The sequence below is a fragment of the Macaca fascicularis genome, chromosome 20 (genome assembly GCF_037993035.2).
Source record: "Macaca fascicularis isolate 582-1 chromosome 20, T2T-MFA8v1.1".
In the NCBI taxonomy this organism is placed as follows: domain Eukaryota; kingdom Metazoa; phylum Chordata; class Mammalia; order Primates; family Cercopithecidae; genus Macaca; species Macaca fascicularis.
The window spans coordinates 27,528,620-27,665,567 of record NC_088394.1 but is presented as its reverse complement, the minus strand read 5'-3'; the positions used below and the strand labels follow the sequence as shown (position 1 = coordinate 27,665,567).

General features: G+C 52.8%; 6 protein-coding genes and 1 long non-coding RNA gene across 116 annotated transcripts in view; 4 read left to right on the top strand and 3 right to left on the bottom strand.

Annotated features, from left to right (window-relative positions):
• Positions 1-13,027: 13,027 nt before the first annotated feature.
• LOC101926300 (uncharacterized) lies at positions 13,028-14,576 on the bottom strand. The gene is made up of 2 exons (XR_010583891.1): positions 14,035-14,576; positions 13,028-13,351 (listed from the first exon to the last, which is right to left on the bottom strand). It is a non-coding gene; the product is annotated as an uncharacterized lncRNA (long non-coding RNA).
• Positions 13,636-28,384, top strand: ATXN2L (ataxin 2 like). Of its 50 annotated transcripts, none has more exons than XM_065537385.2 (24): positions 13,636-14,145; positions 15,971-16,007; positions 16,208-16,264; positions 16,354-16,425; positions 16,801-16,951; positions 17,421-17,545; positions 19,956-20,047; positions 21,071-21,271; positions 21,742-21,917; positions 22,088-22,198; positions 23,336-23,530; positions 23,627-23,698; positions 23,964-24,034; positions 24,212-24,507; positions 24,592-24,661; positions 25,208-25,354; positions 25,487-25,559; positions 25,650-25,837; positions 26,211-26,340; positions 26,427-26,548; positions 26,701-26,910; positions 27,085-27,274; positions 27,601-27,637; positions 27,880-28,384. In XM_065537385.2, the coding sequence occupies exons 1-23, from the start codon at positions 13,841-13,843 to the stop codon at positions 27,630-27,632; spliced, it is 3,123 nt and encodes a 1,040-aa protein (XP_065393457.1). In that variant the 5' UTR covers positions 13,636-13,840; the 3' UTR covers positions 27,633-27,637; positions 27,880-28,384. The 50 variants fall into 50 exon arrangements, with proteins under 50 accessions (XP_065393457.1, XP_065393459.1, XP_065393458.1 ...); XM_065537387.2 differs by having other exon boundaries at positions 27,601-27,642; positions 27,903-28,384; XM_065537386.2 differs by having other exon boundaries at positions 27,601-27,642.
• Positions 28,385-35,038: 6,654 nt separating this feature from the next.
• On the bottom strand, positions 35,039-38,857 carry TUFM (Tu translation elongation factor, mitochondrial). The gene is made up of 10 exons (XM_005591551.5): positions 38,727-38,857; positions 38,420-38,614; positions 37,943-38,109; positions 37,580-37,684; positions 37,327-37,491; positions 37,048-37,180; positions 36,859-36,963; positions 36,579-36,730; positions 36,364-36,483; positions 35,039-35,777 (listed from the first exon to the last, which is right to left on the bottom strand). The coding sequence occupies exons 1-10, from the start codon at positions 38,776-38,778 to the stop codon at positions 35,604-35,606; spliced, it is 1,368 nt and encodes a 455-aa protein (XP_005591608.3). The 5' UTR covers positions 38,779-38,857; the 3' UTR covers positions 35,039-35,603.
• Positions 38,858-55,491: 16,634 nt separating this feature from the next.
• On the top strand, positions 55,492-66,377 carry SH2B1 (SH2B adaptor protein 1). Of its 46 annotated transcripts, none has more exons than XM_074026868.1 (10): positions 55,492-55,713; positions 57,965-58,986; positions 59,282-59,383; positions 60,832-60,923; positions 61,034-61,209; positions 63,954-64,157; positions 64,364-64,575; positions 64,708-64,879; positions 65,339-65,438; positions 65,616-66,377. In XM_074026868.1, exons 2-10 carry the CDS (start codon positions 58,048-58,050, stop codon positions 65,632-65,634), a joined length of 2,016 nt encoding a protein of 671 aa, XP_073882969.1. In that variant the 5' UTR covers positions 55,492-55,713; positions 57,965-58,047; the 3' UTR covers positions 65,635-66,377. The 46 variants fall into 46 exon arrangements, 31 of the variants coding, with proteins under 31 accessions (XP_073882969.1, XP_073882966.1, XP_073882972.1 ...); XM_074026865.1 differs by having other exon boundaries at positions 64,708-64,932; XR_012428756.1 differs by lacking the exon at positions 55,492-55,713 and adding an exon at positions 55,807-55,895 and having other exon boundaries at positions 64,381-64,575.
• A 4,400-nt stretch (positions 66,378-70,777) lies between these two features.
• ATP2A1 (ATPase sarcoplasmic/endoplasmic reticulum Ca2+ transporting 1) lies at positions 70,778-99,661 on the top strand. Of its 2 annotated transcripts, XM_065537388.1 has the most exons (23): positions 70,778-71,079; positions 71,394-71,411; positions 71,800-71,882; positions 73,199-73,303; positions 74,800-74,938; positions 76,910-76,990; positions 80,148-80,233; positions 80,385-80,682; positions 81,832-81,998; positions 87,868-87,956; positions 88,216-88,318; positions 88,533-88,664; positions 91,944-92,069; positions 92,178-92,396; positions 94,816-95,151; positions 97,069-97,289; positions 97,390-97,592; positions 97,786-97,871; positions 97,984-98,117; positions 98,236-98,353; positions 98,523-98,640; positions 98,896-98,939; positions 99,377-99,661. In XM_065537388.1, exons 1-22 carry the CDS (start codon positions 70,962-70,964, stop codon positions 98,898-98,900), a joined length of 2,985 nt encoding a protein of 994 aa, XP_065393460.1. In that variant the 5' UTR covers positions 70,778-70,961; the 3' UTR covers positions 98,901-98,939; positions 99,377-99,661. The 2 variants fall into 2 exon arrangements, with proteins under 2 accessions (XP_065393460.1, XP_045238746.1); XM_045382811.2 differs by lacking the exon at positions 98,896-98,939.
• RABEP2 (rabaptin, RAB GTPase binding effector protein 2) lies at positions 99,618-120,968 on the bottom strand. Of its 2 annotated transcripts, XM_005591543.4 has the most exons (13): positions 120,356-120,968; positions 119,652-119,864; positions 115,239-115,396; positions 109,771-109,881; positions 109,335-109,685; positions 106,485-106,580; positions 106,288-106,386; positions 104,334-104,489; positions 101,302-101,479; positions 101,127-101,138; positions 100,964-101,019; positions 100,595-100,708; positions 99,618-100,241 (listed from the first exon to the last, which is right to left on the bottom strand). In XM_005591543.4, exons 1-13 carry the CDS (start codon positions 120,414-120,416, stop codon positions 100,140-100,142), a joined length of 1,707 nt encoding a protein of 568 aa, XP_005591600.3. In that variant the 5' UTR covers positions 120,417-120,968; the 3' UTR covers positions 99,618-100,139. The 2 variants fall into 2 exon arrangements, with proteins under 2 accessions (XP_005591600.3, XP_045238749.2); XM_045382814.2 differs by lacking the exons at positions 119,652-119,864; positions 120,356-120,968 and adding an exon at positions 113,444-113,594 and having other exon boundaries at positions 115,239-115,350.
• Positions 120,969-129,455: 8,487 nt separating this feature from the next.
• The window catches only part of CD19 (CD19 molecule), an 8,310-nt gene continuing 817 nt past the window's right edge, over positions 129,456-136,948 (top strand). For 3 of the 14 annotated variants that reach the window (XR_006694862.3, XR_006694863.3, XR_006694861.2), the window contains exons 1-12: positions 129,456-129,568; positions 129,824-130,090; positions 130,408-130,611; positions 130,733-131,011; positions 133,576-133,686; positions 134,597-134,645; positions 134,956-135,044; positions 135,471-135,544; positions 135,719-135,823; positions 135,905-135,973; positions 136,074-136,130; positions 136,219-136,275. Coding sequence is in view for 7 of the 14 variants with exons in the window: in XM_005591542.5 (XP_005591599.1) it covers positions 129,481-129,568; positions 129,824-130,090; positions 130,408-130,611; positions 130,733-131,011; positions 133,576-133,686; positions 134,597-134,645; positions 134,956-135,044; positions 135,471-135,584; positions 135,719-135,823; positions 135,905-135,973; positions 136,074-136,130; positions 136,219-136,275 (1,489 nt within the window). In the remaining 7 variants the exon portion in view is untranslated. Of the gene's footprint in view, positions 129,569-129,823; positions 130,091-130,407; positions 130,612-130,701; positions 131,012-133,561; positions 133,687-134,596; positions 134,646-134,955; positions 135,045-135,470; positions 135,585-135,718; positions 135,824-135,904; positions 135,974-136,073; positions 136,131-136,218; positions 136,276-136,948 lie in introns of all 14 variants that reach the window. The other 11 variants (XM_005591542.5, XM_005591541.5, XM_005591540.5 and 8 more) reach the window with 6 other exon arrangements.

The following is a 136,948-nucleotide window of genomic DNA, read 5'->3' as shown; positions in this document are numbered from 1 at the left end:
GGAGTGCAGTGGCCGGATCTCAGCTCACTGCAAGCTCCGCCTCCCGGGTTTGCGCCATTCTCCTGCCTCAGCCTCCCGAGTAGCTGGGACTACAGGCGCCCGCCACTTCGCCCGGCTAGTTTTTTGTATTTTTTTAGTAGAGACGGGGTTTCACCGTGTTAGCCAGGATGGTCTCGATCTCCTGACCTCGTGATCCGCCCGTCTCGGCCTCCCAAAGTGCTGGGATTACAGGCTTGAGCCACCGCGCCCGGCCTATATTTTTAATAGAGATGGGTTTTCACCTTGTTGGCCAGGATGGTCTCGATCTCTTGACCTCATGATCCGCCCTCCTCAGCCTCCCAAAGTGCTGGGATTACAGGCGTGAGCCACTGCACCTGGCCATAATATACTAATATTTATCTGTTGTCGTACGACACCTAAAATACTTACTATTTGGCCCTTTACAAAAAACATTTGCCAACCCCTGCTCTAGAAAATGCAAATTGGGTCGGGCATGGTGGCTCACACCTGTAATCCCAGCACTTTGGGAGGCTGAGGCGGGCAGATCACCTGAGGTCAGGAGTTCTAAAGTAGCCTGGCCAACGTGGTGAAACCCCGTCTCTACTAAAAATACCAAAATTACCTGGGTGTGGTAGTGGGTGTCTGTAATCCCAGCTACTCAGGAGGCTGAGGCAGGAGAATTGTTTGAACCCGGGAGGCGGAGGTTGCAGTGAGCTGAGACTGCGCCATTGCACTCCAGCCTGGGTGACAAGAGCGAAACTCTGTCTCGAAAAGAAAGAAAAAGAAAATACAGGCCGGGCGCGGTGGCTCAAGCCTGTAATCCCAGCACTTTGGGAGGCCGAGACGGGCAGATCACGAGGTCAGGAAATCGAGACCAGCCTGGCTAACACGGTGAAACCCCGTCTCTGGCCGGGCGCGGTGGCTCAAGCCTGTAATCCCAGCACTTTGGGAGGCCGAGACGGGCGGATCACGAGGTCAGGAGATCGAGACCATCCTGGCTAACACGGTGAAACCCCGGCTCTACTAAAAAATACAAAAAAAAAAAAACTAGCCGGGCGAGGTGGCGGGCGCCTGTAGTCCCAGCTACTCGGGAGGCTGAGGCAGGAGAATGGCGTAAACCCGGGAGGCGGAGCTTGCAGTGAGCCGAGATCGCGCCACTGCACTCCAGCCTGGGTGACAGAGCCAGACTCCGTCTCAAAAAAAAAAAAGAAACCCCGTCTCTACCAAAAAAAATACAAAAAACTAGCCGGGCGAGGTGGCGGGCGCCTGTAGTCCCAGCTACTCGGGAGGCTGAGGCAGGAGAATGGCGTAGACCCCGGAGGCGGAGTTTGCAGTGAGCTGAGATCCGGCCACTGCACTCCAGCCTGGGCGACAGAGCAAGACTCCGTCTCAAAAAAAAAAAAAAAAAAAAAAAAAAGAAAAAGAAAATACAAATCAACTTATGGTGACAGAAAGCAGATCAGTGGTTTCTTGGGTGTGAGGGGTCAAGGAGGGGCAGGTGGGAGAGATTACAGTCACAAGGAGACTTCTGGGTGATGCATACATTCACTATCATGATTGTGGTAATGACTTCACAGGTATAAATGTAAAATATATGTCAAAACATCAAATTCTGCCTGGACACAGTGGCTTATGCCTGTAATCACAGCACTTTGGGAGGCTGTGGCAGGAAGATTTGCTTGAGGCCAGGAGTTTGAGACTAGCTTGGGTAATATTGTGAGACCATGTCTTTACCAAAAAAAGTTTTTTTTTTTTTAATTAGCTGGGCATGGTTGTGCACACTTGTAGTCCTAGCAACTCTGAAGGCTGAGGCGGGAGGATGGCTTGAGCCCAGGAGTCCGAGGCTGCAGTGAGCTATAATTGCACCAGTGCACTCCAGCCTGAGCAACGGAGCAAGACCTTGTCCAAAAAAAAAAAAAAAAAAAAAAAAAAGCTGGGCACAGTGGCTCACACCTGTAATCCCAGCACTTTGGGAGGCTGAGGCAGGTAGATCACCTGAGGTCAGGAGTTCGAGACCAGCCTGGCCAACATGGTGAAACCCCATCTCTACTAAGAATCCAAAAATTAGCCAGGTGTGGTAGCATGCACCTGTAATCCCAGCTACTCAGGAGGCTGAGGGAAGAGAATTGCTTGAGCCCGGGAGGCGGAGGTTGCAGTGAGCCAAGATCACACCACTGTACTCCTGCCTGGTTGATAGAGCGAGACTCCGTCTCAAGAAAAAAAAAAAAACAAAAAACCTTGCTCTAGTAGCCAAAAACCTAAGTTGAGTTGCCACAATGAAGAGTCATAGTGTCTCGCCCAGATTTTAGACCTAAGTCAGCATAGATCCAGAGGAGTCACTTAATTGGAGAGAAGATTGGTTCTCCCTGAGAGAGGAACTATGCCCTGTTTACTAGAGTGTGCATCAGGGAGAAGAAAATACCCAGACCTTTTGAGGATTCCTAGACATTGGCTCTGAATTAATGCCAATTTCTGAGGGTCCAACATGCCACTGTGGCTCATCACTAAAAGTAGGGGCTTAAAGACAGATGGTCAGGTGCTAGACGGAGTCTTAGCTCAGCCCCAACTCACACCAACTCACAGAGGGCTCAGTTGTTCTATGGTCCCACCCTGTGGTTATTTCCAAATTTCTGAGAGTATAATAGGAATAACCATCAATGGCAACTGACAAATCCCACACTGGCTCTCCCACCCCTGGAGTGAGAGAATCATGGTGGAAAGGGCTAAGGGAAAGTCCCTGGAACTTCCACTTCCTGTCAAGACAGTTAACCAGAGGACCGGGTGCGGTAGCTCACGCCTGTAATCCCATCGCTTTGGGAGGCCAAGGCGGGCGGATCACGAGGTCAGGAGTTCAAGACCATCCTGGCTAACACAGTGAAACCCCCGTCTCTACTAAAAATACAAAAATTAGCCGGGCGTGGTGGCGGGCGCCTGTAGTCCCAGCTACTCGGGAGGCTGAGGCAGGAGAGTGGCGTGAACTTGGGAGGCGGAGGTTGCAGTGAGCCGAGATCATGCCACTGCACTCCAGTCTGGGTGACACAGCAAGACTCTGTCTCAAAAATAAATAAATAAATAAAAATAAAGTTAACCAGAAACATTATCACATCCCCGGAGAATTGCAGAGACTAGTGCCACCCCCAAAGACTTGAAAGGGGCCAGGTGGGGTGGCTCAGGCCTATAATCCTAGCACTTTGGGAGGCCAAGGCAGGTGGATCACCTGAGGTCAGGAGTTCGAGACCAGCCTGGCTAACATGGTGAAACCCCATCTCTACTAAAAGTACAAAAATTAGCCGAGTGTGGTGGCAGGCACCTGTAATCCCAGCTACTCAGGATGCTGAAGCAGGAGAATCACTTGAACCTGGGAGGTGGAGGCTTCGGTGAGCTGAGATTGTACCACTGTACTCCAGCCTGGGTGAAAGGGTGAAACTCTGTCTCAAAAAAAAAAAAAAAAAAGACTTGAATGGGCAGGGGTTTGGCATATGCTGGTTGGACGGATCTTAGAGAATGACTGTGGACTATGGGAAACTCATTTAGATGGTGACTCCAATTGCAGCTGCTGCCTCACATGTGGTATCTTTAGACAGCAAAAGAAATCAGCATGAGCCCTAGTGTGGTGCAATGACTTATTAAAGACTCAGTTAAGGCCAGATGTGGTGGCTCACGCCTGTAATCCCAGCACTTTGGGAGGCCAAATCACTTGAGGTCAGATGTTTGAGAACAGCCTGGCCAACATGTAAAACCCCATCTCCACTAAAAATACAAAAATTAGCCGGGCGTGGTGGCGCATGCCTGTAATACCAGCTACTCTGGAGGCTGAGGCAGGAGAATCACTTGAATCTGGGAGGTGAAGGTTGCAGTGAGCCGAGATCATGCCACTGCCCACGCAGTTAAGAAATCACTTTAGAGACCACACCCCAGAAAGAATGGTTTGGGTTTTTTTCCCATACAGAGCCTGGGATTTTTTTTTTTTTTTTTTTGAGACGGAGTCTCGCTCTGTCGCCCAGGCTGGAGTGCAGTGGCCGGATCTCAGCTCACTGCAAGCTCCGCCTCCCGGGTTTACGCCATTCTCCTGCCTCAGCCTCCCGAGTAGCTGGGACTACAGGCGCCTGCCACCTCGCCCAGCTAGTTTTTTGTATTTTTTAGTAGAGACGGGGTTTCACCGTGTTAGCCAGGCTGGTCTCGATCTCCTGACCTCGTGATCCGCCCGTCTCGGCCTCCCAAAGTGCTGGGATTACAGGCTTGAGCCACCGCGCCCGGCCTGGGATTGTTTTTTTATAGCATGCACACTACTATCTCTTTTTTTTTTTTTTTTCTTGAGACAGGGTCTCACTCTTGTTGCCCAGTCTAGAGGGCAATGGCACGATCTCGGCTCACTGCAATCTCTGCCTCCCGGGTTCAAGCGATACTGCTGCCTCAGCCTCCCAAGTAGTTGGGATTACAGGCATGTGCCACCACGCCTGGCTAATTTTGTATTTGAGTAGAGACAGGGTTTCTCCATGTTGGTCAGGCTGGTCTCGAACTCCTCACCTGGGGTGATGCGCCCGCCTTGGCCTCTCAAAGCGCTGGAATTACAAGTGTGAGCCACCGTGCCTGGCCAACACTGCTGTCTTAATGAGAGACCATTATGTAGTGCTTTTTCCCTTACAGCCAGAATACAAGTCAGAATCAAGGAGAGAGATTAGATCTCATTCTTCTGTTTTTTTGTTTTTGTTTTTGTTTTTTGAGATGGAGTCTCTGTTGCCCAGGCTGGAGTGCAGTGGCACGATCTCGGCTCACTGCAAGCTCTGCCTCCCGGGTTCATGCCATTCTCCTGCCTCAGCCTCCCGAGTAGCTGGGACTACAGGCGCCCACCACCTCGCCCGGCTAATTTTTTGTATTTTTAGTAGAGATGGGGTTTCACCATGTTAGCCAGGATGGTCTCAATCTCCTGACCTCGTGATCCGCCCACCTTGGCCTCCCAAAGTGCTGGGATTGTAGGTGTGAGCCACCACGCCTAACTTTTTTTTTTTGTTTGAGACAGACTCTCACTCTGTCGCCCAGGCTGGAGTGCAGTAGCTCATGCAACCTCCACCTTCCAGGTTCAAGCAATTCTTGTGCCTTAGCCTCCCAAGTAGCTGACCGCCACGCCTGGCTAATTTTTTTTTTTTTTAAGACGGAGTCTCTGTCACCAGGATGGAGTGCAGTGGTGCGATCTTGGCTCACTGCAATCTCTGCCTCCCAGGTTCATGTGATTCTTGTGCCTCAGCCTCCCGAGTAGCTGGGTTTACAGGCACACGCCACCACACCCAGCTAATTTTTTTTTTTTTTTGTACTTTTAATAGAGACGGGGTTTCACCATGTTGGCCAGGATGGTCTTGATCTCCTGACCTCGTGATCCGCCCACCTCCCAAAGTGCTGGAATTACAGGTATAAGCCACCGCACCCAGCCTTTTTTTTTTTTTTTTGAAACGGAGTTTCATTCTTGTCCCCCCGGCTGGAGTGCAATGGCACAATCTCAGCTCATCGCAACCTCTGCCTCCTGGGTTCAAGTGATTCTCCTGCCTCAGCCTCCCAAGTAGCTGGGATTACAGGCTTGTGCCACCATGCCCGGCTAATTTTTACATATTTTTTAATAGAGACGGGGTTTCTCCATGTTGGTCAGGCTGGTCTCGAACTCCCGACCTCAGGTGATCCACCTGCCTCGGCCTCCCAAAGTGCTGGGATTACAGGTGTGAGTCACCATGCCTGGACTTTTTTTTTTTTTTTTTTTGAGGTGGGAGTTTCGTTCTTGTCACCCAGGCTGGAGTGCAGTGGTGCGATCTCGGCTCACTGCAACCTCCACCTCCCGGGTTTAAGCGATTCTCCTGCCTCAGCCTCCTGAGTAGCTGGGATTACAGGCACCCGCCACCACACCTGGCTGATTTTTATATTTTTAGTAATGAGGGGGTTTCACCATGTGGGCCAGGCTGGTCTCAAACGCCTGACCTCAAGTGATCCACCCACCTCGGCCTCCCAAAGTGCTGGGATGGCAGGTGTGAGCCACCACGCCCAGCCCTCTTTTAGTTATTTTTAAATGTACAATAAATTATTGTTGGCTGTAGTCACCCTGTTGTGCTATCAAGTAATTTTTTTAATCTTTTTTTTTTTTTGACAGGGTCTGTCTGTGTTACCCAGGCTGGAGTGCAGTGGTGTGATCTCTGCTCACTGCAGGCTTGACCTCCCAGCAGACTCAAGCAATCCTCCTGCCTCATCCTCCCGAGTAGCTGGGACTACAGGCGTGCACCACCACACCCAGCTAAGATCTTTTTTAAAATGCTTAATCCAGAAGTCATTACAAACAAATACTAGATCTTATTTATTCTATCTAACTATATTTCTGTATGCATTAACCATTCTGCCTTCCCCTCCTCCACTACCCTTCCCAATCTCTGGTAACCATCCTTCTACTCTCTGTCTCCAGGAGTTCAACTGGTTTTCATTTTTGGCTCCCACAAATAAGTGAAAACTTTTGAAGCTTGTTTCTGTGTCCAGCTTATTAGCATCATGACCTCGAGTTCCATTCATGTTGTCACAAATGACAAGATCTCATTCTTTTTTATGGCTGAATAGTACTCCATTACATATATGTACCACATTTTCTTTATGCATTCATCTGTTTTTTTTTGTTTTTGTTTTGTTTTGTTTTTGTTTTGAGATGGAGTCTCCACCTGTCGCACAGGCTGGAGTGCAGTGGCATGATCTCAGCTCACTGCAACCTCCGTCCACCTCCCAGGCTCAAGTGATTTCTCCTGCCTCAGCCTCCCAAGTAGCTGGGATTACGGGCGCCCGCCACCAGGCCCGGCTAATTTTTGTATTTTTAGTAGAGATGGGGTTTCACCATGTTGGCCAGGCTGGTCTTGAACTCCTTACCTCAAGTGATCCACCTGCCTCAGCCTCCCAAAATGCTGGGATTACAGGCGTGAGCCACTGCGCCTAGACAATTTTTATTTTTATTTTTTTTTTTGAGACAGAGTCTTGCTCTGTCGCCCAGGCTGGAGTGCAGTGGCGCAGTCTCGACTCACTGCAAGCTCTGCTTCCCGGGTTCATGCCATTCTCCTGCCTCAGCCTCCTGAATAGCTGGGACTACAGGCGCCCACCACCATGCCCAGCTAATTTTTTGGTATTTTTAGTAGAGACGGGGTTTCACCATGTTAGACAGGATGGTCTCAATCTCCTGACCTCGTGATCTGCCCGCCTCAGCCTCCCAAAGTGCTGGGATTACAGGCATGAGCCACCGCACCCAGCAAAATTTTACTATTTTTATGTTTTATTTCCAAAAGCTTTGAACTTTTTACTATTTATGTGCAAATTATTTTTTTTTTGAGACGGAGTTTCACTCTTTTTGCCCAGGCTGGAGTGCAATGGCATGATCTTGGCTCACTGCAACCTCCGTGTCCCGAGTTCAAGCGATTCTCCTGCCTCAGCCTCCCGAGTAGCTGGGATTACAGGCGTGCACCACCACGCCCAGCTAATTTTGTATTTTTAGTAGAGATGGGGTTTCACCATGTTGGCCAGGCTGGTCTCGAGCTCCTGACCTCAAGTGATCCACCCACCTCAGCCTCCCCAAGTGCTGGGATTACAGGCATGAGCCACTGCACTTGGCCTTTTGGAAACATTTGAGAGTAAGTTGCATCTATCACACTCCCTTGCCCCATCATACTTCTTTGTATATTTACTAAGAATATACCTTGGGCTGGGCTTCGTGGCTCACGCCTATAATCTCAGCACTTCGGGAGGCCAAGGCGGGCAAATCACTTGAGGTCAGCCTGGCTAACGTGGTGAAACCCCGTATCTACTAAAAATACAAAAATTAGGCCAGGTGCAGTGGCTCACGCTTGTAATCCCAGCATTTTGGGAGGCTGAGGCAGGTGGATCACCTGAGATCAGGAGTTCAAGACCAGCCTGACTAACATGGAGAAACCCCGTCTCTACTAAAAATACAAAATTAGCCAGGCATGGTGGCACATGCCTGTAATCCCAGTTACTCAGGAGGCTGAGGCAGGAGAATCACTTGAACCCAGGAGGCGGAGGTTGCAGTGAGCTGGGATCTCACCACTGCACCCTAGCCTGGATGACAAGAGGGAGGGAGACTCTGTCTCAGAAAACAAAAAACAAAACAAAACAAGGCCGGGCGCGGTGGCTCAAGCCTGTAATCCCAGCACTTTGGGAGGCCGAGACGGGCAGATCACAAGGTCAGGAGATCGAGACCATCCTGGCTAACACAGTGAAACCCCGTCTCTACTAAAAAATGCAAAAAAACTAGCCGGGCGGGTTGACGGGCGCCTGTAGTCCCAGCTACTCGGGAGGCTGAGGTAGGAGAATGGCGTAAACCTGGGAGGCAGAGCTTGCAGTGAGCTGAGATCCGGCCACTGCACCCCAGCCTGGGCGACAGAGCAAGACTCCATCTCAAAAAAAAAAAAAAAACAACACCCTGGCCAGGCAGGCTCATACCTGTGATCCCAACACTTTGGGAGGCAGAGAGGCAGGTGGATAGCTTGAGGCCAGCAGTTCAAGACCAGCATGGGCAACACAGCAAAACCCCATCTTCACCAAAAAAAAAAAAAAAACAAGATTTAGCTGGGCGTGGTGGTGCACACCTATAGTTCCAGTCACAACTACTTGGGAGACTGAGGTGGGAGGACCTCTTGAGCCTGGAAAGTGGAGGCTGCATTGAGCCAAGACCCCACTGCTGCATTCCAGCCTGGGTGACAGAGTAAGACCCTGTCTTAACAACCACAAGAAAGAATACATCCTTCCGTATCTCCAGCAGAGTCATAACACATTCAGGAAATTTATCATGGATGCAATACTTTGTAGTCTATATTCCAAATATATCAATTTTCCCCATACTGTCTTGTTTTTATTTTGAGATAGGGTCTGGCTCTGTCATTCAGGCTGGAGTGCAGTGGCGAGATCACGGCTTACTGCAGCCAGGACCTCCTGAGCTCAAGCAATCCTCATTTTCCCCTAACCCCCCCATCACGGGTAACCAATGTGATTAGTTTATGATTTACTCTTGTTTTTTTTTTTTGGCAAAAACCTGCAGATACATTTATGTTTTCTTTTTTTTGTTTTTTTTTTTTTTTTGAGACGGAGTCTTGCTCTGTCGCCCAGCCCAGGCTGGAGTGCAGTGGCGCAATCTCGGCTCACTGCAAGTTCCGCCTCCCGGGTTCACGCCATTCTCCTGCCTCAGCCTCCCGAGTAGCTGGGACTACAGGCGCCCACAACCGCGCCCGGCTAATTTTTTGTATTTTTAGTAGGGACGGGGTTTCACCGTGGTCTCGATCTCCTGACCTTGTGATCCGCCCGCCTCGGCCTCCCAAAGTGCTGGGACTATAGGCGCTAGCCACCACACCCAGCTAATTTTTGTATTATTAGTAGAAACGGGGTTTCACCATATTGGCCAAGCTAGTCTCGAACTCCTGACCTCACGATCCACCCACCTTGGCCGCCCAAAGTGCTGGGATTATAGGTGTGAGCCACTGCGCCCAGCGAAGTTTGCTTTCTTTACATAATATTGTACCTTGAAGGCTGGGCGAGGTGGCTCATGCCTGTAATCCCAGCACTTTGGGAGGCCAAGGCGGGTGGATCACAAGGTCAGGAACTTGAGAGCAGCCTGGCCAATATGGTGAAACTCCATCTCTACTAAAAATACGAAAATTATCCTGGCGTGGTGGCAGGTGCCTGTAGTCCCAGCTATTTGGGAGGCTGAGGCAGGAGAATCGCTTGAATCCGGGAGGTGGAGGTTGCAGTGAGCTGAGATAGTGCCACTGCACTCCAGCCTGGGGGACAGAGCAAGACTCCATCTCAAAAAAAAAAAAAAAAGAAAAAAAAATATTGTACCTTGGAAGTCATTCCATATTTAATCATAGTGATACATTTTTTTTTCTAGACAAAGTCTCGTTCTTGTTCCCCAGACTGGAGTGCAATGGTGTGACCTTGGCTCACTGCAACCTCCGCCTCCCAGCTTCAAGCAGTTATCCTGCCTCAAGCCTCCTAAGTAACTGGGATTACAGGCACCTGCCACCATGCCTGGCTAATTTTTGTATTTTTAGTAGAAACGGGGTTTTATCATGTTGGCCAGGCTGGTCTCGAACTCCTGACCTCAGGTAATCTGACCGCCTCGGCCTCCCAAAGTGCTGGGATTACACGTGTGAGCCACTGAGCCCCGCCATACTGATAAAATTTTTAAATTGCACACGATAAGACAACATTCCCGTTGTTACCCCAACGACTTAGTGAGGGGGTGGGTGCCTGCCACTGAGCTAGGCATGAGGGATAGAGAAATGCCCTTTATGACCTCAAATTCCAAAAGAAAGGTGAGACAAATATAAAAAAAAACAACACACCACTCTGGGAGCTCAGAGGAGGGACTCAGTAATACAGGATGTTCCAAATAACTGATACTTGGGCTTGAAGAACGAAAAAGTAGAGAATTGTAAGAGAATTCTATGTGAACAGTGCTTGTATGGAAGAGTTGAATAAGGGTGTTACAGTAGGTAGCTAGTGAGACATGAGCCGGGCAGGAGTGCTGCCCCAACCCCACCACCAGGAATGGCAGGCAACCATCAGGTGATGGTCAGGTGGTTGTTAAACTTGTCTCTAAAATAGTAATTGGTTGCAGCCAGCACCAGGGAAAGGCAGTCTCTCAATAGATGGAAAACACTTGAAACTGGTGATCAGCAGCTTCTCGATAAGATCTCAGAAGTTGGGGAAGTGCATCAAGAGGCAAAATGGTGGAGTTTAATGGTACATGCCCTTCCTCCAGGAATGCTAGACCCGTAAGGGAAGACTGCCTCAAGTAGGCATGTGCACAACTTCAGTATACTGAACACACTGTGCTTGTGGCCCCTCCAAGTGCTGGCAGGCCACTGTGCATGTGGACAGCCCACACCAAGGTAAGAATCAGGGGAGAAGAGATGCAAACCCTAAACCCCTGGAAGCATGCCAACGTATGAAACTCCAAGTCAAAGGTCAAACCAGGGACTTGAGTCTGTCAAGTCATTCACTTGGCCCTCTTCCAAGTGTACTTTACTTCCTTTCATTCCTGCTCTAAAACTTTTTAATAAACGTTCATTCCTGCTCTAAAGCTTGCCTGTTTCTCCCTCTGCCTTATGCTCCTTGGTGGAATTCTTTCTTCTGAGGAGGCAAGAATTGAGGTTGCTGTAGACCCCATGCGAATTAGCTGCCACTAGCAAGGCAAGGCAAGCTATGGAGAAAGAAGTTTCATGGGGCTAAAACTCAGAATTTGAGTGTGGAGCAGGATGGGGTAGATGGAAGAGGGTTAGAGCACTCAGTGCTCACAATCGTCAATGAGGGTAGAGACGTGTCATAGCCCCAGGTGGTCCAGGTAATGCCAGGAAAAAGCTGTACTGTGTTAGGGAACCCAGGAGACATGATGGCCTTTACAACAGCATTTGGGCTGGGCGTGGTGGCTTATGCCTGTAATCCCAGCACTTTGGGAGGCTGAGGTGGGTGGATCACCTGAGGTCGGGAGTTCAAGACCAGCCTGACCAACATGGAGAAACCCTGTCTCCACTAAAAATACAAAATTAGCCAGGTGTGGTGGTGGCGCATGCCTGTAATCACAGCTAATCAAGAGGCTGAGGCAGGAGAAACGCTTGAACCTGGGAGGCGGAGTTTATGGTGAGCCAAGATTGTGCCATTGCACTCCAGCCTGGGAAATAAGAACGAAACTCCATCTCAAAAACAAACACGAGCACACAGGAGGGGAAACTAGCACATCCAAAGGCAGGAGTGAGGCAGGGCGAAGGACTATTACCCAAAGAGTAAGGCAGTGTCGTAGCTAGGTGTGCATGTTTGGTGCCGAGGGGCTAGGAAGAGTTCAAATGCTAATATTTAGAGTGAAGAGACTGAGACATTGAGAATTTCGCTGGGACTAAGACCACATGGATGTAACAGCTCCACTCCATTCTCCACGTTGCAAAGAGTAAACCTTTAAGAATTCAAATCTGACCTTTTTTCACTTCTGTTTTTTGTTTGTTTGTTTTGGGGGGAAGGAGTCTTGCTCTGTCACCCAGGCTGGAGTGCAGTGGTGCAATCTGGACTCACAGCAACCTCTGCCTCCTGGGTTCGTGATTCTCCTGCCTCAGCCTCCTGAGTAGCTGAGATTACAGGCACGCACCACCACGCCTATCTAATTTTTGCATTTTTAGTAGAGACAGGGTTTCACCATGTTGACCAGGCTGGCCTCAAACTCCTGACCTCAAAGCTCCCAAAGTACTGGGATTACAGGCCTGAGCCACCATGTCCAGCCTCTTTTCACTTTCTTAAATAAGCTCCCCACTGCTTTGAGGATAATGTCCAGGTCTCTTACAAGAGCTGGGAGCCTTTAAAACCTGATTCCAGGTTAGCTACCTCTTTCCCCCCTTTAATTTTATGCTTAGGACAAGCTGAGTTTTTCTTAGTTTGTCATATCCTATTCCCCTGCTTAGAAACCCATCTCCCTACCCTCTTATCATTAAAAAAAAATTTTTTTTAATTTATTTTTTGTAGAGACGAAGTCTCACTTTGTTGTCCAGGCTGGTCTCAAACTCCTGGCCTTAAATGATCTTTCTGCCTCGGACTTCCAGTGTTAGGATTGCAGGTGTGAGCCACCGCGCCCGGCCCTCTTGTCCTTTATCTGGTCGCCCAAAACTGGATTAAGATTAGGTGTCACTCCCATTTGCTCTTGTAATGCCCTGTGCTTCACCTACTAGATTTCATCAAATTCTCTGAATCCACCACTAGCATGAACTCGAGAGCAGGAAGCAGTTTAATTGTCCTTGTGCCCAAAACAACTGAATACCCCAACGCCCAACTCATTTTGAATGAACGAAGCTGCCTTCATTGCAGGGTTGGGTGGAGGATTTTGAACTCGGACCTTTGGCCTTCAGTCTTTGTTACTACAGTTTAAAGATTCATTCTCGGGCATGGAGGAACAAGTTAGGTCAAAATCACAAAAATTTAAAATAATTTAGTACGAGGCGTAAACTTATCTGCAAAGATCAACACGCTCAAACGAATCACTTTAATGCTCATCAGTCTGTTACTTAAACAGGGTAGGGGGTAGCTCCTTGCGAAACCTACCACCTGTCTAAAAGCGCAGTCGCTCGAGTGGTGCAGTCCCGGAGATATTTTGGCACTTAAGGCTCCGCCCACGGGCCCCCAGGTGGCGGAAGAGCCTCACGCACGACGTGCCGCCTCACACTCCCGCGGAGGCATCGCGACGCAGCGCCGGCGTGGGCGGAGCGGCCGGCCCTTCCTCTGGCGTCTTCGGCTCCTCCCCCAGCGCCTCACACGCTCATTGTGAAACGACAGCGGCCGCCGGCTTCTAAGGCGGTTTGAGACCTTGAGACCCTAAATCCTTGGCGCGCGTGAGCGCCCGCGCCGCTCCTTACCCACTCCCAGGGCTAGGGGTGCGAGGTTCACCGACTTGATTCTCTCCCCGTCTCCCGCCGGGAACTAACCGCGCCGGTGTGCGCGGCACCTCGCGCCACTGCTCGCTCCTGCCGCCCCTCCCCCCGGGAGCTCCCGCCCGCGCGCTCCTCCCTCTCCGCGCCCCGGCGACGCGCACGCGCGCCAGCCCGGCTCGCGCCCTCTCGCTTTCCAGCCCGCGAGACCCCCTCCCCTTCCGCCTCGCGGCGCTTCCTCGCGCCGCGGTCTTCTCTCTCCACCCCCGACACCGCGGGGCTCCCCCGCCCGCCAACGGCGGGCCCCTGCTGCCCGATCCCCCTCGCTTCCCGCGCTCTCCAGCGGGGCCCCAGCCCCGGCGCCCTCTCTCCCTCCCTTCCCTCTAATTCCCCTTCCGGACGCTGCCATCATGTTGAAGCCTCAGCCGCCACAACAGCCCTCCCAGCCCCAGCAGCCGCCCCCCACGCAACAGGCCGTGGCCCGCCGGCTCCCCGGGGGCACCAGCCCTCCCAACGGCGGCCTCCCGGGGCCGCTGGCCACCTCCGCGGCTCCTCCCGGGCCTCCAGCGGCCGCCTCCCCCTGCCTAGGGCCTGTGGCAACTACCGGGAGCGGGCTCCGCCGGGGAGCCGAAGGCATCTTGGCGCCGCAGCCGCCGCCGCCGCCGCCGCAGCAGCACCAGGAGAGGCCAGGGGCCGCCGCCATCGGCAGCGCCAGGTGAGGAGGGTGGGCTCCGGGCGAGGGACCTGCGGCCACCTGGAGGCGGCGGCTCGGTTCCGGCGGGGCAGACCCCAACCCGGCACCGTGAGGGGCACCGGCTGGGTGGGGAGTCCCCGTGAAGCTGGGGGAGGGCCCCCTCAGGTCCGAACAGGTCGGAGGGAAAGGATCCCCAGGCGGCCACCGGAGCACCGAGGGGCCGCGCTCGGCTCTCGGGGCCTAGTCAGGGCTCGCAGTCCCGGCCTACAGGGGAGGCGGGGCGCATCCCGCCGGCGCCGTCGGATCGGGGAGTTGGGGGGGGCGAGGAGCTGATCAGGGTCCCCGGTTCCATTACCACGAAGGGTCTCGCGGTCCCCGGCTTCAGCCAATGGGGAGTCTGCTGCGGGAAGGGGTCCCCGGCCGTAGCCAATGGAGGGGGGCGCGCGGCCCACAGTTTGGCCAATGGGGAGGGAGGGACTTGGGAGCGGGTTGCTGCCTCCCCCTTCCCGGTCTGGCCAGTAGGAGGGGAGCGAGGTGGGCGGGGGGACGGAAGGAGGGATGACTGGGAGGACTGCGGGCCAGGAGCCTCTGGCGCGCGCGCCCCCTTCCCGTACGTGCGCGTGGATGCTCGGTCTCATGACCCGGGCATTCGCGCGCCGCGGGAACACCTAGGGCAGGGGCTGGTTCGTGGAGGGGCTCGTCTGGTGGCTGTGCATGAGTAGTGGAGGCCCTGTTCAGATTTTCCTGTGCGCGTGTGTGTGTTAATGGAATTAATAGTGGCGGCACACGCAGGCGCAGTGGGCTCTGATCGCGGGAGGTGGGGGTTCGAAAAGGCCCGTGGGCTTTAGTGCGCAGGCGCAGACCGGGCGAGGCCTCCCGGTGGATGGCTTTTGCGGCTGCGCTGTCCCCCAGCCTTGCCAGCGGCCCCCTCTTCGCCCTCCTCAACCGCCGGTTACATCAGCCAGCGACAAGCAGGGTTACTTGGCGATTGGTGACCCCCGCAGAGTGGGTAACGGGCTTGAATGAGTCATGAGGTCGAGGGAATGGGGTGTGGAGGGGATATCCCTCCTCCCACAGTTTGAGGCGTCAGGCTGCTGAAAATGATTGTCTTTTCTGTTTGGGAGGTAATATGCCTGAGCTAGGTAGTTCCGAAGCTGCACTCCTGGAGCTTTTGCCCGCACAGCTGGGGTGGGTTTTTGATTAATATTGTAGCATTGATGTGTTGGTAGTCTGCAGCCCTAGCCTCTCTCTCGTTGGTTCTTAGAGCAATTGAGAACCACTGTTGATTGAGATCTTTTTTGCTGGCATTTGGAGGAAATGTGTTTGCTGGCTTTTTAACGTCTATTTCTTTCTTCCTCTACAAGGTGAGAGTTTGAAAATCTTATTTATTGGCCAGGCGCAGTGGCTCACGCCTGTAATGCCAGCACTTTAGAAGGCAAAGGTGGGAGGATCCCTCGAGCTTAGGAGATCGAGACCAGCCTGGGCAACACAGATAGGAAATCCCATCTCTACTAAAAATTTAAAAAAAAAAACAAAAAATCCAGGAGTGCTGGTGTGCACCTATAGTCCCAGCCACTCGAGAGGCTGAGACAGGAAGATCGCTTGAGCCTGGGAAGTTGAGGCTGCAGTGAGCTGAGATGGCGCCACTGCACCTCAGCCTGGGCAACAGAGGGAGACCCTGTCTCAAAAAAAAAATACAATAGAAAAGAAAAATCATACTGATTAACGATTTTGTAGTCTAAATCAGCATCAGGTGGTATATACTTCTAGAATTTAACATCACATTCTTAGTGGTCTAAGAGGGCTTGAACAGACGTAATTAATTTCTTGTTTTCTTCTCTTGTAGGGGACAGAGCACAGGAAAGGGACCCCCACAGTCACCTGTGAGTGTCTTCCAGGGACCTAAAAAAGATGCATAATGTGGAAATATAGAGTACATTACGTCTTGATAGAGTCTAATGTACTCAGGAGGGCTGTGGGCCCAGCACACACAAAGCAGAATGAGTAGAGTGCGGGCATTTAGAAAAGACAGTGAGGTGTTGACTGATTACTCTTTAATTCTCCCTCGTATGTTAACTGACAGGTGTTTGAAGGCGTCTACAACAATTCCAGAATGCTGCATTTCCTTACAGCTGTTGTGGTAAGTTGGTACTTAACCCCTGGGTTGTTTGAGGAACGTAATGCATCTACTTTCTGGAGACATTCTTCTTCTTTTTCCTACTCTGCCAGGGCTCCACTTGTGATGTAAAGGTGAAAAATGGTACCACCTATGAGGGTATATTCAAGACGCTAAGCTCAAAGGTCAGTGTACTCAAATTTGATTATTTTTGGAGTTGCAGAGTAGGAGAGTGAAATAGGCTGATTGAAGGTGTCAATTGGGTGATGTCAGAGTATGCCTTTAGTTGTTTCTGTGAGCCTGTGCTGAATAGTGCTGCAGGGAAAAAAGATACATTTGAGGGCTGGGTACTTTTACGTTAAAGTATTTAAGTTTAAATTTTTGTGAGACTTTTGCTAAGTCCTGTGGCTGATGTTGAGAAAACAATGCACTTGGTTCTAAGCGTATTGAGGATGTAGTGTTGTGAAAAGTTCGGGAAGGGTTAGAGAAATCCAGTCCTAATTTTGCCTTCACATTTCTTGAAACTGACCCGTGGGTGTGGGGAATGGGGGTGTTTGTAGTTTGAACTAGCAGTGGATGCTGTGCACCGGAAAGCATCTGAGCCAGCAGGTGGCCCTCGTCGGGAGGACATTGTGGACACCATGGTGTTTAAGCCAAGTGATGTCATGCTCGTTCACTTCCGAAATGTTGACTTCAACTACGCTACTAAAGGTATCGTCCTAGGCTTTTACCTCAGACCTGCTCTGTGTGCATAGAGGACAGAGGGCAGTTTGTGTGCATGCAGGTGGAACAAGGTGATGTGTTTGGTTTATTTATTTTTTTTGCCTTAATACCTTTTCTTATTTTTTCTGAGCAAGGTGGGTGGATTTTTTTTTTCTTAAAAATATGTCTTGATGTCTAATATATAATGGAATGAATTCCAGCCTGTGTTGTGGTTCTTTGTATTTTCTTTGCTTGTTTTTAATTTCTTTTTTCTTTGGAATCATAATCTTGATAGACTTCTTTTACTCTTCTTTTGCCTCCCCACCCCCTGGCCGTGCTGACACACAGGCACACGTACTCTGGGCTTCTTAAACTTTTCGTTCCTGAACTACTACTTATGGGGAGTGGGGTTGGGGGATATTGGAAAGAAGTCTGTGAAATAGGGCCTGACTGCTGATCTTCACCTCTTCCCCCACAGACAAGTTCACCGATTCAGCCATTGCCATGAACTCGAAAGTGAATGGGGAACACAAAGAGAAGGTGCTTCAGCGCTGGGAGGGGGGTGACAGCAACAGCGACGACTATGACCTCGAGTCCGACATGGTATAGCCTCCTTCCCTGAGAACCTGGGAGCTTGACAGACAGAATGGGTTGTTGACAGTGAGGTTCATTTGAAGGGGGAGGGAAATATTTACTGTTGCCCGTTGATGGTGGTCAGATAACAAATAGGCATAGAAAATAGCAAAGTAAAACTACCTATTCTCATCTGGGTGCAGTGGCTTATGCTTGTAATCCTAGCACTTTGGTAGGCCAAGGCCAGTGGGTCACTTGAGTCAAGGAGTTCGAGACCAGCACAGGCAACATGGCAAAACCCTGTCGCAACAAGATATATAAAAGCTAGCAAGGTTTGGTGGCATGTACCTGTAATCCCAGCTACTTGGGAGGCTGAGGTGGGAGGATCACTTGAGCCCAGGGAGGTCGAGGCTACAGTGAGCTGTGATCATACCACTGCACTCCAGCCTGACTGGACCCTGTCAAAAAAAAACCAAAACATCAACTTATTTTCTTACTATCTATAATTAACCATTCCTAGCATTTGCATTACATTATTTTTCAACATAACAAAAAGTATAGATTATCGTGTAGACCCGTTTCTCTTCCCAAAATCAGCTACTCTGAGACATTTAAAATCTCTCACGAGGCTGAGCACAATGGCTCATTCCTGTAGTCCCAGCTACTTAGGAGGCCAAGGCAGGAGGATCTCTTGAGCCCAGGAGTTTGAGACTGCAGTGAGCTGAGATTGTGCCACTGGACTCCAGTCTGAGCGACAGAGTGAGGCTATCTCAAAAAATAAAAATAAAAATCGCTCATGAATAGAGCTGAGCATGGTGTTCCCACACCTGTAGTCCCAGCTACTCAGGAGGCTGAGGTAGGAGAATCATTTCAGGCTTTGGTGCACTACGATTGAACTTGTGAATGGCCACTGTGCTCCAGCCTGGGCATCATAGCAAGAATGTCTGTTGAGAAACAAATGTCTTGTGAATGAATATGTTATTGCTTTGTTATGTTTGGTTTGTACAAGAATTCGCTTTTTTTGCGTTTTCGAACTTCTCGTGGTGATACACAGATCTAGTTCTTTGCTTTTATTGTTGTGTAATGTTTTCTTTATATTCACACACATACGTATACGCAGCAAATTGTATTTGTCCTTTTCGTTACTCATCTGCATGTTGTTTCTATTATTTTGCTACTAAAAATAGTACCTTGCTGGACTTTGAGAACTTGTATTCCCTACGCACATGTGCCAGAATTTTTCTGGGATGTCTTGGACATAGACTTGTTGGATTTTTTGACTTTTCAGGTTTACTAGTTATCACTAATTTCTGCTGCAATTGTTAGTAATTATTAACAGTTGCAGGCCGGGATCAGTGGCTCATGCCAGTAATCCCAGCACTTTGGGAGGCCAAGGCAGGCAGATCACCGGAGGTTGGGAGTTTAAGACCAACCTGACCAACATGGAGAAATCCCATCTCTACTAAAAATACAAAATTAGCTGGGTGTGGTGGCACATGCCATAATCCTAGCTACTGGCGAGGTTGAGGCAGGAGAATCGCTTGAACCCAGGAGATGGAGGTTGCGGTGAGCCAAGATGGTGCCGTTGCACTCCAGCCTGGGCAACGAGAATGAAACTCTGTCGCCAAAAAAAAAAAAAAAATTGCAGTTAGTAATTACAATTATTAGTTGATTACTTTTGCCAGCCACATCCTTATTTTTTTTCACTGTTGTTCACTTATTTATTTATTTTTCAGACAGAATCTTGCTCTGTTGCCCGGGTTTTTGTTGTTGTTGTTTTTGTTTTGTTTTTTGTTTGAGACAGGGTCTTGCTCCATCAACCAGGCTGGAGGCTGGAGTGCAGTGGCTCAATCTCAGCTCACTGCAACCTCTGCCTCCCAGGTTCAAGCGATTCTCCTGCCTCAGCTAGGACTGCAGGCATGCGCCACCACGGATGGCTAATTTTTTATTTTTAGTAGAGATGGGATTTCACTGTATTGGTCAGGTTGATCTCAAACTCCTGACCTCAGGTGATCCACCCACCTCCCAAAGTGCTGGGGTTACAGGCATGAGCCACCACCCCCAGCCAGTCACCCAGGCCTGAGTACAGTGGTGCCATAATAGTTCACTGCAGCCTCAAACTCCTGGGCTCAAGTGATCCTCTCTCCTCACTCTCCTAAGTAGTAAGTAGCTAGGACCCCAGGCATGCACCACCACACCCACCTGTTTCATTATTTTTTTGTAGAGATGGACTCTTGCTGTGTTGCCTAGGCTGGCCTTAAACTCCTGGCCTCAGGAGATCGTCTTGCCTCAGCTTCCCAGACTACTGGGATTACAGGTTTCAGCCACTGTGCCCAGCCAATTTGGTCACATCTTAGAGTTTTTAATCTGATGGAAGGGAAGTGACTTGTCAATGTTGCTTTTCTTGCTGGATTTTAAAACCTGCTTTCTCCCTCCCCAGTCCAATGGATGGGACCCCAATGAAATGTTCAAGTTTAATGAGGAGAACTACGGTGTGAAGACCACCTACGATAGCAGTCTTTCTTCTTATACGTGAGTGTCTTGGTGCTCTCTAGGTGATGTGTTGGTGATATGGGGTCACTAAGTGAAGACAGGTTTCCAGGAGAACATAGTTTTTGCTCCTTTTTCTCTGGGTGTCCAGGGTCACCGTCCCTGCTCCTACTTACTCTACCTTGTGGAACTATTCCCTCAAAGGTTTTGTTTTGTTTTGTTTTGTTTTGTTTTTGAGATGGAGTCTCGCTGTGTAGCCCATGCTGAAGTGCAGTGGCGCAGTCTCGGCTCACTGCAAGCTCCGCCTCCCAGGTTCACTCCATTCTCCTGCCTCAGCCTCCTGAGTAGCTGGGACTACAGGCGCCTGCCACCACACCTGGCTGATTTTTTTGTATTTGTAGTAGAGACGGGGTTTCACCGTGTTAGCCAGGATGGTCTTGATCTTACCTAGTGATTCGCCCACCTCGGCCTCCCAGAGTGCTGGGATTACAGGCGTGAGCTACCACACCCAGCCTCCCTCAAAGGTTTTAAGCACGTAAGTGCTCCTGACATTCCCAGATAAGCCTTGGTGCTCTACCTAGGACTGGTGCTCTACCTGGGACGCAGTCGGTGCCCGTTACCCAGATGTTGAGTTGAAAGGATTAAATACTGGCCGGGCGTGGTGGCTCATGCTTGTAATCCCAGCACTTTGGGAGGCCAAGGCGGGTGAATCACGAGGTCAGGAGATCGAGACCATCCTGGCTAACATGGTGAAAACCCGTCTCTACTAAAAAGACAAAAAAATTAGCCAGGTGTGGTGGCGGGCGCCTATAGTCCCAGCTACTCGGGAGGCTGAGGCAGGAAAATGGCGTGAACCCGGGAGTCAGAGCTTGCAGTGAGCCGAGATCGTGCCACTGCACTCTAGCCTGGGCGACAGAGCGAGACACTTGTCTCAAAAAAAAAAAAAAGAAAGGATTAAATACTTACATGCCTGAACTGGTGATTGGAGTTGTTGAAGTGTTTTTTCTTTTTTCCTCTTTTGTCCCCTGGCACTGGGATGGTGGTGGTCTGTGGGTGCTGTCTCAGGGTGCCCTTAGAAAAGGACAACTCAGAAGAATTTCGTCAGCGAGAGCTGCGTGCAGCCCAGTTGGCTCGAGAGATTGAATCAAGCCCCCAGTACCGCCTGCGGATCGCCATGGAGAACGATGATGGGCGCACTGAAGAGGAGAAGCACAGTGCGGTCCAGCGGCAGGGTTCGGGTCGGGAGAGCCCCAGCTTGGCATCCAGGTGACTGTCGTGAACAGCCAGGACTATTTGGGGCTTCTGGGAGTGTCCTGGGGCCTGGGCCCAGAATTGATGGGTGCTGTGGTTTAAAGTTTCAAAATTTTGGTTTACGTTCTCTTTTTCTCTGTATTCATTTTTATATATGTGCTATTTTTTCTTATAAAAGTGAAATGTAACTGGATTCCTTGTGTTTTACAAAAACTGTCCTTGAAACTATGGTGTGATCCTAACTTTGTCATAGGTCAGGAGTTGTAGAATTGTGGAGCATTGGCCAGGTTGGTTGGCTCAGAGTTGATGTCACATAAGGTCATAAGTCTGTAGCCATAGAACATTAAACTGGGGCAGATCTTCAAGTGGAATAGTGCTGGAGCCAGGCAGTGTATGTGTGTTTGGGGGCAGAAGGGAGAGACTTTAGAAGAAGAAGAAAACGTGAGTTTCGTGGCTACCTGGCCTTATTTGAACTCTTTCCTCAGGGAGGGGAAGTATATCCCTCTGCCTCAGCGAGTCCGAGAAGGTCCCCGGGGAGGAGTTCGATGCAGCAGCTCTCGGGGCGGTCGGCCTGGCCTTAGCTCTTTGCCACCTCGTGGCCCTCACCATCTGGACAATAGCAGTCCTGGCCCAGGTTCTGAGGCCCGTGGTATCAATGGAGGTGAGTTATGAGGTGACTTTGAGGGGCAGGGCAGGGAAGGGGATGCCGAGGAGGTAGGAGGGTAACTGGAGGGGTTTGGATGGGTTGGAATGACACTGCATCGGTGGGAATATAATAGGTCATCTGCCTCCTCTGACGTTTTCTTCATCTTAAAAAAAAAAAAAAAACAGGCCCTTCCCGCATGTCCCCAAAGGCACAGCGGCCTCTGAGAGGTGCCAAGACTCTGTCTTCACCCAGTAATAGGCCTTCTGGAGAAACTTCTGTTCCACCTCCTCCTGCAGGTAAAGCTTTAGTAGTGTTGGATGAAGAAATGGATGGAAATTTGTAAAGAGATATAAATATGTCCAGTTGTTACAAATGCTGGAATGGGAGATAATTTTAAGATAGATATTTTGGGCGTTTGGGATTTAGTCATATTGGGAAATAGTTCTTTAATTTCCCTAGTGCAGAAATCTCAACCTGGCAATTCATAGGTTGTGTCTGTTTGGCAGACATCCTTTGTTTAGATTTGAATCAGTTGCTAACTTTTCTGGGGTTTCTTTTGGTTTGTTTGTTTTTTGAGACGGAGTCTCGCACTGTCACCTGGGCTGGAGTGCAGTGACGTCATCTTGGTTCACCGCAACCTCCACCTCCCGGATTCAAGCGATTCTCCTGCCTCAGCCTCCCGAGTAGCTGGGATTACAGGCGCCCACCACCACGCCTGGCTAAATTTTTTGTATGTTTAGTAGAAGCGGGGTTTTACTATGTTGGCCAGGCTGATCTTGAACTCCTGATCTCAATATCCGCCCACCGCACCTCCCAGAGTGCTGGGATTACAGGCATGAGCCACCACATCCTGCCAGTTGCTAACTTTTAAAACAGTCTGAGGCAGGCAGATTGCTTGAGCCCAGGAGTTCAAGACCAGCCTGGGCAACATGGCAAAACCCTTCTGCAAAAAATAAAAAGATTGATTAGCTAGGCCTGATGGCGTGCACCTGTGCTCCCAGCTACTTGAGAGGCTGGGGGCGGGGAATCGCTTGAGCCCAGGAGGCTGAGGTTGCAGTGAGATGGCATCATACCATTGTACTCCAGTCTGGGGAACAGAGCGATACCCTGTCTCTACATAAATAAAACAGTAGAAGCCATAGAAAATTTTAGTTTCTTTTGGATTACAGGAAGTTCTGCCAACTGAGCTTGCCTTGCTGCATAGCTCAGGTTGACTGGGACAGAATCCCAGCCACCCCTTTAAGCATTCCAGTCACCGATGATGCCCATGAGGCCATTTACCTGGTTGTGTTACCTGCCTTGGCCTTCTAGACACTTAAGTTGGTGACTCTGGTTGTATAGTGTGTAAACTTTCTTGCTGTTTTGAGTAAGGCCCTTGTATTCACTGCTGTTGACTAGCAGTAACCGTCCTACAGCTCCCCCTTTTCTTCCAGTGGGCCGGATATATCCCCCGCGTTCTCCCAAGTCTGCTGCCCCTGCCCCAATCTCAGCTTCCTGTCCTGAGCCTCCCATCGGCTCGGCAGTGCCAACCTCTTCAGCCTCCATCCCTGTGACCTCATCAGTCTCAGATCCTGGAGTGGGCTCCATTTCCCCAGCTTCTCCAAAGATCTCCCTGGCCCCCACAGATGGTAAGAGCTAGGTGTTTGAGTGCCATTAATGCATATTTAGTGTGATTTGTGGTTCTGGACAGAAGGATTTTTAGGCATTTCCCTCTCCTTGCACAGTAAAAGAACTCTCTACCAAGGAACCTGGGAGAACTCTGGAGCCCCAGGAGCTGGCTCGGATAGCTGGGAAAGGTGAGGGTGTGTGTGTTGTTTTTTTTTTTTTTTTTTTTCTGCTGAGGGTTAATGCTCCTTTATCTAGGGGAGAGTATGTCAGTTAGGAAGTTTGTTGGAAATCAGAGGCAATGTCTGTCAGCCCTTGGGTTGTAATTTCACTTCTGTAATTCTCAAGAGTTTCTCTTTTTTCTTTGCTTTCTTGTTTTCTGTTCTGTTGGCACTGTGTAGCCACCTTGGAGAAAGAATGTTTTGTATTTTCTTCTTTTTGATTGTTTTCTCATAGTCCCTGGTCTTCAGAATGAACAGAAACGATTCCAACTGGAAGAACTGAGAAAGTTTGGGGCCCAGTTTAAGGTGAGAGAACTGTGGAAGTGAGCTGGGATATTAGCAGGGTAAAGGGGTTGGGAGTGGTTCGTAGACGAGGCAAAGGACTGGGTAGGGGTCAAAGAGATGAGATCAAGAAAGGGTGAAAGAAGAAAGCCGGGCCTAGGGTTTGGGTCATACTGGACTGTGTGTATTTCTCCCTTCCAGCTTCAGCCCAGTAGCTCCCCTGAGAACAGCTTGGATCCTTTTCCTCCCCGGATCTTAAAGGAGGAGCCCAAAGGAAAGGAGAAGGAGGTTGATGGTCTGTTGACTTCAGAGCCCATGGGGTCTCCCGTCTCCTCCAAGACAGAGTCCGTATCGGATAAGGAGGACAAACCACCCCTGGCACCAGCAGGAGGCACTGAGGGGCCAGAGCAGCCCCCACCACCTTGCCCAAGCCAAACTGGCAGCCCCCCGGTGGGCCTCATCAAGGGAGAAGACAAGGATGAGGGCCCTGTTGCTGAGTAAGTGGAGCGGAGTGGAGCTCTGGGAGGGTGGCAGGAGAGATGGGAGCAAGCCGTGAAGATTTACTGTATTTTCTCTCACAGACAAGTAAAGAAATCAACGTTGAACCCTAATGCTAAGGAATTCAATCCTACAAAGCCTCTGCTGTCTGTGGTGAGCTGGGACGGGAGAAAGTGGACTTTGGTTTCTGTGGGGAGACTTGGGCAGTGCTTACAGATGAGTAGGGGGAGCACTTCACCTCCAGGACCACTTGCCTGGCAGGCAGTGTGAGGAGATGTCATAAAAATGTAAGGATGGCAACTTTGGGGCTGGCTTGGGGAAAATGGACTCAGGTCTCCAGGGTTGGGTGATCAGGGATCCCAGTGAGTCTGATGAGGGGTTAACGGGCTCTTCTTTTGTTCTTGGCATTTGACTGAGGGAGTACTGGAGTGGGGTAGTCATGAACAGAGGCCAGCTGACTTGGCTTGAGCCCCTGTATGTGGAAGGTTTGTGATCTTGGACTTCACTTACATTCTCTGTCTCACCTGTAACTTGAGAATGCTCATCTCCTCATAGGGTTTAATGCAAGGCTTTATGAAGATAAGTGCAGAATGTGTTTGGTACCCAGCATTTCATGAATGTTAGCTGTTACTACTATAGGCATGGCCAGGAGTAGAGGAGAAGATACAAAATAAAATTGTGCTCTCTTGTTTTTTGCAGAATAAATCCACCAGTACCCCAACTTCTCCAGGGCCCCGGACTCATTCAACTCCCTCCATCCCGGTGCTGACAGCAGGCCAGAGTGGGCTATACAGCCCCCAGTACATCTCCTACATACCTCAGATCCACATGGGACCAGCTGTGCAGGTATGCAGAGACACTGGCTGGGCCCAGGATTATCAGGGTGGAATTTGGTTGGGCTGATTGAGGGACCAGGTCAGGCCTTTTCTGGGCACTTGTGAGCAAGTCATTCAGCCTCATCTGTGTCCTCATCCCCAGGCACCTCAGATGTATCCATATCCTGTATCCAATTCAGTGCCTGGGCAGCAGGGCAAGTACCGGGGAGCAAAAGGTGAGCAGGTCTGGGAGGGGCAGGTGGTGAGGCTGCCAGGGGCCTACTGGCAGGTGGAGCTTGATCTCTGCTCTGTTCCTCCTCCTCCAGGCTCCCTGCCCCCGCAGCGCTCGGACCAACACCAGCCAGCTTCAGCCCCGCCAATGATGCAGGCCGCCGCGGCTGCTGGCCCACCTCTGGTGGCTGCCACGCCCTATTCTTCCTACATACCCTACAACCCTCAGCAGTTCCCAGGCCAGCCTGCCATGATGCAGCCCATGGCCCACTACCCCTCACAGGTGACTGTGGCCCAGGAGGGCAGTGAGGATCCAGGGCCCCTGCTAGGGATCCCATCTTCTCCAGAGACTTGGGAGCTGGCTGGGGGCAGCAGGCAGCATTGTGGGTGGGATTGGCCAGCCTGACAAGCTGTGGGATTGGTGGTGTCAGATGTGGGCTTGAGCCGTGGCTCTGGTGGGACCTGTAACAAGGCATTGGACATGTGTATATGTGAGGTGTAGAGGAAATAGTGTCTGCTGGCTGGGATCGTTGCGAATGTTGAATCAATAGGGTGATTGTGAGGAGGCCCAAGCAGTGCTGTGCATGCAGTGACTGGCAGGAGGACACCTTCCCACCTGGCGGCTGTGCCAACCACTCGTCTCTCTGTCCTGCCAGCCGGTGTTTGCCCCCATGCTTCAGAGCAACCCACGCATGCTGACGTCGGGCAGCCATCCCCAGGCCATCGTGTCATCCTCTACCCCTCAGTACCCTTCTGCGGAGCAGCCCACTCCCCAAGCCCTTTATGGTGAGTCCTACGCCTGGTCCCTCTGCTCTGGGCTGTGTGCCAGCGCCCTCTGGTGTGCTCAGCACTGGTTCTCTTTCCTGCTGCAGCCACTGTTCACCAGTCCTACCCACACCATGCCACGCAGCTCCATGCCCACCAGCCGCAGCCGGCTACCACGCCTACTGGAAGCCAGCCGCAGTCCCAGCATGCGGCCCCCAGTCCTGTCCAGGTGCCTGCTGTAGGGGGTGCTGAGTGGTCAGGGTGCAGGAATGGGTGGCTAGAAGAGTGGGATAGAGCTCTAGGGGTCATTTCTGAGTGGTGAGGACCAGAGGCCAGTGAGTTACTGGCTTCGGTGGCACTCAACCTTCCCCTCCCCAACAGCATCAGGCGGGGCAGGCCCCACACCTGGGCAGTGGACAGCCACAGCAGAATCTGTACCACCCAGGGGCCCTGACAGGCACGCCGCCCTCTCTGCCACCGGGACCTTCTGCCCAGTCCCCTCAGAGCAGCTTCCCCCAGCCAGCCGCTGTGTATGCCATCCACCACCAGCAGCTGCCCCACGGCTTCACCAACATGGCCCATGTTACCCAGGTAAGAGCCCAGCTGTCCCACTTCTGGGTCTGTTTGCCAGGGCTCATCTGTCATGGGGGCCATCCCATTCCCAAGACCCTGGTGCCACCCTTGCCATAGTGCTCCCTAACTCTGGCTCTCAGAGTCTGTCTCAGGATTCTGTGGTCTTCCCTGCTGCTTTTTTGTTTTCCACAGGCCCATGTCCAAACTGGAATCACAGCAGCCCCGCCCCCTCACCCTGGGGCTCCCCACCCGCCCCAGGTGATGCTGCTGCACCCACCCCAGAGTCATGGGGGGCCCCCCCAAGGCGCGGTGCCCCAGAGTGGGGTGCCTGCACTCTCAGCTTCCACACCCTCACCCTACCCCTACATCGGACACCCCCAAGGTGAGCAGCCTGGCCAGGCGCCTGGATTTCCAGGAGGAGCCGATGACAGGATTCGTGAGTTCTCATTAGCTGGGGGAATTTGGCATGGAAGAGCTGAGGGGCTGCAGGTGGGGCAGGATGCACGGGTTCTGGGTGGGGAGTGAGGGGTCTTGGAGGCAGGGCTGTCCCACAGGGCGCCCGCCGACCTGCACCTGTCTGTGAAGTATGTAGGGTGGGCAGAAGCCACAGTCGCCGCCGCCAGGGGCTTGCTCCTGGCTCTGTCCTTTGCTTCCCTCCGTCCTCGCTCAGTTGTGATCCAGCAGCCCCCCTCCCCACTGCCTCCCCAGCTCTCAGTGACCCCGACTGTCTCCTGACTTAGCCGAGGTAAGGTCAGTGCAGCAGACAGGGCCAGACTGGGGTGTGGGGGGCTGAGCTGGGCACATGAGTGAGGGCTCTGGCTTACTGGGAAACAGCGATTGACCTGTGCTTCTGACAGCCCCCGAGACACCTTGAGGAGGCCGCTCCTTCCCAGACACACCCCCACGCCCCCACTGGACGGCATTGGAGGAAGGGACAGCTGCTTGGGTTCTAATGCTCCTGCTCTCTTCTCTTTCCCCTCCAACCAGTTCAATCTCATCCCTCCCAGCAGCTCCCCTTCCACCCCCCGGGGAACTGAAGATTGTCCTGGCCGCGACCTGAGACCTCCATGAGTGGAGGGAAGAGTGATCTATGTCTCTTCCCCCAGCAGCTCGGACCACTCCCAGCCCCCCATTCCCCCATTCCCCGGGGGAGCTGGGGAATTCCTGCCAAGCACCTTGAATGGGAGGGGCCTCACAGAGGGCAGGGCCAGGGTCCAGCAGGGGTGGGGGGTTCCTGCTCTGCCCCTGCCCGTCCCCACCCAGTCTTGCCCTCCCATCCTCTCATCTGTTCCCCGCTGGAGACGGAAGATCTTTTATTTTCTATTATTTATAACTTCAGACTTGGGCCCCCTGTTCTTTCTTTCCCATTAACTTGAGTGACCTGTGTGAGAGACAGACAGATGCCCCATGAGGATGGCTGGACAAGGACTTTTACTTTTTATTACATAAAAATATTAAAAAATAAATAAAAAAAATAAAATTTTAAACTAACTTAACCTGCCTGGAGTTTCCTCTTTGGAGACTAGAGTGGGGTGACAGCTGTCAGTCTTTTGTGGCATTGGTAGGTGCTCATTGTCACCTGTTCCTTCCATGTAAAAATCGTGTCCAGTGGCCGGCCATGGTGGCTCACACCTGTGATCTCAGCACTTTGGGAGGCCGAGGCGGGCAGATCACCAGGTCAATATGAGATAGAGACCATCCTGGCCAACTTGGTGAAACCCCATCTCTACTAAAAATACAAAAATTAGCCAGGCTTGGTGGGACATCCCTGTAATCCCAGCTGCTTGGAAGGCTGAGGCAGTAAAGTCACTTGAACCCGGGAGGTGGAGGTTGCAGTGAGCTGAGATCACTCCATTGCACTCCAGCCTGGTGACAGAGCAAGACTCAAAAAATGGTGGTCAGTTTTTGAAATCTAGGATGATGGGGAGCCAGATCAGGGTCTTGTGCCATTGATTTGAAGGTGGGTTCCAGACTTGATGTTGTGAAGTTACGTAGTTGATGACTGAGGTTCTGGATGACCGGATGGCATGTGAGATGGGAGTCCCCTTCCCAGGATGGGATTGTGCAGTTTCCCAGTTCCTGAGGGTGCTGTCCCTGACTCGCTCTGGAACTGCTACGTAGATAGCTCACCCAGCTGTCTAGTGACTATTTTCTAACTTGGCCTCATCTCAAGGTGTGATTTAAAGTTTCATTTCTTATAGGAGTATCTCATGAATTACATACACCTCTTTATGTTGAAGGGTGAATGTTTATGGTAATTAAAGTCCTGATGGATGCGCAGCTGACATTGTGGATGAGAGCTGTAAAGGTGAAGCTGTTAGTGGGAGAAAAGGGGAAAGGATGGGTTGGGAACTGGGCTTACTGGGGAGCAGGAGCGAAATTAGGCGTTATGGGTGGGACAGAAAGATTGAAGCATGGGATGTGGAAATGACATCAGGCTCCAGAGGAGGTAGTTTTTCAAGGAGGTTGGGAATTTTCTCGGAAACCTGACCTTGGTTTCCTTGTCTATAAAATGGAGGTGATTTCACCTTTCTAGGATTTTAAGGAAGTAGCTGGTGCTCGGTGGTAGACTGGGGTGTTTCAGCTGTCACCAAAGCCAGAGAAAGCTGGCTAAGACCAGGACAGGAAGAGTGAAGGCTACAGTATTGGGGAAGAATCCCAGCGTATGCAGATTTGGAACTTGGTAATAGGTGTGCATGGTGGGGAGGAGAAAAGGTTATTAAAGAGGTTAAAAAAAAAAAAAAGGATTTTATGTGGTAGCCACTTGGATGCTAAAAATGGGCAGAGTTGGAGTCCCAAGAGCACTCAGCAGGTGGATGTGAGGTGGTGCAGGAGCTGCAAGGCTTCAGCTGGGCTCAGGATGTTTGAAGTGCAGATGGAGAGACGGGTATCTACTGTGAAATATGACAAGTATTAATAATCTTTTTTTTTTTTTTGAGACGGAGTCTTGCTCTGTCACCCAGGCTGGAGTGCTGTGGCCGGATCTCAGCTCACTGCAAGCTCCGCCTCCCGGGTTCACGCCATTCTCCTGCCTCAGCCTCCCGAGTAGCTGGGACTACAGGCGCCCGCCACCTCGCCCGGCTAGTTTTTTGTATTTTTTAGTAGAGACGGGGTTTCACCGTGTTAACCAGGATGGTCTCGATCTCCCGACCTCGTGATCCGCCCGTCTCGGCCTCCCAAAGTGCTGGGATTACAGGCTTGAGCCACTGCGCCCGGCCTTTTTTTTTTTTTTTTTTTTAAGAGACGGAGTCTCATTATGTTGGCCAGGCTGGTCTTGAACTCCTGGGCTCAAGCAGTTCTGCCTTGGCCTCCCAAAGTGCTGGGGATTACAGGTGTGAGCCACCACGCCCAGCTGAGTAGTCATTTTGATGCTTTCTGGAAGGACTGCAGATTGTATAGCACTCCACCCGTATCTGTGGGGGATGTGATCTGAGCTCCCCAGTGGATGCCTATAGTACCAAACCTTTTTTTTTTTTTTTTTTTTTTTGTTGAGACAGAGTCTCGCTTTGTCACCCAGGCTGGAGTGCAGTGGCCGGATCTCAGCTCACTGCAAGCTCCGCCTCCCGGGTTCGCGCCATTCTCCTGCCTCAGCCTCCCGAGTAGCTGGGACTACAGGCGCCCGCCACTTCGCCCGGCTAGTTTTTTGTATTTTTTTTTTAGTAGAGACGGGGTTTCACTGTATTAGCCAGGATGGTCTCGATCTCCTAACCTCGTGATCCGCCCGTCTCGGCCTCCCAAAGTGCTGGGATTACAGGCTTGAGCCACCGCGCCCGGCCAGTACCAAACCTTATGTATACTATGTTTTTTCCTATTTCTATGATGAGGTTTAGTTTCTAAATTAGGCACAATACTCTTGTGCTTCAGGGCCATCACTGAGTAAATAAGGGTTACTTGAACACAAATCATTGCAGTGCTGTAACTATCAGTCTGGTAATGATCAGTCTGATAACCAGCACGGCTGCTAAAGTGACTAACAGGCAAAGGGATGGTTCACGTCCTGACAGGATGGATGGAGCAGGATGGCAAAAGATTTCATCATACTACTCAGAATGGTGCTCAACTTAAAATCTGAACTGTTAAATAGAAAATTCCAGGCCGGGCGCGGTGGCTAACACCTGTAATCCCAGCACTTTGGGAGGCCGAGGTGGGTGGTTCATGAGGTCAAGAGATCGAGAGTATCCTGGCCAACATGGTGAAACCCTGTCTCTACTAAAAATACAAAAATTAGCTGGGCATCGTGGCACGTCCCTGTGGTCCCAGCTACTTGGGAGGCTGAGGCAGGAGAATGGCTTGAGGCTGCAGTGAGCAGAGATTGTGCCGCTGCACTCCAGCCTGGTGACAGAGCGAGACTCTGTCTCAGAAAAAAAAAAAAAAAGTCCAGATGGGTGCAGTGGTTCCCCTGTAATCCCATACTTTGGGAAGCCGATGAAGGTATATTATTTGAGGTCAGGAGTTTGAGATCAGCTTGGCCAACATGGTGAGATGCCATCTCTACTAGAAATAAAAAGCTAGCTGGGCATGGTGGTGGTGCCTGTAATCTCAGCTACTTGGAGGCTGAGGCAGGAGAATCACTCAAACCCAGGATGTAGAGGTTGCAGTGGGCCAGGATCCTGCCACTGTACTCCAGCCTGGGTGACAGAGTGAGACTGTCTCAAAAAAAAAAAAAAAAGGCCGGGCGCGGTGGCTCAAGCCTGTAATCCCAGCACTTTGGGAGGCCGAGACGGGCGGATCACGAGGTCAGGAGATCGAGAGACGATCCCGGCTAACACGGTGAAACCCCGTCTCTACTAAAAAATACAAAAAAATAGCCGGGCGAGGTGGCGGGCGCCTGTAGTCCCAGCTACTCGGGAGGCTGAGGCAGGAGAATGGCGTAAACCCGGGAGGCGGAGCTTGCAGTGAGCTGAGATCCGGCCACTGCACTCCAGCCTGGGTGACAGAGCAAGACTCCGTCTCAAAAAAAAAAAAAAAAAAAAAAAAAAATTCCAGAAATAATCAGACCAGGTTGACAGTGGATAACTGAAACCAGGGATAAGGGCAGAGACTACTGTATGTTTACCATCTTTGAGCAGAAATCTCAAAAGTTGGAAGGGAACTTAGCCTTCAGCCAGCCAGAAATTCCCCTTGGCAGCTCTTGGCAGCCTTGCCTTGAGCACTGAGGAGAAGACAAATCTGCCCTGTCATTGGACAGTTCTTTTTGCAAAGTTCTTCCCTCTTCCTCTGCTCTCACCCGCTTCACTTAGTTTGCCTCTGTTCTGGAGTCAAAGATCAGGTTTTGCATTTTCTCAAAACAGCTCTTAAGTTGGGCCCAAGAGCCCCTCCCTTCTGGGAGCTGATCTTAGCCATCCTGGGTGTATATTCATTTGTCAGGATGCATTTGTGATAGGGGTGCCTGTTAACCTTTGCCGAGCCTTGCTTTACTTGGTGTTGGCATCCTTGCCAGTCATCACTCCCAAGTTTTTGAAAATCCACTCATAGTTTATTCCCTGCATATTAGAGAAGTGGTCATTTTCTTTATTCTTTTTTATAATTTATTTTTTCTTTCCTTTTTTTTTTTTTTTTTTGAGACAGAGCCTCGCTCTGTCACCCAGGCTGGAGTGCTGTGGCCAGATCTCAGCTCACTGCAAGCTCCGCCTTCCGGGTTTACGCCATTCTCCTGCCTCAGCCTCCTGAGTAGCTGGGACTACAGACGCCCGCCACCTCGCCCGGCTAGTTTTTTGTATTTTTTAGTAGAGATGGGGTTTCACCGTGTTAGCCAGGATGGTCTCAATCTCCTGACCTCGTGATCCGCCCGTCTCGGCCTCCCAAAGTGCTGGGATTACAGGCTTGAGCCACCGTGCCCAGCCCTTTTTTTTTTTGACATGGAGTCTCACTCTGTCACCCAGGCTGGAGTGCAGTGGCACAATCTTGGCTCACTGCAACCTCTGCCTCCCGGGTTCAAGTGATTCTCCTGCCTCAACCTCCCAAGTAGCTGGGATTACAGGCGCCCGCCACCACACCCGGCTAATTTTATTTTTAGTAGAGATGGGGTTTCACCATGTTGGCCAGGCTGGTCTTGAACTCCCCCCACCTCATGATCCACCCGCCTCAGCCTCCCAAAGTGCTGGGATTACAGGCATAAGCCACCACGACCGGCCTTTTTCTTTTCTTTTGAGACAGAGTCTCATTCTATTGCCCAGGCTGGAGTGCAGTGGCACGATCTTGGCTCACTGCATCCTCTGCATCTCGGCTTCAAGTGATTCTTGTGCCTCAGCCTCCTGAGTAGCTGGGACTACAAGTGCAAGCCACCATGCCTAGCTAGTATTTGTTCGTTTGTTTTTTGAGACGAGTCTTACTCTGTTCCCAGTCTGGACTGCAATGCTGTGATCTTGGCTCACTGCAACCTCTGCCTCCCAGGTTCAAGTGATTCTCCTGCCTCAGCCTCCCAAGTAGCTGGGATTACAGGCGCCCGCCACCACACCCGGCTAATTTTCTTTACTTTTAGTAGAGATGGGGTTTCACCATAATGGTCAGGCTGGTCTCAAACTCCTGACCTCAGGTGATCTGCCCGCCTCGGCCTCCCAAAGTGCTGGGGTTGCAAGCGTGAGCCACCGTGCCCAGCCTGCCTGGCTAATTTTTATATTTTAGTAGAGATGGGGTTTTGCCATGTTGCCCTGGCTGCTCAGAAACTCTTGGCCTCCAAAATGCTGGGATTATAGGTGTGAGGCACCACACGTGGCCTCTTTTCTTTATTTTTTTATTTTTTCTTTTTTTGAGACAGAGTCTCACCTTGTCGCCAGGCTGGAGTGCAGTGGTGCGATCTCGGCTCACTGCAACCTCTACCTCCCGGGTTCAAGTGATTCTCCTGCCTCAGCCTCCTGAGTAGCTGAGACTACAGCCATGTTCCACCACACCCAGCTAATTTTTTTGTATTTTTAGTAGAGAGGGGGTTTCACCATATTGGCCAGGATGGGCTCAATCTCCTGACCTCATGATCTGCCCGCCTCAGCTTCCTGGTTAAAAGCTTCTTTCTTTTTTTTTGAGACAAGTCTCACTCTGTCACCCAGGCTGGAGTGCAATGGCGCAATCTCAGCTCAAGTTTTTGTGTTTTTTTTTTTTTTTTTTTTTTGAGATGGAGTTTTGCTCTTGTTGCCTAGGCTGGAGTGCGATGGTGCGATCTTGGCTCACTGCAACCTCCACCTCCCAAGTTCAAGCGATTCTCCTGCCTCAGCTTCCCAAATGGCTGGGATTACAGGCACCTGCCAGCATGCCCGGCTTATTTTTTTGTATTTTTATTAGAGACAGGGTTTCACTATGTTGGCCAGGCTGGTCTCAAACTCCTGACCTCAGGTGATCTGCCCGCCTTGGCCTCGCAAAGTGCTAGGATTACAGGCGTGAGCCACCGTGCCCAGCCTTGGCTCAAGTATTTTTAAATAAAGTTTTCTTAGACATTACACATTTAATATAGTGTACAGTTGACCCTTGAGTGATTGGGGTTCAAACTGCACAGGTCCACTTACATGTGAATTTTTTCAAATACAGGTTACACCGAGTCTGCCTATCTCCCTTTGGCCTCCTCCTAAGAAACGTGAAGCAATGAGGGCCTTTATGATGATCCACTTCCACTTGATAGGGAATATATTTTCCTTATGATTTTCTTAACACTTTCTCTAGTTTGAAGAATACGGTGTATAATACATATAACAAACACATAAAGTATGCTTTTGCATGCTATCAGTGAGGCTTCTGGCTGGCAGCAGGTTACTAGTTATGTTTTGGGGGAGTCAAGTTGTATGTGAGGAGCTGGACACGGTAGTTTACACCTCTAATCCCAGCAGTTTGGAAGACCAAGGTTGAGCCCAGGAGTCTGAGGCTGCAATGAGCTAGGATGGTGCCACTGCACACCCAGCCTGGGTGACAGTGAGACCCTGTATTTCCTTTTTTCCCTTTGTTCAGCTTCCCCATAGAGACCGTCAAAAATTGCCAATGCTAATTATATTTCAAGTCATGGAGTCATTGGCTATGATACTGCCACTGTGCAAAGCTGGCCCCATCTCAAAAACAAATTATATGTAGATTTGTGGCTACATGGAGGGGGGCTGGCACCCCTAAGCCCTGCATTGTTCATGAGTCAACTGTAATATAAACATAACTTCACTGAGAAACGAAAAAATTTGTGACCTGCTTTATTGTGGTGGTCTGGAAGCAAACCTAGAGCATCTGAGATATGCCTGTCCGGTCCCCATTCCCACAGAACGTGAATGGACGCTAGACATTCACTTAGTATTCCGAGGAAACAAGGTGGGTTTGGCACCTGAGCTGAGGCCATGCTGGCTCCAGAGCGATAGAACGTTCTTTCCCAGTATTTCCCAGGAGGCTATTCAACAGTATCCTACTGTGTCTAGGCAATCCCTAAGCTCACTGGACTTGATTTCTCCATTAAAATTGCTCTGGGATCTCACAAGCTCCCCATCTGTCTGGGGTTCAACACCCTTTTTGTCCTCTCCTATCCTCTCCAATTCACACAAAGGACACAGGACTCAGGCTGGCTTACTATTCACAGAAGTTTACTGACCTCCCCAGTCAGGCAGGCCGACCCTTCCAACCAGGAGAAATGTCCACCTAGCTGCCCTCTGCTGGGTTGCAGCCTGTGTCATGAGAGGGCACTGGAAGCAGGAGGGAGCCCTAGCTAGAACAGGCCTTACACGCAAGGGAAGCTGAGCAGAGGTCTGCACTCAACCCCACTTGATGTTCTTCTCCTCCTCAGTCATGGCCAGCGTGTCGGTGACTAGACCGGTGCCGATAGTCCGGTTGCCATCTCGCAGGGTGAAACGCTGGCCTTTCTCCAAGATCATTGGCTGCCGCAAGATTAGGTTGAACTTCAGGTCCTCCCCGGGCATGGCAAGCTCCTAGAGTAGGAAGAGAAGGATCATGCGTGGCCTCCAGGATGCCTTCATTCCTTAAGTTTTTTTTGGGTACCTCGGAGGTTAAGAGTCATGGGAGAATGCAGCAGGGGAATGGTTCTGCCTGGGGACAGTGTCATCCATCCCAGGCTGTCAGGCAGATGCAAACAGCATATTGAGACAGGAAAACATGAAAGAGACCAGTGATGAGTGTTCCTAAGGTATGTTCTTGAGGAAAAAATGTCTAGAAGTTGTGGGTTATGAAGGTTTCTTGGTCACAGGACTTCCTAAGCTTTCATACATAGTGAAACTCTCAGAAAGAAGAGACTTTTTCTAGGAAATCTTTCTGTGGGTACATGCTGGCAGAGCTAAGCTTTTAACCTGCTTCAGCTTAGGGCACGCTGGATGAGGACTCCCGCCCCTAAGTCCATGGGCCATGCCCCTTCTGTTGGCTAGCAGCGACAAGCAGCCCCTTTCCACCTAAGGAAATAAAGTCACTTGGGTTGTCACAGTGTGTCTTTGGAACTATGAGTGAAGCAAAGGTGATATAAAAAGTGCTCCCTCCACCCTACATTTCTCCCACCCACCGTACCTTCTCTGGGGGCAGGATAACCCGACAGGCCATGTCCCAAGTCAGGGAGAACATGATAGGCATGAAGTGGGACACAAAGGGCTTGTGGCGGCCACCTTCCTCCTTGCTGAGGATGTAAACCTGGAGGAGAGTGAACAATGAGGGTGAGATGGGCTCGGCTGGAATGCTGGGGACAGCTTGGCTCAGCCCTGCCCACCGTCACCTGGAGCCCTCACCTGGGCCTCCACCTTCTGGTGGGGCTTGATGGAACCCGGCTTGACCATGACCAGGCCCCGCCGCAAGTCCTCCCGCTTCAAGCCTCGAACCAGGGCCCCGAGGTTATCTCCGGCCTCGGCCCTCTCCAGGTTCTTGTGGAACATCTCAATGCCTAGGAGGAAAGGGGAAAAGGAGTGGGGAGAAGGAAGGCGAGTGTAAGATGGAGGGAAGGTACAAGGGATCTGCCGGGGTAAGGCCATCCTGCAGTCAGCCCCTGGTCCCCAGGCTGGCTTCCCGTACCTGTCACCACAGTGCGGATGTTCTTGCTGTGTCCTAGGAGCTCACACTCGTCTCCCTTCTTTAAAATGCCACGCTCTAGCGTACCTGTCACCACAGTGCCACGGCCTGAGAGGGAATAAGACAGGACATCAGGGACCCCGAGCTAGGCTGCTGCTAGAGAGAGTGCGTGGGAACAGGCAGAGTCCTCACCAGGGACGGAGAACACCCCCTCTACAGGCAGCAGGAAAGGCTTCTCCAGGTCCCGGGTGGGCACTGGGATGTAAGTGTCCACAGCATCCAGTAGCTTCTGCACAGACTTCAGGCCTAATTCAGGGTCCCGACCCTGTTGAGGGGAAGCAACAGGACTCTGAAATCCCCATTCTACTCCCCTCGATTATCAAGAGCCACTTCCCAGACACAAAGCAGAGCTCTGGGTGCCCATCTAGCCCCACCCTCTGCAGCAGCCACCCTGCCTGACCCGGCCTTCACCTCAAGGGCACAGAGAGCAGAGCCTACGATGACTGGGGTCGCCTCCCCTTTATAGCCAAACTCGGTGAGCAGCTCCCGGATCTCCAGCTCCACCAGCTCCACCATCTCAGAGTCCTGGACAGCATCAGCCTTGTTCACATACACCACCACATGCTCCACCCCAATCTGTAGACAGCAGAGAGACAGGGACAGTATCCAGAGGGGCCCAACTCCCCACTCTTCCCCTCTGCACCTTTACCCAGGCTCTGAGTACCTGTCTGGCCAGTAATAAGTGCTCTCGGGTCTGGGGCATGGGGCCATCATTGGCTGCTACAACCAGGATGCAGCCGTCGAGGGGTGCAGTGCCTGTGATCATATTCTGGGGAGGAGGAGGAGAGGAAACAGCCAAGTTCAACGAGCTTTTCAGTCCACATCCATATAGGCAAGTGTAGCAGTTAGAATCTCAGGCCCACCTTTCTCTATCATCTCCTCACCACCCATTCTGAGTGGCCATGGCCACAAACCTGCCATCTCATATCCAAACACTGAATATTTTAATCTCCTCCCCACAAGCCTAACATTTATCCTGACAAGAGGCAGCTTCTGGCCCTGTCTCCAGTGTCCCAGCAACCCTCACCTTAACATAATCTGCATGACCCGGGCAGTCTGTGTGGGCGTAGTGGCGGGCGGCAGTGCTATACTCCACATGGGCCGCATTGATGGTGATACCCCGAGCTCGCTCCTCCGGGGCATTGTCAATCTCCTCATACTTCTTGAATTTAGCCCCACCTCCCTCGGCTAGAACTAAAGGAGAAAGAGAACACACCTCTCAGCTAAAGTTGCAGTGCTAGAGGCAGAGCTTAGACCACGCCCCTGAGCCCTCCCACCTAAATACATAACCTCCTCCAATCTCTAACTCTTCCAGCAGAGATAACTGTGGGTCAGAAAGAATGTTAGGGGGCCTTTAGGGTCTGCCCTGTGACTTCTTTGGGGTACAGCCTCTGCTCTTGGAGCCACAGTAAACACCTCCAGCAGACACTCTGCTAGCCTTGCCCCCCTGGCTCCAGGTCCCATCAGTAGATAAGGCGCTACTGGACGCCCCAACCCCACTCACTCTTCGTGATGGCTGCAGTCAGCGTGGTCTTGCCGTGGTCCACATGGCCGATGGTACCCACATTCACATGTGGCTTGTCGCGCACGTAAGTCTTCTTGGCCTCCACGGCCAGGCCGCGGCACAAGAGAGGCAATGCCGGAGTCTTCAGCGGCCGCAACAGACCCTGCAGCAGGAAGGTCCGGCCGGTGGCGAGACCTGCCGGGACCGAAGCTTGGAAGTCAGGCAGGGCAGGGGTCAGACCGAACCCAGCCACCTACCACACCCCCAAAGTGTTCCTGGGCCGCCATCGCCCTCCCCGACTCCTCACCGCTGAAGTGGGGCGTCGCGCGCAGCAGGGTGGCTGCCGCCATTGTGGTCATACTCGCGCCCCAGGAACCGGGGAACGGGGCCCAGGAGCCCGAGCGTGCAGCAGAGAAAGGGCGCCTGCGGCAGGAAGGCACTTCCGACGGAAGTAAGGACTGGGAGGGCAAGTCCGGGCCCCTCTAGCCGCCAGTGTCTATGGCCGTCTCCGCCGACGTCGGGCGCGCGGTTGAAGACGTCATGGAGGGGGCTGGTGTCTCGGGGGCGGAGAATGATGGAGAGGGTTTCCACCACTCGGGCCTCACGGGCTGAGGGGCAACGTAGTTCTCTCTGTCGGTCGCGGGGGGCACTGGGGAGCGTCCCCTAAAGCACCGGCGCCGCGAAGGCTCATGGGCGTACTAGTTGTCAGGGCGACGGGCTGTGGAGGTGCTCAGCATGGGAGTCAGGCGGGCTAGGCCGGACCCGGAGGGAGGGACTCGGGCTCGGGGAGGCAGCTGCGGCTCCGACTGCTCAGGAACCAGCTGGGCCCGGCAGAGAGAGACCCCGAGTCGTCTGGAGTCCGACTCGCTACCCGGGTCTTGCGAGATATCTGGCCCCTTCTGCCGTAGCTGGAGGTAGGGGACCAGGTCCTGGACGCCTTTCGGGGATGGGGTGAAGTGTGACCTCTCTCTCCGCTGAGGCTTTGTTTTCTAATCTGTAAAATGGGAATAGTAGGATCCACTTCATAGGGAGAGCCTGACCTCTGGCCCTGAGAGGAGATTAACTGGGTAGGAGTCAGGGTTGGGCCCCGTGAGGTCAGGCAGCTTGCTGGGACCTTGTACTGCTAGACCTCACAGGGCCAGAGCCCACAAGACAGACAGCTTCGCTGCCCAACCCTGTAGCCCCTCAGCAGCCTAAGGAGCAATTCCTTTGGGCATCGCGCCACCCATCTAATTTTGCAGATGAGGAGCCAAGGATGAGGAGCCAGCTAGGGGAGTCTTTAAGGGCAGCCTGAGTCTCCTTTATTCTGTCTGTGGCCCCAGCACCTAACAGGGTGGAGCATGCAGTGAACGTTGAATTAATGAGTGCAAGGGTAGTCAATGTCCCTTAACTTCCACATCCATCATCTTATGGCAGCTTCCACATGGCACTCCGAAGTGTTAATTGTGGTTGCTTAACCCTGATTTATGTTTCGGAACTCATCAGATCCTGAGACTCAGTGGACAGTGTTGCAAAGATTCCCTAATTCCTTCCCTGGAGATATGATTCCGTCGGGTCTATGCACGGACTGGGAAGCTATGTAACAAACACCCTTCCAAAACTCAGAGGAGGCTGGGCATAGTGGCTCATGCCTATAGTCCCAGCACTTTGGGAGGCTGAGGTGGGAGGATGGTTTGAAGCCAGGAGTTCAAGACCATCCTGGGCAGATTAGGAGACCCTATCTCTACAAAAAAAAAGTTTTTAAATTAGCCAGGCACAGTAGTGTGCACCTGTAGCCCCTCCTACTCAGGAGGCTGAGGCAGAAGGATGGCCTGAGCTCAGGAGTTCAAGGCTATGGTGAGGTATGGTCGTGACACTGCACCCCACTCTGAGTGACAGAGAAAAACCCTATCTTTTTTTTTTTTTTTTTGAGACAGAGTCTCACTCTGTCGCCCAGGCTGGAGTGCAATGAGGTGATCTTGGCTCACTGCAACCTCAACCTCCTGAGTTGAAGCAATTCTCCCACCTCAGCCTCCTGAGTAGCTGGGACTACAGGCGTGTGCCACCACGCCCAGCTAATTTTAGTGTTTTTAGTACAGACGGGGTTTCACCCACGTTGGCCAGACTGCTCTCGAACTTCTGACCTCAAGTGGTCCGCCCATCGTGGCCTCCCAAAGTGCTAGAACTACAGGCATGAGCCACCATGCCCGGCCAAGAAAGACCCCATCTCTATAAAATTTTTTTGGCTGGGTGTGGTAGCTTACACCTGTAATCCTAGCACTTTGGGAGGCCGAGGTGGGCAGATTGCCTGAGTTCAGGAGGAGTTCGAGAACAGCCTGGGCAACATGGTGAAACCCCATCTCTACTAAAATACAAAAAATTAGCTGGACTTTGCGGTGTGTGCCTGTAGTCCTAGCTACTCGGGAGGCTAAGGCAGAATAATTGCTTGCACCCGGGAGGCGGAGGTTGCAATGAGCCGAGATCATGCCACTGCACTCCACCCTGGGCGACAGAGTGAGACTCCGTCTCCAAAAAAAAATTTTTTAATGAAAACTCAGAGGAGTTTGAGAAACTCTGAACTAGAGCTTTATGATGTTCAGGCATTCATATTGTTTCACCATCAGCGCTCCCAGTCCTACCCTGGGTAGTAGGATCTATTATTTCCCCCATTTTGCAGATACGAAAACTGATGGTCAGGGTGATTAAGGAATCTAACACTGCTAAACCCCAAAAAGCATGCACACTGCACTGTAGCATATATATATATATTTTTTCTTTTGAGACAGAGTCTCACTCTTTTGCCCAGCTGGAGTGCAGTGGCACAATCTCGGCTCACTGCAACCTCCATCTGCTCGGTTCAAGTGATTCTCCTGCCTCAGCCCCCCTAGTAGCTGGGATTACAGGCGCCTGCCACCACGCCCAGCTAATTTTTGTATTTTTAGTAGAGATGGGGTTTTGCCATATTGGCCAGGCTGGTCTTGAACTCCCAAACTCAAGTGATCCGCCCACCTCGGCCTCCCAAAATGCTGGGATTATAGATGTGGGCCGCCATGCCCGGCCAGACTGTATATAATTTAACTAGCATTTTACTGCTCAGATAAAGTGAAGAACTTGCTAAGACTTCTCTCCTCCTGGCCCTCCAATCAATCAGCTCTGCTTAGGAAAGGCTGGTATCGTGTGTAGTATACATGGGTTTTGTTTTTGTTTTTGTGTGTTTTTTTTTTTTTTTTTTTTTGAGACGGAGTCTCGCTCTGTCGCCCAGGCTGGAGTGCAGTGGCGCGATCTCGGCTCACTGCAAGCTCCGCCTCCCGGGTTCCTGCCATTCTCCTGCCTCAGCCTCCTGAATAGCTGGGACTACAGGCACCCACCACTGCGCCCAGCTAGTTTTTTGTATTTTTAGTAGAGACGGGGTTTCACCGTGGTCTCGATCTCCTGACCTTGTGATCCGCCCGCCTCGGCCTCCCAAAGTGCTGGGATTACAGGTGTGAGCCACCGCGCCCGGCTGTTTTTGTTTTTTTTGACAGAGCCTTGCTGTGTGTCTCCTAGGCTGGAGCATAGTGGGGCAGTCACAGCTCACTGCAGCTTCAGCCTCCCCAGGCTCAAACCATCCTCCCACCTCAGCCTCCCGAGTAGCTGGGATTACAGGCATACACCACCATGCCTGGCTAATTTTTGTATTTTTTGTAGAGATGGGGTTTCACCATGTTGGCCAGACTGGTCTCCAACACCGGGGCCCAAGCAGTCTGCCCACCTTGGCCTCTCAAAGTACTGGGATTACAGGCATGAGCCACCGTGCCCAGCCTAAAAGGGTTTTCTTTGCTTCTACTCTGTACCTAAGTCACTTCACTCCTAGTAGGAATTTATCCTAAGACTATTGGCCACTAGCAAGTTGTGAGTTTTTTGGGAGTGATATTTGAATTAATGGGTTCTATTTTTGTGGTGCTTTTTTTTTTTTTTTTTTTTTTTGAGACGGAGCCTCTATCTGTCGCCCAGGCTGGAGTGCAGTGGTGCGATCTCGACTCACTGCAACCTCCGCCTCCTGGGTTCACTCCATTCTCCTGCTGAGTAGCTGGGACTACAGGTGCCTGCCACAATGCCCAGCTAATTTTTTGTGTTTTTGGTAGAGACGGGGTTTCACCGGGTTAGCCAGGATGGTCTTGATCTCCTGATCTCGTGATCCACCTGCCTCGGCCTCCCAAAGTGCTGGGATTACAGGCGTGAGCCACTGCGCCCGGCCATTGTGGTGCTATATTTATTTTAATATGTATTAGCTTGAAAAAAAACTGGCATAAGTAAATATCACGTTTTAAAAAACAAATCAACTTAAAAGAATACTGTTTGGTAGATAACATTATGGGTGCACTGGGTGCAATGGCTCACACCTATAATCCTGTAGCAGGATGAGCCGCAGACAAAACTCCTCAGACACCGAGTTAAAGAAGGAAGGGGTTTATTCGGCTGTGGGCATCGGCAAGATTCCTGTCTCAAGAGCCAAGCTCCCCGAATGGGCAATTCCTGTCCCTTTAAAGGGCTCACAACTCTAAGGGGGTGCGTTTGAGAGGGTCATGATTGATTGAGCAAGCAGGGGGTACGTGACTGGGGGCTGCATGCACCAGTAATTAGATCGCAACAAAACAAGATAGGGATTTTCACAGTGCATTTCTATACAGTGTCTGTAATCTATAGATAACCAATTAGGTCAGGGGTCGATCTTTAACTGCTAGACCCAGGGTGTGGTGCCAGGCTGTCTGCCTGTGGATTTCATTTCTGCCTTTTAGTTTTTACTTCTTTCTTTGGAGGCAGAAATTGGGCATAAGACAATATGAGGGGTGGTCTCCTCCCTTAATCCCAGCACTTTGGGAGGTCGAGGTGGGCAGATCACTTGAGGCCAGGAGTTCGAGACCAGCCTGGCCAACATGGTGCAACCCCGTCTCTACTAAAAATACAAAATTAGCTGGGCGTGGTGCACGCCTGTAATCTCAGCTACTCAGGAGGGTGAGGCAGGAGAATTGCTTGACCCCAGGAGGCAGAGGTTGCAGTGAGCCGATATCATGCCATTGCACTTAGCCAGGGTGACAGAGTGAGACTCTGTCTCAAAAATAAAACAAAAACTATTATGGGTGGTATGAATATATGGCAAATTTTTTGGAAGGTAGTGAACGAATGGCTAGAGTTTGAGAAACACGGTGTTCAGAAAAGAGCCCAAAGGGAGAAAATTTTTTCTAGAGCTGTTGACCGTAGCATTCTCTGTATTAGTGAATGGCTCAGTCAGAAGTCTTGATTTACAGATAACAGATTTTACATTGGCTGGGTTAAGCATAAGAGGGATTTGTTAAGGGTATTAGACAGCTTACAGAATTGTGGGGCTAGCTGGATAATTCCAAGCCATAGAACTGATCTGACCTGATAAGAAAACTGCTGCTACTGTCACTACCATCAAACGCTACATGCCAGGATTTAGACTCGTCTGTAATAGCTACTGCTGGGGGCACTGAAACCAATTCTGCTATTGCTTGAGACCAGGAGTTCGAGACCAGCCTGGGCAAAATAGTGAGACCTTTTCTCTACAAACATAAAAAAATTAGCCAGATATGGCAGCACATGCTTGTATAATCCCAGTTACTAGGGAGGCTGAGACAGGATGATCACTTGAACCCAGGAATTTGAGGCTGCAGTGAGCAATGATAGCACTACTGTACTCCAGCCTGTGTGACAGTGCAGACCATGTCTCTAAAACACAAAGGGCCAGGTGTGGTGGCTCATGCCTGTAATCTCAGAACTTTGGGAGGCTGAGGTGGGCAGATCACGAGGTCAGGAGACAGACCATCATTGCTAACATGGTGAAACCCCATCTCTACTAAAAATACAAAAAATTAGCTGGGGGTGGTGGCACACTCCCATAGTCCCAGCTACTTGGGAGGCTGAAACAGGAGAATCACTTGAACCCAGGAGGCAGAGGTTGCAGTGAGCCGAGAACATGCCACTGCACTCCAGCCTGGGCGACAGAGCGAGACTCCATCTGAAAAATAAAAGGGCCGGACATGGTGCCTGCAATCCCAGCACTTTGAGAGGCCAAGGCGTGTGGATCACGAGGTCAAGAGATTGAGACCATCCTGGCCAACATGGTGAAACACGTCTCTACTAAAAAAATACAAAAATTAGCTGGGCAGGTGGCACTTGCCTGTAGTCCCAGCTACTCGGGAGGGTGAGGAAGGAGACTTGCTCGAACCTGGGAGGTGGAGGTTGCAGTGTGCCAAGATCGCACCGCTGCACTCCAGCCCACCGACGCAGCAAGACTCCATCTCAGAAAAAAAAAAAAAAAAAAAAAAAATCCAAAACAGGACTCTCCACTTCCTCCCACTCTCCTTATACATCTGAACGTGGGGCACCGCTGTTCTCCCCTCCCCTCTCCCCACACCTACGCCCCTCCCCAGTTCTGATTCTCCAAACGGAATCCTCAGTGTGACCACGTCTCACTATCTCTGTCAACACTGGTTCAATCGGGATCATCTCTCATCCAGGTTACTACCTCAGGAGCTCTCCAGCGGGTCTCCTGGCTTCTGTTCTCTTTCCCAATGCCTTTCTTCTTTTTTTTTTTTCCAAGATGAAGTCTTGCTCTGTCACCCAGGCTGGAGTGCAATGGCATGATCTCGGCTCACTGTAACCTCTGCCTCCTGGGTTCAAGCGGTTCTCCTGCCTCAGCCTCCAGAGTAGCTGGGATTGCAGTCACCTGTCACCACGCCTGGGTAATTTTTTCGTATTTTTAGTAGAGATGGAGTATTACCGTGTTGGCCAGGCTGGTCTCGAGCTCCTGACCTTGTGATCCACCTGCCTCAACCTCCCAAAGTGCTGGGATTACAGGCATGAGCCAGTGCGCCTGGCCGCCTTCTTTTTTTAAAAAAAATACATGTATTGGGGCCAGGCGCGGTGGCTCACGCCTGTAATCCCAGCACTTTGGGGGGCCAAGGCAGGCAGATCACAGTCAGGAGATCAAGACCATCCTGGCTAACATGGTGAAACCCTGCCTCCACTAAAAAATACAAAAAATTAGCCGGGCATGGTGGCAGGCGCCTGTAGTCCCAGCTACTTGGGAGGCTGAGGCAGGAGAATGGCATGAACCCGGGAGGCGGAGCTTGCAGTGAGCTGAGATCGCATCACTGCACTCCAGCCTGGGTGACAGAGCGAGACTCCGTCTCAAAAAAAAAAAACAAAAAACAAAAAAAAACCAGGCGCAGTGGCCCACGCCTGTAATCCCAGCACTTTGGGAGGCTGAGGCAGGTGGATCACAAGGTCAGGAGTTCAAGACCAGTCTGACCAACATGGTGAAACTCTGTCTCTACTAAAAATACAAAAAATAGCCGAGTATGGTGGTGCACACCTGTGGCCTCAGCTACTCGGGAGGCTGAGGGAGAAGAATCGCTTGAACCCAGGAGGCGAAGGTTGCAGTGAACCGAGATTGTGCCACTGCACTCCAGCCTGGGCGACAGAGCAAGACTCCGTCTAAAAAAAAACAAAAACAAAAACAAAAAACATATATTGGCCGGGCACTGCAACCTGCAACCTCTGCCTGCCGGGTTCAAGCAATTCTCCTGCCTCAGCCTCCCAAGTAGCTGGGACTACAGGCGTGCGCCACTATGCCCAACTAATTTTTTGTAGTTTTAGTACAGACAAGGTTTCACCATGCTGGCCAGGCTGGTCTCGAACTCCTGACCTCATGATCCACCCACCTCAGCCTCCCCAAAGTGCTGAGATTACAGGCATGAGCCACTGTGTCTGGCGCCCACACACCCCCTTTTTTTTTTTTTTTTTTTTTGTAGAGATGGGGTCTCCCTATGTTGCCCAGGCTAGTCTCAAATTTCTGGGCTCAAACAAATTTCAAATTTCTGGCTCAAGCAATCCTCCCACCTTAGCTTCCCAAAATGCTGGAATTTCAGATGTGAACCATTACGCCCAGCCCCCAATACCTTTCACATCCATTCTCCATGCAGCAGCCAGATTAGTCTTTATTTATTTTTTATTTTTTTTGAGACGGAGTCGCTCTGTCGCCCAGGCTGGAGTGCAGTGGCCGGATCTCAACTCACTGCAAGCCCCGCTTCCCGGATTTATGCCATTCTCCTGCCTCAGTCTCCCAAGTAGCTGGGACTACAAGCGCCTGTCACCTCGCCCGGCTAGTTTTTTGTATTTTTTTAGTAGAGACGGGGTTTCACCATGTTAGCCAGGATGGTCTCGATCTCCTGACCTCGTGATCCGCCCGTCTCGGCCTCCCAAAGTGCTGGGATTACAGGCTTGAGCCACCGCGCCCGGCCAGATCAGTCTTTAAAATGTGCATCGTCCCAGCACTTTGTGAGGCCAAGGTGGGAAGATAACTTGAGCCCAGGAGTTCCAAGACTAGCGTGGGCAACGTAGCGAGACTCCATCTCTACAAAAAATTTGAAAAATTAGCAGGGCATGGTGGCAGGCACCTGTAGTTCCAGCTCTGTGGGAGGCTGGGGCGGGAGGATCACTTGAGCCCAGGAAGTCGAGGCTGCAATGAGCTGTGATCACACCACTGCATTTCAGCATGGGTGACAGGGCAAGATCCTGTCTTAACAAAAATAATAATATAAATAAAATATTGACCATAAATGAATCCTCCCTAAATGACTCCTCACTGCACTTGGAATAAAATCCAAGTTCCTACTTTAAGTGGGCGATTTGTATCTCAATCATGATAGGTGAATTATGTCTCAATAAAACTGTTATTAAAAAAATAATAAGGCCAAGTATGGCGGCTCATGCCTGTATGTAATCCCAGCACTTTAGGAGGCCAAGGAGGGTGGATTGCTTGAGCCCGAGAGTTTGAGACCAGCCTGGGCAACATGGCAAGACCCTGTCTCTACAAGAAGTAGAAAAATTAGCTGGGCATGGTAGTGCACCCCTGGAGTCCCAACTGCTTGGAAGGCTGAGGCAGGAGGATCAATTCAGCCTGGGAGTTCAAGGTTGCATTGAGCTGTGCTCAAGCCACTGGACTTTTGCCTGGGTAACAGAAGGAGACCCTGTCTCAAAATAATAATGACAATAATAATAAAATTCTCTGTGTGTCCCACAAGGCCTGCATAATCTGGCCCCTGTCCACCTCTTTGAACCCATATAGTACAACTTTCATTTCCTTCACTCCCCTGGCCACAATGGCCCTTCATTTTTGTTTTTGTTTTGAGACAGAGTCTCCCTCTGTTGCCCAGGCTGGAGTGCTGTGGCACAATCTCAGCTCACTGCAACCTCCACCTCCTGGGTTCAAGCGATTCTCCTGCCTTAGCCTCCCAAGTAGCTGGGATTACAGATGACTGCTACCACACCCTGCTAATTTTTGTATTTTTAGTAGAGACAGGGTTTCACCATGTTGGCCAGGCTGGTCTCGAACTCCTGACTTCAGGTTATCTGCCCACATTGGCCTCTGAAGGTAGCTTACAGGTGTGAGACACCATGCCTGGCCCACACTGGCCCCCCTTTGATTTTGCAAACATTCCATGATTGTTTCTTTTTTTATTGTTGAGACAGAGTCTCACTCCATCACCCAGGCTGGAGTGCAATGGGGTGATCTCAGCTCACTGCAACCTCCGCCTCCTAGATTCAAGCAACACTCATGCCTCAGCTTCCCAAGTAGCTGGGATTACAGGCAAGTGCCACCATACGCGGCTAATTTTGTATTTTTAGTAAAGACGGGATTTTACCATGTTGGCCAGGCTGGTCTCGAACTCCTGGCCTCAAGTGATCTGCCCATCTCTGCCTCCCAAATTGCTGGGATTATAGACGTGAGCCACTGCACCCGGCCCCCATGATTGTTTCTACCTTGATTTTCTTCATAGCATCTATATGCCCAAAATTATCTTTCTAGTTTGCTTGTTTTCTTCCCATCTCACCAGCTCATGGCAGTAAGAACTTACTTTTTTATTTTTATTTATTTATTTATTTATTTATTTTTGAGACGGAGTCTTGCTTTGTCACCCAGGCTGGAGTGCAGTGGTGCTATCTCCACTCACTGCAAGCTCCGCTTCCCGGGTTCACACCATTCTCCTGCCTCAGCCTCCCGTGTAGCTGGGACTACAGGTGCCCGCCACCACGCCCGGCTCACTTTTTTAAATGTATTTTTAGTAGAGACAGGGTTTCACCGTGTTAGCCAGGATGGTCTCGATCTCCTGACCTCGTGATCTGCCCGTCTTGGCCTCCCAAAGTGCTGGGATTACAGGCGTGAGCCACTGCGCCCGGCTGGCATTGTTCTTAAGAGTAAAAAAGGACGGGTGCGGTGGCTCACACCTGTAATCCCAGCACTTTAGGAGACCAAGGTGGGTGAATCACGAGGTCAGGAGTTCAAGACCAGCCTGGACAACATGGTGAAACCCTGTCTGTACTAAAAATCCAAAAAAAAAAAAAAAAAGCTGGTGGTGGTGGCGGACGCCTGTAATCCCAACTACTTGGGAGGCTGGGGCAGGAGAATCACTTGAACCCGGAGGCGGAGATTGCAGTGAGCCCAGATCACGCCACTGTACTCCAGTCCAGGCAACAGTGCGAGACTCTGTCTCAAAAACAAAACAAAACAAACAAACAAAAAACACAATGCCTAATGCTTAAGTGAATCAGTATTTGTTGGAGGAATTATTTATTGAATCATTTCAGTTGAGCATTTGCCTTGGGCTTAGTAAGTTTCCTGAGGTTTTCAATGGAAAGCAAATTTTGTATTCATGTTCATTTTTATAAATAAAGATGAGTTGCTGTACCTTCTTGGCCCTCAGCTTTATTATCTGCAAATTGGGGGTGGAGGTTAAATCATACGATGATCTCTAAGATTTCTTGTAGCTCTAAAACTTCTAAGAGGAGGATGGGGTCTGGTGCAATGGAAATGAGTACTGTGCTAGTTAGGAACTTAGTGGCACATTAAGGACTAGGTCCCAGCACACTGTCCTTGGTGCCACTGAATAAATCCTTCCTCAGTGGAAACTCAAAGGCATCCTTCACTCTTCACTCTTCCCAAGAGCCTGGGAAGTCTCTCTGGTTAAATCCCTTGGCACCAACCCCATTACATCGCCAGAGCCAGGCCAACATCAGCCCTCTTGTGGACCACTGCACCAACTTCTACTCTGCCCCCTGCCTCCCCAAGTCCCTGCATGCCAACCCTGAGTGTGCTTCCAAACCCAGGGCTCCCGTCACACCCATGTCACTCTGATGCGATGGGAGACATCACAACTGGAAGCACTTGGTGAATGTCACACAAAAGCTACTAAGTAAAAGGTACTTGAGGCTGGGCATGGTGGCTTACACCTGTAATCCCATCACTTTGGGAGGCCGAGGTGGGTGGATCACTTGAGATCAGGAGTTCGAGATCAGCCTGGCCAACATGATGAAACCTCGTCTGTACTAAAAATACAAAAATTAGCTGGACGTGGTGGTGTGCACCTGTAATCCCAGCTACTTGGGAGGCTAAGGCAGAATTGCTTGAACCTGGGAGTTGGAGGTTGCAGTGAGCCGAGATTGCACCACTGCACTCCGGCCTGGGTGACAGAGTGAGACTCCGTCTCAAAAAAAAAAAAAGGTAGTTGAGAGGTGGCCTAGGTGGACCACCCATGCATGGCTTCCCAGAGGAGGCCACACTGTCCCCCATCAGGTTCAAAAGTTCACAAGAATGGCTCACAATGGGGAGTGGGGGGGGAGGTGAAGAGGCAAAAAATAATATAAATGTATTTATTACCACCTAACTGTACACTTAAAAATGGTAAAGATGTAAATTACACATGTATATTTTACTTAAATAAAAACAATGACTCATAGAACGCAGGAAAGCACTACACTTGGGATTACAGCTTTACAAAGAATACAAAGCAGGGCCAGCCAATGAAGAGACACACAGGGAGAGCTGGGAGAGCGGGCCACCAAGCTCCCGTGCCCTCTCCCCTGTGGAAGCGGGGCATGTCACCTCCCAGCACATCAATGCATTTGCTGACCAGAACACCCACTGAGGTTGTGTCTGGAGTTCTTATTAGTAAATCACTAACCATGTGATTGGTCTTATCCTTGGGCCCCCTCCCCTCCCTGGGGGTTGGGCTGGCTCAAAATCCCAACCCTCTAATCACAGGGTTGGTCTTTATGGTGACCAGACCCTATCCTGAAGCTACTGAGGGCCTGCCATGAGTCACCTCATTAGCAAATACTCAGGTGTTAGCTGGGCACAGTGGCTCACGCCTGTAATCCCAGCATTTTGGGGGGCAGGTGTGGGTGGCTCACCTGAGGTTAGGAGTTTGAGAGCAGCCTGGCCAACATGGGGAAACCCTATCTCTCCTAAAAATACAAAGATTAGCTGGGTGTGGTGGCCCATGCCTGCAATCCCAGCTACTTGGGAAGTTGAGGCGGGAGAATGGCTTGAACTCTGGAGGTGGAGGTTGCAGTGGGAGCCAAGATTGGGCCCCTGCACTCCACCCTGGGAGACAGTGAGACCCCATCTCAAACAAACAAACAAAAAACAAAAAAACTCAGGTGTTACATAAGGAACTTCTGAATAACAGACATTTCTTTTTTTTTTTTTTTTTTTTTGAGACGGAGTCTCGCTCTGTTGCCCAGGCTGGAGTACAGTGGCCGGATCTCAGCACACTGCAAGCTCCGCCTCCCGGGTTTACGCCATTCTCCTGCCTCAGCCTCCCAAGTAGCTGGGACTACAGGCGCCCGCCACCTCGCCCGGCTAGTTTTTTGTATTTTTTTAGTAGAGACGGGGTTTCACTGTGTTAGCCAGGGTGGTCTCGATCTCCTGACCTCATGATCCGCCCGTCTCGGCCTCCCAAAGTGCTGGGATTACAGGCTTGAGCCACCGCACCCGGCCATAACAGACATTTCTATGACTCAGGAATTTCCAAGTGTTTTGGAGGCTCTATGCCAGGAACCTGGGACAAAGACCAGCCAAATTATTTTTAAAATTTTATTTATTTGGCTGGGCACAGTGGCTCATGCTTGTAATCCCAGCACTTTGGGAGGCCTAGTCGGGCAGATCACTTGAGGCTGGGAGTTAGACCCGCTTCACTAAAATGGTGAATCCCCGTCTCTGCTAAAAATACAAAAATTAGCCAGGCCTAGTGGCGCATGCTTGAAATACCAGCTGCTTGGGAGGCTGAGGCATGAGAATCACTTGAACCCGGGAAGCAGAGTTTGCAGTGAGCTGAGATCGTACCACTGTACTCCAGCCTGGGTGACACAGAGAGACTGTTTCTCAAAAAAAAAAAAATCATTTATTTGTTTTTAGTTTACAGACAGGATCTTGCTGTGCATGATCTTGGCTCACTGCAACCTCTGCCTCCCTGGTTCAAGCCATTCTCGTCCCTCAGCCTCCTGAGTAGCTGGGATTACAGGCATGGGCCACCACACCTGGCTAATTTTTTTGCATTTGTTGTAGAGATGGGTTTCTTTTTTTTTTTTTTGAGACGGAGTCTGGCTCTGTCACCCAGGCTGGAGTGCAGTGGCGCGATCTCGGCTCACTGCAAGCTCCGCCTCCCGGGTTTACGCCATTCTCCTGCCTCAGCCTCCCGAGTAGCTAGGACTACAGGCGCCCGCCACCTCGCCCGGCTAGTTTTTTGTATTTTTTAGTAGAGACGGGGTGTCACCGTGTTAGCCAGGATGGTCTCGATCTCCTGACCTCGTGATCCGCCCGTCTCGGCCTCCCAAAGTGCTGGGATTACAGGCTTGAGCCACCGCGCCCGGCCGAGTTGGGGTTTCACCATGTTGCCCAGGCTGGTCTCGAACTCCCGGCCTCAGGTGATTTGCCTAGCTTCCTAAAGTGCTGGGGTTACAGGCGTGAGCCACCACGCCCAGCTTATTTTTTATTTTAGGTTTGGGGGTACATGTGAAGGTTTATTACATAGACAGACACCTGTCATGGGGGTTTATTGTACATATCATCACCCAGGTATTAAGCCTAGTACCCAACAGATAAATTCTTTACTAAATGACAGAAGATCATTGGGTGATGAAAGCTGGGCTGATGAGACAGCCCTATTTTATTTGCTGGAGCTATGGGGAAAGCTATACTCTTTCTGCGAGGGTTGTTTAAGCTGGTAGAATGAGGCTTGGCTATTTTGCTACCTACGAGAAGACAACCTGCCTGAGAATGAAGACAGTCCAGGGAGCCAGGCATGGTGGGTCACACCTGTGGTCCCAGCTACTGGGGAGGCTGAGGTGAGAGGATCGCCTCAGCCCAGGAGTTCAAAGCTGCAGTAAGTGATGATTATACCACTGCACTCCAGCCCAGGTGACAAAGCAAGACCCTGTATCAGGAAAAAAAAAAAAAAGAAAAAGAAAAAGAAAGAAAGTCCTGGGAAAAGCAGAACTAAAAGAGACTGAGACCAAGTTCAAATCAACATCGTTTGAGCCTCAGGCTCCAGCCATGCCTGAAGTCATTCTATCTCTGATTTTTCAATTATTTAAACCAATAGACCCCCTCTCTTTTCATGTTTAAGTTAGCTGAAATTAGGGTTTCTAGCAGTTATAGCGGAAAGCATCCCGAGTTTTACATCCCGGCTTTTGAGGAAGAAGGGTTTCTCCCCTTCGTATTAATGACTTAACCTGGGCCCTGGGTAGTGTCCCCACCAACCTTCCCCGCAACCTTGCTCCTTCAGCAACCATCCTCCCTACTGATTCCTTTCCCCTTAACATTTCCAACAAAATCAGATCTTCCTCAAGATAGAAACAAACAAGCAAACCTTTCTACCTTTTCACACTTACAACCTGCCTTCTCTCTCTCCTTCCCTTTTCAGCCAAACTGTGTAGAACATCTCTCCACATCTTTCCTCCCACTTCTAGAATCTTTTTTTTTAAGACAGAGTCTTGCTCTGTCGCCCAGGCTAGAGTGCAGTGGCACGATCTTGGCTCACTGCAACCTCTGCCTCCCAGGTTCAAGCGATTCTCCTGCCTCAGCCTCCCAAGTAGCTGGTATTTCAAGCACACACCACCACACCGGCTAATTTTTGTATTTTTGGTAGAGATGAGGTTTCGCCATGTTGGCCAGGCTGGTCTCAAACTCCTGACCTCAAGTGATCTGCCCACCACAGCCTCCCAAAGTGCTGGGATTGATTACAGGAGCCACCACGCCCGGCACTTTTTTTTTTGAGACGGAATCTTGCTCTGTCGCAGTGGCACGATCTCCCCCACTGCAAGGTCCGCCTCCCAGGTTCATGCCATTCTCACAGGCGCCCACCACCATGCCCGGCTAATTTTTTGTATTTTCAGTAGAGACAGGGTTTCACCGTGTTAGCCAGGCTGGTCTCGATCTCCTGACCTCGTGATCTGCCTGCCTCAGCCTCCCAAAGTGCTGGGATTACAGGCGTGAGCCACCGTGCCCGGCCTTTTTTTTTTTTTTTTTTTTTTTTTGAGATGGAGTCTCGCTCTATTGCCCAGGCCGGAGTGCAGTGGGATGATTTCGGCTCACCACAGCCTCTGCCTCCCAGGTTCAAGTTATTCTCCTGCCTCAGCCTCCCAAGTAGCTGGGACTACAGGCATGTGCCACCATGCCCGGCTAATTTTTGTAGTTTTAGTAGAGGTGGGATTTCACTATGTTGGCCAGGATGGTCTTGAACTCCTGATCTCGTGATCCGCCCGCCTCGGGGTCCCAAAGTGTTGGGATTACAGGCGTGAGCCACCGCGCCCAGCCATCTTTGAACATTCTTAGGTGAGTCAGGATATTTATCCATCTTCCCCTCTTGGGTTATTTGTCTTCGTGTTCCAGGATGGGCACTTGATCCAATCAGCTACTCAGTTCTGGAAATTTCATTGGGAATCTCAGAAAAGAGACATGCTTCTTCTAGGAGAGTTGCTAAGCTATTAGGGTTCAAGCTTGGAGCTACAAAAAGCCATTTTGCCACTGAGAGAGGAGAGCCTGCCTGAGGGTGAAGCCAAATGCACCGGGAAGGCAGAACCAGAGATGGTGAGCCGCAGAACCAGAGATGGTGAGCCACAGGTTCCTGATCTCTTCTGGCCCCTGTGTTCACCTGTCTGGAATCTGTCTGCTCTGGACTTTTCGATTACTTGGGCCATAGCTTCCTTTATTGTTTAGGCCAGCTGGAGCTGGGTCAATGAGAGACTGGATGGGTGGAGGATCTCACTGTGCTCATGCTTTCCACTACCCTCCATACTTTAATTGTTCTCGATTTCTCTAACTGGCCTTGATGTCTCTTCTGATCTCCAGACCACATGCCCACAGATGTCCCAAAAGCACGTCTGAAATTGACCTCATTATTATTGTTGTTACTATTTTTGAGACAGAGTCTCGCTCTTTTGCCCAGGCTGGCAATGGCAGTCTTGGCTCACTGCAACTTCCGCCTTCCGGGTTCAAGCGATTCTCCTGCCTCAGCCTGCTCCCAAGTAGCTGGGATTACAGGCGCCTGCCACCACGCCCAGCTAATTTTTTTTTGTATTTTTAGTACAGACGGAGGTTTCACCATGTTGGTCAGGCTGGTCTCAAACTCCTGACCTCAAGTGATCACCGCGCCCGGCCCTGACCTCATTAATTCTTTTTTTTTTTTTTTTTTGATAGGGAGTCTAGCTCTGTTGCCGGGCTGGAGTGCCCTGGCGCCATTTCGGCTCACCGCAATCTCTGCCTCCCGGGTTCAAGCTATTCTCCTGCCTCGGCCTCCCGAGGGGCTGGGACTACAGGCGCGCGCCACCACGCCCGGCTAACTTTTGTATTTTTAGTAGAGACAGGGTTTCACTATGTTGGCCAGGCTGGTCTCGAACTCCTGACCTCGTGATCCACTCGCCTCGACCTCCCAAAGTGCAGGGATTACAGGCGTGAGCCACCGCGCTCTGATCTCATTATTTCTACCTCCCATCTTCATTTCCAGTTTCAGAGATACAAACTCCCGGACCGCCTGCCTCTCCTCAGATAAACCAAGGTCGTTAAGTTCAGGCTCCGCCTCCCCACAGGGCCGCCCCAAGGTCAGCCGCTTCTTCCCCCGCTCAGCTCCTTGGGGGCGTTGTCCGCGTGCCCCTCCGCAGCGGGGGCCGGCGCTCTAGGCTGCAGCGGGCAGTTCACACAGCCTCATCATCTCGCTGGTTTCCGGTGCTCGGCGGCTACTCTAGCCCTCAGCCGGGCCCTGGGACTCTATCCCCTAAGGCGGCTTCTCTATGTTCTACATCGTCCCTTTGTCCCGAATTTCCTCCGGGAGGACGCTCTGGTGGGATCCAAGCCCTTCCCCCACCGCGTCTGTGGCCGCTTTTAGGTGCAACTGGAGAAGGCACTGAAGCCCTACGAGATTCACACCGTCTTCGGTCTCCCGGGGTCGGCGCCGAGCGGGAGAATGGCGGAAGTAAGTATGGAGGTGCCCTTCCCTCCCGCCGCTCTTCTCGATGGTCGCTTCCGTCAGCGACGGGAAAGGGGGTCCTGGCGCCTGCGCGGAACCGGGCTGGGCGCTCGTCGCGTAGTGGGTGGGGGCGCAGGGAGCGGGAGTCGCCGCTGCCGCCGGAGCTAACCGCGGGGACCGAGATGCAGGTGGGACCGGAACCGGAACCCCCCTCTTCAAGTGCCTCTTCCCTCTCCGCGACCCGGCCCTGGCGCCCGAGAGGATCCCTGGGTGGGGGTGGGCGTGGAGGGCCGGGGGCTGGAGGGGCACTCGGCCCCGGAGAGTGCAGCAGACAGGGCTGGTCCCGAGGCGGATGCGGCCCCGGAGAATGGGCGGCTGGGGGGTGTCCAGGGAGTAGGGTCGGGTCGGAGTGGATGGACCACCGGGCCCGGAGGGTCCGAGCCAAGAGCGGAGCCTGCACCCTCCATCACCCGCCCTTCGGGAAATATCAGAACTGAGCCAGGAAGCAGGTGCACCGGGAAACTGTGTCTGAGTCCTGCTTGGCAGAAGAGAAACTGAGTCACCAGCTTAGGAGCCGCAGGGTCAGCGGGCCTGAAGGGGGCTGGGTCTGTCTGCGGTGCAGAGGGTTGGGTGGGCCTGTGTGAGCGGAGGTGGCCGCTGGCTGGAGATTGGTCTGCACCTCTTGGCTGGGTTCCCCCCTGCTCCATGACTCCTGCATCTCCTGGCTCTTTCTCGTTGGTTTGGAGTTGTCCCTGCGGTTGGAGCCATCTGAGCTTGTAGGGTCGAGGCCCAGGAGGAACGGGAGGGTTCGCCGACTTACAGCCTGGCTGTAGGTTTGAACAGGAGTCTGAGGTCGCTGAGGGTTTGAGAAGACTTTCCTGAGCTGCCCTGGCCCCAGTCCTGGGGCTGTCACCTTCCAGTATTGCGTGGGGGGAGGAGCGCTAACAAAAGAGCCAAGGGTTGTAAATTCCACACCCAGCTCTGCCACTTTATAGTTGTAAGACCTTGAGAGGGCTCTTGCTATCTCTAATTTCTCTTTTAGAAAACTGGAACTATAATGTTTTTCTCCCACATGAAGATAGTAACAATGGCAGTCGTTTAGCGGATGCTTACTTTGCATTCAGCGCTGACATATCCCATTCCATGTAATTCTCTCAACATTTCGAGGGGGGAGGGATCATGAGCTCTGTTTAACAGATACAAAAACGGAGGCTCAGAGAGGACGTGGGATTTGTTCAAGATAACATCGCTTATAAGGGGGCTGGACTGGGCACTCATAAGGTGGTTTCAGCCCTGGTCTGACTCTAGTCCATGGCCTTAACCAGAAGGCTAACCTGCCTTTAGGGCATACTCCCCAGTGGGAGAAGAGGAAGGTGAAAAATCCTAGGGCCCCAGCTCTCCCTGTGATGTTTTGTTTATGTGAGGCCAGCAAAGACTTGACCTGACCCAACCTAGTTGCTCCTCTGGGGTCCTTGCGGCCTCTGGCCCCATACTGAAGGGATACCAAAGAAGTGGGCTGCAGCTATTTCAGATCTCCTTCACGCAGTGCGTGTGTGCTGGATTCTGGGGTCAGCTTTCAAGACAATTACTGTTTTGGTCCGTCATGCATCCATCCTTCTTAGTGAATCGGCCCCCTTCGAAGAGCTGGACCCTAAGATGTGTGAGGCAGGCTCTCTAAGGTCTAGAGTCCCAGCTCCCCTCTAGCCTCCTGCGAGCTAGGGCGGTGAGGTGCTATGGCTGAGGTTGGCCCAGCTGGTCCCTGGGGACAGGGACTGTGGAGAGGGGAAAACAGTAGACTTGGAGTTCTGAAACTTTTCTGAGCTTCGGTTTCCTCATCTGTTCGAGGGGTCTTTGAAACCTCTCACAGGGAAAGGTAAGATAACCAAGAGGGAGCCTCTAAAATGGCTCATGGGAAGTGTGACATGAATATTGGAGGATCCGACGTAGAGAAGAGGGGTGATCTGGAAAAGTTCTCTTTTTTAGGGGGAAGGTGCTCCAAAGCCCTCTACCTCTGGATCCAAAGCTAAGGAAATTGGGGACAAACGCGGCAGGCTGGGGCAGGCTGCTGGGGAACCAGTTGGCTGGGGCCTGCGGGGTGCTAGGATCTGGGAGAGGGAAGGGAGGTGTTGGGCTCCCTTCCCCATGGCTCTCTGTGGAGTCTGCAGTAGGGATGAGCATCTCTGGCTGGGGGTGGGATGCAGCCCCCAGTGCGCCCTCAGCAGTGACCCTCGTGTGTGCCTCTCTCTTCCTTCCGCAGCTGCTGCCGCCCACCCCTCGTCTTCTGGCTGCCTCCCTCTTTGTGCCCCGCAGGCTCCCCCTCTCCACCTCCTGGGGCCCATCATGAATGGTGCCCCTTCCCCAGAGGACGGGGCCTCCCCCTCGTCTCCCCCACTGCCCCCACCCCCGCCCCCTAGTTGGCGGGAGTTCTGTGAGTCCCACGCCCGGGCTGCGGCTCTGGACTTTGCCCGCCGTTTTCGCCTCTACCTGGCCTCCCACCCCCAATATGCGGGGCCCGGGGCTGAGGCTGCCTTCTCCCGCCGTTTTGCTGAGCTCTTCCTGCAGCACTTTGAAGCCGAGGTGGCCCGGGCCTCTGGCTCCCTGTCGCCACCCATCCTGGCTCCCCTGAGCCCTGGTGCAGAGATCTCGCCACATGACCTGTCCCTTGAGAGCTGCAGGGTGGGTGGGCCCCTGGCTGTGCTGGGCCCTTCTCGATCATCTGAGGACCTGGCCGGCCCCCTCCCTTCCTCAGTCTCTTCCTCCTCTACAACCTCCTCCAAGCCGAAGCTCAAGAAGCGCTTCTCCCTGCGCTCAGTGGGTCGCTCCGTCCGAGGCTCAGTCCGTGGCATCCTGCAGTGGCGGGGGACCGTTGACCCTCCCTCCTCGACTGGGCCCCTGGAGACCTCATCAGGTCCCCCAGTCTTAGGTGGAAACAGCAACTCCAACTCCTCTGGCGGGGCTGGGACTATTGGTAGGGGACTGGGCAGTGATGGACCGTCCCCTGGGGAAAGATGGACTCACCGTTTTGAGAGGCTGAGACTCAGTCGGGGAGGGGGCGCCTTGAAGGATGGAGCAGGGATGGTCCAGAGGGAAGAGCTGCTGAGTTTCATGGGGGCTGAAGAGGCAGCCCCTGACCCAGCCGGAGTGGGCCGGGGAGGAGGGGCGGCTGGGCCTCCTTCAGGGGGAGGAGGGCAGCCTCAGTGGCAGAAGTGTCGCCTGCTGCTTCGAAGTGAAGGAGAAGGAGGAGGAGGAAGTCGCCTGGAGTTCTTTGTACCACCCAAGGTGAGGCCCCATGGAGGGTTGGTGACTGGGAGCGAGGGAGAGAGTGCTCAGAGTGGTCACAGCCCTGCAGATAAGCTCTGGTGTTTACCAGCCCACGGCCCTGGCGTCGCTCACTTTTTGTTTGTAAAGCTGGCTCCTGGCTCTCTTAGCAGCTGTGGGAAGGACTGAGAAAGCAGTGTGGCTGCCTTTAGTCTAACTTCCCGAAGATGTAGAAGGAAAGATGAATGTCTAGAGGGAAGGGAAGGGTGGTCTTTGCAAACCAAACACCTGGATCTATTTCTTTCTCCTGACCTAGGCCTCTCGGCCCCGACTCAGCATCCCCTGCTCTTCTATCACAGACGTCCGGACAACCACAGCCCTGGAGATGCCTGACCGGGAGAATACGTTTGTGGTTAAGGTAGGAATTCAGCTTCCCACCCGCCGGCAGTGCTTAAGTGTGTTAAGGAGAAAGCCCTCAGCGCATTTAAGCAAGTGGCGTCACTGAAAGGAGGTATGTATATGTGTCCAGTGCCTTGAGAGTGTGTCTCTGGGGCTGCAGCTTTTCTGGGATGGGGAAGACAGGGAAATGTTCTTAAGAATAATGCCTCCACTTCAAAGAGAACTGTGGGGTTTTGTTGTTGTTTTAGAGAGACAGGGTCTCCTTCTTTTGCCTAGGCTCCCTCTTTTGCCTAGGCTGATTATAGCTCACTGTAGTCTGGTGTAGCCTCGAACTCCTGGGCTCAAGTGATCTTCCTGCCTCAGTCCCTAAGGAGCTGGGACTACAGGCATGTGACACCATGCCTGGCTAATTTTATTATTTATTTACGTTTGAGACAGAGCCTCACTCTGCCCCCCAGGCTGGAGTGCAGCGGCGCGATCTTGGCTCACTGCAACCTCTGCCTCCCAGGTTCAAGTGATTCTCATGCGTCAGTCACCTGAGTAGCTGGGATTACAGGCGTGCACCACTACGCCTGGCTAATTTTTTTGTATGTTTAGCAGAGATGGGGTTTTGCCATGTTGGGCAGGCTGGTCTCGAACTGGCTTCAAGTGATCCACCCCCTTGGCCTCCCAAAGTGTTGGGATCACAGGCCTGAGCCACTGTGCCTGGCCTTACTTTATTTTATTTTATTTTTTTATTTTTTATTTTTGAGACGGAGTCTCACTCTGTCGCCCAGGCTGGAGTGCAGTGGTGCGATTTCGGCTCACTACAAGCTCTGCCTCCCGGGTTCACGCCATTCTCCTGCCTCAGCCTCTCCAGTAGCTGGGACTGCTGGCGCCCGCCACCATGCCCAGCTAATTTTTTGTATTTTTATTAGAGACAGGGTTTCACCATGTTAGCCAGGATGGTCTCGATCTCCTGACCTCATGATCCGCCCGCCTCAGCCTCCCAAAGTGCTGGGATTATAGGCATGAGCCACCGTGCCCGGCCTATTTTATTTTATTTTATTTTTATTTTTTACTTTTTTGAGACAGTGTTTCACTCGGTTGCCCAGGCTGGAGTTGAAGTGGCATGATCTTGGCTCACTGCAACCTCCGCCTCCTGGGTTCAAACGATTCTCTTGTCTTAGCCTCTTGAATAGCTGGGACTGCAGGCACCTGCCACCATGCCTGGCTAATTTTTGTATTTTTAGTAGAGCCGGGGTTTCACCATATTGGCCAGGCTGGTCTCGAACTCTTGACCTTGTGATCCGCCCTCCTGGGCCTCCAAAGTGCTGGGATTACAGGTGTGAGCCACCGTACCTGGCCTCCAGAGAGAATTGGAATGCATCTTGTTTTTAGACATCCTACATACATTGCTCTCATTAGGTGTGGATTAAGCCGCCTCCCTGCCCCTGCCCCAGCTGAGGTGTCGTCTCGTCTCTGTAGGTGGAAGGTCCCTCTGAGTATATCCTGGAGACAGTGGACGCCCAGCATGTGAAGGCCTGGGTGTCTGACATCCAAGAATGCCTGAGCCCAGGGTGAGGAGCCTGACTTCCGTCGCTGAGGGACATAGGGTGGGGTTGGGGAGCAGCCTTGCGCCTCTTACCTGGTGACTTTCCTCCCAGCACCATCTTCCCTGTCTCTGCAGACCCTGCCCTACTACCAGTCCCCGCCCCATGACCCTCCCTCTGGCCCCTGGGACCTCATTCCTTACAAGGGAGAACACAGACAGCCTGGAGCTGTCCTGCCTGAATCACTCGGAGAGTCTACCCAGCCAGGACCTGATGCTTGGACCCAGCGAGAGCAATGACCGCCTGTCGCAGGGTAAGGGTGGAGCCTTAGAGAGCTCGGAGCCTCAGAACCTGCCGTGCGGGGCCCCTGCTGTCAGGCGCCATGACCTCTCCAGACTCCACTGTGCCCCCATCCCTGTTTTCCAGATGCCCCACCCCAACCCCACCAAATGTTGGCCTTTTGTCCCTGAACACAGCCACAGTTTGCTGTTTCGAATCATCGCGACCCCACGCAGGCCCCAAGCAAACCTTAGTCAGCCTTCTGCGCCCAGCCTTGTCACTTTTTCAGTCAGTTTCCTGCCGGCCAGCACTCTAGCTGGAAATAATGGTGGTTTTCTCCAAGCTTCTGGAATACTTCGTAGAAATCTTTGTTTTTTTTTTTTTTTTTTTTTGAGACGGAGTCTCGCTCTGTCACCCGGGCTGGAGTGCAGTGGCCAGATCTCAGCTCACTGCAAGCTCCGCCTCCCGGGTTTACGCCATTCTCCTGCCTCAGCCTCCCGAGTAGCTGGGACTACAGGCGCCCGCCAACTCACCCGGCTAGTTTTTTTGTATTTTTTAGTAGAGACGGGGTTTCACCGTGTTACCAGGATGGTCTCGATCTCCTGACCTCATGATCCACCCGTCTCGGCCTCCCAAAGTGCTGGGATTACAGGCTTGAGCCACCGCGCCCGGCCGAAATCTTTGTTTTGCTCTTACTCTGCATCTCTGTGTCTGTCGGGGCAGCTACATTTTCTCTTGACTCCGTACTTTTTGTATACCCAACCCACACACACACACACACACACAGAAAGATGTGTTGCCCGGTCCCAACTCATATCTCCAGATTAGGCCTCCACTATAGCCTTTTCTCCTGACCCTCTGTTCTGAGTTCCAGCTGCATAGTGCCTAGCACACAGGCTGTATTCAGTGAATGAACACATGAATCATGGAATCTTAGATCTAGAGTGGACCGTGCATCTCATCAGATCTCAGTAGCTAAGACCAGGGAGAGGACACCTGAGGGTCACTGAGGAAGACAGGGGCTGTGCCACCCTGTCTCCCAAGCCATGCTGTCTGTGCACCACACGCCTGTGTTCTGAGCACTGCCTGCCTGTGACATTTGTGTAGGCTGTGGCCTGCCATTGGACAGACTTGGAGGATGCCCCTAGTGCATACCTGGCCCTGCGCTGTGTCCCGGGCCAGGATGGGGTAGCTAGGATGCCTGAGATGAGCTGCTTGTCCTCTGGAGGTTTTCAGCTGGGTTCACGTCACTTCCTGTAGAAAGCTTAGTGTCCCCTGAGCAGCACAAGCAGGAAGCACGTTGGGAGCTCAGGGGAGGAAGAGAGCAGGGGAAGGTGGGAGAGACAGGGACTGTGACGCCAAGGAGAGGAGAGGACACGCCTGGGGATGCAAAGGGCAAGAGCAGAGACCTGTGGGGAGGGCCCAGGATATGGGGACAAATTGGATGGGATAATTGGGTTAAAGCGGAAGAGACATGAATACAAGGTAAGGTAAAGATCAAGTTGGTGTGGGTTGGGGGAGTAATAGAAGGAGCATCTTTGATGCCTCCTAGAGTTAGGGGGCTTTGTCCTATAGTTCAACAAAGGACACTTTTTTTTTGTTTGCTTGTGTGTTTTTGAAATTTTTTTATTTTTAAAAATTACTGTTTTTGTTTTTGAGATAGGGTCTCGCTCTGTCTCCCAGGCTGGAGTGCAGTGGTGCAATCACAACTTCCTGCGGCCTTGACCTCCCTGGCTCAAGCCGCTCAAGTTGCTGGTACTATAGGCGTGTGCCACCACCACACCTAGCTAATTTTTTTTTTTTTTTTTTTGTAAGAGATGGGGTCTCACCATGTTGCCCAACTGGTCTTGAACTCCTGGGCTCAAGTCATTCTTACACCTTGGCCTCCCAAAGGGCTGGGATTACAGGCGTGAGCCACTGTGTCCAGCCAGAATTCTGTGTGTGTGTGTGTGTATTTTGAGACAGAGACTTGCTCTGTCACCCCGTGTGTGTGTGTGTGTGTGTGTGTGTGTGTGTGTGTGTGTGTGTGTGTTTTGAGACAGAGACTTGCTCTGTCACCCAGGCTGCAGTGCAGTGAAACAATCTCAGCTCACTGCAACCTCCACCTCCTGGGTTCAAGCAATTCTCCTGCCTCAGCCTCCCAAGTAGCTGGGATTACAGGTGTGCACACCACGTCCAGCTAATTTTTGTATTTTTAGGAGAGACGGTGTTTCACCATGTTGTCTAGGCTGCTCTCAAACTCCTAACCTCAAGTGATCCTCCCACCTCAACCTCCCAAAGTGCTGGGATTACAGGTGTGAGCCACCGCGCCCGGCCCAGGACTCCTTTTGAATGTCAAAATATTTCAGGCAGCTGGGCACGGTGGCTCATGCCTGTGATCCCAGAGCTGAGGTGGGCAGATCACTTGAGTCCAGGAACTCAGGGCCGACCTGGGCTATTATATAGCGAGACCCCTTCTCTACAAAAACACATATGTATATATTTAAGACATTCTACCCTCCGTTTCTGCAGTAGTCTTTCAGCTGTTGATTCAGAAAAAGATAGAGACACATTTGGACTTTAGGACCTCCTTGCAATAACTCTGCAGTCCCTCAGCAGCACAGGAAGCATCAGTTGGGAGCCATTGGTAAAAGCATCAGGGGTCACTACCCACAGAGCTGTCTGGCATCTTGGCCAGCGACTACACACAGGGTAGACTACTGGTGAGGAAATGGGCCCAGGACAGTCCTTAAGAAGAGGAGTTTCTTGGGTTCTCAGCTTTGCCCTTTTTCTTTCCAGGGGCGTACGGGGGCCTCTCAGACCGCCCCTCGGCATCCATCTCCCCCAGCTCTGCCTCCATTGCCGCTTCCCATTTTGACTCGATGGAACTGCTTCCCCCAGAGTTGCCCCCCCGCATCCCCATTGAAGAGGGACCCCCAGCAGGGACAGTTCATCCCCTCTCAGCCCCCTACCCTCCCTTGGACACTCCGGAAACAGCCACAGGTACCGGAGGTGTGAGTGTGCATGTCTCCAGGCTTGGGTGCCTGCCTTCCTGACCACCCCTCCTGGGATCCCGAGGGAGCTGGCCCGGGGGAGTTGGGGACGCATGCGGGGAGCAGGCGCCTCGAGGGGAAGGCAAGGCTTTTTTCTCCCAGGATGGGGGAGGCTGCCCTGACACCCCGGTTTCCCTCCCTCTCTCCTTCCTGAAGGGTCCTTCCTGTTCCAGGGGGAGCCAGAGGGCGGTGAGGGGGACCAGCCCCTCTCAGGGTATCCTTGGTTCCACGGGATGCTCTCTCGGCTCAAGGCTGCGCAGTTGGTGCTGACTGGCGGCACTGGCTCCCACGGTGTCTTCCTGGTGCGCCAGAGTGAGACAAGGCGGGGTGAATACGTCCTCACCTTCAACTTCCAGGGCAAGGCCAAGGTGAGCCACCCTTCAGGAAAGGCTCTGTTTTGTGCAGAGTTGGCGGTGGGGTGGCGGAGTGCTGCCGGGGGAGGGGGTTTGTACCTGGCAGGGTCTTTGCCTCCTACCTCACCTCACCCGTCCCGCCCTCAGCACCTGCGTTTGTCGCTGAACGAGGAGGGTCAGTGCCGGGTCCAGCACCTGTGGTTCCAGTCCATTTTCGATATGCTCGAGCACTTCCGGGTGCACCCCATCCCTCTGGAGTCAGGAGGCTCCAGTGATGTTGTCCTTGTCAGCTATGTCCCATCCTCCCAGCGACAGCAGGGTGAGCAGAGCAGGTCTGCAGGGGAGGAGGTGCCCGTGCACCCAAGAAGTGAGGTGTGTGTGCCAGAAAGATGGGGCGGGGGGGCTATGACAAGGAGAAGCTTTGCTTGGGAGAGCAGGGTAGAGGAGGCTGCTGTGCCTGGGGGTTTGGAAGGGAAAGAAATGCGCTGATAGGACACAGGAAGGCAGAAGGCTCCTGGCTGGAGCCGGGGCGGCAGCTGAGAGGTGGGCGGGCGCATCCCCATTCCATCGGATCCTCTGTTCCATTGTCTGTCTGTCTCCTGGACCCATCCTGGCCTCGTCTTTGCCCACCATCGCAGCCTGGCCTTGGGCCTGCCCTTCCCAGGGTCGCTCGGTCTGATCCCCCTCCCTCCTCCCTCAATGTCTCATGTCCCTGTCTGATCTCTCCCTTTCCCCTGCCCCACCGTCCCATCTGTCCCCACGTTGCCCCTCCCCCCAGGCCGGGAGCAGGCTGGGAGCCATGCGGGGGTGTGCGAGGGAGATGGATGCCACCCCGATGCCTCCTGCACCCTCATGCCCTTCGGAGCGAGTGACTGTGTGTAAGTGTGGTCCTCCTCTCACCACCGCCCATGATCCATCTTCCATGGATGGGGGGTTGCTCAGGAGATGGGATGTGGGGAGACAGCCACGCTCCTGGAGGGCAGAGTGAAGGGGAGGCTGCGGCAGGAGCTCACCTGCCTCCACAATTGGTCTGTTTTCTTACCATTCCTATCCAGAACCGAACACCTCCCATGACCCACCCCAGCCCCCTGAACCCCCTTCATGGACAGATCCCCCACAGCCTGGGGCAGAAGAGGCGTCGAGGGCGCCAGAAGTGGCGGCAGCAGCAGCCACAGCAGCCAAAGAGAGGCAAGAGAAGGAGAAAGCGGGCGGTGGAGGGGTCCCGGAAGAGCTGGTCCCCGTGGTTGAGCTGGTCCCCGTGGTTGAATTGGAAGAGGCCATAGCCCCAGGCTCGGAGGCCCAGGGCGCTGGGTCTGGTGGGGACTCGGGGGTGCCCCCAATGGTGCAGCTGCAGCAGTCACCACTAGGGGGTGATGGAGAGGAAGGGGGCCACCCCAGGGCCATTAACAACCAGTACTCCTTCGTATGAGCCGACCCCACCCACTCCACCCTTTTTAAGCCCCCTCCCAGCCCTGCTCGTGAGATTGGGCTGAGTAGGGACAGAGGAGGCTGAAATCCCTCCCCCGTGCTTCCTGACCCTTGTCGGCCAAGGGCATCTTCGATGGTACAAGCAGAGGCTCAAGAGAGGCTCCCGTCACACACTACAGGTCCCCTCCCCAGGGCAGGGGATTTGGGCTCTATGAGCTCCTTGAGGGGCTCTTCTGGTCAGCCCCACCCTGGGGGCCATTTCCCCATTAACCACCCCCAGCCCGAGGCAGGGTGAGGGGGAAGGGCTGTCAGTTATATTAAGGTGGTTGTTGTTGTTGTTTTAAACAAAATGGAGAAGCATAAATAAATAAAAAGGTTTATCTCGGTTCTATCGTGATGGCTATGGCCAGTGTTTGCCATGGGGACTGGGGCAGTTGGGTTGGGAAGGCGGCTCACTCAGTGCCCACAGGCCAGAGGGCTGCCCCAGGCTGAGTCCCTGTCACTATGCAGTGCTGTGCTTTCAGTGCCATCCCTGTCTCTGACAGCCTTGTTTGTGGAGCGCTAAATGATGCTCTTGGGGTCTCCTGTGAGTTCTTGTCATGGGACGGTGCTGTGAATGGCAGGCATAGGGATCTCCAGCGGCCCTTCCTGAGTTATGGCTTCCTACCCTAGAGAGAGCTGGCAGCGAGAGATGGGGGACACGGTGGCTGTGCTGGGAGAGATTGAATGTGGCAGTTGCAGAGGGGCCCGATGCCCTCCTTCTCAGAGCCAAGCTGGGGGGTGGACGGCAGAGAACACTGGCTTCTCTCCTGGTTTTGCCACTCACTAGCCTGGGCAAGGCGTAGCCACGCTGGGCCTGAGCATCCTCATCTGTGACATATGAAGTTTCATCTGCTGACATGTTTTGCTTGGCCTGGACATGGTGTCCATTTGAGTTTCACATTAAAAATTCAGATCACAGGCCGGGCGCAGTGGCTCACGCCTATAATCCCAGCACTTTGGGAGGCTGAGGTGGGTGGATCACCTGAGGTCAGGAGTTCGAGACCAGCCTGACCAACATGGAGAAATCCTGTCTCTACTAAAAATGCAAACAATTAGCCGGGTGTGGTGGTGCGCGCCTGTAATACCAGCTACTCAGGAGGCTGAGGCAGGAGAATGGCTTGAGCCCAGGAGGCGGAGGTTGCTGTGAGACGAGATGGCACCATTGCACTCCAACCTGGGCAACAAGAGTAAAACTGTCTCAAAAAAAAAAAAAAAATAGCCGGGCATGGTGGCATGCACCTGTAGTCCCAGCTTTTCAGGAGGCTGAGGCAGGAGAATCTCTTAAACCCACGAGGTGGAGGTTGCGGTGAGCGGAGATTGCACCGCTGCACTCCAGCCTGGGCAACAGAGCGAGACTCTGTCTAAAAAAAAAAAAAAAAAAAAAAAAAAAAAATTCACTGGCTTCTCTTGAAAATCAGAAGATCCAGTAGTGCAGGTCCACTTCCACATCTGCCCCATCCCCACCAGCTCACTTTGCTCCCTGGGAGGCTTGGCCTTGTGGGCATTTGAGTTTATAATGCCACCCACATTGTGGCACACCCCTCCACCCCATTAAACACAGGCTCTGCTGTTGGAATCAGTCTTCCTGATCCGCGGCTGTGCCCTCCAACAGAGGGCACCCCTGGGCTTCCCAGCTCTGGGAGCAGTGGGTGCCAACAAGGAGGGGCCTGGGGCTGAAGAATCCCACCCGCTGAGCTCAGCCCTCTCCCTTCCCCGCTGTCCAGCTCTGCCTTTCAGCATCCTGCCTCACTCCCCGCCCAGGCAGCATGGACCCCACACCCTCATGCCCCTCAGCCTCAGCCCCCACCTCCAGGAGGCCCTACCCACGCTCATGACCTTGCTATTCTGGGCCTTGTGTCCTGTCGGGAGATGGACAGGAGACAGCTGGGTTTCCAGGCCACTCAGGCGGGGGGCTAGCAGAGGGAAGCCTGCTGGCTCTCCTGCTTACTCTAATTCCTGGGGCTCCCCAAACCTTGGCCTCAGGAGACTGGGGATAGGACCAGCCTTGAAAGTGGGGGAAGCTTTGGAGAGCTGGGTGCTGTGTTCTTAGTGAGATAACCAGCGAAGGCTGTGGCGCCCGGGGGTAAGCAGGGCCTGATCCCCTCCTAATCTTCCAGCAGCAACTGGTGCTCTGAGGCTCCCCTCCCCCAGCCCTGCCAGGGACCTGCCTTTCAAAGATGGGCAGGGGAGGGGGACGGGGACACCCACCCACTCCTCAGACCAGCACGTCTTGGCTGTTGGGGCCTGAGAGACTTTCGCTCTAAGCCTTTCTTTGCAGATGGTTAAACCAAAGTTCTGCACTCATCAGGGACTGGCCAGGCTGTCTCCGTGTCCCATGCTTTTAGCTCCAGCCCTCAGGTGTGATAGGAGGATCACTTTCCATCCCTGGGCTTGGAGACCCCTGTGGGAAGGGATCCCCAAGGGCGACTCTGGCTCAGCCTCCCTCCATGGCAGTTCACATCCGCAGCCTCCCCAAGGGTGGCCCTTCCGCAGCTCCTGGCGGATGGCTTTCCCTCCCTGGCTTATTTCCCCCTCTGGGAAGCCGGGGGAGGTAGAAATGAATAACCTTAAAGGCCTGTTGGCAGGAATGTGCTGCCAAGCCTGCCCCCTGCCCTCTGTCTCAGGCTCTTGACTCCCTTGAAGCTGCCCATCTCTCCGTCTGCCCCTCTCCATGTTTGGGCATTCCCACTGCTGTAAGACAGTAGCCCCTGTCACTCCTCCAGGTGCTGGTGGGAAGACGCCGGCCAGCGCCAAAAGCCTTGGCGGGTGTGAGCCTGAGTCCAGCAGAGATGGTGGGTGCCGGGCCGTGTGGAGGTGCCGGGGGCTGTGTCCCTTGGAAGAGAGGCTGCTAATTAATGCCCTCCTGCACCCTCAATTCAGCCCACTGTCCCCCACTCCCCTCAGGTCACAGCAGGACTCTGCCTCAGGGGAGGGGTTTGTTGGAACTGTGAAAAGGAGGCGGGAAGGAACGCCTTGTCCTCAACTCACCCGGGAGGCCGCGCCTCCCCCAAGTTCAGGCAGAAGAGATGCATCTGGGAGGCTGAACCCTCAAGTTCCATCCACCCCTGCTGCCATCCCCCTCCCCAAAAGTGGAGGCCTCCCTTTTCGTTGCTCTGCTGTCTCCTATTCTGTCCTCTGCCTCGGTGTTTGAGCCCCAGAATGGAAAGCAGCCTTAAGAAGCCACACTTAGGAAGTCCACATGCCTCTGCTCATTTCAGGAAACAGGCCTAGATGGAGGATGGACTTGAGCCCAGGGCACCAGGCCCCTTCCCCTCACCGACCTTTCACACTGACTCTCATCCAGCCTCTGCCTGCCTGTCCTCCCCTTCCTGCACCCTGGTACCCTCCCTCGGCTTCTCCAGCAGCTGCCCTGGTGGTAACCAAGAGACGCCCCCATCCTGGAGCAGGGGTGGGGAGGGGCAGCTCAAAGCAGCTGCTTCTCTGAGGAAGCTGACACCAAGGCCAGCGTTCAGCAACAACTTGTGGCTTTGCACCCAGCGCCGGGGTCCCCGCCCACCTGGCTCCCTGCTGTCCCTCTTCCCCACTGCTCCTCAGACTTCCCTCTGACCCTGGTTACTCTGTGTCTCTGCTCCCTCTCTCCCTAGGTCTAATCTGTCCTCATTTCCCCCAGACCTGTCCCCAGAAGTCCACCCTTCCCCATTCCTTTGATCTGGAACCCCTTCTTGGTCCGGCTTCCCCAGGCCCCGACACCTTTCTGTGGGGCCTGCCCAGCTCCTCGGCACACACAGCATGGGCCTGATCCTGTTCCCCTTGTGGGCAGATGCAGCAGGGCAGAGTGCAGCACAGACCACAGGCCTCTGGGGCTGGCCATGGAAACCCCGTGGATTAGAGCACAGTGTGGGATGAAGTGACCCTCAGTGCACGACTTGGGGTGACCCCTGCCCCCATCCTGAGACAGTTACCCTTCCCCCTCTGCCATCAGCACATTCTGTAGCCTCTTGGGTTACTTGGCTGCCTTGGTGTCCCATTTTCTTGGGGGGGGTGGGGATTCCCTATCCAGGATGGGGCGGCCCTGAGGGCTCTGTTCCCGGAGGCTGAGTTAGAGCGATGGGGAAGGCGGGGCAGTTTTGGGGAGAGACAGGCAGTGCTCACCAGGGCCTGGACACTAAATCCCTTGTTGATGGCTGTGGCAACCCCTCCCTAGGGTAGGGTTACCATCTTCAGCCCTGTCCCCTTGACTCTCTCCCCTCTTCACTTCCCCTTGTCCCTCTAGGAGCCATTTCCTCTAGCCCCCAAAAGATGTCTCCCTTCATCAGTCCCCCAAAGGCTTGGGGTATCTCTGCCACTCCTTCAGCGAAGCAGGTGAGGAGGAAGGAGACTGCGGCAATGGAAACAGGCTCCGGGCAGATGAGGCAGGAAGGGGGGTGTGAGGAAAGGGACAGGTGAGGCCGGGGATGGAAGAGGGTTCAGGGAGGAACTAGGGGGATGAGTTTGGAATGGGAAATTCAATGCAACTGGGGAAGTCGAGGCAATGGGGGGCGGGGTCAGTAGCAGATGACAGAAAGTAAAGTCTCCCTACCCCACTTCCCTGGGGCTGGGGCTACCTTTGCGTCCCTCATGAGTGACATCTCAGGCTGCAGCCCCACTGTTCCCCCTCTGTCAGCAGAAATATCTCTCTTCTGACCCCTCCTGCTGGAGTCTCAGCCAGCCAATCCCTGATCTGGAGGAGGGGGGAGCCCGGCCTCCCCCCTGCTCCCTCATAAGGACCAGCTGTGGGCCGGGGGGTGGCCGGCTGCTCAAGTGGGACGGGGGTCAGAGCTTTGTGGAAGGAAGAAAAACCTGGAGGGGGCAGGAGAGTAAAAAGAAGAAACCCAGGCAGACAGGCAGTTGGACACACTGAGGAAGACCCCCCACGAGTGGGAACCCCTTGGAAGGAACACACCGGCCCCGGCCCCCAGGAAGGGAGCGCAATGGAGGCCGCTCACGCTAAAACCACGGAGGAATGTTTGGCCTATTTTGGGGTGAGTGAGACCACGGGCCTCACCCCGGACCAAGTTAAGCGGAATCTGGAGAAATACGGCCCCAATGGTAAGTGTCCCTTGGAAGAGAGGCTGGTAATTAACGTCCTCCTGCACCCCCAAAACACACGCACACGCATGCACGCGTTTCTCCCTTCAGGGTATCTTAAGGAAGAGCTGGGCCGTTGTCCAATGCTCGCAGGGGTAAGAGGATACTGAGAAAACAGAGTCCCGAGATCCAGAGTTTTGGGAGGTTTTAATGGGATGACCTTGATGAACCTCAAGGTGGCCTGATTCTCTTACCTTAGCCACAAAGTCTTGGGTGTGGGGGGCATGAGGCTGAACCCCAAATGAATCTGTCTTTTTCTTCTTTTTCCTGGGTAGAGCTCCCTGCTGAGGAAGGTAAGTTACTGAAATCCCTGAACTCTCATAGATGACCACCCCTCTCTCCCGCCCCATCCCACTCCCTCCTCCCTGCCTTTTCTTTAGATTCCTTGAGCAAATACCCCCTCCCAAAAGGCAAATCTCCCTCCCTAAAGGTTAGAGTCCTGTCCAGGGCAGAAGTCTCCCAGGCACTTTCTCCTTGAAGCATCCAACCCTTGAACTGCTCCCCACTTTGCCGAGTCTGTTTCTGTACTCTAGGCGAGATTCTCAGCCCTTCTCTGGGCACCAAGCTGCCTGCCCACCACCCTAGAGCCTCTTCACTGCAGGCCGGAGTCCAGGGGGCTCCATCCCAGACCTTCACCCCCTAGACCTTAACCCGGGGCCCTCCCCTTGCCTCCTTCCCCAGGGAAGACCCTGTGGGAGCTGGTGATAGAGCAGTTTGAAGACCTCCTGGTGCGGATCCTCCTCCTGGCCGCATGCATTTCCTTCGTAAGTGTGGGAGGGTCTCTGGGGGCTGGCTGGGGGTGTGAGGCTGGGATCGGGTGAATGCGGGGTTCGCAGTCACTGGATCCTCCCGTCCGAGCCCCGAGCATCCCATTGTACAGACGGGGCGGGCTCGGGGGCAGCAGCGGGTGTGATTCGCTTCCTCCTTTCTCCTCCCCCGCACCCCACAGGCAGGTTTTATTTTAAGCTTTAAGGGTGTTCTCAGCCAAAACACCGAAGCTAAGCCACCCTCGCGGCTTCAAGAGCTTGGAGGGCTCGGGTTACCCCCCGAGCCCCGGGCTCCGGGTCCCGCAGCGATGCCGGCTGCAGCTCGGGGGCCACTGCCACTCCCGGCATGCCCCGGGCGGGCGGCCGTTCCACCAATCCCCACGCCCGCCGGCGCCCCTTCCCTGCCCTCCCCGGCCGCCTGACGCTGATTGGTCGAGAGGAGGACTCGCTCCTAGTGGCGGGAAAGCGCGGCGGTGCGAGGATGACTCCAAGGAGCCCGGCGCCCAGTCAGGGAGAGCACTGGCATCCCTCGCCTCACCGCCCAGCCTGGCCCTAGCCCTTCCCCGCGCTCCCTAGGCCCCCCCACCGCCGCGGGGCATCCCCAGGGCCCTGCCTCCTCTCCCGCCCTGGGGGCTACTTCCCATCCCGCAGTCCATCTGCGTATCGCGGGTTCTTCTCCAGCATGAGTCTTGCTGGGGCCTCTGGAGGCAACGAAAGCCTCCCTGTACCTTGGTTTCCGAACGCAGGCCCCGTTGCGTTAAGCACAAGCTGGCAGGGCCTCTCCTTTCCCTTCTCAGATTTGCTCCTTGACATTTGCCTGCTGCCTGGCGGTGGCAACAGCTGGGGCGGGGCGCGCAGGAGGCCCCGTAACCCTATCCCCGCTCTGGCTCCCTCGTGAAACCGGAGCTTCCCTGCCTTGGCCGAGGGGGAGGGCTGCGGGGGTCAGACGGCCTGCGAGGACCACAGGGTTTTTCCTCTCGGGTTTTGGCTCCCGTGGGATGGATGTGGCTGTGCGGGGAGTTGGCCTGAGCTTCGCTTCTAAGCCAGCAGCTTGGTTAGGGAAACCTGAAAGCATTCCCAGCTAATCCCCCTACTGGTGCAAGTCTGTGCGCGCTCATCCCGCTGAGTAAGGCGGTGGCAGGGCCTGCAGTGGGTGGACAGACCCACAGACGAATGTGGGGCCACAGCGTTCCCACCATACCCGGTCCCCCTGCTGGCTACTGCGCAATTCTCCCCTCTGCAGTGGGCCACTTCCTTTCTCCACCCCTTTCCGGGCCTCATTACCTGTCATTCTCCTTTCCCCTGCTCTCCAGGTGCTGGCCTGGTTTGAGGAAGGTGAAGAGACCATCACTGCCTTTGTTGAACCCTTTGTCATCCTCTTGATCCTCATTGCCAATGCCATCGTGGGGGTTTGGCAGGTTAGCTTTGACCCTTCCTCACCCCTTCATGTCCCAACACTGAAGGAGAGGCCAACCCTCCCTCCAGTCTCCTCCTCCTCCATCACCTCCCCCATACTTGCCTCTTCCTCTGGTCCTATCCCCTGGTCTGGAATGGGATGGAGTGTGGGGAAGAGGTGGGAGACTGTGACCCACTGTCACTTCCTGGCTGTGTGACCCTGAGCAAGTTCCTTCATCCCTCTGAGCCTCAGTTTCTTCATCCATAAAATGGGGCTAGCAATCCAGTGTGAAATCGACTAAGATGATGGATGTGCCTGGCACACAGTAAGAATTCAATAGACGCTAGCTTGATTTCCTTCTTCCTCTGACCTGACCACCCTCTACATGTCCTGTCCTCTGCTTCCTGGGTTTTTTTTGTTGTTGTTGTTGTTCTTGTTCTTGTTGTTGTTTTGTTTTGTTTTAGGTCGTTTCCATAGTGAAAACCCAAATGCTACCTTGCTTTGGTTCTAAGAAATGTCAGGCTATAAGCCATTTTTTGGTGCTCACTGGTTTCTGAACACTGAGGATAGAAATAGCCACTTTCTCACTTTGGGAGGCCGAGGCGGGCGGATCACTTGAGGTCAGGAGTTCAAGAGTAGCCTGGCCAACATGGTAAAACCCCATCTCTACTAAAAATACAAAAAATTGGCTAGGCATGGTGGCGGATTCCTGTAATCCCAGCTACTCGGAAGGCTGAGGCAGGAGAATCACTTGAACAGGGAGGTGGAGATTGCAGTGAGCCAAGATTGTGCCATTGCATTGCACTCCAGCATGGGCAACAGAGTGAGACCCTGTCTCAAAAAAAAAAAAAAAAAAGAAAGAAAGAAAAAAAGAAAAAAAAAGAAATAGCACTTTCTCTTTGCCCCAGTGTTACAGGTACAGCAGAGCCACTGTGTCTGTGGTGCTGGCAGGTCTAGGACAACATCTGCAGGGCAGCCTCTGATTTTCTTTTTTATTTAGATTTTTCTATTTGAGACAGGGTCTTGTTATGTCGCCCAGGCTGGAGTGCAGTGGTGTGATCTCAGCTCACAGCAACCTCTGCCTCCCGGGTTCTAGTGATTCTCCTGCCTCAGCCTCCCATGTAGCTGGGATTACAGGCACGTGCTACTACACTAGGCTTTGTTTTTTGTTTGTTTGTTTGTTTTGTTTTGTTTTGTTGTACTTTTGGTAGAGATGGGGTTTCACCATGTTGTCCAGGCTGGTCCTGAACTCCTGACCTCAAGTGATCCACCTGCCTCGGCCTCCCAGAGTGCTGGGATTACAGGTGCGAGTCACCACGCCCAGCCTGATTTTCTTTGATTCTTCTTTGTTCTCTCCCCAAAACCCTCTTACCTGTTTTCAGCTGTAGGTGACAGTTTCCTCAACACACACACACCCCTGCCCGTGTTGGGTTTTGTTGCCTCCCCTGTGCCAGGAGCCACAACTCCATAACCCTGCCTCCTGTGCATAACCATGCCTCCTCCACCCTGTCTCCTCAGGAGCGGAACGCAGAGAATGCCATCGAGGCCCTGAAGGAGTATGAGCCAGAGATGGGGAAGGTCTACCGGGCTGACCGCAAGGCAGTGCAAAGGATCAAGGCTCGGGACATCGTCCCCGGGGACATCGTGGAGGTGGCTGGTGAGTGACAGGGACGGCTGGTCCAGGATGCGAAGCTTTGGGACTGAGGCCTAGGAGACGCTGGGGGCTGGTCAGGCTCAGATCCCAGTGTCCAGGAGGATGGCGGAGTCTGCTTCTCCTTCCGACTCCTCAGAAGGTCATCCCAGGCCACTCCGGCCACGGCCCCCCTTCACCAGCAGAGTCTCAGCAGGAACAGCCAGTCCTGTCCCTGAGGCTGCAGGCAGACCCCCTGCTCTCCATCCTCTCACCCTGCACTCGCACTTGCAGGCAACAGGTGGAACTCGGTCCCTGCCAACGGCCCCGTCTCCACCCCCTCCCGGGGCCTGGCTTCCCCCTCCTTCCACCCACCCCAAGCTTGGTCAGCTTTCAGTCTTGACCTCTCCGTGCCCTTGAGGCCTCTCAAAGGGGAAGGAGCGAGGGCAGAAGGGAGGAGGGAGGCCGAAGGCTCGAGCCCCCGGCCATGTAAGGGAAACTCAGGCCCTGCACGGAGCACGGGACTGGGGAGGAGGGAGCTCAAGGAGGGCCCCGCCCGAGGCAAGGGACACTTAATGCCTGGCCAGGGAGGGGTGGGGGCTGGGTGGCTAAGATTACTGGGATTCTGCCCCCTTCAGCGGTTTTTATATTTGCCCTGAGCAGGCCTTCCCGAAGCTCCAGGCCCCTGCCAGGGGGAATGGCTCTTCTGAGGCCTCCTTCCCTGTAGCAGACACCCGAGTCACCACCCCAGGGAGCCTGGGGAGAGGGAGTGAGGGCAGGCCGAAGACCCCGGCACCCCATTACCGCCGTGACAGCATGGAGTCAGCGCCATGAATGTCTATAAATATCACACGGGCTTGGGTGACAGAGCGTCCCGCCTGACTCCATCCCGACCTCCCTCCTCCCTCCTGGGTCCATTTCCTCTGGCACAGGAGGGGGCCTTAGAAACAGAGGGAAAGGAAAGCGATTGGATCCGGTCCCCAGTACCATCCGTGGGACCAGTGTGGAATTAGGCAGCAGCCCTGGGAGGTTCTTAGGCTCCTCCTAAGGTCTCTGAGTCTGGCTGGGCATCCACCTCTCCAGCCGCCCCCAAGGTGGTTTCCATGTGTCTGTCAACCCACCTGTGCATCTCCCCGGCCTCACCTCCACCCATTCACTCTCCAGCCTGTGCTGCCGGCCCTGCTCCTCCACACCTGTTTCCTGCTCACCCCCCCGCTTCTCTCTCGCCCCATCCGTCCTGTCTTGTCCATGTTCCCAGCTTACTTTCCCCAGCTCCTCACCTCCCTGCCTCCCTGAGATGCTCAGACCCAGCTGTCAGGTTCCTGATATGTGGTCCCCTCCATTACCACCCTTCGCCCCCTGCTGCCTTGAGTCCTGCCCACTCATACCTTCCGCTCACTCCTCTCCTGCCTTGCCCTCCACTGTTCTCTTGGTTGCCCTCGATTTTCTCAATTTCCATATTTTCCCGTTTCTCCTTGCCTTCCCTGGCTGTCCGCTTCATTCTCTCACCCCAATACCCCTTCTCTCTAACACACCCTGTTTTCCCTGAGTTCTTTCCTTGCCTTTCCTCGTTGTCTTTCTCACTCCTGTCTCCCATTCTCAATTCTAGCTTCTTGTCCTACAGCTGGACTGTCCTTAATTTCGCCTCTAGTCATTCAGTGGGCATTTATTTAGCATGTATTATGTGCTGAGCAGTATGCCTGCCCATCCCTTCTCAGGGCTCACAGCCAGTGGGAAGAGATGTGGGAATTCAAGACCAACCTGAGAACAGAATGAGACTCCAGCTCGCCATGGACACGGGGGCAGAAGGGATGGGTGTCACGATGGGTGGTTGCCAGCTTCAGGAGCTCATGCCAAGGGCCTGATGCAAGCCCTGGGAGCCTCCCTGAGACCTGAAGGATGGATGAGGAGAATGAGTCAGACACAGATTGGGTTTTTCTTAGGAAGGAAGAAAATTCCATTCCCAAGTGACCTCCCTCTTCCCTACTCTCTCCACAGTGGGAGACAAAGTCCCTGCAGACATCCGAATCCTCGCCATCAAATCCACCACCCTGCGGGTTGACCAGTCCATCCTGACAGGTCTGCTGGCCTGGGTGGGAAGATGCTTGGGGGTGGGATGTGGGAAGGAAGAGGCAACAAGGGGGAGGTGAGTGGAAAGACAGAGAACCCTCACTGTCTGAGCAACATAGAGAGACCCTGTCTCTAAAAAAATTTTTAAAAATTAGCTGGGCATGTTGTTGAGTGCCTATAGTCCTGACTACTCAGGATGCTGAGGCGGGAGGATCACCTGGGTACAGGAGGTCAAGGCTGCAGTGAGCTGTGATCACACCACTGCACTCCTTTCTGGGCAACCCTGTCTCTATCAAAATACAAACAAAAGGCTGGGCAAAGTGGCTCATGCCTGTAATCCCAGCACTTTGGGAGGCCAAGGTGGGTGGATCACCTGAGGTCAGGAGTTAGAGACCAGCCTGGCCAACATGGTGAAACCCTGTCTCTACCAAAAAATACAAAAATTAGCCAGGCATGGTGGCAGGCACCTGTAGTCCCAGCTACTCAGGAGGCTGATGCAGTAGAATGGCATGAACCCAGGAGGCTGAGGCTGCAGTGAGCCAAGATCATGTCACTGCACTCCAGCCTGGGCAACAAGAGCAAGACCCCATCTCAAAAAAAAAAAAAAAAAGCAAAAGCCAAAAAAAAAAAACCAGCACTGGGGCCTCCCCCTGGCTCACTAGCAGTGGCTGTGGCAGTGGCAGCACTGTTTGACATGTTTTCTTTTTTTTTTTTTTGAGATAGAGTCTTTTTTTTTTTGAGATGGAGTCTTGCTCTGTCACCCAGGCTGGAGGGCAGCGGCGCAGTTTCGGCTCACTGCAACCTCTGCCTCCCGGATTCAAGCAATTCCCTGCTTCAGCCTCTGGAGTAGCTGGGATTACAGGCGTCCACCATCACACTCAGCTAATTTTTGTATTTTTAGTAGAGACAGGGTTTTACCATCTTGGCCAGGCTGGTCTTGAACTCCTGACCTCGTGATCTACCTGCCTCAGCCTCCCAAAGTGCTGGGATTACAGGTGTGAGCCACCCACTGCGCCCAGCCTGCTTGATGTTTCCATCTGTCCCAAGCCTGAAATGGGATGAGTAGTGGGAGAAGGCTGGACGCTGTTGCCCACTCTCTAGATAGCCGCGAGCCTACCCCTTGCACATGGACATAGGGTCACACACACCTCGAGAACTGTCCTGTCTCCTTCAGCCTCCTAAAAAATCCTCCAGGGAGGAGACATGAGATTCTATGACAAGATAGGGGGTTCAGATACACTGAAACCATGGCTGCTAGGCAGGGTGTGGTGGCTCATACCTGTAATCCCAGTGCTTTGGGAGGCTGAGGCAGGAGAATTACTTGAGGTCAGGAGTTTGAGACCAGCCTGGGCAACACAGCGAGACCCCATCTCTATAAAAAAATTTTGGCCGGGCGCGGTGGCTCAAGCCTGTAATCCCAGCACTTTGGGAGGCCGAGACGGGCGGATCACGAGGTCAGGAGATTGAGACCATCCTGGCTAACACGGTGAAACCCCGTCTCTACTAAAAAATACAAAAAACTGGCTGGGCGAGGTGGCGGGTGCCTGTAGTCCCAGCTACTCGGGAGGCTGAGGCAGGAGAATGGTCTAAACCCGGGAGGCGGAGCTTGCAGTGAGCTGAGATCCGGCCACTGCACCCCAGCCTGGGCGACAGAGCAAGACTCTGTCTCAAAAAAAAAAAAAAAAAAAATTTTTAAACTTAGCTGGGTGTGGTGATGTGCACCTGTAGTCCCAGCTACTTGGGAGGCTGAGGTGGGAGGATTGCCTAAGCCCAGAAGCTTGAGGCCACAGTGAGCTATGATTACCACAGCAGTCCAGCATGGACAACAGAGCAAGACCCCATCTCTATAAATTTTTTTCTTTAATTAGTTGGGCATTGTACTGCACACCTGTAGTCCCAGTTGTTTGGGAGGCTGAGGTGGGAGGATCACTTGAGCCCAAGAGTTTGAGGTTGTAGTGAGTTATGATCACACCACTGCATTCTAGCCTGGGCAACAGAGCAAGACCCTGTCTCTATAAAACCACCATAGCTGCTTCTGTTTCTGCACTGGCAGGGAGAAGCGAAGAGGAGGCAGAAAACATTCCCCATGGTCCCAGGGGTCAAGGGCTAGGCTGGCCCAGGCCTGCTGCTGAGTCCCTGCTCTTAGGGTGAGGGAGGCATGGTTCTAAGGGTGGGTCCCCCTTCCTCCCAGAAACATGCTTGACAGTTGAAAGTGTGGTTCCAAATATGTCCACTTATTTGATTTTTACCCAATATATTGTTTTGCAGTGTACATGTCCTTGTCCCCATTTTTACAGAGGAGCACATGGAAGTTAGGTGATCAGTCACACAGCTTGTTAGTGGTCAAGCCGGGCTCGGGTCTTTTTTTTTTTTTTTTTTTTTTTGAGATGGAGTCTTGCTCTGTCGCCCAGGCTGGAGTGCAGTGGCCGGATCTCAGCTCACTGCAAGCTCCGCCTCCGGGGTTTACGCCATTCTCCTGCCTTAGCCTCCCAAGTAGCTGGGACTACAGGCGCCTGCCACCCCGCCCGGCTAGTTTTTTGTATTTTTTAGTAGAGACGGGGTTTCACCGTGTTAGCCAGGATGGTCTCGATCTCCTGACCTCGTGATCCACCCATCTCGGCCTCCCAAAGTGCTGGCATTACAGGCTTGAGCCACCGCGCCCGGCTCAAGGTCTTTTTAAGAGCAGTAGACTTCTGGCCGGGCACGGTGACCTGTAATCCCAGCACTTTGGGAGGCTGAGGTGGGCAGATCACTTGAGGTCAGGAGTTCGAGACCAGCCTGGCCAACATGGTGAGACCCCGTCTCTACTAAAAATACAAAAAAAAATTAGGCAAGTGTGATGGCATGTGCCTGTAATCCCAGCTACTTGGGAGGCTGAGGCAGGAGAATTGCCTGAACCTGGGAGGCAGAGGTTGCAGTGAGCTGAGATCTTGACACTGCACTCCAGCCTGGGTAACAAAATCGAAACTCTGTCTCAAAAAAAAAAAAAAAAAGGAGCAATGGACTTCCTAGCTGCCTTCAGTGGCTTCTTCCAGAGTCCAGACATCCCCCAGGATGGCTACTTGGTCCTTACCAGGAGCTGTCCTGCTGAGCAGGGAGTTAGGCGTGGGAAGCCTGGGAGAAGGACATGATGTCATCTGAAAACCCCTTGGCCCCTTCTCCACAGGCGAGTCTGTATCTGTCATCAAGCACACGGAGCCCGTTCCTGACCCCCGAGCTGTCAACCAGGACAAGAAGAACATGCTTTTCTCGGTGAGCAATCTGGGACCAGCTGTCACACGCTTAGTCAAGCCAGGTGCCCGGGTTGGAGAGAAACATGGCGGTGTGAGAAGAGATGGTGTGGGGGAATGCGGCATGAAGGTCACCTCTTTCCTGATTCCCTGCCTTCTCTTTCCCTTCCCAGGGCACCAACATTGCAGCTGGCAAGGCCTTGGGCATTGTGGCCACCACCGGCGTGGGCACTGAGATTGGGAAGATCCGAGACCAAATGGCTGCCACAGAACAGGACAAGACCCCTTTGCAGCAGAAGCTGGATGAGTTTGGGGAGCAGCTCTCCAAGGTCATCTCCCTCATCTGTGTGGCTGTCTGGCTCATCAACATTGGCCACTTCAACGACCCTGTCCATGGGGGCTCCTGGATCCGTGGGGCCATCTACTACTTTAAGATTGCTGTGGCCTTGGCTGTGGCTGCCATCCCCGAAGGTACGAAAGCCTTTCTTTTCTCCTCCCATTTGCAATCCCATCTGCAAAGACTCCTTTTCTTTCTTTCTTTCTTTTTTTTATTTTTTTCTTTTTTGTTTTTTGAGACAGAGTCTTGCTCTGTCACTCAGGCTGGAGTGCAGTGGTGTGATCTCGGCTCACTGTAAGCTCCGCCTCCCGGGTTCATGCCATTCTCCTGCCTCAGCCTCCCCAGCAGCTGGGACTACAGGCACACGCCACCACGCCTGGCTAATTTTTTTGTATTTTTAGTAGAGACGGGGTTTCACTGCGTTAGCCCGGATGGTCTCAATCTCCTGACCTCGTGATCTGCCCGCCTCAGCCTCCCAAAGTGCTGGGATTACAGGCGTGAGCCACTGTGCCCGGCCTTTTTTTTTTTTTTTTTTTGAGACCGAGTCTCTCACTGTCACCCAGGCTAGAGTGCAGTGGCACAATCTCGGCTCAGTGCAACCTCTTCCTCCTGGGTTCAAGTGATTCTCCTGCCTCTGCCTCCCAAGTAGCTGGGATTACAGGTGCACGCCACCAGGCCCGGCTAATTTTTGTGTTTTCAGCAGAGACGAGGTTTCACCATGTTGGCCAGGCTGGTCTCGAACTCTGGGCTCAAGCAATCCACCTGCCTTGGCCTCCCAAAGTGCTGGGGTTACAGGCATGAGCCACCACGCCCGGCCCAAAGACCCCTTTTCCAAGTAAGGTAACATTTACAGGCTCCAGGGATTAGGATCTGGTATCTTTAGGGACCATTATTGTTTGTTTGTTTGTTTGTTTGTTTGTTTAATAGAGACAAGGTCTCACTCTTGTTGCCCAGGCTGGAGCATGGTATCACAATCATAACTCACTGTAATCTCAAACTCCTGGATTCAAACAATCCTCTTGTTCCAGCCTCCCAGGTAGCTGGTACCATAGGCAATCACCACCATGCCCAGCTAATTTTTAAATCTTATCAGAGGAGTCTCGCTGTGTTGCCCAGGTTGGTCTCAAACTCCTGACCTCAAGTGATCCTCCCACCTCAGCCTCCCAAAGTGCTAGGATTACAGGTGTGCACCAATAGTAGCTGGGGGCTACTATTTAGCAGACTACAGACCACACCCTCCCTCCCCTTGCAGGTTCCCTCACGCCCTCCCTCCCTCCCCACAGGTCTTCCTGCAGTCATCACCACCTGCCTGGCCCTGGGTACCCGCCGGATGGCAAAGAAGAATGCCATTGTAAGGAGCTTGCCCTCCGTAGAGACCCTGGGCTGCACCTCTGTCATCTGTTCCGACAAGACAGGCACCCTCACCACCAACCAGATGTCTGTCTGCAAGGTCAGAAGCAGTGTGGGCAGCGCACTCAGTCAGAAGGCTGCCTGTGGGGGTAAAATGGGCCCTCCAAAGATAGAGGTCTCCCTTCATCACTGCTGGCTTCTCATCTGGGCCTGCAAAATGCTCAAAGGGCAGTAGAACACCATCCTGTCTGCCATGAAGGGGATCAGAGAGGACCCTTGTGTCCCAGCCAGACAGCTCACTCTGACAACCATCCATGCACCAGGCACTGCCACACATTGTCTCTCATCCCCCACAATAGCCCATTCAGAGGACGGTCTCATTAACTTCATTTTTTTTAATTAAAGAAAATTATTATGATTTTGAGACAGAGTCTCACTCTGTCACCCAGGCTGGAGTGCAGTGGTGTGATCTTGGCTCACTGCAACCTCTGCCTCCTGGGTTCAAGCGATTCACCTGCCTCAGCCTCCCTAGTAGCTGGGACTACAGGTGCCTGCCACCATGCCCGGCTAATTTTTTTGCATTTTCAATAGAGACAGGATTTGCCATGTTGGCCAGGCTGGTCCTAAACTCCTGGCCTCAAGTGTTGTGCCCCCGTTGGCTTCCCAAAGTACTGGGATTATAGGTGTGAGCCACAGCACCCAGCCTAACTTCCTTTTTTAGAAGAGAAAAAGGCTCAGAGATTACATGACTTCCCCCAAGATGCACAGTTAAAAAGTAACAGAGTTGAGTTTCAAACTCAAGTCTGTGTGGCCCCAAAGCTTCTGCCTGTGAAGTGGATGGCTCTCCTGAATGGTCACTCATGACAGGGCCCGCCCAGCCTGCCAACACTGACCGTGAACAGCATTTCCTAAAGCGTGGCCCTTAATCTTTTCTGTGCCTCACACCCCTTTGCAGTTGAGCTCTTCTCAGGATAATATTTCAAATGCATATTAATAAAATAAAACAGGCCAGGCGCAATGGCTTACGCCTATAATCCCAACACTTTGGGAGGCCAAGGTGGGCAGATCACGAGGTCAGGAGTTCGAGATGAGCCTGGCCAACATGGTGAAACCCCATCTATACTAAAAATACAAAAAGTAGCTGGGCATGGTGGTGTGTGCCTGTAATCCCAGCTACTGGGGAGGCTGAGGCAGGAAAATCTCTTGAACCCAGGAGGCAGAGGTTTCAGTGAGCCGAGATCACTCCACTGCACTCCAGCCTGGGTGACAGAGTAAGACTCTGTCTTAAATAATAAAATGAAATGCAAAGAAATAAAATAAAATAAAATAAAACAGGCTGGGGGTGGTGGCTCACGCCTGTAATCTCTTTGGGAGGCCAAGGTGGGAGGATGGGGATCACTTGAGCCCCGAAGTTCGAGACCAGCCTAAGCAACATAGTGAGAGTCCATCTCTACCAAAAAAAAAAAAAAAAAAAAAATAGCCCGATGTGGTGGTGCGCACTTGTAGTCCTAGCTACTCAGGTGGCTGAGGCAGGAGAATCACTTCAACCCAGAGGATTGCTTGAGCCAGGAGGTCAAAGCTACAGTGAGCAGTGATCACACCACTGTACTCCAGCCTGCACAACAGAGCGAGACCCTCACACACATAAAAAAATAAAATAAAATAGGGCCAGGTACAGTGGCTCATGCCTGTAATCCTAGCACTTAGGGAGGCTGAGGCAGAAGGATCGTTTGAGCCCAGGAGTTTTAGACTAGCTTGGGCAACACAGTGAGACCACATCTTCTTAAAGATAAAATAGAAAATTAAAAAATAAATAAACAACACAGGATTCTGGGTTTTTTTGTTTTTGTTTTTGTTTTGATGGAGTCTCACTCTGTTACCCAGGCTGGAGTGCAGTGGCACAATCTCGGCTCACTGCAACCTCCACCTCCCAGGTTCAAGCAATTCTCCTTCCTCAGCCTCCCAAGTAGCTGGGACTGTGGGCACATGCCACCACGCCCAGCTAATTTTTGTATTTCTAGTAGAGACGGGGTTTCGCCATGTTGACCAGGCTGGTCTCTAACTCCTGACCTCAAGTGATCTGCCTGCCTCGGCCTCCCAAAGTGCTGGTTTACAGGAGTGAGCCACTGCGTCTGGCCAGGATTCTGTTTTAAAAAGATATAGGAGGCAGGGCACTGTAGCTCACGCCTGTAATCCCAGCACTTTGGGAGGCAGAGGCAGGCGGATCACAAGATCAGGAGATCGAGAACATCCTGGCTAACAAGGTGAAACCCCGTCTCTACTAAAAATACAAACAATTAGCTGGGCATGGTGGCAGGTGCCTGTAGTCCCAGGTACTCGGGAGGCTGAGGCAGGAGAATGGCGTGAACCTGGGAGGTGGAGCTTGCAGTGAGCCGAGATTGTGCCACCGCACTCCAGCCTGGGCAACAGAGCAAGACTCCATCTAAAAAAAATAATAATAATACATAGGAAGCCAGGCACAGTGGCTCACGCCTGTAATCCCAGTACTTTGGGAGGCCAAGGTAGGTGGATCACCTGAGGTCAGAATTTCGAGAATAGCTTGTCCAACATGGCAAAACCCCGTCTCTACTGAAAATACAAAAATTAGCTGGGTGTGTTGGTGGATGCTTGTAGTCCAGCTACTAAGGAGGCTGAGGCAGGAGAATCGCTTGAACCCAGGAGGTGGAGGTTACAGTGAGCTGAGATCACGCCATTGCACCCCAGCCTGGGCAACAAAAGCAAAACTCCATCTCAAAAAAAAATAAAAAAGCCTAGGCACAGTGACTCACGCCTGTAATCCCAGCACTTTGGGAGGCCGAGGTGAGCAGATCACCTGAGGTCAGGAGTTCGAGACTAGCCTGACCAATATGGAGAAACCCTGTCTCTATAAAATACAAAATTAGCTGGGCGTGGTGGCACATGCCTGTAGTACCAGCTACTTGGGAGGCTGAGGCAGGAGAATCACTTGAACCTGGGAGGTAGAGGCGGTGAGCCGAGATTGTGCCATTGCACTCTAGCCTGGGCAACAAGAGCAAAACTCTGTCTCAAAAAAAAAAAAAAAAGTAGCCAGATGCGGTGGCTCACACCTGTAATCCTAGCACTTTGGGAGGCCAAGGCAGACGGATTACCTGAGGTCAGTTTGGTCAACATGGTGAAACCCCGTCTCTACTAAAAATACAAAAAATTAGCCGGGCATGGTGGTGGGCACCTGTAATCCCAGCTACTTGGGAGGCTGAGGCAGGAGAATTGCTTGAACCCAGGAGGCGGAGGTTGCGGTGAGCTGAGATCGCACCATTGCACTCCAGCCTGGGCAACAGAGAGAGACTTTGTCTCAAATAATAATAATAATTAAAAAATGAAAATAACAAAGTAAAAAATATAAAAATACATATGAAAAATACATAGGGTTACAGAGGAAATCAATGATTGTGAAATATAGTTCTATCAAAATATTTTAAAAACAACTTTGTAATTTGGCAACATACATGCTTCTTTATTAAGGCATTAAATAGGGAGTTCTCGCAGTGGGTCTAAGCACTATCATAATGTTGAAGCAGTGGTGAGCATAAATTATGCTATTTTGAGAGATCTGCAACAGCGGTAATGTGATAGGAGGAAAGTATCTGTGATTAAATTGGTGACAGTCACAGGTTTTGCTAATACTAATGTGGTCTGTTGACAACATGCATAACTGGAAGGAAATGTCAAATGTCAGCGTGAGAACAAGAAAAGCTGTCATTTTTTTCTTGGCTGTCTCAGTTCTTGGGCTCCTTGAGGGGTCTTCCACTGACCTCAGGCCAAGAACCCCTGCCCTACACAGAGTTTTGTGGAAGACTACACCCATGAACTAGAAATTGCTGTTCTGAGAAGCAAGGGCTGTGTGGTCAGATCAGGGCGAGAAAGGCTGTAACCCTGGCTCCTGGGAGAGCCCCGTAACGCCTGCTGGTATTTGAAAGCCTTAGAGGAGGCTGACTGTGTAAAGAAGACGGATTCTGCTTTGTTTAACCCAGAGGTTCCCAAGTTTTTTCTGACCACAGAACTTTTTTGTCTTGGAACCCATCTTAACAATCTCTCTTCTCGGGAATGAAAAGCCCAGTCTCTGTTGCGTTTGCCCAGGGTTCAGGGTAGGCCACTCCTCCTGGGCACTGCGTTCTCCACATCCCTCTAACGCACAGGCCACAAAGCCAGACCACAGACTCGTGTGACTCGGCTCCTGTCATGTTTCATAAAAATGAATGAATTCTCACACCTGTAATCCCAGCACTTTGGGAGGCCAAGGTGAGTGGATCACTTGAGGTCAGGAGTTCGGGACCAGCCTGGCCAACATGGCGAAATTCTGTCTCTACTAAAAATACAAAAATTAACTGGGTGTGGTGGTGCTTGCCTGTACTCCCAACTGCTCTGGAGGCTGAGGCAGGAGAATCACTTGAACCCGGGAGGCGGTGGTTGCGGTGAGCCGAGATTGCACCAGCATGGTCAGCAAGAGTGAAACTGCATCTCAAGAAAAAAAAAAAGAATTGCCCATATTTTTGAAAGTCAAGAGGCTGGGCATGGTGGTTGCCTGTCTGTACTCCCAGCATCATGGTGGGTACCTGTACTCCCAGCACTTTGGGAGGCCAAGGCAGGAAGATCACTTGAGCCCAGGAGTTCAAAACCAGCCTGGGCAACATAGTGAGACCAAATTTCTTTTTTTTTTTTTTTTTTGAGACGGAGTCTGGCTCTGTCGCTCAGGCTGGAGTGCAGTGGCCAGATCTCCGCTCACTGCAAGCTCCGCCTCCCGGGTTCGCGCAATTCTCCTGCCTCAGCCTCCCGAGCAGCTGGGACTACAGGCGCCCGCCACCTCGCCTGGCTTATTTTTTTTTTTTTTTTTGTATTTTTAGTAGAGATGGGGTTTCACCGTGTTAGCCAGGATGGTCTCGATCTCCTGACCTCGTGATCCGCCCGTCTCGGCCTCCCAAAGTGCTGGGATTACAGGCTTGAGCCACCGTGCCCGGCCGTGAGACCAAATTTCTACCAAAAAAAAAAAAAAAAAAGAAAAGAGAGAGCGAGAGAGACAGGCATGGTGGCATGTGCCTGTGGCCCCAACTACTTGGGTAGGCTGAGGTGGGAGGATCACTTGAGCCTGGGAGGTCGAGGCTGCAATGAGCTATGATCACACCACTGTATTCTAGCCTGGGCAACAGAGCAAGAACCTGTCTCAAAAAAAAAAAAAAAAAAAAAAAGAAGAAAGAAAGAAAAAGTCAAGAGATTTCACAGGAAGATAACCTGAATTTCTAGCTCTTCCTGCAAAACTGGAAGATCTGGCCACGTGCAGCTGGAGCTATAGACGGTCCAGGTGCCAATAGGTCGGCCGTTTTCCACAGTCCCTACCACACCTTATTGTGTTCCATCTTATTTTATTAACTGATCTACAGAAGCTCCAGCATAGCTTGCAGTCACTCTTGTTTGTGTGTGTGCGTGTGTTTTATTTATTTATTTATTTTTTTGAGAGTTTGGCTCTTGTTGCCAGGCTGGAGTACAATGGCACGATCCTGGCTCACTGTAACCTCTGCCTCCCAGCTTCAAGCGATTCTCCTGCTTCAGCCTCCAGAGTAGCTGGGATTACAGGCGCGTGCCACCATGCCTGGCTAATTTTTGTATTTTTAGTAGAGACAGGGTTTCACCATGTTGGCCAGGATGGTCTTGAACTCCTGCCAGGTGATCCACCTGCCTCAGCCTCCTAAAGTGCTGTGATTACAGGTGTGAGCCACCTCGCCCAGCCTCAGTAACGATTGTTTTATGGCTTTGATGGAGAATGATTGCAACAGCTTGGTGGGAAGTGGGTAGGGTATATGGGGGGTGGGGGACAGGGAGGGGTGAGTAGGAGGGTGGGAGGGTAGGTGTTGGCAGCACAGGCCTCCTTTGATGCAGGCGCCCACCTCGGGATGGGGAGAGGTGGACATCTGTGTGCCTGCCCTTCTCCCCTGCAGATGTTTATCATTGATAAGGTGGATGGGGACATCTGCCTCCTGAATGAGTTCTCCATCACCGGCTCCACTTACGCTCCAGAGGGAGAGGTGTAAGTCACCCAGGCAACTTCTCCCCAGCTCCTCACGCCCCTCCCCACACCCCCTTTCTCCCTGGGACCCTCCATGTGGTTTTGCTTTCCTTTCACTCTCCCCTTCCTCCCTGACCTTGTTCTCTCCTGATATCCAAGTTGGCTCTCCCTACTGTCCTTCCTGACCCTCGGCTGCCTGCTCTTCCTGTGCCCTCTCTGCATCTCATTCCCTGTTCTTCTCCACTGTCTCTGTCCCTTCCTCCTCCGACCCTGCTGCCAGCTTGAAGAATGATAAGCCAGTCCGGCCAGGGCAGTATGACGGGCTGGTGGAGCTGGCCACCATCTGTGCCCTCTGCAATGACTCCTCCTTGGACTTCAACGAGGTAACCTCTCCTTCCCCTTCCAGTTGGCTCAGAGTCTGAGCCTCCTCTGAAGGCCAGGAGGAAAGGGTTGGAGGAAGGGGACCCAGTACACCCAGTCCTCTGCCAGCGTGCAAGGGAGGCAGTGGCTTGCTTCCTTCTTACGCTAGGTGGAAGGTGGGTGTGACAGGTGGGAGCCTGGGGCACCTACTTCCTCTTCCTCCTCTGCCCATCTCAGGCCAAAGGTGTCTATGAGAAGGTTGGCGAGGCCACCGAGACAGCACTCACCACCCTGGTGGAGAAGATGAATGTATTCAACACAGATGTGAGAAGCCTCTCGAAGGTGGAGAGAGCCAACGCCTGCAACTCGGTGAGCCTGCAGAGCCCCTGCCACAGGGCCATCTCCACTCTATGCTGCACAGACCAGAGGAAGGCAGAGGCCCTGGTTGGACTGGGTAGAGCCTAGTGCCTGTGCTGGGACCCCACCCAGGCAGTGGACGGCCCCCCACAGCTTCTCCGCAGGCTGATGTGGGTGGGACCCATTGTCCCTGGTGCTGCCTGGCAGCTATGCCCTTGATGGATCTATGATCACTTCTGCCTGCTGTGTCCTGAGTTGAAGTGGACAAAGCTGGACACGGAAACTACAAGGGACCCATCCAGGAGCAGCCCCAACTTCATCTGTTATCCCTTTGTTTCTAGAAGCACACTTGCTTTCAGCAGATCATGAGTCCTGACTTAGGATTTAGGAAATGTGGCTGCTGCACCTACAGGGAAAGCCTTTCCTTGCCCAGATGAACTCAGCCACTTCTGGGACTGTCACTCCCAGTTATTGCTATTGATACTTGCTGAACGTCTCCATTAAGCACCTCTCTCTGGTGAATTATATTCCCCACGTTTCTCTCTTTTTTTGTATATACAAAATGCTCATTGCTACTTTATTTAATATAACAAAAAAGCAGGTGAGACACAGAGACTCACGCCTGTAGTTCCAGCGTTCTGGGAGGCTGAGGTGGGAGGATCACTTGACCCCAGGAGTTCAAGACCGGCCTAGGCAACACAGTGAGACCCCATCTCTACAAATAAAAAAAAAAAAAAAGGGCCAGGCGTGGTGGCTCACGCCTGTAATCCCAGCACTTTGGGAGGCCGAGGCGGGCAGATCACGAGGTCAGGAGATTGAGACCATCCTGGCTAACACGGTGAAACCCCGTGTCTACTAAAAATACAAAAATTATCTGGGCATGGTGTCAGGTGCCTGCAGTCCCAGCTACTCGGGAGGCTGAGGCAGGAGAATGGCGTGAACCCGGGAGGCGGAGCTTGCAGTGAGCTGAGATTGTGCCCCTGCGCTCCAGCCTGGGCAACAAAGTGAGACTCCGTCTCAAAAAAAAAAAAAGATAGAAAAATATTAGTTGGGTGTGGTGGTACAAAACTGTCCTCTAGCTACTAGGAAGGCTAAGGTGCGAGGACTGCTTGAGCCTAGGAGGTCAAGGCTATAGTGAGCAGTGATTGCACCACTGCACTGCAGCCTGGGCAACAGAGGGAGACCCTGTCTTAAAAATAAACAAACAAACTGAAAGCAACTTAAATACCTATCAATAGAGGATTAATTTTAAAAATTTATAAATTATAATGCAAACATAAATTTTTATTTATTTATTTTTGAGATGGGGTCTTGGCCTGTCGCCCAGGCTGGAGTGCAATGGCTATTCATAGGTGCGATCATAGCGCACTGTGGCCTTTAACTCCTGGCCTCAAGTGGTCCTCCTGCCTCAGCCTTTCAAGTAGATGAAGCTATAGGCATGCACCACTTCTCCTGGCTATTGATTTTCTGTTCCTTTTATTTTTGTTTTGTTTTTTGGAGAAGTATCCATGATACATTTGGTGAAAAAGGCTTTCATTCTTTTTGTTTGTCTGTTTTGAGACAGTCTTGCTCTGTCACCCCATTCTGGAGTACAGTGGCACGATCTCAGCTCACCACAACCTCCGCCTCCCGGGTTCAAGCAATTTTCCCGCCTCAGCCTCCCTAGTAGCTGGAATTACAGATGCAAGCCACCACGCCCAGCTAACTTTTTGTATTTTAGTAGAGATGAGGTTATTTTTTTTGAGACAGAGTCTTTCTCCTTTGCCCAGGCCGAAGTGCAGTAGAGCGATCTCGGCTCACTGCAACTTCCGCCTCCCAGGTTCAAGCAATTCTCTTGCCTCAGCCTCCTGAGTAGCTAGAATTACAGGCATGCACCACCACACCCAATTAGTTTTTGTATTTTTAGTAGAGATGGGGTTTCACCATGTTGGTCAGGCTGGTCTCGAACTCTTGACCTCGTGATCCTCCTGCCTCAGCCTCCCAAAGTGCTGGAATTACAGGCGTGAGCCACTGCACCTGGCCTTCATTTTTTTTTTTTTTTTTTTTTTTGAGACAGAGTTTCGCTGTTGTTGCCCAGGCTGGAGTGCAATGGTGTGATCTCTGCTCACCGAAACCTCCGCCTCCCAGGTTCAAGTGATTCTCCTGCCTCAGCCTCCCGAGTAGCTGTGATTACAGGCATGTGCCACCACGCCCGGCTAATTTTGTATTTTTAGTAGAGACGGGGGTTCTCCATGTTGGTCAGGTTGGTCTACTACTAAAAAATACAAAAATTAGCTGGACGTGGTGGCGTGTGCCTAAAATCCCAGCTACTCAGGGGGCTAAGGCAGGATTGCGCCACTGCACTCCAGCCTGAGCAACAGAGCAAGACTCCATCTCAATATAAATAAATAAAAATTAATTCAAATTAAATAATATACAGAGCACCTCCAATGCTCCACAGCAATTGCTCAGTTGTACCAATTGTACAGTGCAGATCACAGAACATTTCTATCGTTACTGAAAGTTATAGGGCCAGGTGTGGTGGTTCATGCCTGTAATCCCAATGCTTTGGGAGGCCAAGGCAAGAGGATTGCTTGAGGCCAGGAGTGAAACCAGGCTGGACAACATAGGGAGACTCTATCTTTAAAACACTTTTTTAAAATTAGCCTGGAGTGGTGGCATACACCTGTGGTCCCAGCTACTCAGCTGGCTGGGAGGCTGAGGCAGGAGGATTGCCAGAGCCAAGGCTGCAGTGGGCCATGATCACGTCACTGTACTTCAGCCTGGGAGACAGTGCAAGACCCTGTCTCTAAAGAAAAAATAAGTAAATAAAAATAAACAAACAATGAAAGTTTTTTTTCTTTTATTTGAGACGGAGTCTTGCTTTGTCACACAGGCTGGAGTGCAATGGCGCGATCTTGGCTCACTGAAACCTGTGCCCGGCTAATTTTTGTATTTTTAGTAGAGACGGGGTTTCACCATGTTGGCCAGGCTGGTCTCGAACTCCTGACCTCAAGTGATTAACTCGCCTCAGCCTCCCAAAGTGCTGGGATTATAGGCATGAGCTACCGTGCCTGGCCGATAATGAAAGTTCTATGGGACAGTGCCACAATAGGCCATCCTGTTTCTCCTGTGCTTTAACCTGGGACCCTGAAGCACCATGGCAACACTAGCCTTGGGATTTTCTCCTTTTGTGCTGTAGGGACCAGACTTAGCGTTCGTCTCAGCCTTAGCTTGGGGTCTGCTCTGACCTCCAGATTCTTTTTGACCATTTTTAAGAGACCTGGTCTCCCCTCCCTGTCTCCTCTCCAGGTGATCCGCCAGCTAATGAAGAAGGAATTCACCCTAGAGTTCTCCCGAGACAGGAAGTCCATGTCTGTCTATTGCTCCCCAGCCAAATCTTCCCGGGCTGCTGTGGGCAACAAGATGTTTGTCAAGGTCAGAAATTAGAATGCGCCTCAGCCCCCTCTTCTTCCTACTCCTGGCCCCTGTCACTGTGCCCTGGAAGGAAAGTGGTGGTCTCTGAATGCTGTTCTGGTCTCCTAGGGTGCCCCCGAGGGCGTCATCGACCGCTGTAACTATGTGCGAGTTGGCACCACCCGGGTGCCACTGACGGGGCCAGTGAAGGAGAAGATCATGGCAGTGATCAAGGAGTGGGGCACTGGCCGGGACACCCTGCGCTGCTTGGCCCTGGCCACAAGGGACACCCCCCCAAAGCGAGAGGAAATGATCCTGGATGACTCTGCCAGGTTCCTAGAATATGAGGTAAGCAGCTGGGAGCCTCCCACTCTCATGAAGCTGGTGAAGGGCCGGGTCCCAGCCGTCCACTCACAGCTCCACCACCCAGATCATTTCCTACCTTGTCAGTCAAGTCGATGGCTGCTTAGTGCAGGCCATGGAATCACAGGACACTAGAGTTTCAAAGAACCTTGGAAGGCCCAGGTGCAATGGCTCACGCCTATAATCTCAGCACTTTGGGAAGCTGAGGTGGGAACGGCACTTGAGCCCAGGAGTTCAAGACCAGCCTGGGCAATGAAGTGAGACTCCATCTCTATAAAAAAAAAAAATTTTTTTTAATTAGCTGGTTAAATTCATGGGGGTCTGAGTAAAAAGTAAAATACATTTTTTAAAATGTTAAAAGAAAAGAGATGAACTGGACATGGTGACACACACCTGTAGTCCCAGCTACTGGGGAGCCTGAGGTGGGAGGATCACTTGAGCCCAGGAGTTGGAGGCTGCAGTGAGCCATGATTACACCACTGCTCCAGCCTGCATGACAAACAAGGCCCTGTCTCTAAAAACAAAATACAAAAACACACACACACACACAGAAAGAAAGAATGAACCTTGGGAATCGTCTAGCCCAGTGTTACTCTAATTGTGATCTGTGCTCGGCGGTGACAAGGTGAGCCACTGGAACCAGAACATGAGCCAATGCCACTGAGCACATAGGGGGTTCAGCTGTTGTGTTTTCTGTAGCGAGACTGTCTTGAGGCAATTGATCTGTGTTCTGGCAAAGACTCCTTACTTGTACTGGACCAGCACCCAGAACGGCACCAGTCCCTCCTTTCATTTTATACAGGGGATTTCTTTTTTTTTTTTTTTTTGAGACAGAGTCTCGCTCTGTCGCCCAGGCTGGAGTGCAGTGGCGCGATCTCGGCTCACTGCAAGCTCCGCCTCCCGGGTTCACGCCATTCTCCTGCCTCAGCCTCCTGAGTAGTTGGGACTACAGGCGCCCGCCACCGCGCCCGGCTAATTTTTTGTATTTTTAGTAGAGACAGGGTTTCACCGTGGTCTCGATCTCCTGACCTTATGATCCGCCCACCTCGGCCTCCCAAAGTGCTGGGATTACAGGCGTGAGCCACCGCGCCCGGCCGGATTTCTTTTAAGTTGTGGGTCACAGAGTGACACTGCCAAAAGCAGAAAGCAGTACTTCACTTCCAGTTCACATTCTTTCTATGAAAGACACATTTTGGCTGGGTGTGGTGGCTCATGTCTGTAATCCCAGCATTTTGGGAGGCCAAGACAGGCAGATCACAAGGTCAGGAGTTTGAGACCAGCCTGGCCAATATGGTGAAACTCCGTCTCTACTAAAAATACAAAAATTAGCCAGGCGTGGTGGTGGGCACCTGTAATCCCCGCTACTCCAGAGGCTGAGGCAGGAGAATCGCTTGAACCCAGGAGGCGGAGGTTGCAGTGTGCAGAGATCACACCACTGCACTCCAGCCTGGGCAACAGAGCGAGACTCCATCCTGAAAAAAAAAGACACAATTTAGGGGCCACGTATCAGGGCTCACACCTATAATGCCAGCACTTTGGGAGGCCAAGGCCAGCAGATCACTTGAGGTCAGGAGTTTGAGACCAACCTGGCCAACATGGTAAAACCAGGTCTCTACTATAAAATAAAAAAATTAGCCAGGCATGGTGGTGCGCACTTGTAATCCCAGCTACTCAGGAGGCTGAGGCAGAGAATCGCTTGAACTCGGGAGGCAGAGGTTGCAGTGAGCTGAGATCATGCCATTGCCATTGCACTCCAGCCTGGGTGACAGAACAAGAGTCCATCTCAAAAACCAAAAAAGAAAAAAAGAAAAAAAGGAAAGAGACACAATTTGGGCTGGGCATGGTAGCTTATGCCTGTAATCCCAGCACACTGGGAGGCTGAGGCCAGAGGATGTATTGCGCCCAGGAGTTTGAGACCAGCCTGGGCAACATAGCAAGATCCTTTCTCTACTAAAAAAAAAAAAATTAGCTGGACACGGTGGTGCATGCCTATAGTCCCAGCTACTTGGGAGGGTGAGGTAGGAGGATCGCTTGAGCCCAGTAGATTGAGGCTGCAGTGAGCTATGATCACTCTGTTGCACCACTGCACTCCAGTCTGAGACAGAGCAATACCCTGTCTCTTAAAAAAAAAAAAAAAAAAAAGGTATGATCTGGACCCATGATGGGCCTGGCACCATCAGCGCCTGCAGGTGCTTAGATGAATCAGACATTTCCTGCCTCTGAGCTTCCAAGGCCCCACTGAGGTCTGACACCAGGCCCTGAGGCTGCAAGTCTAGGGTTCAGTCTTCCCGCCCCCCACCACCACTTCCTGACCTTTCACCCCATCCCCACCCCCTACCAGCTTCCTCTAGGGGAGTTTTCCAGATCCCCATCTGACCTGTGGCTCTCTGCTGTATCTCCCCAGACGGACCTGACATTCGTGGGTGTGGTGGGCATGCTGGACCCTCCACGCAAGGAGGTCATGGGCTCCATCCAGCTGTGCCGTGACGCTGGGATCCGGGTGATCATGATCACTGGGGACAACAAGGGCACAGCCATTGCCATCTGCCGGCGAATTGGCATCTTTGGGGAGAACGAGGAGGTGGCCGATCGTGCCTACACGGGCCGAGAGTTCGATGACCTGCCTCTGCCTGAACAGCGGGAAGCCTGCCGACGTGCCTGCTGCTTCGCCCGCGTGGAGCCCTCGCACAAGTCCAAGATTGTGGAGTACCTGCAGTCCTTCGATGAGATCACAGCCATGGTGAGAGGCCCCAGGCGGCTGGGCCTTAGTGTTCATGGAGATGACCAGATGACTGTGCTGGGGAGAATGGGGCCCAGGGCAGGAGGGCCCTGGTAAGATGCAAGAAGGGTGGGGATTCAGATCCTGAAGGAAGAGTCTAAAGGAGGATATGTGGGCTGGGCCTGTAATCCTAGCACTTTGGGAGGCTGAGGTGGGCAGATCACTTGAGGTCAGGAGTTCGAGACCAGCCTGGGCAACATAGCAAGACCTCATCTCTACTAAAACAAAATTTTAAAAATAAATTTAGCCGGCCGGGCGCGGTGGCTCAAGCCTGTAATCCCAGCACTTTGGGAGGCCGAGACGGGCGGATCACGAGGTCAGGAGATCGAGACCATCCTGGCTAACACAATGAAATCCCGTCTCCACTAAAAATACAAAAAAATTAGCCGGGCGTGGTGGAGGCGCCTGTAGTCCCAGCTACTCGGGAGGCTGAGGCAGGAGAATGGCGGGAACCTGGGAGGCGGAGCTTGCAGTGAGCCGAGATCGCGCCACTGCACTCCAGCCTGGGCGACAGAGCGAGACTCCGTCTCAAAAAAAAAAAATAAAAATAAAAATAAATAAATAAATAAATAAATTTAGCCTCACAGTGGCACATGTTTGTGGTCCTAGCTACTTGGGAGCCTGAGGTGGGGGGATCACTTGAGCACTGTAGTTTGAGGGTGCAGTGAGCTATGACTGCACTACTGAACTTCAGCTTAGGCAGCAGAGTGAGACCCTCTCTCAAAAAAAAAAAAAAAAAAAAAAATGAAGGCCGGGTGCAGTGGCTCACACCTGTAATCCCAGCACTTTGGGAGACCGAGGCAGGTGGATCACGAGATCAGGAGATCGAGACCATCCTGGCTAACACGGTGAAACCCTGTCTCTACTAAAAATACAAAAAATTAGCCAGGCGTGGTGGCGGGCGCCTGTAGTCCCAGCTATTCAGCAGGCTGAGGCAGGAGAATGGCGTGAACCCAGGAGGCGGAGCTTGCAGTGAGCCGAGATTGCGCCACTGCACTCCAGCCTAGACATCAGAGCGAGACTCCGTCTCAAAAAAAAAAAAAAAAGCCAGGCACAGCGGCTCACGCCTGTAATCCCAAAACTTAAGGAGGCTGAGGCAGGCAGATCACCTGAGGTCAGGAGTTTGAGACCAGCCTGGCCCAACATGGCAAGACCCCATCTCTACCAAAAAATACAAAAATTGGCTGTGCATGGTAGCACGTGTCTGTAGTCCAGTTACTCGGGAAGCTGAGACAAGAGAACTGCTTGAACCTGGGAGGCGGAGTTTGCAGTGAGCCGAGATTGCGCCACTCCATTCCAGCCTGGGCGACAGAGTGAGACTCAGTCTCAAAAAAAAAAAAAAAAAAAGTATGCCAATCTTTGTTCTAAACTGAGCTTTTGGCCAGGTGTGGTGGCTCATGCCTGTAATCCCAATACTTTGGGAGGTTGAGGCAGGAAGACTGCTTGAACCCAGGAGTTCGAGACCAGCCTGGGCAACACAGTGAGACCTCATCCCTAAAATAAAAACTTTTTTAAAAAGGAGGGATGTGGGCCGGGCGCGGTGGCTCAAGCCTGTAATCCCAGCACTTTGGGAGGCCGAGACGGGCGGATCACGAGGTCAGGAGATCAAGACCATCCTGGCTAACACGGTGAAACCCCGTCTCTACTAAAAAATACAAAAAACTAGCCGGGCGAGGTGGCGGGCGCCTATAGTCCCAGCTACACAGGAGGCTGAGGCAGGAGAATGGCGTAAACCCGGGAGGCGGAGCTTGCAGTGAGCTGAGATCCGGCCACTGCACTCCAGCCTGGGTGACAGAGCGAGACTCCGTCTCAAAAAAAAAAAAAAAAAAGGAGGGATGTGGGAAGGTGCCCTAAGCCCACCTCCTCCTCCTCCCTCAGACAGGTGATGGCGTCAATGACGCCCCTGCCCTGAAGAAGGCCGAGATTGGCATTGCCATGGGATCTGGCACCGCTGTGGCCAAGACTGCCTCTGAGATGGTGCTGGCCGACGACAACTTCTCCACCATCGTAGCTGCTGTGGAGGAGGGCCGCGCCATCTATAACAACATGAAGCAGTTCATCCGCTACCTCATTTCCTCCAACGTGGGCGAGGTGGTCTGGTGAGCAGCTGGGTGGGCGTCCAGGAGGAAGCCGGGGTCAGGGTGGGGTGGCTGCAAGTCTGGGAGGCAGGACAGAGATGTGACCACCTCCTTCCCACAGCATCTTCCTGACTGCTGCCCTGGGGCTGCCCGAGGCCCTGATCCCGGTGCAGCTGCTGTGGGTGAACTTGGTGACTGACGGGCTCCCAGCCACAGCCCTGGGCTTCAACCCACCAGACCTGGACATCATGGACCGCCCCCCCCGGAGCCCCAAGGAGCCTCTCATCAGTGGCTGGCTCTTCTTCCGCTACATGGCAATTGGGGGTGAGCTGGAGCGGTTCCTTGATCCTCCCCACCCCTTGGGACTAACCCCCTCTCTGGGACACCAGCTTCCCCACGCAGGTGCTGAGAGGGTCTTCTTCCTTGGCCAGCCTGTCCATGGCCACTTGAGGCCCTCAACCCTCGATGCCTCCCATCTCCCCAGCTCTAACCCCCAACTCCCTTCTCTCCACCACAGGCTATGTGGGTGCAGCCACCGTGGGAGCGGCTGCCTGGTGGTTCATGTACGCTGAGGACGGGCCTCATGTCAACTACAGCCAGCTGGTAGGGGGAGGCCACAGAGGAGGGGACCAGGAGGGTGCGGGGATGCAGGAGGGGACCAGGAGGGTGGCATGGAGGTGGCCCTGGACCTTGGTCTCCCATACCTTCCTTGCAGACTCACTTCATGCAGTGCACCGAGGACAACGCCCACTTCGAGGGCGTAGACTGTGAGGTCTTTGAGGCCTCCGAGCCCATGACCATGGCCCTGTCCGTGCTGGTGACCATTGAGATGTGCAATGCACTCAACAGGTGGGCCCTCCCCCGCTATGCCCGCCACCCTCCCCTGAGGCCACTGACCATGTCCTCTACTGTGCCACCTGCCTCCTCCCTCCTCACTGCGCCTTCTCCCTCCCCTTTCTCTCTGCAGCCTGTCCGAGAACCAGTCCCTGCTGCGGATGCCACCCTGGGTGAACATCTGGCTGCTGGGCTCCATCTGCCTCTCCATGTCCCTGCACTTCCTCATCCTCTACATTGACCCCCTGCCGGTGAGGTTTCTTCCGCCCAGGGCCACCCCCCCTAGCGCTGGGGAGCCCACGGCATGGCCACTCCCACCAGGGGTGCCGATGTGGGAGGCTGGTGGGAGTGGGCTGGGCAGTGCGGGTCTCTGGCTCTCTCCCCACCCGCTCCTGAGAGGGCGCTTGTCCCCTGCCCCAGATGATCTTCAAGCTCCAGGCCCTGGACCTCGCCCACTGGCTCATGGTCCTCAAGATCTCACTGCCGGTCATTGGGCTCGACGAAATCCTCAAGTTCATTGCTCGGAACTACCTAGAGGGTAAGGAGTGCCCTCTCTGTCCCCAAGCCCTGGCTCCACCACAGCCCCTTCCCTCTGACGCTGCCCCTGCCCCGCCCTGCCCCCTACTTTGCAGGTGGTAAGTTCCTCAGCCCTGGCAGGACCCGTGTCCGCCCGTTCCCCCTGCACCTGCAGGGGCCATGTCTCCAGGGCAGCCCCACTGCCTCCTCAGCCCCCACAGCCCCCACACTGCCTCCCCGCCTTGATAACGGTGCCTCTTGTCCTCTCTGGCCATAGGATAACTGTTCCCCCTCCTCCATCTCTTTGAGCCCGTGTCACAGGTATCACCCCCTTCTTGCCCTCACCCCAGCTGCTGTGCCCCTGCCACCCGCGCCCCCTCAGCCCCTTGCGCATCGCATCCAAGGTCACTTGCGCTCGCAGCTCCACCTGGAGCCATTGCCGCTGCTGCTGCCGCGCTTCCAGTCGGGGTGGGCCGCTGGCCTCCCACTGGGCGTCAGTTCGGCTCCCAGGCCCTGGGCAGTGCCAGCCTCTGGACCCGTCTGCTGCGCTGCGTTGCGCTGGCTGTGTGCTGGGCTGTCTCTGCTGTGGGGCTGCAGTGGGGGGGGCGGGGTGTCTGGGGACGCAGGTGAGTAGAGGAGGAACTGGCGGGGTGGTAAGCTTCTGAGCCTCCAGGTAAGTATGTGCCTGGGAGATGCACCTGGGAGGGACCTCGCTGCCCTCCCGCCGCCTGCCTCATCTCTTCTCTTTCCCCTTCCAGATCCAGAAGATGAAAGAAGGAAGTGAACATCCTTTTGCCCTGTCCTCCCCACCCTGATAGTGACGCATCTTCAGGCACAGCTGTGGCACAGACCCCCGTCCTGTCCCCCACACCCCTGTCATGTGTCTGTTTATAAACATGACCCCTTCCCTTTCCTTCCCCCTCGGCCACCCACCTCCCTCTCAACCTTGTAAATCCCCTTTCCCAACCCCGAGGGGCTTGCAGGGACAAGGCGACCGACTGCGCTGAGCTGCTTATTTATTGAAAATAAATGACAGAAAAGTCTGGCCTTGCTTCTGTGCGCGCTTGGAGGCGTGGGTCGCCGCTGTGGACAAGCGTCTTAGTGTCATGCAGACCAGAAGGCAGCTGCCTGTCCCAGGGCCAGGGCCCACCTCACTGCCTCTGATAGGGACTCCCAGCCCCCATGGCTCGGCTGTGCCCTGGGCAGGGGACAGGCTGGGGGCAGGGGAGGGCTGGAGCCCAGGAGGCAGCACAGCAGCCAGAAAGTCGAAGGCCTGAGCCTGCACCTTTGGTTCCAGGAGGGGCTTGGGCCCCTCACCCAGGTGTAATCCCTGAGAGCAGGAGGCCCAGCCACCCTGGGAGGAGGCGCTGGAGGGTAGGGCAGAGGTGGCCCCATCAGTCCCCTCAACCCCAGGCTCGGGGACGGTGGAGAAGCCACCCAAGACCCCAGAGCCAGGCCTCACGGTTCTGGAGTGGGGAAAGGCGTCTTTCCCAGGGCGGGGGTGGGGACACCCTGACCCCCTCAGGTGTCCTTGATGTCCCTGATGTCCGTGAGTGGCGCCTCATCCATGATGCTGCGCACCTGCTCCAGGGTCTCTGCCTGGCGGATCCGCTCCAGGCGCACCTGCGCGGTCAGACGAGGGGAGCAGAGGGCACTTGGTGGGGAAATGCAGCCTCTACCCCACCTGCTAGCCCCCAAGGGCAGGGCCTGCGACCAGTGGACCCAGTGGCCACCTCTGTGGGGCTGAGGCCACAAATGCCCTGAGCGTCCACCATGCCCTGTACTGAGGGCTTCAGGTGACTGACCAAGGTGCACACGAGAGTTTCAGGGTTTTTTGAGCAATAGCTCAGGACAGGACCATGCCAGCCCCAGGAGGAAGAAAGGACTCCCTTAACCAGGGGACTGTCCTTGCAAGACCCAGGAGAGGTCACCCGGAGTGGAGCCAGCCAGTCCGGCAGGGCTGGGACAGGCCGTACCTGGAGGGCCTGGGACAGTCGCACGAAGTCCCTCTGCACCTGCTCACTGGTCTCCAGCTCTGCCTGCAGCCGCAGCACCTTGGCCCTCTGTTCTGAGAGGTCTGGGAGCTGGGCCTGCGGGGACAGACACCACACTGAGCTCGGCCTGGCTTAGCCTGGGCCAGATGGGAGGGTGTGTGGCCCCAGCACGGGAGTTCCCAACACAGTAGCCCCTTCTACACCGCCCCTGACTCCAACCTCCTCTGTCTGGCTTGGCCAAGCCCAGCCGTTGCCCCAGGGCTTCCTCCCACCTGGCCTGAGGGAGACACAGAGGGCGGGAGGGGCAGGGGAGGGTCCCTCTCCTCCCAGTCTCCCTGCCCTTCCCCTCACCTTGCTCTCTTCCTGCTGCACCCGCTCCATCTCCGTCCTCAGGCTGCACAGGGAGGCTGAGAAGTCAGGGCAGGGCGAGACGTCAGGGCCACGCCTTCTCCCTTTCCCCACCTAGCCCAGCCAGCGTGGGCGATCCCCAAGATCACCTCCAGCACACACTCACCCTCCAGCACCTCTGTGGGAAGGAAAGAGAGAGAGGTCAAGGCCAGCGGTGCACCACCGCCTCTCCCCCACCGCCTCTCTCCCCTCCCCGCTGCTGCCAAGGAGCCCCGGTGGCTCCTTGCAGGGCCGACAGGGGCCCTGGGCCCGGGGTTGGGGGCTCGTGCCCCTCCCCTCACCTGTGTCCTCCCGCTGCACCCTCAGCTGCCCCTCCAGGCTGGCCCTGGCTGCCGTCTCCTCCTCCAGAGCCTCCCGCAGCGTCACAATCTCGATCCGCAGGCGCTCTGCCCCGTGTTCCTGGGCCTGCAGCCGGGCCCTCGCCTCCTGCCGCGTGCGGCGCAGCAGCTGCTGCAGCTCCTGGAAGGGAAGGAGTCGTCACCTGCTGGGCCGGGGCAGGAGGGCAGCAGGGCAGGGGCCACCAGCCAGACGGGGATTGTGGGGAGGAATGAGGAAGGAAGGAAGGATGGAAGCAAATGGCTAAAGCAGGGAAGAGCCCAAAATGCCCATCGTTTGGGTGGCAGATAGACGCGCTCCGGTCCAGCGGAGGAAGCTCAGGACATAGGGTCACGCCCCACACTGTGGAGGGCGCTCAGGAAGAGTCCCAACCAGAAAGTTCAGCAGATTACCTACAGCAAGAGCCCCTTGCCGGGTGCGAAGGCTCACACCTGTAATCTCACTACTTTGGGAGGCCGAGGTGGGCGGATTACGTGAGGTCAGGAGTTCGAGACCAGCCTAACCAATAAGATGAAATCCCGTCTCTACTAAAAATACAAAAATTAGGCCGGGCACGGTGGCTCACGCCTGTAATCCCAGCACTTTGGGAAGCCAAGGCCGGCGGATCACGAGGTCAGGAGTTTGAGACCAGCCTGGCCAATATGGTGAAACTATTTCTACTAAAAATACAGAAAATAGCCGGGCGTGGTGGTGTGCGCCTGTAGTCCCAGCTACTCGGGAGGCTGAGGCAGAAGAATCACTTGAACCCAGGAGGCGGAGGCTGCAGTGAGTTGAGATCATGCCACTGCACTCCAGCCTGGGCGACAGAACAAGACTCCATCTCAAACAGAAACAAAAACAAAAACAAACAACAACAACAAAAAAGCCAGCTGGTGGCCTGCGCCTGTAATCCCAGCTACTCAGGAGGCTGAGGCAGGAGAATCGCTTGAATCAAGGAGGTGGAGGTTACAGTGAGTCGAGCTGGTGCCACTAGACTCCAGCCTGGGCAACAGAGCGAGACTGTGTCTCTAAAAATAAAATAAAATAAGGCCGGGCACGGTGGCTCAAGCCTGTAATCCCAGCACTTTGGGAGGCCGAGACGGGCGGATCACGAGGTCAGGAGATCAAGACCATCCTGGCTAACACGGTGAAACCCCGTCTCTACTAAAAAATACAAAAAACTAGCGGGGCGAGGTGGCGGGCGCCTGTAGTCCCAGCTGCTCGGGAGGCTGAGGCAGGAGAATGGCGGGAACCCGGGAGGCGGAGCTTGCAGTGAGCTAAGATCCGGCCACTGCACTCCAGCCTGGGCGACAGAGCGAGACTCTGTCTCAAAAAAAAAAATAAATAAATAAATAAAATAAAATAAACCCTTTCGTAAAACTCAAGAACAATGAAACTTAAGCACCACACTGTACATGTAATGAAAACACCAAAGAAGACCGCGAGGGCAAAGCAGAGTCAAGGAATGGGGAGGAGGTGCCCGGAAGCGGACGGATCTCAGGGTGGGGAGGGCACCTCAGGGATCTTTTTTATTGTTTTTTGTCTTTTGCTTTTTTTTTTTTTGAGACAGGGTCTCACTCTGTGGCTCAGGCTGGAGTGTAGTGACACGATCACAGCTCACTGTAGCCTCAACCTCCTAGGCTCAAGCGTTCCGCCTCAGACACTTGAGTTGCTAGGACAACAGGTGGAGGCCACCACACCCGGCTAATTTTTGTATTTTTTGTAGAGACAGGGTCTCAACTATGTTGCCCAGGCTGATCTTGAACTCCTGGGCTCGAGTGATCCTCCTGTCTCAGGCTCCTAAGTAGCTGGGACTATGGGCACAAGCCACCAAGCCCAGGTAGTATTTTTATTTTAGTTTTTTATAGAGACAGGATCTTGCTTTGTTGCCCAGGTTGGTCTTGAACTCCTGGGCTCAAATGATCCTCCTGCCTCAGCCTCCCAAACTGCTGCGATCATAGGTGTGAGCCACTGTACCCAGCCACCAGGTGATCTGTCTATTTCTAATCAATTTATTAATAAGCCATATTATTATTTTGAGATGGAGCCTTGCTCTGTCGCCTAGGCTGGAGTGCAGTGGTGTGATCTTGGCTCACTGCAACTTCCACCTCCCAGGTTCAAGTGATTCTTCTGCCTTAGCGTCCCGAGTAGCTGGGATTATGGGCATGAGCCACCACGCCCAACTAATTTTTTTTTTTTTTTTAAGACAGAGTTTCGCTTTTGTCGCCCAGGCTGGAGTGCAATGGCGCAATCTCAGCTCACCACAACCTCCGCCTTCTGGGTTCAATCGATTCTCTAGCCCCAGCCTCCCGAGTAGCTGGGATTACAGGTGCCCGCCACCACACCAGGCTAATTTTTGTATTTTTAGTAGAGATGGGGTTTCAACATGTTGGGCAGGCTGGTCTCTAACTCCTGACCTCAGGTGATCCACCCACCTTGGCCTCCCAAAGTGCTGGGATTACAGGCGTGAGCCACCGCACGCGGCTCCAACTAATTTTTTTTGTATTTTTAGTAGAGATGGGGTTTCACCATGTTGGCCAGGCTGGTCTCAAATTCCTGACCTCAAGTGATTCGCCCGCCTCAGCCTCCCAAAGTGCTAGGATTACAGGTGTGAGCCATCATGCCTGGCTAATAAGCCATATTATAAAGAAATTAAGTTGACAAAGGCCAGGCATAGATCCATGATGGCAGCTTGCTATGAACCAAAGTATGAAGAATTCAATCTTGTGGCTCACGTGTCACTTAAAAATAGCAAACCAACCAAATGACTGCTTCCTTCCTGCCAAGCATTCCGTTAACTCATTTTCTTTTGATGCCAGTGCTGGAAAGGGTGTATGGTTGCATTTCTCAGATGAGGAAACTGAGCCTTAGAGAAGGCAAATGAGTTGGCCAAGCAAATATACAGCACCCTGGCTGGTCCCGACCAATGCTCTGCTCTGCCTGGGGAGGAGGGGCCCTCACGGTGGCTCCAGGCTCTCAGTGCCCACACTCGGCTTACTGGCACAGAGCTGGGCAGTGATTCCTCCTCGCCCTGCTCCTGCTGCAGGCCCTGGGGGGCTGAGGATGGCAGCTGCTCGGCCCGGAGCCCTTGGTTTTCCTCATTCAACCGCTTTACCTCGTGGTGCAGGCACTTGTGGGTGGTGACCAGCTCCGCCTGTGGATGGACAGTTAGTACAAGGTAATGAAGAGGACAGGCGTCTCCAGGCCCTAGGAGGCCAAACCTCCTTGAACCCTCCTCCTAGGCTGACAGCAAGAGAGCCCATGCCCCTTCTGCTCCTGAGCAAGGAAGGATCACTTTTTGCTACCAAGCTCTTCAGACACCCCGTCCCTGCTAACACGCAGGTTACAGGCTGCTACCAGGGCCCAAGCTGGGTATTTTCTTTGGTCCATACACACACACACACACACACACACACACACACACACACACACACACATTTATTTAAATATATATAAATTTAAATTTAAAAAACATATGTTTTTTTGAGACAGAGTCTCCCTCTGTCACCCAGGCTGGAGTGCAACGGCGTGATCTCAGCTCACTGCAACCTCCGCCTCCCAGGTTCAAGCGATTCTCCTGCCTCAGCCTCCCAAGTAGCTGGAATTACAGGCGCCCACCATCATGCCTGGCTAATATTTGTACTTTTAGTCGAGACAGGGTTTCACCATGTTGGTCAGGCTGGTCTCAAACTCTTGACCTCAGATGATCCACCTGCCTCGGCCTCCCAAAGTGCTGGGGTTACAGGTGTGAGCCACTGTGCCTGGCCCATATATATTTCTTAAACCCTAAAGTAGTTGCCAACTCTAAAAATTGAGAGACAAGCCAGGTGTGGTGCTACACACCTATAATCCTGGCTACGGGGGAGGTCAAGGTGGGAGGGTCACTTGAGGCCAGGAGTTTGAGACCAGCCTGGGCAACATAGTGAGACCCCAACTCTACAAAAAAATTTATAAATTAGCTGGGCATGGTGGTGTAAGCCTGTAGTCCCAACTGTTCAGGAGGCTAAGGCTGCAGGATTGCTTGAGCCCAGCAAGTTGACGCTTCAGTGAGCTATGATTGAACCACTGTACTCAAGCCTGGGTGCTGAGCAACACACCATCTCTTAAAACAAAATAGCAGACAATACACAAATATTCGTATTTTTGGTTTCTCTTGAAAAATCAGAAAATCTGGCAGCAGTGAACCTGTGTTCTTAGGTGGCCACGGTCAGCAGAGCCCAGAGGCAGGAGCACCTTGCAGGAACCTCCGGTTCCAGGCTGCCTACTCCCCTCCTGCCCTACACCTGGCCCTGTTCAATCACGTATGTCTCCTCCCCAGTCTTGGTCAGCATCTGATTTGCTTTTTTTTTTTTTTTTTTTCTTTGAGACAGAGTTTTGCTCTTTCACCCAGGCTGAAGTGCAATGGTGTGATCTTGGCTCACTACAACCTCTGTCCCCGGGTTCAAGCGATTCTCCTGCCTCAGTCTCCTGAGTAGCTGGGATTGCAGGTGCCCGCCACGATGCCTGGCTAATTTTTGTATTCTTAGTAGAGATGGGGTTTTGCTGTGTTGGCCAGGCTCGAACTCCTGACCTCAGGTGATCCAACTGCCTAGGCCTCGCAAAGTGCTAGGATTACAGGTACGAGTCACCTTGCCCAGCCAGATTTGCTTTTAATCCTCATGACTCTGCAAACTAGGCCCCATTATGTCAGTTTTATAGATGGTGAGACAGAGGCTGGGAGTCTGGGATTAGCTCAAGATCAAACAGCTCTGTGTGGCTGCAAAGGCCCTGTTCTGGCCACGGCACCAGCTGCCCCAAAACCCTCTTACCTACCTGGCACCAGTTCCGGGGTGCGGCCTGAGCAGCTGGAGACAGGACAGGTGCCTTGACTTCCCACGTGCCCCCTTCCACCACATGCAACTGATTCCTGCTGGACTCCTCACCCTCCTTCCCCGGGGCTCGCAGGTACTCACCATCTGCAGCTGTACCCGCTCCTGGGCCTGGCTCACAGTCCCCTGCAGGGTCTGCAGCAGCTGCTCTGAGTTCTGGACCTGGGCCAGGAGCACCTGCATCTGGGTTGGAGGGAGGGTGAAAGTGAGGGCAGGGGGATGTCAGGGGGCGGAAGGCAACCAGAGGCCTGGCTGGGGCTGCAGTGGCGGCAGGGACCCACCTGCCTGGCACAGTCCTCGTTGCTCCGTCTCAGGCCCTCTTGGAGCTCGTCCCGCTCGCGGCTGACGCTCTCCAGGTCCTTCTGCAGCTGTCGGCCCTGCCATAGACCCTGCCTTCAGCCTGCATCTCCTGGGAACTTAGGACCCCCTCACCACACTTCTCGTGGCCCACCTCTGCAGGGAAGTGCCCTCACCCACACAGTCCATCGAGTTACAGGCCCAGCCATCCATTCTCTTCCCTTCACTCCCCACCCATCAGCAGGCCCTGCCGGGTCCATCTCCAAAGTGGATTCCACAGTGCCAGGTGCAGTGGCTCATGCCTGTAATCCCAGCACTTTGGGAGGCTGAGGCGGGCGGATCATTTGAGGTAAGGAGTTTACCGGGCCAACATGGTGAAACTCCATCTCTACTAAAAATACAAAAAGTTACCTGGGTGTGGTGGTGGGACACCTGTAATCTCAGCTACTTGGAAAGCTAAGGTAGGAGAATCACTTAAACCCAGAAGCAGAAGTTGCAGGGAGCCGAGGTCGCGCCACTGCACTCCAGCCTGGGTGACAGAGTGAAACTCTGTCTCAAAAAAAAAAAACAGGGCCGGGCACGGTGGCTCATATCTATAATCCCATCACTTTGGGAGGCCGAGGTGGGCGGATCACGAGATCAAGACCATCCTGGCTAACACAGTGAAATCCTGTCTCTACTAAAAATACAAAAAAATTAGCCAGGCATGGTGGCGGGCACCTGTAGTCCCAGCTACTCAGGAGGCTGAGGCAGGAGAATGGCGTGAACCCGGGAGGCAGAGCTTGCAGTAAGCCGAGATCGTGCCACTGCACTCCAGCCTGGGCGACAGAGCGAGACTCCATCTAAAAACAAAAAAGTGGATTCCACATCCACCCATTTCTTCCTGTCTCTGTGGCCATCCCCTGGTCCAAGGTATCACCTTCCCGTACACCACAGTCCCAGCCTCTCAGCTTCTCCTGTGGCCCCTACCCCAACACACGCCCAAGTAAGCTTTTTTTTTTTTTGAGATGGGGTCTCACTCTGTGACCCAGGCTGGAGTGCAGTGGTGCACGATCTCGGCTCACTGCAGCCTCAACCTCCTGGGCTCAAGCAAGCCTCTCACCTCAACCTCCCAGAGTAGCCTGGATCATAGGCATGTGCCACCGCACCCAGCTACTTTTTTGTATTTTTTTGTAGGACAGGGTTTCGTCATGTTGCCCGGGCTGATCTCAAACTCCTGGATTCCAGCATTCCGCCCACCTCAGCGTCCCAAAGTGCTGAGATTACACACATGAGCCACTGCACCCGGTCCCAAGTGAACTTTTGAAAGCCTGGAGCTGGGAGGCTTCTCCCTTGCTTAAAATTAACCCTGCAGGTGCTTCCCACATCTCCTAAGATGCACAATGCACAACCGGCCCCCAAGGGCGGACTCATGTGGTCCTGCCTTTCTTTCTGATCTCTTCTCTCCTCCCCGGTGGCCTTCCTGTTCCTCAGACACACTGTGGTCTCTCCATCCTCGGGGCCTTTGAACTCACAGGTCCTTGTGCCCTGGTCTTTTTTTTTTTTTTTTTTGCGACGGAGTTTCACTCTTGTTCTCTTGTTGCCCAGGCTGGAGTGCAATGGCGCGATCTCGGCTGACTGCAACTTCCGCCTCCTGGGTTCAAGTGATTCTCCCGCCTCAGCCTCCCAAGTAGCTGGGATTACAGGCATGCGCCACCACGCCTGTCTCCATGTTGGTCAGGCTGGTCTTGAACTCTCAACCTCAGGTGATCTGCCCGCCTCGGCCTCCCAAAGTGCTGGGATTACAAAAGTGAGCCACCATGCCCAGCCTGCCCTTTAAGAGCTCCTCCTCCCACCATCTGGGTCTCAGCTCCAGCCTAAACCCAGGTCAGTCTCCCTCACTGCCCGTCTCTATCCCATAACCCTGTTTAGTTTTTTTTCTGGGCATCTCCCTGGTGACAACGTCTTCCCCATGTATCCATGTGCATTTTTGTTAAAAGCACCTTTACTGAGTTATAAGTTCTTTACCATATAATTTACCCATGTGAAATGTACAATTCATTTTTTTGCATCACATTACTATTATTATTATTATTATATTTTGAGACAGAGTTTCACTCTTGTTGCCCAGGATGGAGTGCAATGGCAGGATCTCGGCTCCCTACAACCTCCGCCTCCCCAGTTCAAGCAATTCTCCTGCCTCAGCCTCACGAGTAGCTGGGATTACGGGCATGCACCACCACACCCAGCTAATTTTTATATTTTTAGTAGAGATGAGGTTTCACCATGTTGTCCAGGCTGGTCTCGAACTCCTGACCTCAGATGATCCACCCACCTCGGCCTCCCAAAGTGCTGGGATTACAGACATGAGCCACCACGCCTGGCCTTTTCTTTTCTTTCTTTTTTTTTTTTTTTGAGATAGGTTCCCACTCTGTGACCCAGGATGGAGTGCGGTGGCATGATCTTGGTTCACTGCAGCCTCAATCTCCTGGGCTCAAGCGATCCTCCTGCCTCAGCCTCCCAAGTAGCTGGGACTACAGGTGCACACTTGGCATTTTTTTTTTTTTTAATTTTTGTAAAAAGACAGGGTCTCACTATGTTGCCCAGACTGGCCTTGAACTCCTAGCCACAAACAATCTTCCCACTCAGCTTCCGAGTGGCTGGGATGGCAGGTGTGAGCCACCGCACCTGGCCCCTGTGCATGTTTACATCTGCCTGCCTTCACTAGGAGGGGGACCTCTCTTCTCCCTGTGGAAGCTCCGGCTCTAGCTCTGGGTCTGAACACAGGTGGTGCAGGGGAAGCGTCCAGCAGAGAGGGGGATGGCGCACCCCGCCACCCTGCCCACAACACTCACCTCCATCTGCAGCTGCTCCCACTGGGTGTCTGGGACAAGCTGGTAGCCAGGAGGGGGCAGGTAGATGCCCTCGGGAACCAGGGTGCCCGTAGACACCAGCGAGGCCGTCTCTTCCTGTTCAGGGCTCAGGCCCTGGCGGCTGCGGGGCAGGGAGGAGCTGCTGCCGACCCCACCGCCAAGAGAGAAGGAGGAGATGGAGGCGCTGTCATCGCAGTTGTGAGCGAAGGCCTCAGCTGCCGGACCCCCATCTCCGCTCAGCTCCTCCAGAGGCTCCAGCGGGGGCGATGGGTCCCGGGACAGGGGCAGCAACTCCGTGGAGTCGTGCAGGGAAGGGGCATGCCGGGGACGTCTCTAGGGAAGGGGGCAGGGAAGAGGCTGGGGGGCCAGGGTCCTCTGGCACCCCTCCTTCCCCAGCGCCCCCTGGCCGCGCCCTCACCTGGATCTCCTGTATCAGCTCCTCGGCCCTCAGCAGCTTCGCCTTCAGCTCCTCGATCTCCTTCTCCATGGGCAGAACAATCTCCCGCAGCTTCTCCGAGTCCTCGTGGGCCTGGAGGGAGTGGCGTTTGGCAGCAGTAGTTCCCCCCCTCCTGAGTGCTGAAGCCCCAGGTCTGTTCAGAGCTTCCTCTGCAAGCACATCAGCTCTCCTAATCCTCCCTAGAAGGTGCTGTCTACCCTCATTCCAGAGATAAGAACACAGAGGCTCTAGAAGCTTCCACGACTTGCCCCAGGGCATAAGGGCAAGGATGAAGGTCATGACTTCTTCCTGTGGCCCTGTCACTCACCATATCTTCCTTCCCCAATATCCATTTTTTCCTTTTGTCATAGAACTTTACCTTTTTTTTTTTTTTTTTGAGATGGAGTCTTGCTCTATCACCCAGGCTGGGCTGCAGTGGCACGATCTCGGCTCCCTGCTACCTCCACCTCCTGGGTTCAAGCCATTCTCCTGCCTCAGCCTCCCCAGTAGCTGGGATTACAGGCACGCATCACCACGCCCAGCTAATTTTTGTATTTTTAGTAGAGACGTGGTTTCACCATGTTGGCCAGGCTGGTATCGAACTCCTGACCTCGTGATCTGCCAGCCTCGGCCTCCCAAAGTGCTGGGATTACAGGCTTGAGCCACCGCATCCGGCTTTTTAAAAAAATTTTTTTAAAGAGATGAGCTCTCTTTCCATTCCCCAGGCTGGAGTGCAGTGGTGCAATCGCGTCCCACTGTAGCCCTCCATCTCCAGGACTCAAGCCATCCTCCTGCCTCAGCCTCCTGAGTAGCTGGGACCACAGGCATGTGCACCAATGGGGTAATTTTTATATTTTTTGTGGAGACAGGATATTCCTATGTTGTCCAGACTGGTTTTGAATTCCTGGACTCAAGTGATCCTCGCACCTCAGCCTCCCAAGGTTGGGCATTACCAGTGTAATTCCCAGCATCTGGGTTGGGATTACACCAATGCCCAGCGCACCTCACATTGTTAGTTGGGCATGTAGTCTAAATCCTAGAATACCATCCACATTTACCTGCTTCCTTGCAACTAAACAAATCATCTGGCTAAGTTCCAGCTACTGAGATAGAAACAGATGAGCCAAGGGGACCTTCCAGGACAACTCTTTATTTTATATGTATTATTATTACATTTTTTTTTAGATGGAGTCTCACTTTGTTGCCCAGGCTAAAGAGGACTGGCATGATCTTGGCTCATTGCAACCTCTGCCTTCCAGGTTCAAGCAATTCTCTTGCCTCAGCCTCATGAGTAGCTGGGATTACAGGCACCCCGCCACTATGCTCGGCTAATTTTTGTATTTTTAGTAGAGATGGGGTTTCACTATTTTGGCCAGGCTGGTCTCAAACTCCTGAGACCACCCACCTCGGCCTCCCAAAGTGCTGGGATTACAGGTGTGAGCCACCGTGCCTGGCCCAGGACAACTTTTATTTATTTTGATAAGAAGTTTCATTCTTAGGCCGAGGCGGGTGGATCACAAGGTCAGGAGATCGAGACCACGGTGAAACCCCATCTCTACTAAAAATACAAAAAATTAGCCAGGCGCTGTGGTGGGCGCCTGTAGTCCCAGCTACTCAGGAGGCTGAGGCAGGAGAATGGCGTGAACCTGGGAGGCAGAGCTTGCAGTGAGCCGAGATCACGCCACTGCACTCCAGCCTGGGGGACAGAGCGAGACTCCGTCTCAAAAAAAAAAAAAAGGAGTTTCACTCTTGTTGCCTAAGCTGGAGTGCAATGGCACTATCTCCTCTCACTGCTACCTCTGCCTCCCAGGTTCAAGCAATTCTCCTGCCTCAGCCTCCCAAGTAGCTAGAATTACAGGTGCATGCCACCACGCCCAGCTAATATTTTTGTATTTTTAGTAGAAGGGGGTTTAACCATGTTGGCCAGGCTGGTCTCGAACTCCTGAGACCACCCACCTCAGCCTCAAATGATCTGCTCGCCTCAGCCTCCCAAAGTGCTAGGATTACAGGTGTGAGCCACCGTGCCTGGCCTAGGACAACTCTTTAAAGGAAGAGGGTGTGCCTTTCTTTATTCCTCCTTCTCCTCCTTTTTGCTGGCTGGAATGTGGACATGATGGCTGGCACTCAAGCAGTCATCTTGGACCATGAGGCAATATATTACCTATGGCAAAACAGCAATATAGATGGAGCCTGCTTGACAACTTGTCGAGCTGCCTTACCAGTCCTGAAACGTCTACCTCTGGACTTGAAGGAAAAAACAAATTTCTGAGCCAGGTGCAATGGCTCACGCCTGTAATCCCAGCACTTTGGGAGGCCAAGGCGGATGGATCACCGTCAGGAGTTTGAAACCAGCCTGGCCAACATGGCAAAACCCTGTGTGTACTAAAAATACAAAATTAGCCAGGCGTGGCAGTGGGCATCTGTAATCCCAGCTACTCAGGGAGACTGAGGCACGAGAATAGCTTGAACACAGGAGGTGGAGGTTGCAGTGAGCCGAGATCGCACCACAGAACTCCAGCCTGGGTGACAGAGTGAGACTCCGTCTCTGAAAAAAAAAAAAAATTTCTGGCCAAGTGCAGTGGCTCACGCCTGTAATCCCAGCACTTTGGGAGGCCAAGGTGGGCGGATCACAAGGTCAGGAGTTTGACACCAGCCTGGCCAACATGGTGAAACCCCGTCTCTACTAAAAATACAAAAATTAGCTGGGTGTGGTGGTGCACGCCTGTAATCCCAGCTACTTGGGAGGCTGAGGCAGGAGAACTGCTTGAACCGGGACCTGGAATGCAGAGGTTTCAATGAGCTGAGATGGTGCCACTGCACTACAGCCTGGCGGCAGAGCAAGACTCTGTCTCAAAAAAAAAAAAAGAAAAAAAAAAAGATGTCGCATTTAAGCCACTGTTAATTTGGGTTTTCAATCACATGCAGGCAAATTTCATCCTAATCAATTTGTTCTCCCACACTCCCAACGCCACCATAGAGCTGACTATATTTTCCCATCTCTTTTCAAGCTTAGGATCCTGCTGACGTTGAGCAGCCAACAGCCTCTACACATCTCCACTTGTATGTCCCACAGGCTCCTCTAACCATAGACATCCAAAACAAACCACTCAGGGATGCTGTTCTTCCGGCCACAAGCACTCAGTCAGCGAGAACGGCCCTGCTGGCCACAAGCTGTTCAAGGCAGAAATCTGCCAGTCATCCCTGTCCCCGTCACTCCCCACTTCTAGTTCATGCCCTTTCCACTTCTTGAATCACTTGAAATCTTCTCAAGCAAGCTCAGTTTAATCCTCCAAATCTCTTTTTCTTTTTTGAGATGGAATCTTGCTCTGCTGCCCAGGCTGGAGTGCAGTGGTGCGATCTCGGCTCACTGCAACCTCTGCCTACTGGGTTCAAGAGATTCTCCTGCCTCAGTCTCCCGAGTAGCTGGGATTACAGGCGCCCGACACCATGCCTGGCTAATTGTTGTACTTTTTTAGTAGAAACAGGGTTTCCCCATGTTGGCCAGGCTGGTCTCAAACTCCCGACCTCAAGTGATCTGCCCACCTCAACCTCCCAAAGGGCTAGGATTACAGGCGTGGGCCACCACGCCCAGCCCTGATGCTCCCTTCACTGTGTTGGGCGGCTTTCATTGAGCGGGGCCCTGTCCTTTACCAACCTGCTGAGGTGCTCCCTGAGGAACACTCCGGATGCACGGGGCAGCCCGGATGCTGGAAAGATGTGGCTTGAAGGTCTTTGTTTCATGGGCTCCTGTCTTCATCTTTGTCTTTCTAACTAGGTAATTGACACCATCCCTGAGCCTCAGTTTCCTTATGCATGAAATAAGAATATTAATTGAAGTATCTATCTCACAGGTCTGCTATAGGATCAAATGAAGTAACAATGCAAATTTGCTTTGAAAGATGAAGCATGTGATAATAAATATGTGCTTCCTATAATTGTTAATAACAGCAATAATAAAGGAGGTGACATATCATAGAGATTAAGAACACTTTCGAACCAGCCTGGGCGCGGTGGTTCACGCCTGCAATCCCAGCACTTTGGGAGGCAGAGGCGGGTCGATCACTGGAGGTCAGGAGTTCGAGACCAGCCTGGCCAACACGGCGAAACCCCGCCCCTACTAAAAATACAAAAAAATTAGCTGGGCATGGTGGCAGGTGCCTGTAATTCTAGCTATTCAGGAGGCTGAGGCAGGAGAATCAGTTGAACCCAGGAGGCAGAGGTGGCAGTGAGTCGAGATCATGCGACTATACTCCAGCCTGGGTGACAGAGCAAGACTCTCTCAATAATAAATAAATCAGTAAATAAAACCAGCCTGCCTAGACTTTTTTTTTTAAGAGACAGGGTCTTACTCTGTCACCCAAGCTGGAGTGCAGTGATGTGATCATAGCTCACTGCAGGCTTGATTTCTGGCTCAAGTGATCCTCCCATGTCAGCCTCTTGAGTAGCTGGGACTACACGTGTGCACCACCATGCCCAGCTAATTTAACAAAAAAATTTTTTACAGATGGGATCTTGCTATGGTGCCCAGGCTGGAGTGCAGTAGTAAGATCATAGCTCACTGCGGCTTCAAGCTCTTGGCCTCAAGTGATCCTCCTGCCTTGCCTTTCCAAAGTGCTGGGATTATAAGCATGAGTCAGGCTTCTGCTTAGATTTTAAATCTCAACTCCATTCCCTTTTATGTGCATAAACAGGAGAAGTACTGAATTTCCCTGAGCCTTACTGTACTCATCTGATAAATGGATCTAATAGACCTCCCTTACAGGGAATGGACTGGGGAGGCTAACTCTGTCAAGCACTAAGCACAGTGCCTAAAGCATCAGAGGTATCTTTTTTTTTTTTTAAGACGAAGTCTCGCTCTGTTGCCCAGGTTGGAGTACAGTGGCACAATCTTAGCTCACAGCAGCCTCTGCCTCCTGGGTTCAAGTGATCCTCCTGCCTCAACCTCCTGAGTAGCTGGGATTATAGGTGTGCGCTACAGGCTGATTTTTGTATTTTGAGTAGAGACAGGGCTTCACCATGTTGACCAGGCTGGTCTCGAACTCCTGACCTCAAGTGATCCACCTGCCTTGGCCTCCCTAAGTGTTGGGATTACAGGTGTGAGTCACTGCACCAAGCCAGGAGGTAGCAATATATCACCAAGCGGTAATGTCCGCCAGGAACAGTCAATATTTAATAACAGTAAGAAATTTTTTTGTTACCCTTAAGTGTAAGTTTCCTTTCCTCTACATAACTTAATTTTGGAGCTAAGCGAACTTGGTCACCCACTAATAAGGGGCAAGCCAGGACCCTATGGAGCACAGAGCCAAGCTCTCAACAACACCTGGTAACTTGGTGCTATTCCTAGAATCACTGCTGGGTGCCCTGCACCCCATGACCGGGCAATGGGACATCCACAGTCCTTAACATCCTTCCAAATCCCAGGGCAGTGGGGAAACCATCCCAACCCCAACCTTTTCCATCTGCTTCTCCAGGGAGTCCAGGGGGTGGGCCCGGGACAGCAGCTGCTTCAGGCGGCCCAGTTCCCGCTCCTTCTCCTCACAGTGCTGCTGCTGCTGCTGTCGCTCCTGCTTCAGGGCGGTGATCTGGGCTTCATAGCTACTGATGGAGTCTGGTGGGGGAGAGGGAGGGTCAATGAGCTGGTCCTGCCTGTGGGCGAGCAGGGGACCTTGATGCACTGACTCTTTCTGTGAGACAATCTACCATAGCGGTTGCCATGGCAGGCTTTGCAGAAATTGACCTTGGCAATCACTCAGCCTCTCTGTGCATCAGTGTCCTTAGGTGCAAAATGGGGAAACTACTGATCATCCTTCTGGTGGCTACAGATTAAATGAGATGACATATCTAAGATAGTATATAAAAAAATAAAAAATAAAAATAGATGAGATGACACAGGCAAGGTGTCCAGCCCTTTCTCAGGCACACAGAAGATGTGACACTGTTCCTATTAATATATACCAGGAACAGTCAATATTTAAGAACAGTAAGAATTTTTTTTTATTATTATCATTATTATTTTGAGACAGAGTCTCACTGTCACCCAGGCTGGAGTGCAGTGGTTCAATCCTGGCTCGCTGCAACCTCCGTCTCCCGGGTTCAAGCGATTCTTTTGCCTCAGCCTCCCATGTAGCTGGGATTACAGGTGCCCACCACCACGCCCAGCTAATTTTTCTATTTTAGTAGAGGTGGGGTTTTGCCATGTTGGCCAAGCTGCTCTTGAACTCCTGACCTCAAGCGGTCCACCTGTCTTGGCCTCCCAAACTGCTGGGATTATAGGTGTGAGCCACTGCTCCCAGCCTCATTTTTTTTAATTTTTGAGAAAGGATCTCACTCTGTCGCCCAGGCTGAAGTGTAGCGTCGCAATCATGACTCACTGCAACCTCAGCCTCCTGGGCTCAAGCAATCCTCCCACCTCAGTGTCCCGAGTAGCTGGGACTACAGGCACATCCTAGCACGCTTGGCTAAGTTTTGCATTTTTTGTAGAGACGGGGTCTCACCATGTTGCCCAGGCTGGTCTGGAACTCCTGAGCTCAAGCAATCCTCCCGTCTCAGCCTCCCAAAGTGCTGGGATTACAGGCATGAGCCACCACACCCGGCCCTTAATCATAGTCATAAATATTTACGCTGGATCAGACTGAGCTGGGCTCTGGAAATACAGAAATCAATCAAACACAAAGCCTGCCACCGGGAGCTCACAGTCCAATGAAGAGGGCGGCTGTGGCAATAGTTAGGATGCAGTATGGGAAGAGGTAAAGGAGAGGACCCTTCCTGGGCTTGGAGATGGCAGAGGAAGGAGCCCTCACTCTGCCTGCCTGCCCAGGCAGGAGAGGACAGTGGTAGACAGTGAAGGAGGGAAAGGATGCATGAGTTAACAGGACCAGTGTGAGCAGCGGAAGAGCTTCTTGGCTGGCATGGCTGCGGCATGGTGAGGTATGCTGGAGGTGTTGGAACAGCAAAGGCACCCAAGGAGACACTGGAAAGGAGGCAGTAGGAAGCTCCCAGGGCCTTGCATGTGACGCCAAGAGGTTTGGAACTTATCCTACAGGTCAGCAGGAGATGGAGGTGATGTTGGATAGATTATATACTTTGTTGTTGTTGTTGTTAGGGAGTCAGGGCCTGGCGCCGTGGCTCACACCTGTAATCCCGGCACTTTGGGAGGCCGAGGTGGGCAGATCACCTGAGGTCAGGAGTTCGAGACCAGCCTGGCCAACATGGTGAAACCCTGTCTCTACTAACACAAAATTTAACCAGGTGTGGTGGTGGGCACCTGTAATCCCAGCTACTTGGGAGGCTGAGGCAGGAGAACTGTTTGAACCCAGGAGGCGGAGGTTGCAGTGAGCCGAGATTGTGCCACTGCACTTCAGCCTGGGTGACAGAGCAGGACTCTGTCTCAAAAAAAGAAAACAAAAAAAAAAGAGAGTCAGGGTATCCCTCTGTCACCTAGGCTAGAGTGCAGTGGCGAAATCATAGTTCACTGCAGCCTTAAACTCTTGGGCTCAAGTGAACCTCCCACCTCACCCTCCCAAGTAGCACGGACCACTTGCCACCATACTCAGCTAAGGGTCTCATTTTGGTGCCCAGGCTGGTTTCAAACTCCTGACCTCAACTGATCCTCTTACCTGAGTAACATGGACTTGTTTTATTTTTGGTAGAACCTGGTCATTTTTTGTTTGTATAGGGATTGACCTATTACTGTGCACTAACAGTAGAAGTAAAGGTTCAGCTGGGCCGGGTGTGGTGGCTCACACCTGTAATCCCAGCACCTTGGGAGGCCAAGGCAGGTGGATCACAAGGTCAGGAGATCGAGACCATCCTGGCTAACACAGTGAAACCCCATCTCTACTGAAAATACAAAAAATGGGGCCGGGCGTGGTGGCCCACGCCTGTAATCCCAGCACTTTGGGAGGCCAAGGCAGGTGGATCACGAGGTCAGGAGATTGAGACCATCCTGGCTAACACGGTAAAACCCCGTCTCTGCTAAAAATAAAATTAAAATAAAATTAGCCGGATGTGGTGGCAGGCACCTGTAGTCCCAGCTAGCTGGGAGGCTGAGGCAGGAGAATGGCATGAACCTGGGAGGCGGAGCTTGCAGTGAGCCGAGGTCGTGCCACTGCACTCCAGCCTGCGTGACACAGTGAGACTCCATCTCAAAAAAACAAACAAAAAAACAAAAAACAAAAAAACAAAAAAACAAACAAAACAAAAAAATACCCAAAAAATTAGCCGGGCGTGGTGGCACACACCTGTAGTCCCAGCTACTTGGGAGGCTGAGGCAGGAGAATCCCTTGAACCCAGGAGGCGGAAGTTGCAGTGAGCTGAGATCGCACCACTGCACTCCAGCCTGGGTAACAGAGTGAGACTCCATCTTAAAAAAAAAAAAAAAAAAAAAAAGGTTCAGCTGTTAGGCTGCTTGGCTGTTTTCCAGCTGTATGACTTTGGGCAAGTTATTTAACCTCTCCCGGCCTCAGAGCTTCCTCTGTAAAATGGAGATGGATAATAGTTCCTGCCTCACAGAGTTTGTTATGAAGATTAGTTACTCATAAAGCATTTAGCTCAGTGCCTGGCACACAGTGAGTGCTCAAAACATGCTACCTGGCCAGGCGTGGTGGCTCACACCTGTAATCCCAGCACTTTGGGAGGCCAAGGCCGGCAGATCATTTGAGCTCAGGAGTTCAAGGCCAGTCTGGGTAACATAGTGAGACCCTGTTTCCACAAAAAGTACAAAAAATTAGCCAGGCATGGTGGCATGCACCTGTAGTCCTGGCTACTTGGGAAGCTGAGGTAGGAGGATCTACTTGAGCCCAGGAGGTGGAGGTTGCAGTGAGCTGAGATCACACCAGCATGGTGTGACACACTCCAGCCTGGGCGACAGAGTGAAACTCTTATTGACTCAAGAAAAAAAAAAAAAAAGCTAGCTATTGTTATTATTTAGGACACACCTGGTTTTTCCCATATAGTAGAGATAACAAGTTTCCCTTAATAAATGTATATAAAATTTTAAAATGTGGATCTATTTAAAGAACAAATACTAAGTAAATAGCAGAGTAAGTTGTACAAGGATGTATCTACATTGCACAGGCACGTGGATCCTGAAATGTGGGAAATACAGCCCCAGAGAAGTCTCCAGGAGCGGCTGTTAGAAAGGGAAATCGCATGGTGGGAAGGGAATTTTAGGAAGTTTACTCTGGAAGCCAATGTCAAGGCCAGACTATAGAGGGAGATCCGTGAGAAGGTTGGGACAAAAGTCCAGGAGAGAGTTGACAAGAGCCCCACCACAGCAGGGGCAGAGCAGCGGGGCAGCTCTGACATCTGTTTCAGAGGCTCTGGCTTCTGCTAGAGGAAGGAGAGTAGAAAACAGGATGAGCAGCTGGGGCTTCTGGAGCCAGAGGAGCAAGTACAGAGAACATGGGGTGGAGGCAGGGAAGCTGGTGCATGGCGTGGGGTGGAGGAGGGAGTGTCTGGGGAAGGCTAGAGAGCAGAGCATTAGACTCACAGAGACTGGGCCAGGGCTGATTCTATTTCCCAGAAGTCCAGACTAAAATGAGGTTGGTCTGGGGAACTGAGAAGTTTCTCACCCATCTTCAGGGTTGATCAATCATCAGTGAGGGACAAGAAATGACATGGGCAAGGCAACAGATAGAAGCTGGGAGCTAAACTTAGCTGTAACTGACAGAGCTGCTGCTATCACATGGAGTGCCTCTATGCAAATTTTAAAAGGGCGGCCCTTCCTCCGGCCATAGGCATGCCCTGAGCTAGGCAGCCCTGCTAACTTATCCCACAGCTTATCTGTGCCCCCGCATCCTTTTCTCGTCATGCACTCCCCAGTATGGGGCTGATGGGGAGTCTAGGTGATTCCCCCGTCTCACCTTTCAGGATGGCCTGCAGCGAGGCCACCTCCTCTTGGCACTGCCGCTGCACCGCAGCCACAGCCTCGGCCTTCGTGCTCTCGCTCACCTCTGCCACAGCCTTCATGGTTTCCATTTCTGCCAGGGCGCCTGCCAGCTCAGCCCGAAGCCGGCTGAGCTCACCTGACTCGGCCTCACCATTTGCCCCTTCCTGGGGCTGGGGGTCCTCCAGTGCTGTGGGGGACAGGGATAAGCTTCTCTTCCCATCTCTTAACACCCCAGGCCACCTACAGGATAAGCAAGTCCTGCAACCTAGTAATGTTGCCTTCACCCGGGACCGCCTTCACCTGGGCCCGCCCCGCTCACCTGGCACCGCCCCTGCCCCGCCCCGCCCCCTTTCCACTGGCTCTGCCGGGTGCTGCCTACACTCCATCTCTTCGCGGTGGCCAGTTTCACTCAATCCTCTCCTCAGTCCAACCCGGCCCCGCCCTCCCAATGGCCGCGCCCCTTCCTCACCGGGCCCCACCTCGCACCTGTCACTGGCTCTACCCCTTGAATGGCCGGGCCACGCCCCCTTTCGCCGAGAGCCCTAGGCCCCGCCCCCTTTTCCGACGGCGTGGCCCCGCCCCTTCCATCACCCCTCTCCACCCCCCATCCGCAGGTGGCTAGCTCGGCCCCGCCCCCAGTTCACCGCCCTCTGCGTGCACGGACGCCCCCTCACGTACCAGCCCCCGGCCGCCGCCGCCGCTTGTCGTTGTCCGCGGCCACCGGCGCAGCTGCCGCCATTGCCTCAGAGCAAACGGCGGATTCCCGCACTCCCTGGTGACGGAGCGCACCGCTTCCGGGTCCTCTCGGCTGTTTCCGGATCCGCTCGGCTGTTTCCGGATCGGCCCCGGGCTGGAGGCCCCGGACGGAGGATGGGGGGATTGCCGAGCCTCGGCCGGAGATTCCCGAGTCGGCCCCAGGCCCCGGCCCCGCCCCGGCTCTTCTTGGCTGGGTCAAGCGGTTTGGGAGTACTCCTGCGTTTCAAGCCCCGACGAGGATCCTTAAGAGGTCTTCCCAGGCGTCTCTCCGTGACCTCGGAAGCCCTGCTCCAATTATGCCTCCTCCGGGACACCGGCCTGCGGAGCGCTCACCCTCGCTCCTTCGCTGCCCCTGCCCGGAGCCAGCCTTTGATCGGCTCCGGCCGCCCTTCCGCCCGAGCCTGGCTTGCGTTACAGCGAATTGTGGCGGGGCCCTCCCTGCACCTCCGCCCTCGTGGAGTGTCCCTCGGGGCAGGGCCGGGTCGGCTTCATTTTTCTGAGCGCTTCGGAGTCCCCGCGTAGTTAGTCGGAGTCTGAAACTTGCACGTCCCCACCCCCATTTTGTTATTCAGCCAGTCACCGCTTCCTGCTGGCCCCCCTTTCCCCCTCCCAGCGCCTTCAAATCCCTCCTCTCCTCTCCGCCTGTGTCTAGATGAGGCTCTATCTGTGACCTCCACCCGGACGGTGACAGGCAATTCAGATTTATGTCCAGAGCCTTGGTTCCCCTTCCCCCAAACCTTTTTCTCCCTCTGTAAAGGACACGCCAGGAACCTGAAAGTCCTTGATTCTCGTGTCCTCCTGCAAGTCCCGTAAACTCTACTTCCAATGTGCTGACTATTCCAGAATGTGCCCCTTTTTCTCCATCTCCAGCGCTAGCACTCCGTCCCAGCTCCCATCACCTCTCCTGAACTTCCACAGTGTCGACTCGGCTCTTTAATTAATTAATTCTCCTTAAAACAGCTGGAGTGATTTTTGTAAAACAGACAATGCAGTTTGAAAATGGCCAAAGGTAGAACGCTTTTACACTGTTGGTGGGAATGTAAATTAGTTCAACCATTATGGAAGACAATGTGGTGATTCCTCAAAGACCTAGAACCAGAAATACAATTTGACCCAGAAATCCCATTACTGGGTATATACCTAAATGAATATAAATCATTCTATTACAAAGATAAATGCACGAGTATGTTCATTGCGGCACTATTCAAAATAGCAAAGCCATGGACTCAACCCAAATGCCCATCAATGATGGACTGGATAAAGAAAATGTGGTACATATACACCATGGAATACTATACGGCCATAAAAAGGAACGAGATCATGTCCTTTGCAGGGACATGGATAGAGCTAGAAGCCGTTATCCTCAGCAAATTAATGCAAGAATAGAAAGCTAAACACCACATGTTCTCACAAGTGGGAGCTGAACAATGAGAACACATGGACACAGGGAGGGGACTACATACTTGGGGGCCTGTGGGGTGGGAGTTGGGTGGGGGGAGGGAGAGCGTTAGCAAGAGTGGCTGATGCATACTGGGCTTGATACCTAGGTGATGGGTTGATGTGTGCGGCAAACTACCATGGCAGACGTTTACCTATGTAACAAACCTGCACATCCTACACGTGTATCCCAGAACTTGAAATAAAGAAAATGGACAAAGGATATGAATGGACATTTCACTGCTCTCACAGGTGGCAATATGTGCATGAAAAGATGTTAAACATCATTAGCTATTTATTCGGGAAATACAAATTAAAGCCACAATCACTTTCATCACTACGCACTTCTTGGAATGGCTAAAATGAGAACGCTAACACCAAATGCTTGTGAGTATGTGGAGAAACTGAGTTTCTCATCTTTTGTTGATGGAAATGTGAAATGGTATAGCCACTCTGGAAAAATAATATGGCAGTTTTGAACAAAACTAAACACGCACTTACTTTTTCACCAAGTATGAAACCAAGTGTTTTCCACCAAGCTTTGAGCCGGGGTCTCGGTTCAGATGTTACCTCCTCAGTGAGGCCTTCCCTGATCACCCTAACTAAAATGGCCACCTCTGGCTGCATGTGGTGGCTCACGCCTGTGATGCTAGCACTTTGGGAGGCTGATGGCAGGAGGATCACTTGAGCCCAGGAGTTCGAGACCAGCCTGGACAACATAGTGAGATCTCATCTCTACAAAAAATTTTAAAATTAGCTGGGCATGGCCAGGCGCGGTGGCTCACACCTGTAATCCCAGCACTTTGGGAGGCTGAGGAGGGCAGATCACAAGGTTAGGAGATCAAGACCATCCTGGCTAACACGGAGAAACCCTATCTCTACTAAAAATACAAAAAATTAGCCGGGTGTGGTGGCACGTGCCTGTAGTCCCAGCTACTGGGGAGGCTGAGGCAGGAGAATTGCTTGAACCCAGGAGGCGGAGGTTGCAGCGAGCCGAGATCATGCCATTACACTCCAGCCTGGGCGACAGAGAAAACAAAAAAAAAAAATTAGCTGGGCATGGTGGTGTGCATCTGTATTCCAAGCTACTCAGGAGGCTGAGGCGGGGAAGATCTACTTGAGCCCTGGAGGCCGAGGCTGCAGTGAGCTTGATTGTGCCACTGCACTCCAGCCTGAGCGAGAGAGCAAGACCCTGTTTAAAAAAATAAAAATCAATCAATCAATCCAGACTCCCTGGGCATGCAGCAGGGTTTCTGGGGAAGGGGCTGAAATGATGACTAGAAATGATCCTCCCGTCAGTTTGGGGAGGGACTTCCTGACAGCTCTCAGGCTTGAGTTTATCCTGCAGGCCCTGGGAGCCACTGAAGGCCATTGAGCAGGGGAAGCACATGACTAACATTGAAGAAGTTCTCTTGACGTGCGGAGTGTAGATGGGAACCAAAAGACATAGGAGACGGGGAGCCCAGGAGAGAGGCTGTTGAATTGCTTCTGATTGTGAAGAAAGGATTCAGGGGGGAAAATTGATTCTATCAATATTTAGGATATAAAATGGACTAGCCTAGATGATAGAGTGCATGTGGGAGAAGAGAAAATAAAATTTTCGGCCGGATGCAGTGGCTCATGCCTACAATCCCAGCACTTTGGGAGGCCGAGGCGGGTGGATCACCTGAGGTCAGGAGTTCGAGACCAGCCTGGCCAACATGGTGAAACCTTGTTGCTACTAAAAATAGAAAAATTAGCTGAGCGTGGTGGTGCATGCCTGTAATCCCAGCTGCTTGGGTGGCTGAGGCAGGAGAATCACTTGAACCTGGGAGGCAGATGTTGCAGTGAGCCGAGATCGCATTATTGCACTACAGCCTGGGCAACAAGAGTGAGACTCTGTCTCCAAAAAAAAAAAAAAAGAAAATTTTCTTTCAGCTAGGTATGGTGACTCATGCCTGTAATCCCAGCACTTTGGGAGACTGAGGCAGGAGGATCTCTTGGGCCCAGGAGTTCAAGACCAGCCTGGGCAATGTAGTGAGAAAGGAGAATAAAAAAAGTTTTCCTCGCCTCTACATAAAAAAGGGAGAGAGTTTTCTTCCTAACTTATTTTGGTTTTTTTTTTTTATTATTTTGAAACGGAGTTTTGCTCTTGTCTCGCAGGCTGGAGTGCAATGGCGCGATCTTTGCTCACTGCAACCTCCGCCTTTCAAGTTCAAGCGATTCTCCTGCCTCGACCTCCCAAGTGGCTGGGATTACAAGTGCGCGTCACCACACCAAGCTAATTTTTGTATTTTTAGTAGAGATGGGGTTTCACCATGTTGGCCAGGCTGACCTTGAACTCCTGACCTCAAATGATCCGCCCCCCTCAGCCTCCCAAAGTGCTGGGATTACATGAGCCGCCTCGCCTGGCCCCTAACTTCTTTTCTTTCCTTTATCCAGCAAATACCTATCGAGTGTCTACTAGATGCCTGTTCACAGCTAAGGATGGTAAATATTTCTGTTCTCAAAGAAAGAACATTCTGGTGCAGGAGGCAGATGAGAAGACTAGCAAATACACATGCATAATTTGAGATTGGGGGCAAGTGCTGAGAATGAAATAAGGGCATGAGATCAAAAAAGCATGTGAGTAAAGGGAATTTGAGGAGGTTTTCTTTTTCTTCTTCTTTTTTTTTTTTCAAGACAGAGTCTCACTCTGTCATCCAGGCTGCAGTCCAGTGGCGCAATCTCGGCTCACTGCAACCTTCGCCTCCTGGGTTCAGGCAATTCTCCTGGCTCAGCCTCTTGAGTAGCTGGGATTATAGGCATGAGCTATTTTTTTTTTTTTTTTTTTTTTTTTTGTATTTTTAGTAGATACTGAGTTTCACCATGTTGGCCAGGCTGGTCTCGTTCTCCTGACCTCAAGTGATCCACCCGCTTCAGCCTCCCAAAGTGCTGGGATTACAGGCATGAACCACTGTGCCTGGTCTTTTTTTTTGTATTTTCTGTAGAGATGGGGTTTTACCATGTTGCCCAGGCTAGACTTGAACTCCTGGGCTCAAGCGATCCTCCCACCTCAGCCTCCTGAGTAGCTGGGACTACAGGTATGCACCATCATGCCCAAATACATTTTTTTGTATTTTTAGTAAAGACGGATTTCTCCATTTTGCCCAGGCTGGTCTTGAACTCCGGCTCAAGTGATCCGCCCATCTGGGCCTCCCAAAATGCTGGGATTACAGGCGTGAGCCACCGCACCCAGCCAACATATAATATCTATCTATCTATCTATCTATCTATCTATCTATCTATCTATCTATCTATCTATAGAGAGAGAGACTCTTGTTGCCCAGGCTAGAGTGCAGTGGTGCCATCTCAGCTCACTGTAACCTCCATCCCCCGATCCTCCCACCTCAGCCTCCCAAATAGCTGGGAACACAGGCATGCGCCACCACACCTGGCTAATTTTTTGTATTTTTGGTAGAGATAGGTTTTGCCATATTGCCCAGGCTGGTCTCCAACTCCTGAGCACAAGCAATCTGCCTGCCTTGACCCCATAAAGTGCTGGGAGGTGTGAGTCACCTCCCCCAGCCTGAGATTTTTTTTTTTTTTTTTTTTTTTTGAGACGGAGTCTCGCTGTGTTGCCTAGGCTGGAGTGCAGTGGCTGGATCTCAGCTCACTGCAAGCTCCGCCTCCCAGGTTTACGCCATTCTCCTGCCTCAGCCTCCCGAGTAGCTGGGACTACAGGCGCCCGCCCCCTCGCCCGGCTAATTTTTTGTATTTTTTAGTAGAGACGGGATTTCACCGTGTTAGCCAGGATGGTCTCGATCTCCTGACCTCGTGATCCGCCCATCTCAGCCTCCCAAAGTGCTGGGATTACAGGCTTGAGCCACTGCGCCTGGCCGATATTTTTTTAAAAATAATAATATATATATTTTTGAAGCACCGGGGGGCACAGGGAAGGCCTCTTTGAAGAAATACCACTTGAACTGAGACCCGAGTGATGAAAAGAACCAGTCCAGCAAAGAACCAAAGAGCCCCCAGCAGAGATGCAGGAAGAAGGACTGCAAGTGCAAGGGTCCTGAGGCAGGGAAGCACTTGGCAAGGGGGAGAGTGGTGAGGCATGAGGTGGAAAATGTAGGTAGGTCAGCAACACTCGGCCTACTAGGCCTTGGGTTGGAGTTTTTATTTTAGGTAGATGAAAAGTAACTGACATTTTTTTGTGTTTTAAAAAATTTCTGGGCCGGGCGCGGTGGCTCACGCCTGTAATCCCAGCACTTTGGAAGGCCGAGGCGGGCGGATCACAAGGTCAAGAGATCGAGACCATGGTGAAACCCCGTCTCTACTAAAAATAGAAAAAAATTAGCCGGGCGCAGTGGCGGGCGCCTGTAGTCCCAGCTACTCGGGAGGCTGAGGCCGGAGAATGGCGTGAACCCGGGAGGCGGAGCTTGCAGTGAGCCGAGATTGCGCCACTGCACTCCAGCCTGGGTGACAGAGTGAGACTCCGTCTCAAAAAAAAAAAAAAATTTCTGGGCCGGGCGCGGTGGCTCACGCCTGTAATCCCAGCACTTTGGGAGGCCGAGGCGGGCGGATCACAAGGTCAGGAGATCGAGACCACGGTGAAACCCCGTCTCTATTAAAAAAAATACAAAAAATTAGCCGGGCGCGGTGGCGGGCGCCTGTAGTCCCAGCTACTCAGGAGGCTGAGGCAGGAGAATGGTGTAAACTCGGGAGGCGGAGCTTGCAGTGAGCTGAGATCCGGCCACTGCACTCCAGCCCAGGCGACAGAGCGAGACTCCGTCTCAAAAAAAAAAAAAAAAAAAAAAAAGGCCGGGCGCGGTGGCTCAAGCCTGTAATCCCAGCACTTTGGGAGGCCGAGGTGGGTGGATCACGAGGTCAGGAGATCGAGACAATCCTGGCTAACATGGTGAAACCCCGTCTCTACTAAAAATACAAAAAAAACTAGCAGGGCGTGGTGGCGGGCGCCTGTAATCCCAGCTACTTGGGAGGCTGAGGCGGGAGAATGGCGTGAACCCGGGAGGCGGAGCTTGCAGTGAGCCGAGATCACGCCACTGCACTCCAGCCTGGGAGACACAGCGAGACTCCGTCTCAAAAAAAAAAAAAAAAAAAAAAAAAATTTCTGTAGAAATGGGGTCTCGCTGTGTTGCACAGGCTGGTCTCAAATTCTGGTCCTCAAGGGATCCTCTTGCCTTGGTCTCCTAAAGTGTTGGGATTACAGGCTTGAGCCTCTGTGTCTGGCTGTAACTGACATGTTTTAAGCAGGGGAATGACATGCTCTAGTGAAAGCTAGTCTGGGCAGCTGGGTAGCTAATGAGGGGATTAGAGATTTTGTTGAATGAAAGGCAGATTGAGTCCTGCTACTTGCCCCCTTCATTCCCCAGTGCTTCACTCTTCCGCCCCCCAGCCCCCTCAACTGGCCAAAGGGAAGTGGGGGCCCTGCCACCTGTAGGGAGGGTCCCCTGGGGTTTGCCCACAGCAAACAGGAAGTCACAGCCTGGTGAGATGGGCCTGGGAATCAGCCACTGAGAAAGTGGGTCTCTTGGGTCCCTGAACTCTTTTTTTGAGTCCCTGCAGCAGTGAAAAAGACACAAAGGCACATAGAGAGTTAGAGAGAGAGAGAGAGAGAGAGAGAAAGAGAAAGAGAAAGAGAGAGACAGAGAGAGAGGAGAGGCATGGGGCAGAATGAGAACAGATCCAGGAGTTAGAACTCCTGGGTTCTTTTAAAACAATTTTTCTTTTAAAGACAAGGTCTTGTTGTGTTGCCCAGGCTGGAGCACAGTGGCTATTCCTAGGCATAATCATGGTGCACTGCAGCCTTGAACTCCTGGGCTCAAACGATCCTTCTATCTCAGCCTCCCAAGGACCTGGGACCATAGGCATGCACCACTGTGCCTGGGTTTTGCCTGGTTTGGAACTGAGACAGGATGACTTGAGCTCTTAGCCATTAATTGAGCCACTGCGCCTGGCCGATATTTTTTTTTAAATAATAATATATATATTTTTGAAGCACCGGGGGGCACAGGGAAGGCCTCTTTGAAGAAGTACCACTTGAACTGAGACCCGAGTGATGAAAAGAACCAGTCCAGCAAAGAACCAAAGAGCCCCCAGCAGAAATGCAGGAAGAAGGGCTGCAAGTGCAAGGGTCCTGAGGCAGGGAAGCACTTGTATCTCATTAACTGAGGATTTGCTATGTGCTGGACACTGGGTTAATAGTGCCGAACATATTGTCATTTTTAATCTTCACAAACAAACAGTATTTGTATAGGAGTGTTTTCTTTTGTTTCTTTTTTTGAAACAGAGTCTCACTCTGCTGCCCAGGCTGGAGTGCAGTGGCGTGATCTTGGCTCACCGCAACCTCCGCCTCCCAGGTTCAAGTGATTCTCCTGCCTCAGCCTCTCAAGTACCTGCGATTACAGGCACGCACCACCATGCCCAGCTAATTTTTCTATTTTTAGTAGCAACAAGGTTTCACCATGTTGGCCAGGCTGGTCTCGAACTCCTGACCTCAGGTGATCCACCCACCTCGGCCTCCCTAAGTGCCATGCCCGGCTAATTTTTTTTTTTTTTTTTTTTGAGACGGAGTCTTGCTCTGTCACCCAGGCTGGAGTGCAGTGGCGCCAGTGCAAGCTCCGCCTCTTGGGTTGACGCCATTCTCCTGCCTCAGCCTCCGGAGTAGCTGGGACTACAGGCGCTGGCCACCACGCCTGGCTAATTTTTTTGTATTTTTAGTTGAGATCAGGTTTCACCATATTAGCCAGGATGGTCTTGATCTCCTAAGCTCATGATCCGTCTGCCTCTGCCTCCCAAAGTTCTGGGATTACAGGCGCGTGCCACCGCGCCTGGCCTAATTTTGTATTTTTAGTAGAGATGGGGTTTCACCACATTGGCCAAGCTGGTCTGCAACTGCCGACCTCCTGTGATCCGCCTGCCTCAGCCTTCCAAAGTGCTGGGATTACAGGCATGAGCCACCTCGCCCAGCCTGTATAGAAATATTATTATCCCCAGTTGACAGAGAAATAAACTGAGGTTTCAAATGATGAAGTTTAGCCAAATAATGGAGGTGCAAGATTCAAACTCAGGTCGGCTAGAACCCAAAGTCTATTAATGGGTGGATGTGGAGGTAGAGGGAGGACTGGTAAAATGTTTGCTGAACGAATGAATGGGGTGTGTGTGAGTGAAGAGACATGGATTCAGAGCCCGGGGTTCAGAGGAGGAGGGAGAGGGAGAAGGAGGGAGCCCTGAAGGCTGAATCCGCTCAGGCAACAAATATTTATCAGGTGCCTACTATGTACCCAGCACTGTTCTAGGGCACTTGCAATTAGTGGTGAACAACACGGTCTCCACTCCAAGGGGCTCATATTCTTGTGCAGAAAATAGAAATGAACAAGTAAACCCACAAGATCATTTCCCATGGTGGTGAGAGCTGGGATGAAAATAAAACAGCGTGGCAGGGAGGAGGCAAATGTGAGTCTGGAGGGTTCCTGGAGAATGGGGCCTGAGGCGTGACCACCCCCTTCCTCTCTGGGGGGACTGCCTGCCGCCTCCGCAGACACCCATGGTTCAGTGCCCTCCAGGCCCCTGCCTACCCCAGCATCCCCTGCGCGAAGCTGGGTGCCCCGGGGAGTCTGACCACCATGCCACCTCCTTGCCTCCTCTTCTTCCTCCTCTTCCTCACCCCCATGGAAGTCAGGCCCCAGGAACCTCTAGTGGTGAAGGTAGAAGGTATGTCCAAAGGGCAGAAAGGGAAGGGATGGAGGCTGGAAACTTGGGTTGTGGCTGGGTGTCCTTGGCTGAGTAACTTACCCTCTCTGAGCCTCCATTTTCTTATTTGTGAAATTCAGGGAGGGGTTGGAAGGACTCTGCCGGCTCCTCCACTCCCAGTTTTTGGAGTCCTCTGATCTATAACCCGGTGTGAGCAGTGGGGGGGCTTGGAGGTCCCCCCGTCATGCCCACACCTCTCTCCCTCTCTCTCCACAGAGGGAGATAACGCTGTGCTGCAGTGCCTCGAGGGGACCTCAGATGGCCCCACTCAGCAGCTGGTCTGGTGTCGGGACTCCCCGTTTGAACCCTTCTTAAATCTCAGCCTGGGGCTGCCAGGCATGGGAATCCGCATGGGGCCCCTGGGCATCTGGCTTTTAATCTTCAACGTCTCTAACCAGACGGGGGGCTTCTACCTATGCCAGCCGGGGCTCCCCTCTGAGAAGGCCTGGCAGCCTGGCTGGACAGTCAGTGTGGAGGGCAGCGGTGAGGGCCGGGCTGGCCGGGCTAGGGCAGGGGCAGGAGGAGAGAAGGGAGGCCACCATGGACAGAAGAAGTCCGCGGCCACAATGGAGCTGGAGAGAGGGGCTGGAGGGATTGAGGGCGAAACTCGGAGCTAGGTGGGCAGACTCCTGGGGCTTCGTGGCTTCAGCATGAGCTGCTTCCTGTCCCTCCACCTCTCACTGCCTTCTCTCTCTGTCTCTCTCTCTCTGAGTCTTTGTCTCTATTTATCTCTGCCTTTGAGTCTCTCTCTCTCTCCCTCTCCTGGGTGTCTCTGCATTTGGTTCTGGGTCTCTTCCCAGGGGAGCTGTTCCGGTGGAATGTTTCGGACCTAGGTGGCCTGGGCTGTGGCCTGAAGAACAGGTCCTCAGAGGGCCCCAGCTCCCCTTCTGGGAAACTCAACAGCTCCCAACTGTATGTGTGGGCCAAAGACAGACCTGAGATGTGGGAGGGAGAGCCTGTGTGTGGCCCACCGAGGGACAGCCTGAACCAGAGCCTGAGCCAGGGTAAGGTGATGATTGGGGAGATGCCAGGAAGTGGGGGTCCAGAGACGGAGGGGAGGGGAAACTGAAGAGGTGTGAGACCCTGAGGATCAGGCTTTCCTCGTCTTATCTCTCCCTGCCCCAGACCTCACCATGGCCCCGGGCTCCACACTCTGGCTGTCCTGTGGGGTACCCCCTGACTCTGTGTCCAGGGGCCCCCTCTCCTGGACCCATGTGCGCCCCAAGGGGCCTAAGTCCTCATTGTTGAGCCTAGAGCTGAAGGACGATCGCCCAGACAGAGATATGTGGGTAGTGGACACGGGTCTGTTGTTGACCCGGGCCACAGCTCAAGACGCTGGGAAGTATTATTGTCACCGTGGCAACTGGACCAAGTCATTCTACCTGGAGATCACTGCTCGGCCAGGTAGAGTTTCTCTCAACTGGGAGGCATCTGTGTGGGGTGTACTGGCAAGAAGTGAAAGCCAGTCAATCTTAGGTTCCCCCAACCTGAGGGCTACTCCCAGCCTCACCCCAAACCCCAACTTCCACACAGAACATTGACTCCAAGTCTTTTTTTTTTTTTTTGACCGAGTCTTGCTCTGTCGCCTAGGCTGGAGTGCAGTGGTGCCATCTCGTCTTGGCTCACTGCAACCTCCGCCTCCCAGGTTCAAGCGATTCTCCTGCCTCAGCCTCCTGAATAGCTGGGATTACAGGTGCCCACCACCATACCTGGCTAATTTTTTTTTTTTGAGAGGAGTCTTTCACTGTCACCCAGGCTGGAGTGCAATGGTGCAATCTCAGCTCACTGCAACTTTCGCCTTCCAAGTTCAAGTGATTCTCCTGCCTCAGCCTCCCGAGTAGCTGGGATTACAGGCGCTCGCCACCATGCCTGGCTAATTTTTTTGTTTTTTTTTTGTTTTTTTTTTGTTTGAGACGGAGTCTCACTCTGTCCCCCTTGCTGGAGTGCAGTGGCCGGATCTCAGCTCACTGCAAGCTCCGCCTCCCGGGTTCAGGCAATTCTCCTGCCTCAGCCTCCCGAGTAGCTGGGAATACAGGCGCCCGCCACCTCGCCCAGCTAGTTTTTTTGTATTTTTTAGTAGAGACGGGGTTTCACTGTGTTAGCCAGGATGTTCTCGATCTCCTGACCTCGTGATCCGCCCGTCTCGGCCTCCCAAAGTGCTGGGATTACAGGCTTGAGCCACCGCGCCCAGCCTGTATTTTTTTTTTGAGATGGAGTCTTGCTCTGTCGCCCAGGCTAGAGTGCAGTGGTCGGATCTCAGCTCACTGCAAGCTCCGCCTCCTGGGTTTACGCCATTCTCCTGCCTCAGCCTCCCGAGTAGCTGGGACTACAGGCGCCCGCCACCTCGCCCGGCTAGTTTTTTGTATTTTTTAGTAGAGACGGTGTTTCACCGTGTTAGCCAGGATGGTCTCGATCTCCTGACCTCATGATCTGCCCATCTCGGCCTCCTGAAGTGCTGGGATTACAGGCTTGAGCCACTGTGCCCGGCCAATTTTTTGTATTTTTAGTAGAGACGGGGTTTCATTATGTTGGCCAGGTTGGTCTCGAACTCCTGACCTCGTGATCCACCCGTCTCGGCCTCCCAAAGTGCTGGGATTACAGGCATGAGCCACAGGGCAGGGTCAGGCCTAATTTTTGTATTTTTAGTAGAGATGGGGTTTCTCCATGTTGGACCAGGCTGGTCTTGAACTCCTAACTTCAGGTGATCCGCCTGCCTTGGCCTCCCAAAGTACTGGGATTACAGGCGTGAGCCACCACACCTGGCCTAGACTTCAAGTCTTTCTTCCCTCGCTTCCAATACACTACTTTTCTGGGTCTTCACCTACCATTGCTTGTGCCTGCCCACCAGCTTGGGTGGAGTCTTCCTTCCTCTCCAACTCCTCACTCTTGGAGCCCTGGGCCCTCTTCTTATCCCTGTCTGCACGCTTTCCCATTTGACCTTGACTCCCAATGGCTTTTTGGGTCACTATGCCTTGGTGACTCTATTCCAGGCTCCATATTCAGCCGTCCCCTGTGCCATTTGATGTCCTATGGACACCTCAGGCTCAACAGATACAAAATCAAACTCAATGTCTTCCCCAAGTATAGTCTTCTTGGTGGCCCTGTGCAAGCAGAGGGCACCACCACCTGCTCCCTTGCCCAGGCTAAGAACCTGGGCATCCTTCCTTTTCCTCACCCTGTCCAGCAAACTGGTCACAGTGTTCTGCCAGTTCTCTCTCCTTCATACAATCCTATCATGCTATCCTAACCGCAATTTACAAACTCAACCCCAACTTTCACTCAAAACTTGATCCAAGCAATGTGCTGGATCCCAACTGTAACCTTGCAAACTCAACTCTGCCCTTCACTTTGACTGTGACTGTCCTTAATTGCAGCAGGAAACTGATCATTATGCTCTCCTCAATCCACACATTGCCTCTAAATACAGCCATGGTTTGCCTGTGATTTACTCAAAAGACACTGCCCCATGTCATGTGCCAGGCTCTGTGACAATCCCTGACCTCCTGGGACATGACTCCTTAGAGAGAGGAGAGCCTTTCTCACAGTTTGGGACTTTGAGTCTGTCTTTTTTTTTTTCTCTTGAGACAGAGTTTCGCTCTTGTTGCCCAGGCTGGAGTGCAGTGATCTCTGCTCACTGAAATCTCCACTCCCGGGTTCAAGCGATACTCCTGCCTCAGCCTCCCAAGTAGCTGGGATTACAGGCGCCCGCCATCATACCTAGCTAATTTTTTTGTATTTTTAGTAGAGACAGGGTTTCACCATGTTGGCCAGGCTGGTCTCGAACTCCTGACCTCAGGTGATCCACCCGCCTTGGCCTCCCAAAGTGCTGGGATTACAGGCGTGGACCACTGCACCTCGCCAAGTCTGTGTCTTGCCTCTGTGCCCCAGACTTGCGGTTCTTTGAGATCTCGGGATTGGAACGTAAGATGCCAGCCTGGGGTCCTCATCTCATAGCCCCTTCCCCCTAGCACTATGGCACTGGCTGCTGAGGATTGGTGGCTGGAAGGTCCCAGCTGTGACTTTGACTTATCTGATCTTCTGCCTGTGTTCCCTTGTGGGCATTCTTCAACTTCAAAGAGGTGAGTCATGTCCCCAGTGGGTCTGTCCAAACCCTACACCATCTTCCCCAGGATAAGCCGGCTTTGGCCAGTCTGACAACCATCTTTCCTTCCTCCCATCCCTCCCTGCAAGACCCCAGAATCCTGTTCCCCCCAGTCTTCCTCTAGCCTCCCTCAAACTTCCGAAGCCTCTTGCATTTTTTTTTTTTTTTTTTTGAGACAGGGTCTCATTCTGTCACCCCAGCTGGAGTGCAGTGGCACAATCTGAGCTCACTGTAACCTCTGCCTCCCAGGCTCAAGTGATTCTTGGGCCTCAGCCTCCTGAGTTGCTGGGACTACAAGTGTGTGCCACCGCGCCCAGCTGATTTTTTATATTTTTAGTAGAGACAGGGTTTCGCCACATTGCCCACGCTGGTCTTGAACTCCTGAGCTTAGGCAATTCGCTGGCCTCATCTTCCTAAAGTGCTGGGAATATAGGCGTGAGCTACAGCGCCTGGCTCCCTCAAACTTTTTTTTTTTTTTTTTTGAGATGGAGTTTTTGCTCTGTTGCCCATGTTGGAGTGCAATGGCATGATCTCTGCTCACTGCAACCTCCACCTCCTGGGTTCAAGCGATTCTCTTGCCTCAGCCTCCCTAGTAGCTAGGATCACAGGCGCCCACCACCACGTCCGGCTAATTTTTATATTTTTAGTAAAGACGAAGTTTCACCATGTTGGCCAGGCTGGTCTCGAACTCTTGACTTCAAATGATCCGCCCACCTCGGCCTCCCAAAGTGCTGGGGTTACAGGCACTAGCCACCGCGCCCGTCCCCCTTGCAATTTGAACTCCTGTCTTCTCTGTTGAACCAAGTGACCTCCGCAGTACCTGGCCCCACAAATCCTCACCCTGCCAAGCAGCGCCTCCTCTGATCACTCCCTTTAACTCCCACCAGCCCTGGTCCTGAGAAGGAAAAGAAAGCGAATGACTGACCCCACCAGGAGGTAATGCAACCAGTGCACCCCTCGGTAACACCCTCCACCTTCACTTTATGCCTTGCACTTACTGTTTCCTCTGCCCAGGGGTTCTTTGCTCCGTCTCTACTGTTTCAAATACTGCCCAACCTCAAAGCCCAGCTCCAAAGCTACCTCCTCTGTGAAGACCTCCTTGGAAATGATCATCTCAGACTCCTCTATTGGCTGTCCCAGCACAAGTGATCACGTTTAATCTCTGAAGGCCTGGACAGAATCTTGAGTGGGTCCGCCATTCCATTCCAAGTCGGCCCTCACCGTGCACTTGCCCTTCTCCCGCCAGGTTCTTCAAAGTGACGCCTCCCCCAGGAAGCGGGCCCCAGAACCAGTATGGGAACGTGCTATCTCTCCCCACACCCACCTCAGGCCTCGGTAAGAGGCACCGCCCCTCCAGCCTATAGCTCCGCCCCAGATCCAGGGCTCCACCCACACTGTCCTCATCCCTCCAATCCGCTGTGCGCCATGCCTTCTGGAGCTCGGAACTCCGCCACCGGGGAGGGTAGTCCCGCCCATCTATGAGCCCCACCCCTAGAACAATGCCCCGCCTCCAGGGCTCAGAGCCACGCCCCCAGGACCCAGAGCCTGAAGTCCAAATCAGAAGCAGAACCTCGCCCCAGAACTGAAGGCCTTGGCCCTAGATTTAGATCCCGCCCTATGGTTCAAGGCCAGGTGCCTAGACTCAGAGTCCATTCGCAGAGCCCAAAGCATTCTCTCCCCGTGCCCCGCCGCGCGGACCCTTAGCCTTGACCGCCCCCATCTCTTCTGACCCCGTCTTACAACTCCCGCCCCTCTCGCCAGGACGCGCCCAGCGTTGGGCCGCAGGCCTGGGGGGCACCGCCCCGTCTTATGGAAATCCAAGCAGCGACGTCCAGGTGGATGGAGCCGTGGGGTCCCGGAGCCCTCCGGGAGCGGGTGAATGATTGGGGGAGGGAAGGGTCGTTCCCCACATAGAGGGGGTTGGAGAGGTCTGTGGCCCAAATAGTGGACTGGGGCCTGGAGGAGAGGGGGCGTAACTCGGTTCCCCATCCCCATCCCGAAACCCCTAGGCCCAGAAGAAGAGGAAGGGGAGGGCTATGAGGAGCCCGACAGTGAGGAGGGCTCCGAGTTCTATGAGAACGACTCCAACTTTGGGCAGGACCAGCTCTCCCAGGGTAAGGCTGCCCTCCTCCGTGGTCCCCCGCCTCTCTGCGGTGGCCTGTGGACTCCCATGGACACCCCTCCTTCTCCACCAGATGGCAGCGGCTACGAGAACCCTGAGGACGAGCCCCTGGGTCCTGAGGATGAAGACTCTTTCTCTAACGGTAACTTGGGGCCTTTGTGGGACCTCAGAGACTTAGGTGTAATTGCAGCGCTGTGACACCCCTAGAAGGGGTCCCTGGAGTTCTCTCTCTTCTGCCACAGCTGAGTCTTACGAGAACGAGGATGAAGAGCTGACCCAGCCGGTCGCCAGGACAATGGGTGTGTGTGAGGATGGCAACAGTCTAGGGGGGAGGTGGAGGACGCCAGGAGGCCAGGAGGAATAGTAACCTCCCTCTTCCCTTTCCAGACTTCCTGAGCCCCCATGGGTCAGCCTGGGACCCCAGCCGGGAAGCAACTTCCCTGGGTGAGAGATACTTTCGACCAGACTGCCTTACCCAGCTTGGGTGACCTGGCCTGAGCTCTGACACCAGACCCAACTTTGACCTGACCTTGACCCCAAACCCGAACCCAATACTGACCTTGGATTTGACTCCTCTCACCTCAGTACTAAGCCCCATCCCCCATCCTGACCCCCAATATTTACCCCCTCCCTAACTATGAATATCAACACCGATCCTGATCCAGTATCAAGCTGCACTTGACCTCCACCTCACCTCAGCCCCTCAGTGCAGACCTCAACTTGGACCCCAGCTCACTCTGCAGCTTCTTCATGACTCTGACTCCTTCCAGTTTTTTCTTTTTTCTCTTTTTTTTGAATTGGAGTCTCGCTCTGTTGCCCAGGCTGTAGTGCAGTTGCCACCTCTGCCTCCCAGGTTCAAGCGATTCTCATGCCTCAGCCTCCTGAGTAGCTGGGATTACAGATGTTTGCCACCACACCTGGCTAATTTTTGTATCTTCAGTAGAGACAGGGTTTCACCATGTTGGCCAGACTGGTCTCAGACTCCTTACCTCTAATGATCTGCCCGCCTCGGCCTCCCGAAGTGCCGGGATTACAGGTGTGAGCCACCATGCCCAGCCCAGTTCTGTTCGTGACCCCTTCTCTAGCCATAATCTAACCCATATCTAGCCGTGACTCT

Coding starts and splice junctions, on each gene's coding strand:
- TUFM (XM_005591551.5), bottom strand. CDS start 38,778: ATGACCACAATGGCGGCAGCCACCCTGCTGCGCGCGACGCCCCACTTC. Junction 37,181..37,326: donor CTGCTCTCTGTGCCCTTGAG/GTGAAGGCCGGG, acceptor TCCCCTCAACAG/GGTCGGGACCCTGAATTAGG. Junction 36,964..37,047: donor GGGGGTGTTCTCCGTCCCTG/GTGAGGACTCTG, acceptor ATTCCCTCTCAG/GCCGTGGCACTGTGGTGACA.
- RABEP2 (XM_005591543.4), bottom strand. CDS start 120,416: ATGGCGGCAGCTGCGCCGGTGGCCGCGGACAACGACAAGCGGCGGCGG. Junction 106,387..106,484: donor ACGAGGACTGTGCCAGGCAG/GTGGGTCCCTGC, acceptor CCTCCAACCCAG/ATGCAGGTGCTCCTGGCCCA. Junction 100,709..100,963: donor TGCAGCAGGAAGAGAGCAAG/GTGAGGGGAAGG, acceptor CTGTCCCCGCAG/GCCCAGCTCCCAGACCTCTC.
- SH2B1 (XM_045382818.3), top strand. CDS start 58,048: ATGAATGGTGCCCCTTCCCCAGAGGACGGGGCCTCCCCCTCGTCTCCC. Junction 61,210..63,953: donor CAATGACCGCCTGTCGCAGG/GTAAGGGTGGAG, acceptor TTTTCTTTCCAG/GGGCGTACGGGGGCCTCTCA. Junction 64,576..64,707: donor ACTTCCAGGGCAAGGCCAAG/GTGAGCCACCCT, acceptor TCCCGCCCTCAG/CACCTGCGTTTGTCGCTGAA.
- ATXN2L (XM_015442516.4), top strand. CDS start 13,841: ATGTTGAAGCCTCAGCCGCCACAACAGCCCTCCCAGCCCCAGCAGCCG. Junction 21,918..22,087: donor GGCCCGTGGTATCAATGGAG/GTGAGTTATGAG, acceptor AAAAAAAAACAG/GCCCTTCCCGCATGTCCCCA. Junction 24,662..25,207: donor CAAAGCCTCTGCTGTCTGTG/GTGAGCTGGGAC, acceptor TGTTTTTTGCAG/AATAAATCCACCAGTACCCC.
- ATP2A1 (XM_045382811.2), top strand. CDS start 70,962: ATGGAGGCCGCTCACGCTAAAACCACGGAGGAATGTTTGGCCTATTTT. Junction 71,883..73,198: donor TGGCCGCATGCATTTCCTTC/GTAAGTGTGGGA, acceptor CCTGCTCTCCAG/GTGCTGGCCTGGTTTGAGGA. Junction 81,999..87,867: donor ACCAGATGTCTGTCTGCAAG/GTCAGAAGCAGT, acceptor TCTCCCCTGCAG/ATGTTTATCATTGATAAGGT.